The 117,542-nt window shown below is 59.4% G+C and overlaps 13 protein-coding genes and 1 long non-coding RNA gene across 19 annotated transcripts; 5 read left to right on the top strand and 9 right to left on the bottom strand.

The window, feature by feature from the left end:
• Positions 1–324: 324 nt before the first annotated feature.
• Positions 325–13,423, bottom strand: LOC135989228 (inner centromere protein-like). The gene is made up of 19 exons (XM_065635923.1): positions 13,068–13,423; positions 12,780–12,893; positions 10,642–11,306; positions 9,494–9,545; positions 8,759–8,792; positions 8,201–8,300; positions 7,442–7,532; positions 6,834–6,969; positions 6,615–6,749; positions 6,054–6,065; positions 5,362–5,471; positions 4,904–5,015; positions 4,046–4,156; positions 3,557–3,687; positions 3,261–3,339; positions 2,293–2,400; positions 1,949–2,059; positions 1,055–1,211; positions 325–564 (listed from the first exon to the last, which is right to left on the bottom strand). Exons 1-19 carry the CDS (start codon positions 13,202–13,204, stop codon positions 359–361), a joined length of 2,601 nt encoding a protein of 866 aa, XP_065491995.1. The 5' UTR covers positions 13,205–13,423; the 3' UTR covers positions 325–358.
• A 382-nt stretch (positions 13,424–13,805) lies between these two features.
• INCENP (inner centromere protein) lies at positions 13,806–27,760 on the top strand. The gene is made up of 17 exons (XM_065636140.1): positions 13,806–13,942; positions 14,022–14,135; positions 14,894–15,669; positions 17,423–17,474; positions 17,624–17,657; positions 18,909–18,987; positions 19,518–19,569; positions 19,877–19,994; positions 20,081–20,206; positions 21,115–21,224; positions 21,601–21,721; positions 22,897–23,019; positions 23,533–23,705; positions 23,946–24,036; positions 25,181–25,291; positions 26,579–26,741; positions 27,460–27,760. Exons 1-17 carry the CDS (start codon positions 13,806–13,808, stop codon positions 27,669–27,671), a joined length of 2,592 nt encoding a protein of 863 aa, XP_065492212.1. The 3' UTR covers positions 27,672–27,760.
• A 4,542-nt stretch (positions 27,761–32,302) lies between these two features.
• VPS51 (VPS51 subunit of GARP complex) lies at positions 32,303–38,949 on the bottom strand. The gene is made up of 10 exons (XM_065636948.1): positions 38,736–38,949; positions 38,214–38,343; positions 37,975–38,121; positions 36,872–37,094; positions 35,492–36,236; positions 34,933–35,151; positions 34,038–34,259; positions 33,523–33,644; positions 33,146–33,233; positions 32,303–33,024 (listed from the first exon to the last, which is right to left on the bottom strand). Exons 1-10 carry the CDS (start codon positions 38,925–38,927, stop codon positions 32,764–32,766), a joined length of 2,349 nt encoding a protein of 782 aa, XP_065493020.1. The 5' UTR covers positions 38,928–38,949; the 3' UTR covers positions 32,303–32,763.
• A 745-nt stretch (positions 38,950–39,694) lies between these two features.
• BET1L (Bet1 golgi vesicular membrane trafficking protein like) lies at positions 39,695–42,599 on the bottom strand. Its single transcript, XM_065635689.1, has 4 exons — positions 42,517–42,599; positions 42,105–42,196; positions 41,314–41,370; positions 39,695–40,586 (listed from the first exon to the last, which is right to left on the bottom strand). Exons 1-4 carry the CDS (start codon positions 42,533–42,535, stop codon positions 40,419–40,421), a joined length of 336 nt encoding a protein of 111 aa, XP_065491761.1. The 5' UTR covers positions 42,536–42,599; the 3' UTR covers positions 39,695–40,418.
• Positions 42,560–54,532, top strand: RIC8A (RIC8 guanine nucleotide exchange factor A). Its single transcript, XM_065635682.1, has 11 exons — positions 42,560–42,896; positions 44,074–44,225; positions 46,076–46,123; positions 47,596–48,210; positions 48,587–48,681; positions 49,546–49,696; positions 50,327–50,422; positions 50,703–50,847; positions 51,078–51,222; positions 52,277–52,396; positions 53,174–54,532. The coding sequence occupies exons 2-11, from the start codon at positions 44,139–44,141 to the stop codon at positions 53,292–53,294; spliced, it is 1,623 nt and encodes a 540-aa protein (XP_065491754.1). The 5' UTR covers positions 42,560–42,896; positions 44,074–44,138; the 3' UTR covers positions 53,295–54,532.
• A 1,332-nt stretch (positions 54,533–55,864) lies between these two features.
• SIRT3 (sirtuin 3) lies at positions 55,865–60,550 on the bottom strand. Of its 4 annotated transcripts, XM_065635687.1 has the most exons (8): positions 60,503–60,550; positions 60,302–60,410; positions 59,152–59,349; positions 58,495–58,727; positions 58,251–58,351; positions 57,910–58,071; positions 57,314–57,523; positions 55,865–56,572 (listed from the first exon to the last, which is right to left on the bottom strand). In XM_065635687.1, exons 1-8 carry the CDS (start codon positions 60,543–60,545, stop codon positions 56,552–56,554), a joined length of 1,077 nt encoding a protein of 358 aa, XP_065491759.1. In that variant the 5' UTR covers positions 60,546–60,550; the 3' UTR covers positions 55,865–56,551. The 4 variants fall into 4 exon arrangements, with proteins under 4 accessions (XP_065491759.1, XP_065491760.1, XP_065491758.1 ...); XM_065635686.1 differs by lacking the exon at positions 55,865–56,572 and having other exon boundaries at positions 56,592–57,523; positions 59,152–59,346; XM_065635685.1 differs by lacking the exon at positions 55,865–56,572 and having other exon boundaries at positions 56,593–57,523.
• A 256-nt stretch (positions 60,551–60,806) lies between these two features.
• On the top strand, positions 60,807–68,498 carry PSMD13 (proteasome 26S subunit, non-ATPase 13). Its single transcript, XM_065635683.1, has 13 exons — positions 60,807–60,960; positions 61,532–61,610; positions 62,008–62,042; positions 62,121–62,176; positions 62,549–62,592; positions 62,834–62,920; positions 63,660–63,831; positions 64,227–64,306; positions 64,384–64,509; positions 64,943–65,005; positions 65,916–65,996; positions 67,026–67,142; positions 67,848–68,498. The coding sequence occupies exons 1-13, from the start codon at positions 60,866–60,868 to the stop codon at positions 67,941–67,943; spliced, it is 1,131 nt and encodes a 376-aa protein (XP_065491755.1). The 5' UTR covers positions 60,807–60,865; the 3' UTR covers positions 67,944–68,498.
• Positions 68,499–69,916: 1,418 nt separating this feature from the next.
• LOC135989539 (uncharacterized) lies at positions 69,917–71,767 on the bottom strand. The gene is made up of 2 exons (XR_010606322.1): positions 71,306–71,767; positions 69,917–70,116 (listed from the first exon to the last, which is right to left on the bottom strand). It is a non-coding gene; the product is annotated as an uncharacterized LOC135989539 (long non-coding RNA).
• A 1,826-nt stretch (positions 71,768–73,593) lies between these two features.
• PGGHG (protein-glucosylgalactosylhydroxylysine glucosidase) lies at positions 73,594–82,657 on the top strand. 3 transcript variants are annotated; one of them, XM_065635992.1, is made up of 15 exons: positions 73,594–73,648; positions 74,298–74,560; positions 75,063–75,273; positions 75,731–76,166; positions 76,627–76,746; positions 76,981–77,112; positions 77,223–77,312; positions 77,432–77,543; positions 78,174–78,246; positions 78,707–78,843; positions 79,200–79,333; positions 79,593–79,688; positions 80,115–80,212; positions 81,883–82,097; positions 82,189–82,657. In XM_065635992.1, the coding sequence occupies exons 2-15, from the start codon at positions 74,311–74,313 to the stop codon at positions 82,272–82,274; spliced, it is 2,190 nt and encodes a 729-aa protein (XP_065492064.1). In that variant the 5' UTR covers positions 73,594–73,648; positions 74,298–74,310; the 3' UTR covers positions 82,275–82,657. The 3 variants fall into 3 exon arrangements, with proteins under 3 accessions (XP_065492064.1, XP_065492067.1, XP_065492065.1); XM_065635993.1 differs by lacking the exon at positions 73,594–73,648 and adding an exon at positions 73,662–73,765; XM_065635995.1 differs by lacking the exon at positions 77,223–77,312.
• Positions 82,658–83,942: 1,285 nt separating this feature from the next.
• LOC135989732 (interferon-induced transmembrane protein 5-like) lies at positions 83,943–85,702 on the bottom strand. Its single transcript, XM_065636764.1, has 2 exons — positions 85,215–85,702; positions 83,943–84,466 (listed from the first exon to the last, which is right to left on the bottom strand). The coding sequence occupies exons 1-2, from the start codon at positions 85,371–85,373 to the stop codon at positions 84,248–84,250; spliced, it is 378 nt and encodes a 125-aa protein (XP_065492836.1). The 5' UTR covers positions 85,374–85,702; the 3' UTR covers positions 83,943–84,247.
• A 428-nt stretch (positions 85,703–86,130) lies between these two features.
• Positions 86,131–87,550, bottom strand: LOC135989733 (interferon-induced transmembrane protein 5-like). The gene is made up of 2 exons (XM_065636765.1): positions 87,166–87,550; positions 86,131–86,531 (listed from the first exon to the last, which is right to left on the bottom strand). Exons 1-2 carry the CDS (start codon positions 87,349–87,351, stop codon positions 86,385–86,387), a joined length of 333 nt encoding a protein of 110 aa, XP_065492837.1. The 5' UTR covers positions 87,352–87,550; the 3' UTR covers positions 86,131–86,384.
• A 422-nt stretch (positions 87,551–87,972) lies between these two features.
• Positions 87,973–89,655, bottom strand: LOC135989731 (dispanin subfamily A member 2b-like). Its single transcript, XM_065636763.1, has 2 exons — positions 89,400–89,655; positions 87,973–88,384 (listed from the first exon to the last, which is right to left on the bottom strand). Exons 1-2 carry the CDS (start codon positions 89,607–89,609, stop codon positions 88,214–88,216), a joined length of 381 nt encoding a protein of 126 aa, XP_065492835.1. The 5' UTR covers positions 89,610–89,655; the 3' UTR covers positions 87,973–88,213.
• Positions 89,656–93,728: 4,073 nt separating this feature from the next.
• Positions 93,729–95,088, bottom strand: LOC135989432 (dispanin subfamily A member 2b-like). The gene is made up of 2 exons (XM_065636254.1): positions 94,824–95,088; positions 93,729–94,206 (listed from the first exon to the last, which is right to left on the bottom strand). Exons 1-2 carry the CDS (start codon positions 95,034–95,036, stop codon positions 94,003–94,005), a joined length of 417 nt encoding a protein of 138 aa, XP_065492326.1. The 5' UTR covers positions 95,037–95,088; the 3' UTR covers positions 93,729–94,002.
• A 2,993-nt stretch (positions 95,089–98,081) lies between these two features.
• Positions 98,082–117,076, top strand: B4GALNT4 (beta-1,4-N-acetyl-galactosaminyltransferase 4). Its single transcript, XM_065635811.1, has 20 exons — positions 98,082–98,232; positions 104,557–104,669; positions 105,475–105,582; positions 106,121–106,216; positions 107,396–107,486; positions 107,819–107,919; positions 108,237–108,304; positions 108,747–108,825; positions 109,804–109,870; positions 111,100–111,231; positions 111,523–111,632; positions 111,937–112,037; positions 112,375–112,457; positions 113,043–114,279; positions 114,412–114,719; positions 115,192–115,345; positions 115,658–115,730; positions 115,813–115,966; positions 116,356–116,482; positions 116,867–117,076. The coding sequence occupies exons 1-20, from the start codon at positions 98,082–98,084 to the stop codon at positions 116,979–116,981; spliced, it is 3,468 nt and encodes a 1,155-aa protein (XP_065491883.1). The 3' UTR covers positions 116,982–117,076.
• The last annotated feature ends 466 nt before the right edge of the window (positions 117,077–117,542 follow it).

The following is a 117,542-nucleotide window of genomic DNA, read 5'->3' as shown; positions in this document are numbered from 1 at the left end:
AGGGAAACTACCTGTAGGTAGCAGCACTGGTAAACACATAACTATCGTACAAAATGGGCTATGAAAACATTACCCCTCAGGTTAATTACAAAATTTCATCAAGCAGACTGAGAATACGCAATGGGGCAATATTGTCCCTTCAGACACGGGCATTGTCATGTGCAGAAACCACCGCTGAGCTCACATCAGCCGTCCAGAAGCATCATCCCACCATGGCGGGGGAAAGGAGAGAGACAAACACTGATAGGTAGCTTTATTAAATATTTTAATTTTTAAATAAAAGCTTAAAATTGCAAGTCTGCTGTATGCTAAGAAAAACCGATATACGATATGGTGTAAAACACATTTCTTTGCGTTCTCACTTTTTGAAGTTGCAACATGGGCAACGGGTGCACTTGGGCACAGGTGGGGAATGCCAAACCGCGGAGCTCGTGCGCTTGAAGTACCGAGGCTTCCTCTTGCCAAAAATGTTCTCCAGCTTCGGGCTTGTAATGAGCCCAAAGAGTTGCTGGAGATCCACTGGGTGATGGTATTGGTGCGAAACAGCTTGTTGAAGCTGAGCCCCTATGGAAACAACCGCAGCAGAGAAGTGGACGTGCCATAAGTAAGCTTTCGGTGCTTAAGGTGCCCTTCCCCGAGAGCCTGCGGGACAGCTACTCCTCAGCTACTCCACAGCCCGCCCGAGACACTGCCACCCGCACAGCGAGTGACAAACTGCTCGCCCCACAGCTCGGAGCCCTGTACCCAGCTCCAGCTGCCAGCAGCACTTGTGTACGTTCTCCACACACCAGCCGTATCCCGACTCCCCCCATTGTGGTCTCCCTCAGGATGTGCTGCCATGGCACCAGCGAACCCCCACCGCTCCAAACGCACCAGGGCCTGGGTTTAACTTCAGCACAGCAGCACTGGCAGGAAAACAGCTCTGGTCACCAGCAGCTGCCAGCACCGCTGCAGCCTCACGCTGCTGGGCTGAGCTTTGGCAAGCTGAGCCTGCACCAAGGGCGTCTGGAAAGCTCCAGCTTCCCGGCGAAGCCAAACCCAACTTGGCACCTACCAACAGCCCAGGCAGGGACAGGCTTCCGAGGCTCATTCTCGTCATCGGTGGAGTCATCGCTTCTCAGATCCATCCCGTAGTTGTTTTTGTTGGCTGTCGGGGCTCTGGATCCCTGCATGGCCTTGAGGGGCTGCAGGTGGGACGTGGAGCTGGATTTCTGCAACACAGCGCTGATCAGATAGGACAGAGCAGGCAGAAATCCACACACAAAACCCATCATTGGTCTCAGTGACCCGGTAACTCCTTTAAACCTTTTTCCCTCTCCTGTTTTTTGTAGCAAAGCCCTAGGAAGAACATACCATGGATGTCTAAATACTCTGCTTTAGTGCACATGGCTCCACCACTCAAACCCTTTCAGGTTTCACAGCAGATCTGGTTTCCGCTCTCCAGAGCTCTGATGTGAGTCACAGCACAGATGCCCAGCAGGAAGGAGTCAGTCAGCCACAAGAGAAGAGTTTACTGGCAGAATCTGGACTCGGGTCTGACTGTAAGCAGTTTTTCCTCTACTCCTCCAGTTCCCAGGCCTGAGCGGCTCCAATTCAAACAGGATTTTGAGACTCAGCGCAGGACTGGAACCGGGGCTGCTCCCAGGCACTGATAGCCAAGTGACACCCCGTGACGTGCTGCCATCCTGCGGCCAGCCCAACATCATTCCAAGGGAGAACTCCTGTTTGGCCTCCAGGTGCCCGGTGCTGACCTCTGCCCAAGCACCGCGCAGCCAGACACCCCCAGCACAGACCAGACACCCCCGGCACAGACCCCGCTGAGCCTGAGGGCTGCGCCTCCTGCTCCGCCGCTGATGGACAATGAACCTGCCGGCTGGCTCCAAACCACAGCAGCTAATTAGACACCACACTAATTACGTTTGAGGGCTCTGCTGGAATCGGGACTCACCTTTACAGTTTTGCTGAGCCATGTGCCACAGGCAGCAGCCAGTGCTTCTGCTGGCTTGGTTTTCTTCTCCTCTGCTGGCTGCTGCTGGGGCTCCCGCAGACCATCTTTCTCCTGTTGAGACACAAGAATTAAGTCATTCTTCATTCATGTTCACCCAAGCAGAACAACCAGACTCTCTGCAACTGAGACATATTTTCTGGGTCCCTTGCAAAAAAAAAAAAAATCCCTCAGTTCTCCCATGTCTTCTTGTGCAGAAAAATCCCAAACCTGAGACTCAAGGATAAAGCAGCTCCTGTCCTTGCTCAGCCCCAGATCAACAAGGTCTCCCCAGAGCCCACGCTCACCTTTATCGCTTTGAGCCAGGGATTAGAGGCCACAGCAATGGATTCTGGCTGCTTGGCTCTCATCTCCTGCCCAAGCAGCTGGTGCAGCTCCCTGGGGCTCTCTTCCTCCTAAGAGAAAAAAAAATTCACTGTTTAAACTTCTTTTCAACCCAAACCACTTTATCCAGGAGTTTCTTCTCCTGTACTGCTCAAGCTCTTCCTTATCTGGAGGAGCTTTGCTGTGTCTTGCTCCAGCCCAGTTGCTGGCAACATATGAAGAACTCAGAGCTTCATTAAAATTATATAGCACAAACAAGAGCTTGAATGTCACGGACCTGGTAAGAGCAGCAAGAACAAATACAGAGGGAGGAATTAATCCCTAAGAGGAGCAGCCTTTGGGGGGCTGACTTTTTACCAATGAAGAAGGCAAAAGAAAGTTATGTTAAGAGTAGAAAGAGAGCAGAAAGAAAATGTTACTGTGATATTTTGAGACAAGCAGCCTTGACTTTATGCCGTAACACTCGTTGTACAAACGCAAACAACGTTGCATGGTGAAGCCATATGATACCTGAAGTTTGTTGTGGTGATCACATCCTGCAGGTACAGGGAGTGAATGGAGTAGGAAAAAAAGCCTCTTACTAATTTCCATATTAATTTAAGTATCAGTGAGTGCTACTTGGAGGTGCCACTGTGTGGCTGTCACCCACCTGGTGACAGGGCTCTCCTGTTCACAAGAGATCAGTCAACCCCGACTTTGGCAACACAGTTGGCTTATTCTTGCACAAACCCCAACTCCTTACAATAACATGTTTGGCTCATCAACGGTTTATTGTTATTTGTTACTCTAAATAACATCATAGAGAATGTTAAAACCTTAAACAGTAACACAGCGCTTGGAAAACAAGTCTGATCTTAAAATAAGCCTGCGTGTCCTATGCCTCACTTGTTTCCAAAGGAGAACTTGTTTCAAGATCCCTTCAGCTCCCCACCTTGATGTTTTTTTCAGTGAACACTGCAGACACCAGCTGTGGTTGGGGGGTCTTCTCTTTCCCTTGCTGTTTGTGATCCCTGGGGAAAAAAAAAAACACCCTGTAATTTGGTGACAGGGGAAAGCACGCCCACCTCCACCCACCAAGTGTTCTTACAGCCTGTGGCTTCAGCACCCAGAGGGCCGGGACAAGACCAACGCTCACACCAGCCCCAGCTGCCGCAATACCACTGATGTTTCCTGCTCCATCACACCTGCTGCCAAGTCCCCCTCTCCAGAACACAACCAAACTCGTACCTCTCCCTCATCTGTTCTGTCTGTTGCTGCTCTACAAGATTTTTCAGCTCCAAGACTTTCTTTCCTTTTTCTTTCACTTTGTCCTCTCTCCTGTTCTGCAGCGGCTCTTGCTGCTTAAATTCATCTTCCCCCTGAAGAAGAAAGAAAAGCCTTTTAACCACACAGCTCAGGTGGGGAAAGATGGGAGGATGTGAAGTGAATGCTTTGAGACAGCCTGCACTTGTACCTCACTGTCACCCTCCCTGTCCTGGCCACCAGCTGGGCACTCTGTCCCTCCGTCCCCATGGGTAACCTCATGTTCAAACTCAACATCAACGGTCTAGACAGAAATGTTGCACGTGGACCCCAGAAGCCCTCTGCAGCAGGAGCAGCAGTGCCCCTCCCAATCCCACCAGTGCCCCTTCCCCGTCCCCCCAGTCACAGCAGCACACAGGTTCCCAGCTATTCCTTTCCTTCTCCCACACAGGAGGGACCTGGAGTTGCTCTTACCACCCTCAGCACTTTCTGCTTCCATGCATCAGCTTCCCCCTGCTTCTTGGACAGTTTTTTCTTGCTCCGCTCCTCTGCCACCTTCTCCTCCCGCACTTGCGACATGTGCACCTGAGAAAGCCACACAGGTCTGCTCTCTGCCTCAGGACACCACGCGGCCCTGTCCCAGCAGAGGACGGGGCAGCTGCTGGAGCCTGTGACACTCCAGGTCCCAGCGAGACCAAGAACTCAAACCCAGCAAGCAACACACATGTTGGGTTTAGCACCAGCCTCCTGCAGCCAGTGCAGCCCTTCCCACAGGGCACGGGAAGAGACACCATCACTTGGGGTGACAGGAGAGAGGAGCAGAGACTACAACACAGCCCAGCCAGGTGCTGCCAGCCTGTGATTCTCTGCAGAACCAGAGGATCTCACACCTGGTCTCTGCTTTGCCTGCGGTGCCGCTGTCACTATCTGAACTGTGGCATGAGCCCCGAGGACACCGCCGCTTTGCTGCCCATAAGGTTTTGTGCGCACAGCTCACTGTGAGTGCGCTGTCAGCCAAGTACAGCCGTGCCATCTGCAGGGCCTGCTCACAGGACAGTCAATGACATTCCTGGAATGCAGAGCACCATGAACACTGCGTGTCAGAACAGGAACGCTTGGAACCACTGCAAGGGGATGGAGAACAAAAGGCTCCTCTTGTCAGACAGAGAATTTGGGTGTCTGATGCACTTACCCACCACCTGATTAGTCACCAGCAGCAGCCCTGCGCCTGCACATGTTGTGCCAAGGGCCTGTCTGCACCCACGTGGTCCCACAGCTCACCGAGGTACTGCCACTGTACTGAGCAGTCCAAAGCTTGGCCAGCCGCCTTACCTTCTCATCGTTCTGTAAGATCTTCTGCTCCATCCGCTTTTTCTTCTCCTCTTCCATCTGTTCCACCCGCTCCCGGGCCTGCAGTGCCTTCCTCAGGCGCTCCTCCCTCTTCCTGGGCAGCGTGTGCAAGAGGGGCTGGTAAGCTTCATCTGTGCCAGCACGGAGGCTGGTGGGGAACAGGGACTTGCCATGGTCATTGGGGAAAACAGCGATTTGGCTGGACTCGCTTGGGCTGAGCTCAGGCTCAGCTCTGGATCAAGTTGGGACATCTGCAGGTGCTTTGCAGCAGCGCAGCCCTTGCGGCTGTGAGCTCAGGGTGCCCAGCAGCACCACTTGCTAAATGCTCCTTCAAGCAGGAAGCAGAGCTGGCACAGCCACGCTGTCACCCAGCAGGGAAGGTGTCCCAGGAAACGCTGTGCCAGCCAGGGACAGAGCAGGGGGTAAGGGACCCAACTCACTGCTTCATTTCTGCCTGCCGCCGCCTCTTCTCCTCCTCCACTTTCTTTCTTCTCTGCTCCTCAGCCTCCTGCTTCTTCCTGAGGCTTTCCAGCCTCTGCCGCTCCTTCTCCTGAAGGGAGATGAGTTCAGACTATACCAGTTGCCAGGGCCTGTTCCTACCCTCCGGCTGCCTTGCACAGGCAGCAGCAGCTCAGCAGCCCGCTGCACAAAGCCACTGTCACTCAGTCACCCACACACCGGGATGGGACGTGAATAGTCAGGAAGAAACAATGCGGGTTTGGGAACAGTGCTCATTCGGCTAATAAGAGCAGAAGAGTCACGGGCACAGGACAGAGACACCTCAGTCCTTCAGCTGCAGAGGATACGCTGAGGCAGGGAGCAGCACTCTGCACGCCCGCCCTAACAAACGCTCCTCGCCCAGGACAGCGGTACCGACACCAGCAGCTGTGAGAACAGGGAGAGGGACATGGTGCAAGTTGTGCTGCTCAGAGGCCAAAGGGTTTCTGAGCAGTTCCCAGCCCCAGCAGAACACACCTGCAGAGATCCTGCCACCTCACCGCTGCTGTGCCCAGTGTGCTTGTGTGGACAGAGCCGCGCAGACACCAGTGTGAAGGAAGAGCTGTGGTGCCCAAGAGGCAGGAGGCACAGCCGTTAACATTCAGCCTCCACAGCTAAGGGTGTTGTTACTTACAACAAAGTCTCCCTGCAGAGAAGAGATATTAAAAAATGATTAAGGGTTTGGAAGTGCGACTAGAACCCCCTTTCACTGCACACCAACCCTGTTCTTAGCTGCAATTCCTCAGCAGTGCACGGCAGGGACCCCCTGCGTGGTCCCAGGCTGCCCGTGGCTCTAGCCCTGCAGCAGTTGTTACACACGACACAGGGCAGATCCCCACTGCAGAGAGAAACGCTTCCCACTTCCCTGCGGATCAGCAGCCTCAGAACATTAAATGTTTCTGCTGACTACAGAGCGAGCAGCCGAGGTTTCTCTGCACACGAGGATGGCCTGAGGATTGGAGCCCCAGCCGAAAGCCGTGTGTGCAGATAGATGACACTAGACAACACCAACCAGCTCCCCTTTTCTGGAGAGCCCGAAGGAGGGTTATGAGGCCAGTTTGCTGCAGGGACCTGCACTGATCCTTGCCAGCAGACAGAACTAGGAACATGTTTGTGCTTTTCTAAGCAAAGAAATCCGCTCCCCCAGAGCGGATTCCCTCCTGCAGCCCCGCATGGCGCGGCTGGACTGACGCACCTTCACATCAGGCCGGGTGGGAGTGCTGCACTTGATGAGGCTCTTTATGACACCCCCATGTCCCGTGGGCCCTGGGCTCGTGAGCAGCTGGTTTCGCTGCACAGCCTGCAGAAAGGTTTTCAGTGGTCTTACAACCTAAGAGGAGAAGATGGAGGGAAATCAGTACCCGCCAGGGTAGGGAGGCAGAGAGAGGCAGAAAGGGCCGTGGTGCCCGCTCACCTTGCTAGCAGAAGAGGAAGAAGGTGGCATCCGGTTTTCTGAATTCATCTGCTTGTCATCCCAAGGAGAAAGAGTCTGACTCCCCACCTGCTGCCCACTCCATAGGGCGCCCATCGCTTGTTTACAGCTCCTCACCCTGGTGGCATAAGCAAGAGGCACATTAGACAATCACCGTGTTCCCCAGTCCTGCCAGAAGTGTTTCCTGGTGTTCCTCACTTCCCACAGGTCAGTTCCCTGCTCATGTTGCCTTCTGAAACTGCTCCCAGACCAGGTCAGTCACCTGCTCCCAGACCAGCCCTTTAGGAGCCACTCGCTCACACCTGAGCACGATGTAACCATGCTACCCCAGTCACCTTCGCTGGTCTGTGCATGAACTCATGTCTGCTCCCCAAGCCAGACCTGGGTCCTGGACCCAAACAGGGCTCAAGGAGTCACAAGGAACTCCCAGGAGACAAAACCTGGCCAAAGAAGGTTTCAAAACTACCCTGGAAGCAGGGAGAAAGGTAGGGAAACAAACACCCAAAGCTTCTTAAACAAATTACTTAAAAGTTCAAGTCCAAGTCCTTCAGACCCCCAGCTCATTCCTCCTCCTTGCCAAAGTCTCATACCAGACATGCGAAGGATTCTCCTGGGCCTTGGCACAAGGAGTTTGCTCCTGGTTCTCGTTCTGGCCTTCGCTGTTTGGATTTACACGAGTTCCTGTGGAGAAACCTGTAGTTAGCACCATGTGCAAGGCATCCCGCAGGGCCCTGGTTCTTACTCCAGCTCCCGTATGCTCAGAGCCCTGCGGCACATAACCAAACTGGGAAACCAGAGCCTGATGGCCACCTGGAACATTGGTGCTGCACACGCACACCCCAAAGCGTGCCGTAGTATGCATCCCGTACAGACCCTGCACACAGCGCAGCCTGTCCCACCAAAAACCTCTGGTTCCTCTTCCCTCTGCTCCAGCCGCTTATCAGGTCTGCAGCTCCCAGAGCTGATAAACAAAGAGCCCAAGTCTCTGCCCATAACTCCTCACATCACGTAAACCCAGAGGAAAGGGACATCAAGGCACTTTAACAGAACGTTACACCAGTGGAAGATCCACGTCTAAGAGCAATCTCTTTCAAAGCATCCCTGCTCACTCATTACACAGATTGAAGCTGGACAGGACAGCATTCATCTCAAGGCTTGGACACATTTACAAGATGTCCCTGCTTGTCTAATTGCACATCTCACCTCTTCAGGAGATGAAGAGTTTATGTGAAAAATTATTATGACTGGTCAGATGTGGTTTTGTTTCAACAACAAACCCTCACACTTACTCCCTGGTCTGTGTGTCCTTGGGGCTTCACGCAAGAAAAACAAGAGCAACTCGAAGTTACCTTCGTTGCTCCCTGCCTGCTGCTCGGGAGGGGACAAGTGCTTCGCAGGAGGGCTGGCAGCTTCTGTACCCCTGCTTGAAAAGAGGATGTCTCTAGGAGCCTGCAAGAGAAGGAAACGGGCGTTCTCTTAGCACAGTGCTCCGGGGAACACGGCTGCCATGGCCAGTCCCTTCCAGCTGCGATCCAGCTGCCACAGCCTCAGTGGCCAGGAAAGCACATCAACTTGAACTGCCTCTGATTTGTGCAGCTCAAACCAGCCGTGCGAGACAGGCTGAGAACACACAATCACTGTGCCCAGCAGACAGCAAAAGCAGGCTGGCTGCTGGGAACTGGCCGAGCTCCTCCGCACGCTCCATCCTGCAGAGGCTTTGTCAAGGCACTAAACCTCTCTGGCCCAGGAGCCAGCCCAGCTGCCGAGGAACAGCACTGCCTGGCTCGGCACCTTCGCCAGCCTTGGAGGGACGTGACAGAACCATCCTCGGCCACCTTCCCTGCATCCCACGGCAACACTCAGTAAAAGATGTCCAGACAGGTTGTAAGTTGTCCCTTAGAACTCACCTTTTCACTTGGGGGATTCAGTTCCACTCCAGGTCTGTAAAATAAGAGCTATTGTAATTGTTTTGACTCTGAATAATGAATTAAAGGTGATAAAATTGACATTACTTTGAAACTGGGTCCATCTTTTTGAAACACTTGTATGATGGAGCCAGCAGGTCGGACCCCAAGCACAGAGCAGAGAAACCCGAGCCCATGCAGAGGCACAGGCGCAGCTCAGCTAGGCCTGGCTCAGCCAGGCCACGCAGAGGGGGAGCTGCCAGTTGTCCTGATGGGCTGTTCCACCGCGTGACTGAACACCACCCTGAGATCTGTCCCTTCTGCAGAACTTTCCCGCAGCAGGTAAAGCGGAAGCTCTGTGAACCTTAGGCCGAGTTTTACCTCTCAGATCAGACCACAGCTGACTGACCCCAGCACCCTGAGGCATTCGGAGGTTGGTCACAGCCAGGAACCCCAGACACAGCTTGTGTGACAGCCGCACAGACACCGCTGCGGCACAGGCTGGAGCCCACCCCAGTGCCGTGATCAACCCCACCGTGCCCCAAACACACTTCTGAAAAGGAAGGGCTGTGCCTGAGCAGCGCGAACTTTGAAATATCAGCCAGCCCCAGGTGACACCACCACCTGAGCAGCCTGTTACAAAACCAGCCCTACATCCACAACAGAAAAGTGACCCATATCACTCCTTTGCACGGTTTTCTGGGGTTTCCTCCTGCCTGCTTCACACGGTGGCCTCACCTTGTGCTGCTGGTCATGTCTTCTTCCACAAAAACCTCCAAGGAGCTTTGACCTACAAGAGAAAAACAAACTGGCTTGGGGAATCCATTCTGTGGCTTCCCAGCAGCGCGTCTGTGGCAGTGCCCAGGTCTGCGTGCAGCTTTCATCCCAGGGAGCAGACGATTCCTCATCTCCGCATCCCACACCAGCACCGTCACCTCCCTTGGTGCCACCAGCAGCTGCTGTGTGCTGGGATGGCAGAGCCAAGCAGCAGATCCCATGGCGCAACCACTCCCGCCCGTGGCACAGCCAGCACTTCCCATCAACAGGCTCCAGCTCCGGCCTCCCTGTGCGGCTGGATGCAGAGAGCAGGCAGATTTCGGCTGATTCCACTCCCCGCATAACATCACTCAGCTGGAAGCATTATAACAAGTGCCTGAATACAGGGTGACTCAAAGCTGACAGAACTAAATATCAAAGGCATCAGAGCTTTATCAGAAGCCAGCCTGACTTCAGAAGCAACAATTTTTGGAAGTCCAAACAGCAAAACCTTCCCAGGAGCAGTGGTAACGGAGGATGAGGAGTTCAGCACTACTGGGAACAGCCTGAGTTTCTGACTCTCCCCGCCTCTGATGACTGTGCTATTTGCTTCTCAGTCCAGCCACTCTTTATCTTCACCCAAGAAGCATTTAAGCTCCTCTGCCAAGCTCAGCCAGATTTCAGGGGTGGGGACACTGGGTTCCTATCGATGGTTTGGGGCTGGCAGAAGGTGCTTCAATTAAAGCCCCTCCCCAGGGAACGCAACAGCCTCTTCCGACCAGCCAAACTGCACATGCGGCCAGACCATGCTCTGCATTGTGCTCGTGGTTTTTTGCCCATCCACAACCCATGTAACCCCCCCTGCAGCCCCTGCACCCAGCAGAGCTTCCTTCACTGCAGCAAAACACGGCCCCAGACCTGCTCTGACAGATGGGACCCACAGCTTGCACCCCAAACGGGCAGGAGCCACAGGCCTGTCAACAGGAGACCAAGGGACCAGAGACAGAGTTAACACCAATGAGCAGCTCCACAGCTGCTCATTCCCCTCCCGAAGCGAGCAGCTGATTTAGCCAGAGGAACAAGAAGTGGATTTAGCCAGAGGAAGGTGCTGAGGGCTGAAAGTCACTTACGGCTCACTCTGCTGGAGGCAGATGGTGACCCTCCTGCCGCTGCCTTCCTTGAGCTGGCCCTGCCGATGGACCTGCGGGCCACGCTCTCTCTTTTCCTGGCCAGGGAGGATCTGACTGCCAAGGACACCCTGCGGCTCTTGTGGGGGCCACCCACCGAGCTTCGGCGCCCAGAGCGACGCTGCGTTCTGGATCTTGCTGTAGGAATTTCGCTGTCTGAGTCCTGGAGAAGCAGCTTTTCGAGGCCTGGAGGAGACTGATCTTGGAGCACGGCGGGATCTTCATTTCCAGCAGCCCTGGGCGGGGAGGTACCTGCTCTCCTTTCCGGGACCTCCTCGTCCCTCGCAGTCTGGCCAGCTGGAAGCGCGGTGAGAGCACACGCATCGTGCAGCTCCGTGGCTGCATCCCCCGTGGCATTGCTGCTGCCGGCGCCCCGAGGGCCGTCCTGACACCCCATCCTGGCTACGGCAGCTCCTGCCTCTGCCGAACATTCCCCAGGCGGTGCCGGGAGCTCGGTCCTAGCACCAGCCTGAGAACCCACCGCACCGCCGGGCACGGGCACCTCCGCCCCCTGCCAGCCGTGGTTCTGGGGCTGCTCTTTGCTGTGGCGCCTCTGGGAACCAGGTTTGGAAGACACTGGCTTGAGGCCGCTTCTCCTTCTGGACAACCTGAAATAAAAACAGTTTTAAATGAAGTGATGAAGAAGCTTCCTGTTCCCGAATGATTTTTAGAGAAAAAAAAAGCAGACAAGCTTTAAAGTGAGCCTGCAGGTTCCGTCCCTCCACCACTGCCCTCGGCAGCCATCGCTTATCCCCGTTCCGCAGGAGCTGAACCTTGACTTATTGACTTCTGCTCTGACTTTCAGCAAGAAGAGTGACTTTTTGCTAGAATTAGCAAAAAAGACTGTTGATTAGGAAACGTGTAACTAACAAAAGAATAAGAAATGAGTTTTAAAATACACACAGAGAAAAACAGAGCAAGGGAAACAATGGCCTGACCCCGCAGGATGGAGCACAAGCCCTAAACCACAGCACAAGCTTCCTGTTGACAAGTGACCAACCAGGCACTTTGTCGCATCAGCGGATCTTTTTCAAAATTAAGTTTAAATAAAGAAAAATATATGCAAGACTTGTCTTCTTCAGCGGAGCAAACCAGTTGCTACCTGAAAACTATCAGTATGTCTCAAGAGCTCTCTCTGCTCTGAGCTGCAACGTTTTCTCCTCCAGCTGCCCTGCACCATGCACACGTATGAACCTCTCACGTGTCCTCACTGTTCTGGCTGCTCCCTCCATGCCTGGTTTCTGACAGCCTTTCAGTTCTAACCCTTCCTGTCCAACTCCTGTGGGTTTTCACCACGGTTATCAAATTTAAGCTCCTCGACACACAAACAGTTTACTGTGGTGTGCCCTGACGAAGTTCGGGTCACACCACAGCAGCCGTCGCTGTGCCCGCCCGCAGGTCTCTGAGGACAGGTCAGCTTCACTCCTCCCTGACCACAGCACGGTGATGAGCACCACAGCCATCCCCGACCACACAAGCAATTAACTCAGACCCTGCACCGTCCTGCCTCGGCATCTCTGTGCAGGCAACCGCTGTCTACTTAGGACTAGTTTTAACAACCTCAAATACAGTCAGTTCTAAGCAAATCACTTGGAATCTGCAGCTCGGTTTCACTGCTAACCCCTTGGAGCCTTTCTGCCGATTCAAACGACCTCATAGCGACGCCGCAGACGCGGCGCTGCTGCACCTCACGGGCAGCAAGGCCCACCCGCAGGTTCCCTCAGGCGCCAGCACAAAGCTTTAGGGAACGAACACCAGTAGCAACCTCAGGCCAGAAATTGCTGGAACAAAGTCAAGTCAAGCAAAACCCAAATCCAAATAGAGAACATGGAATATTTATTAGTCTTTGTTTCTAACCAGAAAAGAGAAAAACCAAAAACATAAGTGAAGGAGACCAGCCAACTTCATCCCAAACTTTCACAAGAATCAAAATGATCCATCCAGACGCGCCCTCTTAAGCGCATTTGCTAACTCAGGGAATAAAGCAGCTATCTTGTGTTCTTGCGTACGTGGAAACCGTTCCTATTTCGTTTCCCTCTTCAGCATCCCGTGGCAGAGCCAGAACGAAGCGCCTCACCCACCTCCTCCTGCTGGGCTCCCTGTGCTCGGCCCTCGGGCAGGACGACTGCCGCTTCCTGGGGCGCCGCCTCTGCCACGGCGTCCTGGGCATGGGCTCCGGCTCGGCCCCGAGGTCGCTGTGGAGCAGACACAGAGCTGGCTTCCCCGCACCCAGCCACCAAACGAGGGTCGCTCACGGGAAGGAGCAGCGCGGGCTGCGGAACGAGCCGGCCGCCAGCACCGCGGCCCGGCCGCCAGGCCCCGCGCCGGGCTCCGGGGCGCGCCGAGCCCCCCGCTCCCCGGGCCCGCACCTGTGGAGCAGCCGCAGGCCCTGCTCCTCCGCCTCCCGCAGCCAGGCCAGCCGCTTGCGCTGCGCGTCCCGGACGAAGCGGTCGAGCCGCTGCCCGCACACCTGCAGCAGCTGCGTGGGGCCGGCGGCCGCCGCCATGGCCCCGCGGGCCGGGAGGCACTACCGGCCACGGACGGGGGCTCGAGGGCAGGCGCCGGCTCGCTGCTGCACCGGGCAGGCACAAGCCCGGAGCTCCGGCTCCGCGGCCGCTCCGCCGGCTGCCCCGAGCCCGCGCAGCCCCGGCGCCTCGGCCGGCTCGGCCCGGGCCCCGCTCGGACACAGCGCCGCCTCACCCGCGCCCTCACACGCGCCGCGTCCCGCTCCCGCCCCAGATCATCCCAGCCGCCGCCAATCACAGCGCGCTTCTCCCGAGGCACGGTCTTTCACTGGCCACTGCCCACGTCCATCACTCCCCGCCGTTAAAACCCCACGGCCTATTTGCCCGCCCCTTCAAGCCCCGCCTTCCGAGCCGAGTCCTCCGCGGCCACAGAGAACAGCGAGCAGAGAGGAGGGCGTTTTGTGCGCTCCCGTGCCACCTCGCAGCCAATGGGGAGGGTGGGCCGGCGAGCGGCGCGGCGGCGATAGGCTGGCGCGGCGGTGACGTCGCGGAGCGGGAGGCGGGCGGGAGGCGGGCGTTAGGTTTGAATTGCAGGCGCGCGGCGGGGCCGCGGGCGCGCGCGGGCGGTTGGGCCGGGGCGCGATGGCGGCGATGGCGGCGATGGCGCAGCTGCCGGCCGAGGTCAAGCGGCGGCTGGCACAGGTCCTGCGGGAGGTGGACGACACCGACCTGCTGTGGCTGGAGGAGATCCGCGAGGTGGCGGACCGCATGTTCAGCAGGTACGGACCCGCCGCCCGCGCCGGGCCCCGCACCGGCCGCCGCCCGCGCTGACCCGCCCCTCTCCCCTTCCCCCAGCAGCCACTACAGCGACGAGCCCGAGCTGATGCCCAAGACGCCGTCGCAGAAGAAGCGGCAGCAGAGGAAGCGGCTTTCGACCCTGCGGGACGAGCAGCAGGGGCCGGGCAGGAAGAGGTGGGCCCGGGGCGGGGGCCGGACCGGGGGGATCCGCTGCGAGGGGATCTGCTGGGAAAGGATCCGCTGGGAAAGGATCCGCTGGGAAAGGATCTGCTGCGAAGGGATCTGCTGCGAAGGGATCCGCTGCGAAGGGATCCGCTGGGAAAGGATCTGCTGCGAAGGGATCCACTGGGAAAGGATCCGCTGCGAAGGGATCCGCTGCGAAGGGTTCTGCTGCGAAGGGATCTGCTGCGAAGGGCTGTCCGGGGCTGATCTCCCGCCCTGCGCATCCCGCCGGTACAGGCCCGGTGACCGTCGTGCCCCCGCGCTGGCGGCCTGAGCAGCTCATGCTCGGTGGTTGCTACGAAAAGCGCCGCTGTTGTCACTGGGGGCCCTTTCAGATCTCTCTGTTTTGTCTTTCTCTCGCTGTCTCTTCTGCTCTGGAGCAATGATGCTCATTAGCTCCTTTCCACGTTAGCCACTGTTCTCAGCCCCATGCACACTGAGCTCTCGCAGAAGTGCATCCAACTTGATTTCTCTTTGTTTCTCTGCATGTTCCCATTTGTGTGTGGAAGAGCTTTGGACCGCACGTTGGCCCCAGCACGGGCGGACGGAACAGCACTGGGCTGTCACAGGCACCCCATGAGCGAGGAGTTAGACGTGCTATTTCTGCTTATTGTGTTTCCAGGCAGGGATCTGCTAGGGGACTGTTTTGTTAGGGGATCTGGTCTGTTCCTGAAGCCAGTTCTAGTCTAATATGCAATTTCTATTGCTAGATTATCTAGGAAGAGGAACAGCCGCCTCAAACTCGCACCTTCTAGGCAACATTCTCAAGAACTCCACAATAAAGAAAGCCTGGAACTCATCAGGGCTGCGCTCAAGGCCGCCTCTCCACCTCAGCGTGTCACAAGATCCCAGGCCGCCGCATCAGCTAAACGCTCAGAGGTCATTCCTGAGACCCCTCTTGCGCAGCAAGCAGAAGGGAAGGTTCCTGTAGTAGAAATTCAAGTCAGTGATCGCACTAGTGCTGAGCTGCACCTCCAGAAGAACACAGCTAAACCAGCAGAGCTCTCCTCGACCGTCCTCCTGAGCTCAGGTGATGATTCTCCCACAGAAGGCCGGGCTGTCAAATCGCCACCTGCGCCTGCAGCCCCTGAGCCCGTGGTCCCTCAGACCCCCGAGGACAACGGCGCAGGAGAAAGTGAGGCTGTGTCCAGGCAGAAGACAGCAAAGGCAGCTGATGCTACGGTCATTTTAAGCGACGAGCCTGGGCTGGAGGTGGCAGATGAGGCTGCTCAGGTAGAAGAGGCGGCTGACAAGGAGCTGTCCCAGCACATACGGGACAGCCCAGGGACTCCGACAGGCGCCAGGCTGAGCCGCCGCTCCGTGCGCAGGAGTCTGATGGGTAAAACGTCCCTGACTCACAGAACATCCTTGGCAGAGAAATACTCACTCGCCAGCAAGAGGAGAAGCATGATCCGGAGATCTGCTGCCAGCACGCGGGTCAAGAAGGCAGGTCGGAAGTCGTCTGTGTCCTCCAGTCCCACAGATGGTGAGTTTGAATGTCACCCCATGAGTTTGCTTTGTGCCTTCTTGCTCTTTGTGTTGAACATCTGCGTTTTGCTGCTGAAGGAGAAGAAGGTTCTGGGCTGGCTGTGCACTTTGGTGCAGAGCTGGACTGGGCTGGACAAGCTGCTGTCAGGCCTGGGTGTTCTGACCGACGTTCTAGAGACCGGTGTGAACAGAGCAGCCCAGGCAACTGCGCTGGTTCGTGGCCTGTGGGTTCAGCCTGGTAAATTAACAGCTTTAATTAACATCTCCTGAGCTGCGGAGGGAGTGTGCGCAGCTCAGGACGAAACTGGAGAGTGGCTTTGCTGCCCAAGGGGGTTCTGGGCTTTCCCGAAGGTCCATGTGTTCTGGGAAATGAGGTGTCTCTCACAAATTCAGCGCTCTTTGCACAGAGCCTGGCTGCTAGTAATTCTAGAGCCTCTCTTGAGAGGGGAATTTTGAGGCTCAGCTTTGCACATCTATTGAGTCTTCCAAACCTTTCCAGCTTGCGGTAGAGGCAAGCTTCAGTGAAGGACAAACTGATTTAAATGTTCTCCTGTGCTACTGGGATGCAGACGTTGGATTTGGAGCGGGAGAGCCCAGGGATGGATGTATTTGATGTTGAGGAGGGATTGGTTCTTTTGCACAGCGTACTTTTTTTGTTTGAAGGTAGAACTAATACAGCTGAAATAATGCTACTGTAATGTGTTAATCTGCAGCATTCCAGCCTTGTGGGATTTTTGCTGTGTAAAACTAGCTTTTCTTGAAGAGTTATCCTATTTTTGCTGTAGGAGGATGTACTCAGACAGGCACTGTGGAACTTTTTTCCGTGCCAGTTTCGCTGCTGTAGGTGAATGTTTTCCTGGGACAGCGCTGCGGTCCCCAGCGCTGGGACCAGTGTCGTGTGCGGGGCCGCGCAACTTTCTGAGCACAGTGTTGGGGGCTCCCGCAGTGAACAATGAAACTGGGGGGAAGTCTCGTCTTTAACTGCAAAGAGGCCCTGAAGTAGCTTTATCTACCTAGTTTTAAATGATCAGTCTGTATTATCTGGGTGACCTGGGAGGTTTAAGGAAGGCTTCATTTCTTCCCTCTGTGCTGCTTGACATGACTGTTCTTCTGCCTAGTCAAAATTTGGAGTGTAAGGAGGGAACTGAGGTGTTTCAGGTAGCTCCAGCTGAGCTGGTTAATGTCCCAAAGGCCAAAGCACGTTAATTAACTGCAGAGTGTATCTGAGGCATTGGATCTTGCTCTGTGTGTGCACAGAGCTGTGTTTGCTCTTCCTTCCGCAGCCGCTGCGCGCTGGCTGTGCACAGTCTGCCCCGGGCTCCGCTCGGCCGGGGCTGCATCGCCTCTTAATAATTAACAGCAGCTTCCGCCCGGGCTGGGGCTTAAAAGCAGCTGCTGCTGCGCCAGCTGGAACGCTGAGCATAAATAATGCTGGTTTTAACTACCGCAAATACCTGGATGTGGTCCCGCAAAATGGGTCTGAGCACAAACCTCCTCACTCTTAATGTCAGCTCATTGAACACCACTTGGAACTCATGTATAATGGAAAACATTTGTTTTCTTATATTAAAACTGCAGCGGTGTTTTCTCTAGTGCTACTTAGGTGCGTTTGGCTGCCCTGACGTGTAGCAGCACATGTCCAGATTGCAGGCGAGAGCCTTCTGCACCGGTCCTGAGGGAACTCCGCGCCTACAAGAGCCTTGGCCTGCACCTGTGCGTTACAGCTCTGCTGTTTTTGTCTTTTCCTGCAGTCTCCAGCTCTGCAGAGGTGCCAGAGGATGAAGAAACAGTTGTCAACGCTGGGTGAGGCTTCTTTAGGATATTTCTTTATCGTTAATATTGCGCTTGGAGAGCTTTTTCACAGTAACATTCTTGGTATAAAATGCACTGCTTGCAGATGTTTTCTTGATGTTATTAAACACGGCTGCCTTTTTTCTTTATTTTTTTTCTAGGCCTCCTCCTGGACCTTGTACCCCCTCCAAGTCGGTAAGATCTGAGCGGAGGTTAGAAGTGTTTCTCTTTGTGTGGGCTCATGAGCATGACGTGTCGAATGCACTCTCACTTGTTATTGGGGAGCTCTGGCCACAGGTCGCTCAGCGCTGGAGTAACGCAGCACAGAGCGCTTGCACGCCCCAGCCCACCCGCATCCTCCCCGACACGGACCAGAGAAAGTCTGAGATTGACTGTGTTTTAATCGCAAATTCTTCTCAGGCCTCTTCTCTACTTATGTTCTTCTGTTGGGCTACAAGATGCTCCCTGTCCCCAGCCGTAGGGTCTGACCCTTGGACGTGTCTGGGGGGTCACAGTCCCCACGCTCATCTCCTCCCGCAGCCCCCGCTACCCAGCGCGTTGGGAGCTCCTGTTGATGCTCACAGCGCTGCCCGGTGTGTTGGGAGCTCCTGTTGGTGCTCACAGCGCTGCCCGGTGTGTTGGGAGCTTCCTGTTGGTGCTCACAGCGCTGCCCGGTGTGTTGGGAGGTTCCTGTTGGTGCTCACAGCGCTGCCCGGTGTGTTGGGAGCTCCTGTTGGTGCTCACAGCGCTGCCCGGTGTGTTGGGAGCTCCTGTTGGTGCTCACAGCGCTGCCCAGTGTGTTGGGAGCTCCTGTTGGTGCTCACAGCGCTGCCCGGTGTGTTGGGAGCTCCTGTTGGTGCTCACAGCGCTGCCCAGCCCGCGGGTCCCAAAGCCTCTGCCTGCTCCTTACAGGCCTATAAAGCCATTATCGCCACGCACTTCTGTACCAGTGTAAGTGCAAAGGCGGCAAATAGCAGTGCATATCACAGCGATAACAGGAACAATAAATCAGGGAAATGAGCTGCGGCTTTGCCGCATTTCTCTGTTCATCCCTGCGGAGCAAGGGAGCGCTGCCAGGAGCCCAGCGAGCCCAGACACATTCCCAACGTGAAAAGCTTTCAGCGTTAATAGTTTATGAGGTTGTTCAGTTTAAGCAGTCGGTCCCTCGTTGCAGATAGTCGTGCTCTGTTAATGGCTGTGCTTGCGGTGATGCCACTGCCCAGGGAGTTCACTGGGGTGCTGTCCCCAGGTGCTGCGCACAGCTGCACTTATGGAGTTAGAACCGTTCTCGGGGTACTGGCACCCACGCTTTGTACAGTGCACGCGGTTCTGTATTCTCTGGTAATGTTGCAGACAGTGTCCTCGTCAGGGTGACAGCATGATTTGAAACTTAATTGGCTGTTTCTGTGTGAGAATTGTGCTGAAACCCATTTGCTGTTTCTGCAGAATCCCCAAAGTCCACAGATGTCCCTTCGCTCTCAAACCATCAACAGAAACAAAGAGCCACAGGAGACGAGCAGCAACGGTAACTCCCAGAGGGGTTTTGTGGCAGCATATTAAAAAGTCATCACTTTGGGAGGCTGTCTGGGAAGTCTGAAAGACTGGCTGGTTAATTTGAGAGCCCAGTTTGAAAGACTAGTCTAGTCTTTGACAAGCGAGGGTTTGTTTCAAGAGGCTGTCAGTGAGGAAACTCTGTGCTGGAGTTATTTTCCGCCCTGGGAAGCGCATGGACATGGAGATGGAGGAGTCTGTTCCGCGGGCTGCGGGTCCTGGCTGAGCCCCGAGCCTGGAGCAGGCAGCGCTGTGTCTGTGCGGAACTGAGCACGGCCTCAGCACAGACCCGTACCGCAGATCGCAGTACAGCTTTGCTGCAGTTCGTGTCAGGTTTGCGGGGCGCTGTGCCATTAGTTGCTGAAAGTAAGAAAGGTCGTGCCGTGCATAATTCATGGCAGGTTTTTCACTGTTTAGTGAGCTGCTAAATCTGTTGTCTGCTTTCACAGCTGTGTTGGAGGGGTTGTTTTTCTGCTAGAACTGTGTAATTATGTTTTCTTTCAGAAAAAAACTTAAATAAGAATGGAGTGACCCAGGAACCACCCCAGAGTGCCAGGTACGTGGGTATAATTGTTCCGTTTGGAAGGTGCCACTGGATACCTGCAGTCCAGTGCAGAGCAGGTTCAGCACTGAAACATTGTTAAATGGCCTCAGTGTTCTGTGACTATGAAATTTTTGCAATAAGTTTCTCTGCCTCTACAAAAAGAGGATTTAATTTGTATCTTCTGTGGCATTAGAAATTTTTTATCCTCTTGTGTATACACAATGTATTACATTCTAAGCTAGGGTAGTTTTAGCATCTTTTTGAAACCTGACTTTGAGACAACCAGGAGGCTTTGCCATGTATGATATTTTTCTCCCAGGAGAAAGCCAAGTTACAAAAGAGCTGTGGACGAGCGCTATGACAGCCAGCAAGCACAAGACGGAGGGCTCTCTCCTCTGAGAAAGAAGGTGCCATCCCCTGCCTTTCCAGCTAGCAAAGTAAGATCCTTGTAACCCTGAGGTACTTTACAAGACATGTTTCTTACTCACGGTCCTGAGGATGGTTTTTGGCATTCCTCTCACAGGTGGTGCGGCCTTTCAAAACTTTTTTGCACACTGTGCAGAAGAACCAGCTTCTCATGACGCCAGCCTCTGTGGGGAGACATGGTGTAATAAAATCTTTTATCAAGTACAACACTCCTGATCCCAAGGTAAGACAAGACTCTTGTAAGCTGGTATATGATGGTCTGATGAGTGCCTGAGCTATAGCACAGATGTGAAAAAAAACTGGGGGGGCTAAACATAACTGAATAGCACCAGAGCAATAAGAAAAAGTTGTTAGGTTTAAATTAGCCAGTTTGGATGCTAGTAACACCAATGATTTGCAATACGGAGCCCAGTGTAAGGGAATAACTCGAACATTTCACCGTGCTTGTCAATGGGTTTGTACTAAGACCAGGCCTGTCATAACGAGGCATCTGCAGTATCAAATCTGGCATTAAATTAGTTTATGTTCCTCTGTTTGCTGTGAGGGTGGTGTTGTGTGGATCCTGCCCTGCTAACGGGCAGTGTACGTAGGCTGGGCTGGCTGGTTCGGAAATGCGGGACAAACACTCTGACATGGGGCTGCTGGGCGCGTGAGATGAGCTGCAGGTTTCCTGTGTGCATGGTGCTGGTTTGGATGAGACAGAGCCCTGGGGGAAGCAAAGGTGCCAGCGCTGAGTTAAGTAAGCCAGGTGTCTCCTGCACCCATCTGTCCCCACGCTCGCTGCGGGAAGTCCCCATCATTGCCAAGCGTTAGCGCTGCTGCTTTGGTTCTTTTTACCAACACAAATCACAGCGCTGTCTGTCTGCAAGCTCTGCCGAAGCTGCTGATGGTTCTGTTTCAACTCCCCAGCCGCTCCTCTTGCTCTCTGAGACGAACACCACTTGTTTTCCATCACGGCTGTTCCCAAACATCTGTGGCCACGTCACCGTTGCCTGAGCTCTGTTTCAGCGCTGTGACTGTCCTCGGTGCTGGCCGCGGTTCCTCGGTGTCATCTCTGGGCCCTTAAGCTGAGCAAGCTGAGGTAGAAAGTTGCCCTGACAAGTTGGTATAATCAGGTTTCAATCCAACCAGGAAAAGGAGAGGCAGAAACTGGAGACTCTGCGGAAAAAGCAAGAAGCTGAGCAGCTGAGAAAACAAAAACTGGAGGAAGAAAAGAAACGGCGGCTGGAAGAGGCAAAGCTGTGAGTATTTGCTTTCTGCCTTGTCTGGCCTGCTCTCTGCGCCTCTAGACCCTGGGTCTGAGTCTTCCATCTTGCAGAGTCCATACATGCAGCAAAAGTTCTTGCCAGCTTGCTCTCACACCGCAAAGACAGTATTTGTTCTCACGGTATCTAGAAAGCTAATAAAAAGTTAGCTATCCTAGCTGACTGCTGCTTCAGCTTCTAGTCTTCAATCCTCTGTCTCAGATGGAGCTTACAAGTACTGCTGGTGTTTAAAGGAATGGTGTATTTTGTCTGGGGAGTTTCACGCTGCCCGAGAGCTGTGTCTGCAGCTGTGTTTGGGCTGTGAGGAGCTCTCCTGGCTGCACTGCAATGTGAGTTGCCCCGTGTCCCGCAGGAAGCGCGAGGAGCGGCTGCGCAAGGTCCTGCAGACTCGGGAGCGGGCCGAGCAAATAGAGGAGGAGAGGAAAAGGCGCATCGAGCAGAAGATCGCTCTGTCTGAGGAGAAGACTGAGAAGGTGAGGCCCGATGTCCTGGAGGTGTGGGGCTGTGTTTGCAGCCCTGGGCCGGCCGGTTCCCGGGACACCCTCCGGGTGAACACAGACTGCACGCTGCTGCCAGAGGGACTAGAAAAGGCATTGGCGATGTCGGCTGTGGCACAGCACTGGCTGCCCTGGGCTCCAGTTCAAATGGCAGCTCTAGCGCATCCAAACCAGCAGCACCTACCAGTGGCGTGACTTCCCACAGGCCACACTGCTCGCTGTTAGTCTCTGCTCTCCATTAGATGTTCGCACTGGCCAGATGGGGCTGTCAGTGGTGAGCGAGTCCTGCTGGTCGCTCCTCGGCTCTCCAGTCTGTGAGTCAGTTTATGGATGGAATCAGCGAGTCTCGCTGTGATAATGCTGCTGGTGCACCGTCATGGCAGCGAGCGGCACCTCTGTTCTGCAGCAGCCCCGCAGCAGAAGGTCCTCCGAGATAAATAGTCTGTGAGGTGGATGATGGACATGAGTGTGCCTTCCAGAAAGAGGAGCTGGGGCTGCTTGGAGTCTGGAGAACCAACTGGAGAACAGTCGAATGAAGAACTTCCCAGGAACTTGGTGGTTCCAGTGACTGCCTTTCTCCTGGTTACCGCTAATGGCAGATGAAAGCCTTTATTTTCCAGAATTATGAATCTAAATGGGCTTTATTAAGGCTCTGTTAGTCAGATGGGAGGAGAGCTTCAAGCAGATAAAGCAGCCTAATGGCCCCAGGGCTTTGTCTGCCTGAGGTTGTGCTCCCGTCTGACTAATGGATGGAGAGGTGAACGTAAACATCCTTCCTGCAGAGCTGTTCTCGTGGCGGAGACTGTCAGGCCATTTGCACATGTGACCATAGCAGTCATTTGTCTGCTTTAATTATCTCCATCTGCTTTTCTTATTTCATGGTTCTGAGAAAATATTCTGATGGCTTTTGTGGTATTGGATGTATGAATTCCAGAAGAGGATCAGTTCTTCCTGTGGAGATGTAAAAGAGGGTCATTTCCTTAAATGTTACATTTCAAAGTAAAGCACAGGTCCTGTTGGCTCCTGGTGGCAAAAAAGGAAGGTCTTGCCCTGGGGAGGGTGGGAGCTCTGCCTGTTTGAGAGTTGCTGCTGTGATATTCTGTGTGCACAGAGCAGTGTCCTGCGGGCGCTCAGCTGTGTGTGTGTCGCAGGTGCGGGAGGAGAGACTGGCGGAAGAGAAGATCAAGAAGAAAGCGGCTGCCAAGAAGCTGGAGGAAGCAGAGGCGCGGCGCAGGCACGAGGAAGAGGCCAGGAGACAGAAAGCGCTGCAGCAGGTCTGTGCTGGAGCCCGTCCCGCCACCAGCGCATGATCGGAACGGCCCCTGCCTGCCCCAGCCGTTGTAAGCAGGAATCCGGCGGCAGTTCTGACCCAAACCGAGGGAAAATCCGCGCAGTTGAGGGGCTTTGTCCTCAGATCTCCCTGCAGAGTTGTTCTGTTAGCTCTCAGTGGTGGTTGTCACCCACGTTTCTTCTGCAGTTCTGGACAGATTCTTACTAAAGACCTTAATTTGTGGATTGGCAAACATGAAAATCTCTCAGTTAATCCCATCTCAGAGGTGCAGACTGTGGTGGCCGTTGGGCCTTTGGGGTACGTTGTGGGCAGCGCTGAAGCAGCTGAGAGGCGACGCACCGACTGTGGAGCGCTGGGGCCTCGGCCCTGAGTGGTTTCCCCGCTGAGTAGTGGAAGGTGCCAGAGTCTTGGGTCAGATAAGCTGTTCCTGCTCCTTGATTCTGGAGCCTGTTCCTGTACAGTGTAGGGTGAGTAACTGCCTTGTTGGGCTCCCCAGGAGGAGGAGGAACGTCGGCACAGAGAGCTGATGCAGAAGAGGAAGGAAGAGGAGCAGGAACGTGCCAGGAAGGCTGCCGAGCAGAGACAGGCGGAACAGGAGAGAGAGAGACAGCTGGCTGCGGAGAGAGAGCTGGAGAAGAAGAAGGAACAGGAGAGGATCCAGGCAGAGAAGTAAGACAATATCCGTTTATGTACTAAATTCTGTGCTGGGACTGTGGAAAGCAGCAGGAACAGAGAGTGCTGGTGAAAGGCCCGAGCAGTGACGAGCTGCTCTGTGCTGTCAGTGCAGCTCTGCACCGTCCCGGGTACTGCGCTCCAGGAGGAACTTCTGTGCTCCGTAATGCAGGCAGTGTGGTGGGGAGGACACCCCTGCGCGGTTTTGGGAGTAACAGCCAGTGGTTTGGTTTGCAGGTTGCGGGAACAGCAGGAGCGGGCTGCCCGCCTGCAGAAGGCTGTGCTGGCTGCTGAGGAGCAGCTCCACAGGGAGACGGAGAAGAAACAAGTAAGTCCCCTCCTCTGGTCGGTGGGTAGAGCCGCGCGGGTCTGAGTTCCGTGTCCGTTGCTGTTGGGAGCAGCCGGCCTGCGCTTGCTCTCTTAGCCAGCAGCAGTGCTGGAGGAAACGACAGACAACACACATGCTGAACAGGTTTTCAGCTTTTCCCCACTCTGTGGGGAGGTGCGTCTGTACCTCTCTTGGTATCAAACAGAATTTAATTCCAGACTTTGCAGAAGCAACGTCTCGATTTTACATTTGTGCCACCTCCAGCAGAACCTCAAGTACAAACCAGACCTTCCTGGGTTATGTCCTGCAGCGGTCATGCCAGCACTAAGCCAAGTAGCAAGTGATAGGACAAGAGGAAACGGGCTCAAGTTGCGCCAGGGAAGCTTTAGATTGGATATTAGGAAAAAATTATTCAGGGAAAGGGCTGTGGGGCATTGGAACAGGCTGCCCAGGGCAGTGGTGGAGTCACCGTCCCTGGAGGGGTTTAAAAGGTGTTTAGACGAGGTTCTTAGGGACATGGTTTAGTGCCAGAGTTAGGTTATGGTTGGACTCGATGATCCTGAGGGTCTCTTCCAACCAAAATGATTCTATGATCCTATCTAACACAGGTTCTGCTTGTCAAGCACACAAGGTCAGTAACACAATTAGTGTGATGTGTGTTTTCTCTACACCCGGCTGCAAGTCCCTTGAGCGTGTTTACATTTCTCCTCCTCACCATTCTTCTGCAATTCCCATACACTTGGGCTCTAAAAATACTGTTTATTAGTCTAAAAAGAGGCTGAGATCAGTAGCCTAGACTTTTCCATCTGCGGATGGTCAGCTGTTTTCTGACGTTTGTATCCTGAAGATAAAGTCAGTAGCAGGTTTTTAAAGCATGAGTTCCCTGTGCTACCAGGAAGGCAGCTGATGCTCTCAGATGGGAAGGTCTGAGGGAAGCTCAAGCTGTTGCTTTGCATTTGTTCACTCCCTGAGCTGTGTTCAAAGTGCTCCTGAGCGTCACAAGCCTCAAAGACTTGCAATTAGATGCTTAGTTGTGTGGGGTTTTTTGTTTGTTTTTTTTCCAAACCGATAAAATGGATCCCTGGATTAACAGCGTAGCTTAGTTCATAAGATTAATTAACTTGTGATGTTGGCTTGCCAGCAGGAGCAGCAGAGGCTAGCAGAGGTGAAGAGGCAGGAGCAAGAACAGAAGCAGCTGCTAGAGGAACAAAAGGCTAAAGATTTAGCCCAAACGCAGCACCCAGAAAACAAAGAGGTATTTCTGCACTCTGGCCAAACCGCTCCCAGGGCTGACAACAGGGCACTTTGATCCCAGCACTGACGCTGTTTCAACAGGCGGTTCTACCCTCTGCTTCTTGTATTCCCTTTCAATAACGAAAGGATCCTGTAAACTTTTTCCCAGGTTATCTGGCTCCCGGTGGCCTCGAGTATTTGCATGTAAATCCTGGGGGGAAAAGGAGGGAAGGGAAGCGCAGGGTGTGCCAGGGCAGAGGCCGGCGAGCTGCCCGGCCCGGTGCCTCCTCCTCAGGCACTGGCTGAAGCTCAAGCCAGGAGCAGCTGAAATGGCGATTTCAGTTCAGGGCTGGGAACAGCCACAGGATGGCAGCCGAGCCGGCGCTGCGGGGAACGCGAGGAGAACCTGCACAAACCTAGGGATCTTGCAGAGCTGTACTTTAATCTTTAAATGCAAACCCCATGAAATGTGAGTAAATGTTAATGAGCATGAAGCCGTGAAGGCCACCTTTTGTGGGGAAGAAAATCTCTTTCCAGCTTTCTAGAGATGTGTTTGGTGGGTGGTGAAATTTCAGTGCTGCTGTTCCCGTAAAAGTGACAATAGTTTGTCCTGAGCTGTTATGTGCTTATTCTCTACATGGTAATAATCCTTTTAATAGTTAAACAAGCCCAGGAGTTTGGTTGCAGAGTATTTAAAGCCCATTACTCAGCTCCAGCTTTGAGGATGTAACAACTCCATTTAAGCCTTGCTTGAACTGAGTGGAACTGCTTTATAGAATTGCAGAATGTCCCGAGCTGGAAGGGACCCACAGGGATCATGGAGTCCAGCTCCTGTCCCTGCACAGGACACCCCACAGCTCACACCGTGTGTCTGAGGACGGTGTCCAGTCTCTTCTTGAACACTGTCAGGCTGGGGCCGGGACACCTCCCTGGGGAGCCTGTTCCAGTGGCCAGCACCTCGGGGTGAAGAACCTTTCTCCTGTCCAACTGACCCTCCCTGGCACATCTTCCTGCCGTTCCCTGGGGTGTATTACATGCATCTCTCGCTAGCTTCTTCGTGTCATACATAGCCAATTAAGCGGCCTAATTAGTTAGAAGGCAATGCAAAGTCATAACTGGCTCAAAACTTTAGAACCTGGGTTGAGTTGTTGGGTCAAAACTGTGGAACTGCCAGACGGCAGGTTTTGCAGTGCTGCGATAAGGCGAGCGTGCAGCGCTGGGATGTCCCAGCCCACAGGCGCTCGGGGCAGCTCGCACGTGTAGCAGTGCTATCGCATCTAACGCCCGTGCAACGTATTTGTGTTTTTAGATTTCATCCACCTCTGAGTCGTACCAGATGACTCCACAGAGCCGGAAAGCCCCGAAGCCCCTCGCAGTGAATACAGCTGACAACTACGGAATGGATCTGAACAGCGATGACTCCACCGATGACGAAAGCCACCCCCGCAAGCCCGTCCCCGCCTGGGCCACGGGTGAGTGTTGGCAGGTCGATGTCTGTCCCGAGATCCTGGGCGTTGCTCCAGCCCAGAGTAAGACCCGATGCAGGGTTTTGCCCAGTTCCTCCTACTCGCACATGAGTTAAAGGTATGAATCTCCAGCAGCGTGGCTGAAGTGCCGAGCCAAGGGCTTCTCTAGCGGTTGATCTTCTGCGACAATGTTGGGGAACAAAGGCTCTTTTAAACTGCTTTACTAGAGCTGCTGGTGTCACCTGCCAGCATGAAAGGAATAATGATGAACCAGTGTTCTGGCCTTGAGCCCGCTTGTTGTTGATTTGGCTTTAAAGAGCAAAGAGACGCCAGATGTCGTGGACCAGTTTCAGCCCGGCTGTTGTTCTGGTTCTGAAATACTCAGTTCCACAATTTCATATTCCACCCGCCCCAGGGGAGTGAAGAAGTTACAGGGAACTGACGATATCTGCAGGAGGAAAAGCTGAGCATCCTCACCTCTTGCAAACTCACTCTGGTTCCTGAACAGAATGCAGTCCACACAATATGTGCCCTCCAATTTATCCATGGCGAATCTTTAGGCTTAAACAGGGTGCTTTAAACCGTTGAATACCGCAGGATTTCCCCCATTTACGATCTCACTGTGATTAGAGATGAGCAGAGCAGGGACACGTTGCATACAAACGGCCTACACAGCAATTCTGGTTAAAAAATGTGATGGGAACGTCATGTTGTGTTTCTGCAGGGAGCCAGCTGCGCCAGGCCGTCCTGCAGCAGTACCGCCACCCCCCCAGCCTCAAGGCGCTGTTCGGGACCATCGCGGTGCCGCGGCTGGAGAACATCTTCCGGAAGAGCAAACCGCGCTACTTCAAGCGCACGAGCTCTGCGGTGTGGAGCTCCCCGCCGTTCCCCGGGGCCCGGCCGGCGCTCGCGCTGCCCTACGGCCTGAAGAAATAGCGAGGGGCAGCGGGCGGGGGGCTCCGGCTGTAGGCGAGAAAAGATCCTGTGCAGTGTCTGTAAATCTGTAGGTTTTAGCGTTGAATAAAGGTCAGCTGTTATTGGGCCTCTCCCATCTTCTGGTTTTGGGGCTTGTTTTCTCACTGTTGCCTTTGGGAGGTATTGCCTCGGAAAGGATGCACTTTCACTCATCACAGGCCTCATTAGGCTGCTTGTCACTAATTGAGGCACATCTGAAATTCATACTCTTTTAGAATAGAATGATATACATTATTCGTTTCAAACCAGAAGAACATGAACAAAGCACCTCATTTCCAAGGCCGCCCCTGCTCACTCCCTGTGGGCTCAGCTCCAGGGACGCACAGTCAGGATGAACTCCTGCCAGGACAGCTGCTGGTGACACCTCCCGGGAGCTTTTCCAGTGGAACTGTTGCACTGCAGCTCAGGAGCTGCACCGTGTCCGCATGAAGCCGGGGCCGAGCCCGTGACCCGGGATCCCGCGGTCCCCCCAGCGGCCGGAGCTCCCACATGGGACGGGGAGCGGGGCGGGGAGCAAAGCCAAAGCACGAGGAGACGGCAGGCGCCCCCCGAGACCGTGCCCATGTTTTAACAGTCAAATCCTCCTTTCGTTTACAGCACGGTGATTAAGGAAGAACACTGAAGCCGAGGGGTCAGTAAGACCCCTGGAGCTCCCAGCGCGGTTCCTGCGTCTCTCCCGCGGTCCTGCCGTACGCGGCTGCTGGCTGAGCAGAATCCATCTGAGCAAACAGGAAAATAAACCCCTTTCCTCTTCTCCAGAATTCCCTGCCAAGAAATCCCAGGTGTACAGCAAACAAACACCTCTTGGGGACCATGTGGCTTCCAGAGGGAAACGCTTCAGCGTGTTCTCCAGCACACACAGTGCTCAGCCGGCCCCAAACCGCGCTTTGCTCGCTCATCTCTGTGCACAGCCTCAAAAACCGGTGAAGGAGCTTTTCTGTGCCCTTAAGAATTTCCGATGGTCACACAGACGCGTGGGAGCACAAAACAGAGAAGCCTCCAGCCCCCTTGTCTGAGCTGCAAAAAGCCCCAAGCAAACGGCCGGGTCGCGTTGGTGACCAGCCTGCCACCCAGCCCAGGAGCGGGGGCGCCGGCCTGCAGCACGACACCCGGGACTTCGCCAGCGCGCGGCGCGCAGCCCTTTGCTGCCCGTCCGTCCTGGCATGGAAAAGAAACAAGAACATCTTTCAGGAAGGAATTTTATGTTATAATTTCATATTTCGCTACTGTAGTCACCTAGATGATCAACTTCACACCATAAAAAGATTAAAATCATGTATTTCTACCGTCCTAGAGGAAGGTCACCAGATATTCACCGTTTATGTGTTTCTTCACAGCCGTTTGAAAATAAACTGTACCCCAAATGGTCCCTTGAGGCCCTGGAGACCCCTCCACAAGCACTTCGCATTCGGGAGGGGAGCGGGGGGACCTGTTCTCTTCATCACCTTTCACCTGAGTGCCAGGGCCCCAAACCCTCTGCTGGAGCCGCTCGTGGTGCTGATCGCGCAGCCCGATGTCGGTGCCAGCCCCGCGGAGCCAGCGCCGCGTCCGGGCAGCGGGTCACCCGGGGCAGGGCAGCCGGGGCACCCGGGCTGGCACCCGGGCTGGCACCCCCCCGGCTGGCACCCCCCCCGGCTGGCACCCGGGCTGGCACCCCCCCGGCTGGCACCCCGGCTGGCACCCCGGCTGGCACCCCGGCTGGCACCCCCCCGGCTGGCACCCCCCCCGGCTGGCACCCCGGCTGGCACCCCCCCCGGCTGGCACCCCCCTGGCTGGCACCCCGGCTGGCACCCCCCCCAGCTGGCACCCCCCCGGCTGGCACCCCGGCTTTCATCCGCCCGCTCCCCAAACACGGACCTGGATCCGTCCCAGCGCAGCTGTGTGACCCGCTGGGCCCGCTCCCTCCGCGCTGCACAATCCCAGGTGTACACCACACGTAAATAATTACCCCAGGTGTACACCGCACATAAATACCCCGTGTATAACGCACACCCAGGTGTCTGTCCCACTCGCCGGCTCTCACTGCTGACACACAAGGTGCAGACACCGCTGCTCCCCGGCATGAAACTCGCTGCTCCTCTGCTCATCACCATGCTGCTCTGCAGCTCCCTCGGTAAGTTTTGCCGATTAAAAAAATAGGATTTTAATTTTTTTTAATAACCTTGAACTCGTTAAACCTCTGCAGAAAGTATTCAAACTACTCAGAGTACCATCGGAACACCTGTTGGAAAGGTCTCCAGGAAGCAGCTGGAAGGCGTCTGACACCTCGTTTAAAGCTTTCAGAGAACAGGCTGTGTCCCTGCTGCAGGAACCGTGTCCCCCTGGGTCCCGCTGGGGATGACAGGGACGCTCAGGTACCCGGCCTGCAGGAAAATGCTCATCACAGCTGCTGGCTAAGGGCTCCGAGGTCGTTTTCCTGGGGACGCTTAGGGCAGGTTGGTCAGTCTGCGCGGTGCTCACGCCGGCTCTGCACCGGCGGACGGGGCTGGAGTCGGGGACGACGCAGCTCACGGCAGCACCCGCGCCGGGGGATGATCCGTCTGTCCTGCTGCTTCCAGGGACCGGAGCAGACGTGGGGACTCAGCCCCGGGCAAAACCAACCCAGCACGACTCTTGGTGCACAACGGGTGGCGCTGCGAGAGGAGAGGCTGAGGCTCCCCACGGAGGGGCCCGTGCCACAGGGCAGCTGCTGCAGCAGAAACACATTTCTCTGAAAGCTTTAAAAAACCCCAGAGCTGAGAACACAGCCAGGAGAACCTCAGCGCGGTTTGCATGTTTTTGCGGGAGGGTTAACGGGCAGCAGCGGGTCTGAGCGGGGTCGGTCCCTCACCCACCGTGTGTCCCCAGGAGCCGGCTCTGCCCACGGGATCGTCCCCAGCCTCCTCCAGGCGCTGCTCGAAGGCTCCGCCGAGCAGCTGCGCTCGGGGCCAATGGCTCAATACGCAGTTGATAACACGACCGGTGCTGCCCTGACCTCATTGAAGGAATGCATTGACGAGCTTTCTCCTGAGCACCTGCGCGCCCTCGTCAACCTGCTGGTAACTCACCCCCTTTGTTATCCCCATAAATGCCTGTGCATGCCTTGTACCCAGTTCTGCACAGAGAGCACCCAGATCCTTTCCCTGAAGCGTCCCCTGCGACCGGCACAGGGTCCGTACAACAAACACAAGGGTTTTTCTTGGCGGCCGGAACCTGCGGAGCCGCTGCCTGCCGGGGCAGGAGCAGCCGCCTGGTCAGGGGTGCGCCTGGGGACGGGGCCCGGGCGGGGGGCAGTCCTGGTGACAGCCGGGAGGACCCCGGCACATGTGACAGCGGCTCCCGGTGACCGCTCAGACGTGGCCCCTGGTGACATGCGGAGCTTGAGCCCCGCGGGTGGGGACAGAGCCCGCGTCCCCACGCGGGGTCACAGTGTCACTGTACGGCTCAGGTGCCGCCGGTGACTCTGGCTGCTCTCAGCATGTGTGTGGTTTGTCCTGCCACACTCTTGGCTCCTGCTTTCTGTTTCAGAACCTTGTTCGGACAGAGGCTTGAAGTGACGAGATATTTGATCTGGCTGTTGACAACGCTCAGGACGAGTTCTAGTTCCTCATGCCCAGCGCCTCTGGGAAAGCAACAAATATAAAAACTGGAGAAAACCAGGATGCTGGCGGCTGTTTTACTAAACCACGTGCTGAGCACGACACCCATCACCTTCCAGACTACTGCAGATCTCATTTCTTTAGAGGAAACATCTAAGTTCTAAATAAAATTCAGATGACGCTTTAAAATCATTCCTGTAACTTGCCTTTATAAATGAAGGTCTTATTTTCCTCCTTCTTACTGTTAGGACAAGACGCTGTTGGTTCTGTGCTCCCAGCACTTCTCAGCCTCACACGGACTCACGGACCCGGGAGGATGGGCAAGGAAAACGTGCATTTTGTGGCACAGCCTGTGTGCCCCGGGCGCACACTGCTGCACGGAATGTTCGTCTGCCTGTCCCTCTGAGGCTGCTCAGCTTTGACACCCCAGAGACACACAGTGACTGTTCAGTCACCCTGGGTGGGCCAGGACAGCGATGACAAGTCTGGTTCCCCTGATGGCCTCAGGTGTGTGTAGGCAGTGACACCTGCAGCGTGGGTGTCCCCAGGCCCAGCTGTGTCCCCAGGTGCTGTCCAGCGCTCTATTGTGCCCACTGAGGTTTTTGGGGACGTCACTCTGGGTACGAAACCTGTGCCAGCTGTCCCCGAGCCCCGGCCCGCAGTGAGGGAACCCCATTTCCCAGGGCCAGCACTCAGCGAGTGCAGCATGTCCCCAAACATGCCCCAGTCCTTCCTCACCCCTGGGCACTGTCCCTGTCCCCCTCAGGGGCACCGGCTGCTCACGGGGGCTGGACGCTCCTCGGGTGCTGGTGCAAGGCGCTGGGTGCGCGCCAGGTGCTGGTGCGAGGGTTTGGTGCAGAGAGAGGAAAGGTGCCCCATGGGGACACAGGTGACCAGGGTACCAGGTGTCTCGGTGACCTCCCTGCACACCCCCTGCCCCCTGGGGACCCTGGTGTCTGTCCCCGTTGTGTCCCTCCCCACCCCAGGCACAGGCAGGGGACACAAGGCGCAGCTCACACATATTTTATTTATTGTCCCCAACTGTGACAAAGGGCTGTGCCCAGGGTGCTCCCAGGCAGGAGGGGATGTCACTGAGGTGGAGGGATGACATGAGGTGTCACTGGGGCCGTGGGGACAACACGGGGTGTCAGCACACATTGAGGGTGTCACCAGGGTGGAGGGACAATGTGGAGTGTTAGCATGGCTGAGGGAGGGGGATGATGACATGGGGTGATGCAGTGTGGGGACAGGGGACATACTTGTGTGTTGCTGTGTTGGGGAGGACACACAGAGTGTCCCCATGTACACATGGGGACTTGTGGGGTACAGGTCTGTCCCCAGGTACGTAACAGGGTCCAAGACACATCCCCCTCCCAGAAGTGTCCCCACTGGGCTGTGCCCCACGGTGACACAGACATCTCACGTCCCTGCGTGTCCCCTGTGTGACGCCCCGCCCCGTGGCATGTCCCCCCGTCCTAACCGCGCTCGCAGATGAGCTCGACGACGCTGTGCTCCATGGGGACGGGGTCGAGGCAGCGGTGCGCGGCGCTGGCGGCCACCTCGTCCAGCAGCCCCTGCACCACGCGCTCGTCGGCGGCGAAGCGCCAGAGGTAGAGCTGCAGGTAGTGCCCGTCCACCTGCACCTGCTGCAGCCCGAACCGGCCCAGCGTGCGCAGCCGCACGCACTCCAGCAGCGTCTTCAGGCTGATCTTGATGATCCCCGTCAACACCGACACCTGCGCCACGGCGACAGAAGGGACATGAGACAGCCGGGAAGGTGAGCAGTTTAGGGACCCTGGGGACACAGAGAGGCCTGTGGGGACACTCGGGGATATGGGGATGTCCCCCTGGCCTCACCTTGTTGAACTCGACAGGGCTGAAGATGTCGATGCGCTCGGAGAAGAGCTTCTGGATGTTGCTGAGCAGGTGGGTGTCCATGGGGGCACTGGGGACACCAGGACAGTCAGGGACACACGGACAGGCAAGGATTTGAGAAAGCCAAGGGATGAGGGGACAGGGACACAGGGACGGTCAGGAGACATAGGGACATAGAGGTGGTCAGGGGACGCACAGATGGTTTGGGGACACAAAGAGGAACATGACAGAACACGGGTGTGGGGACAGTCAGGAACATGGGGATGGTCACAGGACAGACAGACGGGACAATCCTGGGACACAAGGCCCACGGGGATCATCAGGGGATAAGGGGACAGCATGGGGGCGGGCAGGCTGACCTGGGGGTGTAGCTGGGGGCGTAGCGCCCGGGCGCCCGCGAGCTGCTGTAGACGGAGAAGGCGCGTCGGCTGGAGTCGCTGCTCTGCGCGCGCCGCACCCCCTCCTCGAAGAGCTGCCCCACCTGCGGCACCACAACTGCTGCTGGCATCCGGAACCCCCGAAATCCCCCTGGGAACCCCCTGAACCACCCACGGTCCCTCAGATCCCTTGGGACCCTCCCAAACCCTTCTGGGACCCTGAGGATCCTCAAGAACCACATGGGGACCTTGGGGATCCCCGTTGGACCCTCCAGTGACCTCAGCAGCCTCACCACCTCCAGAACCTCTGGGACATCTTGGACCCTGTAAGGGACTTTAGGGACCCACACAGCTCTGGGGACTTCTGAAGGCCTCAAGGACCTTATCGTGACCTCAAGGATTCCCTCTGGCCCCTTCAGGGACCTCAGGGCCTCTCCAGGGACCCTCTGGGACATCTGGGCTCCCTCAGGGGACTTGGGGACCCCCTGGTTCCCCACCTGGACATCGATGGCGGTGATGTCCTCCACCACGCGCTTCATGACGGCGCGGACGTTGCGGGGCTCCACGGTGCCCAGCCAGTCGCGCGTCTCCACGCTCTTGCGCAGCATCTGGGCCACAGCTGCCCCCTGCACCTGCACGTAGTGGTCCAGCAGCCGCTGCGCCGCTGCCCGCGCCTCCGCGCACAGCTCCGCGGCTGGCGTCACCGCCGGGTCCCCGTCCTGGGGAAAAGGGACACGGGGACACGTGGGGACATCTCCCACACCTCCACGCGCAGCCCTGTCTGCACTGGCCCTGCGGTTGGGGGATACAAGGGATGTGGGGACAGGTGGGGATGCCCCCTGTGCCTCTATCATGGGATATCCTGAGGGAACAGGGACACGAGGGGACATATGGGACACTTCCTGGGCCACCACACCTGCCGCAGCATTGCTGCCTTTCCCATATCCTTGGGGCATCCGAGGGGAATTAGGGACAGGCAGGAGCCCCTTGGGGATATCTGGGAGACACTGGCACAGGTGAGGACCCTCCACGTGTGCTGCCACCCCCACGGTCACATCCTAGACGGACACAGGGAGGGGCTAGGGGACGTTTTGGTGTCTCTCAGGGACATCCGGGGACACACAAAGACAGCAGGAAGATCCCCAAACGTCCACACACCCCAGAGCCCACATCACGACGTCCTGGCTGGACCCGGGGTCACAGGGGAACTTGGGGCCATTTTGGGGACAATCAGACCACTGTGGGTCCACTGGGGCATGTTCTGGGGGATAGCGACAGAAGGAAGGTCCAAATGCCCCCATGGTACTTACCACCACGTCCTGAAGGGACACAGGGCCACCTCGTGACCCCTTGGGGACAGGCAGGGTCCCCCCGGGGCAGTTTGGGGCTCACCTGGGGGGGGAACTGCTCGTCGGTGAGGGTGAGGACGTAGCTGATGGTGGTGGCCTCGTAGTCCAGGCAGAGGCGGGCGAGCAGCAGCAGCAGGGCGGGGGGCGCGGCGGGGGCCCCCCGCTCGGGTGGGCTCTCAGCGAAGGCGCGCGCCGTGCGGCACAGCCAGCGCAGGAAGGCCACCACCAGCCCCTCGCGCACCGCTGCCACGCAGAACTCCCCCTGCGCCAGAACGGGGGTCACAGCCCAGAAACATCCCGGGAACCCACCAAACACCCCCCAGCTCCAAACCACCCCAGGGAACCCCCAAACCACCCCGGGGAACCCCAAACCATCACCAGCCCCTCACGCATCACTGCCACGCAGAACTCCCCCTGCACTGGAGAGGGTGGTCATGGCCCAAAAATAGCCCTGGGAACCCACCAAACACCCCCCAGCTCCAAACCGCTCCAGACACTCCCCAAACCACCCCAGGGAACCCCCAAACCACCCCAGAGAACCCAAAACTGCCCCAGAGACCCCATCAACCACCCCAGGGACCCCCAAACCACCCCCAGCGCACCTTGAAGTAGGGCAGGCTGGCGAAGGCGACGTCGCGGGCAGTGAAGAGCTGCACGTAGGCCAGCACGGCCTTGAGCTGGCCCAGCACCGAGGCGGCCAGCGTGGCCAGCAGGTCGGGCAGGCCGGGCCCCTCCTTGCCGGGGGGCCGGGGGGCGGCCAGCGCCTGGCGCACGTCGCCCAGGCAGCCCAGGAAGAAGGTCTGCAGCGCCCGCAGGTACCGCTGCACTCGCTCGCGCGCCGCCCGCGCCACCAGCGCGGCGCCCGGCTCGGCGCCGGCGGCCGGCAGCAGCTGCAGCAGCGCGCGCAGGCGGCGGTGGAACCGGTCCAGCGCCCGCACCAGCAGCGACGTGTCACCCAGCCCGTGCTCCAGCGCCAGCCGCCGCTCCAGCAGCTGGAAGTAGCGGTTGGTGAGCGCGGCGGCGAAGCTCTCCAGGCGGCCGCCCCCTGCGCAGGGGTGGCCCTGGAAGAGGCTGCGGTAGGAGGTGGCCAGCAGGCACAGTGTGCCCACGAAGGACGAGCTGCCACGGTCCACAAAGTCCAGGATGTCAGAGGCGGGGGGTGGAGTGGTGGCCGCGCCAGACGTGGGGTCGGCTGGGGGCAGCTCGGCCTCCAGCGCCGCCAGCTCGGCCTCCAGGCGGGCGCCGGCGTGGCTGAGGAACTCCTGGCACAGCTCCTCGGGTGGCTCCTCCAGCTGCAGCAGCATCTCCACACACTCGCTCAGCTCCTTGGGCTCCAGGGTCTCATCCCTGGGGGGAACAGGGGGTTACTGGAGGTGCGGGGTTAACAGCGGCATGGCAGTAAAATGAAAATGAGCAATGAGAGTCATCAGTAGGCCTCAGAGTAAACAGTAATTGAAAAAGCAAAGAGGAAAAAAAATACTTAACAGCACATTCCAAAGTTAACAGTGGTTATAGCAATAAAAACCTCACCAAAGGCCATCAGTAGGCTCAGAATTTACAATAATAACGAAAAAAATCACTAAAACTCCTTAGAAGGTCCCAGAATTATCCTGTTACCACAAACACATGAGAAAACTCCCTGTGACATAATCTGGCAAATGCCCTCAGCAGCAGCCAGAGTTATTCCTCACTCTGAGCAGGCTCTGCACAAGGGGTGGCTCCTGGGGGGCTGTCAGTCCGCTCCAGGGTAAATACCCCCCTCCCCGGGATGCTCCTGGGGGCTGTTATCATTAGGGTCCAGATTTAACACCCCAACCCCTTGAAAATATCTCTCCTGCAGCTGGCATCAGTAGGTTTCAGAGTTAACACAGCACAACCACCATCACCCCACCAAGAATGCTGTTTACTGGAACGACTGTCATTAGTTGCCAGAGTGAAACACCCTTCTAAGCTGTCACCAGTAGGCTCCAGAGTGAACGCACCGGAGGCGCGCGCGCAGGCGCTGGGCCAGCTCGGCCATGATGGCGTGGCTCTCGTCCTCGATGGCGCGGAAAGAGGGCAGGTGGCGGTAGTGGCGCAGCACGGCGCGGGCGCGGGCATGGCAGCGCAGGGCCCGCGCAGGCTCTGCCCCTGGCGCCGCCCAGCGCCGCAGCCTCCCCGGCACCTCCACCAGAGACTGCAGCTTCCGCAGCAGCGCCTGCACCCCTGGGGAAAAGGGGTCAGTGGGGGCAAGGGAGGGGCGGGGCTGCCAGATGTGGGTGCGGCCAGACAGGGGGCGGGGCTTCCAGGTGTGGGTGCGGCCAGATAGAGGGCGGGGCTGCCAGGTGTGGGTGTGGCCAGACAGGGGGCGGGGCTGCCAGGTGTGGGTGTGGCCAGATAGAGGGCGGGGCTGCCAGGTGTGGGTGCGGCCAGATAGAGGGCGGGGCTGCCAGGTGTGGGTGTGGCCAGACAGGGGGCGGGGCTGCCAGATGTGGGTGTGGCCAGACAGGGGGCGGGGCTGCCAGGTGTGGGTGTGGCCAGACAGGGGGCAGGGCTGCCAAATGTGGGTGTGGCCAGACAGGGGGCGGGGCTGCCAGATGTGGGTGTGGCCAGACAGGGGGCGGGGCTGCCAAATGTGGGTGTGGCCAGACAGGAGGCGGGGCTGCCAAATGTGGGTGTGGCCAGACAGGGGGCGGGGCTGCCAAATGTGGGTGTGGCCTGATATTGGGGCGGGGCTGCCAGATGTGGGTGTGGCCAGGTATTGGGGCGGGGCTGCCAGATGTGGGTGTGGCCAGGTATTGGGGCGGGGCTGCCAGATGTGGGTGTGGCCAGGTATTGGGGCAGGGCTGTCAGATGTGGGTGTGGCCAGGTATTGGGGCGGGGCCAGCAGATGTAGACAGGGGCAGACATTGGGTTGGGGCTACCACATGTGGGTGGGGCCAGACAGTGGGGTGGGGCTAGTAAATGTGGGTGGGGACAGCAGCTGGCTGTGCCCCCCGGGGTCTGCCCACCCCTGAGATCTGCCCCCCAAACCCCAGATCTACCCCCAAACCCCAAGATCTCACCCTCAGCCCCCAGCTCTGCCCCCCATGCCCCCATGCGGTACCGGCGAGCTGTGCGCCGCGGCGGTGCCGGTCCTGCAGCGCGGCGCTGACGCGGGCGCTGGACGTGCTGATCGCGGCCATGTTGGCAGCTAGGTCATCCATCTCCGCCTCCATGCGCCGGAAATCGACCTTCATCTTCCGGATTGTGTCTGGGGAGAAGCAGCCGGACGCCTGGATCCCCTGCCCGCCCGGGATCCCCCAGACTTCCCGTGTCCCCCGTGTCCCCCCGGCGGGTGCTCACCGGTGGCGGAGATGAACTTGTTGTAGTTCTCGTAGAGCAGCGTCTGCATGTCGCTGTCCAGGGCGCGGATCTCCCGGCCCAGCGCAGCCTCGCGCGCCAGCAGCTGCCCCAGGGGACACTCGCTGCGCACCTGCGGGGGGCAACAGTCACACAACTGTCCCCCAGCCCCACTGCAAGGCCCCAGATTTACCCCCCAGAGCCTCAACTGCCCCCCTGGGGCTCTAACTGCCCCCACAGCCCTTCTGGGATCCTCAGCTGCCCCCACGCCCCTGACTGCCCCCCCAGGATCCCCAACCGCCCCCTCAGAGCCCCAACTACCACCTGGGGAGTCATAACTGCTCCCCAGCCCCTAAATGCAGCCCCAGATTTGGAAATTACTCTCAAGAGCTTCCTTCTGCTCTCTGGGGCCCTTCTGGTACCCTCAACTGCCCCCCAACCCCTCGACTGCCCCCCAACCCCTCGACTGCCCCCTCCGGGGGTGTCACGGCCGGGGGGGGAGGTCGCTGCGGGGTCAAAGGTCACCTTGTTAAGGAAAACCTCCGGGTCGAAGTGGGGCCCGTTGATGTCGGCGGGATCCGGGGCCGCCTCCGCCGTCTCGGCCGCGGACGGGCCGTAGTAGCGCTGGAGCGGCCCGTGGGGCCGGCGCCACCCGCCGCCGGTGCCGGTGCCGGGCTCGGGGCTGCCCCCGGCCCCGCTCCCCGCCGCCTCCGCCATCGCGCCGGCACCGCCGCTGCTTCCGGCCCTTCCCCGGAGCGTCACTTCCGCCGGAAGTCCCGTCGCCGCGGCAACCGGCCGCGCTGCCCGTCATGGCGGTCGGGGCCGGCCGAGGCCGGGCTGGTCCTGCCGTGTCCCGAGGGAGACACCGGCCCCAGGGGTGAGCAGCCGGTGCCGACCCCGGCCCTGTGTCCCCTCCGTTCGTCCGTCCCCCTGCCTCCCCGGTGTCCCCACGCACCCTCGTGTCCCTCTCCTTGTTCCCACACAACACCGGGTGGGTCCGCGTCCCCACGGGGCCACACGACCCTCAGCTGGCGGGTCCCCACCGGGCCCGGGGTGCCTGGGGACACCGCGGAATTCCAAGGGTCAGAGACAAAATGTTAAAAATAGGAACAGGTTTCCTCTGCAGAGAAAGGCAAAGGCAAATCAAACCCAGATGGACAGTTGGACTATTTAGTGCCTAAACTGACATAGAAAGGTACTAAAGACAGTTTCCTCTGCAGCTCAGCTTCTGAAAAGTCGCTTGTTCAGAGAACACAAGACAAAACCACCCCCTGCAGCGGCAGAGCCTGTGGAGCAACCAGGAGCTGCTGCTCCCAACCTGCATTTCGGGGCACCGAGGATGGGCTGTTCCTCGGGACAGCGTCGGAATTGGGCTCCCCAGCAGCAGGTTCTCTACAGTTCAAGCAGAACAACCAAGTGATTCGATCCTGGTATTTAGCCTTGCTAACATGCAAGCACAAGGGAAAAAACACTTAAGCAAAAAGTTCTAAAACCAGAGCTTTATTTACAGCAGTAAAAGGAAAACAAACCTGCCACTGTTATGAAGACCAGGCTGTTCAGCAGCCTCCTGTCAGAAAATCAAAGTCCATCAGTTCACCCATTGTTCTTTGAATAGAAAGAGTCTGGACCAGAGCAGCAGGAAGAACCAGAGAAAGTCACTGCTGCCTCCTTTCTACTTGCCTTCCCTGCATGTTTTTCCCCATATGTGGAAAAGATGACACCTAATCCAGGTAGGGCAGTATTTTGGTAGCAGTTTGGTGCGGCTGAACACAGGATAGCACAGATCTGGACCCGGGATAGCCCAAGGACAGAGGGTTTATTAAACTTCCAAGTATCGACAAGTCTCTGGATCTGTCGGCCCCATCTCACAGGCCTGGTACCGAACATCAGCAAGGGAGATAACACCAAAGTGCCCCTTAAAAACTGGCCGCAAGACACGGACAACAAGGCAAGAGATAAAGACGTAAGCATTTAACAACATCAAAATCGTGTTTTACATGAAAATCCATTTTGAATCAAACATCCTCGTTTTATAAAGAGATGTCTGAGCCCAGCCCCAAAACTGACAAGGAGCTGGTGGAAAGAAACACTATTTGAAAGGTCTCTCTGGAACATCTCAGAGACTCCACCACAGGGCAGACGGACAAAGGTGCTGAACAAGTCTGTCAATTGTGTTTTTTGTTCTGTAAAACCTGCAGAACAACAAGCTCAAGTCCCTGCTCTGGAAACGAGATAATAGAGGATGAAGAAAACAACAATCAGTCCTGCTGAGACAGAACAGAGCAACTTGCGGTTCTCCCTCCCGGAGCGGGTCATGGTGGAGAAACGCTTCACGCTGCCGGTCAGCAGGCCAGTCACACTCAGAAAATCCGAATCCTGAAGGGGGAAGAAAACGAAGATGGAGGCATTATAAACAGATGAAGAGATCCCTCAAGAGTCTCCCATTTCCTAGCTAAAAACATCCACACTTTTCTCCTAAAAAGCCGTAGCAGGTAACCCAGGAATCTGCTGTTCTGGCCTTTTCCCAGCGCACTGCGAGTCTCCACCAGCAGCCAACGCTTAAGCAGCAGATTGCTCGGGAAGCGGTTTTGGTTTTATCGGGTGTTGTGTGTCAGGATGACAGAACAGGGCAGCAAAGAACCGGAGCGGACCCAAGGCATCAGCTTTGCTCCTTCCGAAAACAGCAGTGAAGTACGGCGTCCCAGCAGTCCGTGTTTCAGGTGCTGCGGTAAATAACCCGGCAGATTTACACAGCACTGCGGAGCTCATGGAGCTGCTGAGGAACAGGCCCCTGTCCCCTGTCCCAGCGCCAGCCCTGGAGGCAGCTCTGTGGTCCCAGTGCGGATCTGTGTTTCTGAGGTGTGTCCGACATCCCCCTCTCCAGGTGCTGGGTACACTGGGACAAAGTGCCACCAGCAGCTGCTTGGGATCTGATGTTTATATATCAAGAAGTCCACTGGACACAGGTTTAGCTGCACGCCCCGGTTTGCCAGCCAACCCCTGGGATTTAAGTTTGCCTGCGAACTTTAAACTTTCACCGTTTGGGTCACTGCCAAGAGTCGGCACAAAGAAGTCACGCTTTTCCATCTCGTTGGCTCCTTACCATGCCATCCAGGTAACGGTTCTGCTCCTCAGCATCCTTGTCGATATCCAGAGCCAGCTGCACAGGATCAGGGAGGAAACAGGTACTAATGAATTTTTAATACAGAGAGAACCTTTAATGCATCTAGTGCTGGTGAAATGTGAAATGCACATTAGAAAAGCAAGGCACTGCTGCCCTGGCTCCGATGGACACAGGCTTGTTCTGTAGAGGAACAAGATTCTCATTGCAGTTTCAGGCTGTTGAACTTTTTCAGCTCTGCAGCGCGGAGAATGAAACATTCATATATAGGACAGGAGCATTTAAACACTGAGGGACAACAGCAGGAATTCAGAGCCTTCCCTTCTACAAGGCGAGTCATTGAGTTCTATTAAGCTCTAACGCAAAGTATTTCATGTCAGTAGGAGCAAAGCAGCTTTAAGAACGCTGCTCATATACAGACGTGTACTTTTCAAAAGTAATTTACCTGCCTTTGCACTGTGAACTTTTCCCGAGGAGCTGTACTTAGCAATACCCCTCTGTGCAGCTTTTATGTTTTCTCTGTGCCTAAAACTCCTTCCCTGAGTGCCGCCAAACCCGTATCACCCCCATTAGAAGATGTCACTAAACCTCAGAAGGAAAGCGGAGATTCGTAAAGCTGTCCCTGGTGTTTCACAGGTGACAGATGGCCCTTATATCACCAACAGGTGAGAGTCACTAATGCGTGGAAGGCCCCTGTATTGACCGCAGGGTGCACCTCCTGCGAGGCCCCACGAACAGCGCCGACACCCGACGTCCCGGCGCCGGCAGCTCACCGACTTCAGCCTGGTGACCTTGCTGGCCAGGCTGTCCGCCATGCGCTTGTTCTCCGCGTCCAGCACGTCCTCCACGGCCCCCGGCCCCTGCCCTGGGGAGGGAGGAGAGCGGGTCTGAGCGCTGCCCCGTCCTGCGTGTGCCCACCCGCGGCACCGCCGGCGCTGCCCCACGGGTCGCACGGCCGCTCCGCTGCCGCCTCGCACCCGCGGCCTCGCTGGGGCTTGCGCCATCAAACGCTCCCAAAGCCGTTTGACAAAAACTCCCCAAACTTGCCCCAACCGGTTAGAAACGCCGGCAGCGCCCGGGCCGCCACCCGCCCAGCGGCTCCGGGCGCCGTGCCCCGCCGGGCTGGCGGAGCCGAGCGGAGCGGCGGCCCGTCCCGGGCTCCCCCCGGGGCTCCCCCGGCCTCACCTCGGCCCCACTCCGCCATGGCGGCCCCGGCCCCGCCTGGCCGGGCGGAGCCGCTCCGGTCCCCGCCTCCGCACGGCGGCCCCTCCCGCTGCCCCCGGCTCCCGTGCCGGGCGGGGGGCGGCGGCTGCTCCCGGGGCACCGGGACCCCTCGGGGCGGCCCGGCCGAGCCCGGCCCCGCTGCCCGGCCCGCGGCAGCGCAGGGCGGCGGGAGCGCCGGGGGAGGCCGGGCCGGGCAGGAAGCGCGGCAGGAAGCCGGGGCGGCCGGGAGGAAGGTGCCGCCGCTTCCCTTCCCTCCGCCCCGCCGCTCCGCCCGGGCGGGCCGGGCTCCTGCCCAGCGCAGCCCGCGGCCCCGGCGCGCTCCGAGGATTAACGTGCCGCAGGTACCGCCGGCGCTTCGCCCGGCTGTTTCGGGGCCGAAACAGGGGTGAAAGGGGTTTTGAAAGGCGAGGGCAGTGCGAGGAGGGGCTGGGGGAGCGGAGAGCTGGGGACCGTGACACACGCTGCGCCCTGCCCGTGTCTGTCCCCGAGACCGGCCGGGGCGGGCCCGCTGGGCACATCTGCCTGCACAGCTGGCGGCTTGCCGAGCCCGGGGCTGCCCCTCGCCCCCAAACCCTTCCGGCTGTGCCAGGGGGTGACCTGGTGCTCCCAGGGATCCCCCGAACCCCGGGGTCTCGGCACAGGGCCCAGGGCCGGCACGGCTTTTGTAACGAGGTCTGGCCAGCGCTTGTTCGTGATGCAGGACGCGGTACGTGGCCACACAGAGTCTGGGCGGATGTACGTGCTCACATATGTGCTCACATATGTACTCAAATTTGCTGCTTTTCCACCATTAGGAGTTGCTTTCCAACACTGTGGGCTTGCACAGCTCTACTCGTGCCCAGAATAATCCCATCAGTCGTGTCCCTGTGCACATCTGCTCATTTACATTATTATCACGAGGCCGTGATTGAGCTGGGACACCCGCCAGCCCCGTCCATGCGTTGTTACCGCCTGTGCGGGGCTGGGCCCTGATCTGGTGCACGGCCTGATCGGGCTCCGCACTGAGCAGCGACTGCGACAAAACCCCGACGATTTCTTCCTTTTCATCACCCCAGAAGGTGGCTCTGCCCTAGGGCAGCCAGGAGGATCCTTTCCTGTCTGGCTGGCTTTCCCATCCATCCCTTTTTACTCCACAAGAGTGTTTCTGGATATTTTATTTTTATTTTCTCCTGTGCAGTAACAGAAATCAGGGCAGCGGGGAGGAGGAGGCAGCGAGCTATTTCAGGGAGCTGCTGTTATCTGCTCTGTGTTAATCCCCTGGCTGGGAGGGGGGAGGCTTTCCCCAGTGCTTTGCTGGGAGGGCATGTATTAAACATTGAAAAGCAAAGAGAAGAAGAAGAGGATTAGAGGGAGAGAGGGGAAGCTGGCTGCTGGTTTTACTGGGGTTATCCATCTGCTCTGCTTTTATTGATGCAACAGCGTGAGAATCTCACTTGGGGATTTTTCTGTTTTGTTTTTTCCCCTCCTTCCTTTCCGCACCCCTCTCTCTCCCTGGCACATCTCTGTGTCGGTTATCAGGAGCCCTGGCAGCCCCTCGCCCCCCTCCTCCCGCTTTCACCTCTCGCCGAAGCTGAGCCGTGGCGATGATGGAGCTGAGGACTGTGGTGGCCATGCTGGAGGGCGGGGAGCAGGACACGGTGCTCAAGGTGCTTCAGATCTACAACCGCGAGGTGAGTGAGCGTCAGCTGCTTCCAGCCCGCGGGCAGGCTGGCCATGTTGGGAGCCTCTGTGCCGCCCAGTCTGTCTCCTCTGAGCGCATCTGTCTGCGCGTTACTGCCATGAAAATGCCACAGACTGCTGCATCTTCTGCTTGCAGGTGGTTTATTGCTTGATGTTCTGCTAGGAAGCAGCTAAGCAGCCTCTATTGATATTCGTTCCTTTGAGTACTGGATGTAAAGCACGTAGAAGGGATTTTTTTCTTTTAATTATTATCTGTATCCCAGGTAAAACCTGGTGCAGAAATAAACCTCGGTGTGAAGACGGAGTAGGAGGAACTTTTATGTTAAGGCAAGGTTTGGAGGTAGCGAAAGGGAGGCCTGGGGAGGAGCTGCAGGTGAAATGCTTGTCATCATTTGCAAGTAAAAGATCAGGAGAGGTGAACAGGGCTGGGCTGCTGGAATTTGATGCAGGTGCCTAATCTGAAAGCTGACAGTAAGAAGTAAATAACAAATATAGAATATCAAAAAAAAGAATGGTTGGGAAGCAGAGATGGAAGCATTTCTAGCCTTAAAGTAGCAACAGATTATCTGGGGGGGTAAATCTCTTTTGAAATAGACTCTGGTTGTCAGGGAAATTTCCTTTGGAGGGTTCCCACCGGGGCAGGGCTGGCCCTGCGGATCTCTGTGACTCATTCTGCACCATCCCTGAGTAGGTGGGGAGCCAGCGGGGAAAACCTGTGAACATTTTGCACAAGTGTGCAAGAGGGAGAGTGTGCCACTCTTTCCAGCAATCGGTTTTGAAACATGGGGATATTACAGAGAAGGAGTGTGTTCTGTTAGAGACAGTCTGCAGGACTGACGGCACCTGCAGCAGATGTAGGCTGGAGAATCTGGGAGTGGAACGGAGTTTGGTGTGTAACCAGCTGGAGGCATCAAACCACAACCTTGTCTGTTGAATTCCTCCAGCTGGATCCTTTGTCTGTGTATCAAGTGTGCAAAACTTGTGAGAATGCCAGTGGTTTTGCTAGCCCATCTAGAAATGGAGCAATCAAAGAGGATTATGGAACTGCAGATAAACTCAACGACTTCATAGAATCATTTTGTTTGGAAGAGACCTCAGTAACCACCAGGATCTGTTGGCAAGTAACAAGGAGACAGCGTTTTGTTGTGGTCAGGAAATGGAACAGTAAATATCAAGGGGAGCAGTGTGCAGGCACGGCTTGTTGGTGTTGCTGAGCAGGGAATTACCGGCTGTTCCGGGATGTTGGGATGGCGGTGACTGCCCGCCTTGCTGTGGGATTTACGGATAGTCCGTCTGTCAGATGGGCACAGCTTTGGGCTGCATGTCCGGCCTCCTCGCGGAGCCAGCGGCCAAGGGCGATGGACAGTGATCATCACCGGTGTGTTTTGAGGATGAAAGAGAAATGGGGACCCACGGAGCTCGGTCAGGGGGAGCACTGCAGACCGAGGGGTGCGGCCCCTCTGTGCTGCCCAAACCAGATCTGTTCCCCAGGTTGTGAAGCACGTGGCTGGAGTCGCCCAAGTAGAGACAGTGTTGGAAAGAAAAGGCAGGATGGAAACAAAAACCTCCGTGGCAGGAAAGTTTTCCTCTGTCTTGTTCCCGTGGAGCTTTTGCTGCTTGTTACAAACACACAAATATCACCGAGCTCTGTGGGCACCATGGCACTCCCTGCCCTGCTGATTCCTGCTCTGTGCCACTGGGGACTGTCCTTGAGGAGATGCGCTGGCTTTCAGAGTGTGTCCTGTGCTGCCTTCTGCCTGAATGGCCCTCCCTGGCTGGGACAAAGAGTTTTGTGGGTTTTTAACCTCTTACTTACTTTGTCTTTGTTTTGCCCCCACAGAAATCTCAGTGCTTCACCTTTGACGATGGGGAGCGGGAGGAGAGGAAGGTAGGCACACTCTTCGCTCTCTTTACTCGGATGTGGAAATCTGCCACTACTCTGTACTTGTGTCCAGTAGGGATTGGTGGTGGCAGCTCCTACAGGGAAGGAAATGAGTGGTTTTTGTTAACTTAGGGAATAGTCTGGCTCCAGTTTTCCATTGGTAGCTGGTGGTTTTGGATAAGGACCAGCATCCTTCTGGCATTACCAGCCCCGTGGGTTCCATGGTGCGTACAGTCCCAGCCATGGGTGTATGAAAGGTGTGATCCCTTGTGTCTGCAGTATGATCCTGCGGTGCAGGGGTCCCAGCAGGGCTCTGTGGATGAGCGGTTTGCCATGAGCCAGCGCAGGTCTGACCCAGGCCAGGTGTCACAGACCTTCAGCTGGTGTGAGCTGCGGCTCAGTGGAGAGGAACGCTCCTGCCTGTTCTGTGTGCTCTTGTTGTTCTTTCCTGCCAGGACAGACCTTTGCATGGCTGCACCTGGTTAGTGGGCTGATCTAACTAAAGAATAGCTCTTGTTTTTTTCCTGGATTACTTTCCAGCTGGATCGACCTCCTAGTTGAGTTTGTTTGATTGCACTAACACCTGTGTTAGCACAGCAGGTGTGTGCCAGGCAGCCGGGTGCAGAACGGGACCTCTTGTGTCTGTGCCACTGCCAGCAAGTTTTCCCAGGTACAGCCTGACACGTGGAACCAGCTCTCACAAGGTCTGAGCTCTTTGCCTTGCGCTGAGCTGCTGCACAAGCTGGGATGCTCACACAGGCCGGGAACTGGGGCACAGCCTGGGGATGCTGCACTCGTTGGGCTGTGTGCTGTGGGATCCGAACTGAGCATCGCCAGCTGGTGCCTGGAACTCTGTTCTGGACGTTCAGCCCTGGGCACATGCTCTGAGGTCTTTTTAACCTGAGTCACTCAGGGGCTTTGGGTATTTTGAGTACTTTTAACTCTTGTGTCTGTCACCTTGTACAGAAGGAGCAGAGCAGTGACTGCACTTTCTCACTTCTCAAGGCTGTGCTTGTGAGGCAGGCTTTGTCAGCTGCAGCTTGCTCAGTCTTGCCAGCCTCACATTACGGACTAAATTTCATTTTTGCTTCATTCCTTCCCTCAGTCCTTTGATTATTGTGAAGTATAACTGGTTAGGCTGTTAAGCCAATTAGCCCTAGTGACAGCAAACCTTGCAATCCTGGATCGCTTTGTGATGTGTGTGGGAAGACACGTGCTCTGATCCAGCGTCACATAGAGAGATGCAGTGAGATCCGCCTCACCGCGGTGCTGTTCTCTCCCAGCCGTTCTCTGCTCCTTGCTCGTTCTGGGTCAGGATCAGATGCCAGAGCCGAACACCTCCTGAGTGCAGACCTGCCCCAGAGCCGCTCGCAGGCCCATCTCTAGACAACGCGTCTGCCAGGGCAGAGTGTGGCAGGGTGGTGGGGAGCACTGAGACATGTGGGTGTGTGAGGCATTGCTTGTTTCCATCTGCACAGAAAATGGCCCAGCTGCTGATCAAGTTCCTGGAAAGAGAACTGCAGCCATCCTGCCAGGTCACCTGCTTGGAAAGCATCCGCATCCTGTCCCGCGACAAACACTGCCTGGAGCCCTTTGCCACCAAGGAGGGCCTGAGGACCCTCTCCCGCCACGCTGGCATAAATTACTGCGAGGAGCTCCTCCGGGAGGTCCCGGACTTGGATGTGATCCTGGAATCCCTCAAGTGTCTCTGCAACATCGTGTTCAGTAGCCCCAGGGCGCAGGAGCTGACGGCCGAAGCCCGGCTGGTGGTGGGCCTGGCCGAGCGCATCAAGCTGTACAACGAGAGGAGCCTTCCCCACGAGGTGAAGTTCTTTGACCTGCGGCTGCTGTTCCTGCTGACGGCCCTGAGGGTGGATGTCCGGCAGCAGCTGGCGCAGGAGCTCAGGGGCATTGGCCTCATGACGGACACCCTGGAGCTGACCCTTGGCGTGAAGTGGCTGGACCCCTACGAGGTTGCCACCGAGGAGGGACTTCTCCCTCCCTTGCCTCGGCAGGAGACGGAGCGAGCCATGGAGATCCTGAAAGTGCTCTTCAACATCACCTTTGATTCCAGCAAGAGGGAGGTGGACGAGGTGAGCTCTGGGCTGTCCCACCCCATTCGCGTGTCACTGGGCTGAAGTTTGGCTGCTGGTTTTCTCCTGCGCTTGCGTTTCCTCATGTTACGTATGGGCCCTCATGTAGCCCTGGGTACATGTAGCAAGAATCTCGTGTCCAGACCTTCCTCCCTAGAGCACTGCCTGTCTGATGCATTATTAACCATTAAGACTTTTAGAGCATTAAAATGTGAAGGTCGGGTATTTTTCCTTCTTACTGACACAATTCACTGCCATGTAAACAGGAGCTGCCGGTTCCAGGCTGCTGGAGGAGGGCTGGGCTGTGGGCAGCGGGCTCTGGGAGGCGGAGAAGCCCCTTTCCTGATCTAGGTTTTCATGTTCTGTTTGGGGCCAGGAAGATGCAGCTCTGTACCGGCACCTGGGTGCCCTCCTGCGGCACTGCCTGATGATCTGCGCCGACGGAGAGGAGCGCACAGAGGAGTTCCACAGGTCTGTGTTTGACAACCGGGTTTTCATCTCTGCCCGGAACAGCCCTGAGGTCTCTGGGAGGCAGGTCCTGCCTGACCTCGGCATTAACATCTCTGCTCTTTGGTGACTGCTGGGGTCACTGGTGACAAGCAGGCGACTCTGTTTGGGCTTACGGGTTCCTGTGCTGCCAGAGCTCGGGGACAGCCCTGCTCACCGCGATGACATCATGTGTGGCAATGCCACCATCCCTGGCTGCGGGAGGACGTGCTTTTTCCAGCTTGCCTGACCTGGGGGGCCACGTTCAGTGTCCTGTGTCAGGCCTCAATGTGCCACCCACTGCGGTGGGCAGCTTGCCAGGGCAGGTGTTTGGTACTTTAATTAAAGAGCCCATGGCTGGCCTTATTAACTGTGTGTCCCTAGAGTCATGCTGAGAAATTGCCTGTGTCACCCTGCTGAGCATTGCTGGTCCAGGGGTGGCAGCTGTGAGCAGGTGACACCGTCCTGTCCCCAAGAAAACCACAGTCAGGGGAATCCCAAGCAATGTGTTGCATTGGCCGCAAAGGGGAGGAGGAGAGATGCAGCAGGAGAGACTGGAGAAGGATCTTTGGCCATCCAGAGTGGTCCTGCTTGGCCTCTGCGTCAAGATCCAGGGTTTCTCAGTGTCACTGAAGTCCCTTTGGACTCTCAGTGAGTAGTTCAACAACTCAAAGAGCAGTTTAATTTATTCCCTTCAGTGGTGTGAGGAGCTTGGGGTGCAGCCCAAGGACAACTTGGAGCTCAGGGTCCTCACACTCCTGGAAGTCAGTCATGAACTTTTGTTTTTGGAGAGCTAAGAACTGAACAAAGATCCGTGACTCTGTGTTCACGTCTCTTTTATGTGTTCAGTCACACCGTTAACCTTCTGGGCAACCTGCCCCTGAAGTGTCTGGATGTGCTGCTGACGCCGAAGGTGCGGCCGGGCTCGCTGGAGTACATGGGTGTCAACATGGACGCGGTCAGCGTCCTGCTGGGCTTCCTGGAGCGGCGCCTGGACAGGGTGAGCGGGGGCTGCGGGAGCTCGGCGCCCTCGGGTCAGGGCTCACGGCACCGCAGCCTGGAGGAGCCGAGTGCCAGCGCCACGGGGCACCAGCAAGGCATGGCCCGTTTGGAGATAGCCCTTTGTAGGAGGGACAGTTCGTAAAAGAGGCAAAACTTGTGGTTGGTGGGACTAAAACAGTGTCTGTTGACTGGGAAGGTGACTGGGTCCTTGCTTTTGAGGGCTGCGGTGGTGAGAGCCGTGGAACAGTCAGTGATTAGCTGGGTGGTGGAAATAATCCGTGCTCCACTTCACTCCATAGTGACCTGGTGGGCAGCTTCTGGAAGCCGGAATTTGCATTATTTTCAAGCTATCTGTGGTTTTTGGTCCCTGGAGTCACTCCAAAGGGCTTCTGAATTTTACCACAGCAGCTCTCTGCTCTGGATGCCCTGCACAAACACTTCCAGCGCTGCCGTGCCAGAGAGCAGGGCCAGGAGGGGTGATGCAGCGCTGAGTTCCTGTGGCAGACCCTGGAAAGCTTCGGTCTCCATCTGTTTCTCTGATGGACTGTGCTCATGTTCTCCACCACAAGCCAGACAGGCTGAGCCCAGCGTGACTGACGTGCTGTTCATATTGTGGACGTTTCTGCAGGGCCACAAGCTGAAGGAGAGTCTGACCCCAGTGCTGAACCTGCTGACCGAGAGCGCCCGTGTCCACCGCCAGACAAGGAAGTTCCTGAAGGCGAAGGTGCGTGGTGCTTCAGCCAGCAGCCGAGTGACGCTGCTGAGGAGAGTGGGACAGCAAACCACCCGATTAGTGCCGTCCTCCACACAGACCCCTCTGCCTCTGCCAGCTTCCGATACACGTTGGTTGAGGCCCTTGGTACCCACAGCGTTTTTCCCACATCTCTCACGCTCTGTGGATTTATCAGTTTTAGCTGATTTGTAAAACACAGGGACATTTTCCCCTGTCTGACCTGCCGGTGCTGTCCCAGCTCCACCAGTCACCCCTCGCTCTGTCCTTGCAGGTGCTGCCGCCGCTGCGAGACGTGCGGAACCGGCCGGAGGTGGGGAACTCGCTGCGCAACAAGCTGGTGCGTCTGATGACCCACATTGACACAGACGTGAAGCATTGCGCAGCAGAGTTCCTCTTCGTGCTCTGCAAGGAGAGTGGTGAGCTGCAGGGCTCTGTGGCTTTGGGGACAGGGAGTTCTGGGGCTCGGGGACAGCTGGTGAGTGTGGGCTGGGTGACACTCTGCAGCTGAGAGGAGCTTGTCCCTTCGCTCCCTCTGAGGTCAAAGCAGCGCTGGCATTTCTGGGTCTCTGCGGCCTTGCCCCCAGGAGCAGAGCGGCTGGAGGAGCAGGAGGGAGGCACAGGGTGGTCTCTCCCCTTGTCCCGGCAGTGTCGCGGTTTGTGAAGTACACGGGCTACGGGAACGCGGCGGGGCTGCTGGCGGCACGAGGCCTCATGGCTGGCGGCTGGGAGGAGGGCGAGTACTCGGAAGATGAAGACACGGACACTGAGGAGTACAAAGAGGCAAAACCCAAGTAAAGAACTCTGCTCCCCCTCTTCCTGCACCTTCATCCCACTCCTGCTCTGCCCTTTCTTCATCCTCCTCCCCGCCATCCCCCTTGTCCTGCTTTTGCACAAGCACATTTCCTTCTGCATTGCTCAGCAGCTTCACCCTCCGTTTTGACCTTGTGTTCCCCATCCCTGCCCGTTCTTGGTGAAACGCCTCCGCGCTGAGCGGCTCATGGTGCAGCGGCACCGGAGCGTGTGTTCGGTCCCTGGAGCTGGGCATGGCCCTGGAACCCGCGGGTTCCTTCAGACGGGGCCCGCTCTATGCCAGACCTGTGTGTGCTGTGCACAAGCAGCATGTCTGTAATCGTGGTGTGCATGAGCAGCGTGTCTGTAATCCATGTCTTACACCCCTTGTTGGCACCCACACATCGGAGTGCACTGGGGTAAGGGATAGGGGTGGTCCCCTCTTGCAGCAGGGCTGGAAGTGCCAATTCCAAATCATAGATTCTGTTCTATTGTATTCAAATCATAGAATCTATTCTGTGATTCCATTGGTTCCTTCTCTACATCTCCAGGCCCTGTGCTGCTGGAGAGCACTCAGGTTTTGTCTGTGGCTTTTTTTCTTTGCCTGCTGGCAGGTGGTGGTAACTCAAGGGTGAGGGGAGCTAGTCCCCTACTTTCTGCCATCCTGTTCACTGTGGTCTACAGGTTGGTTTTTGCCTTTTTTCCCCCCCTCTGTTAGCTTTTTGCCCCCTGGCTTAAGGAGGGGGAAGAGGTGTTGTCTGCCCTTGTGCTCCTGGTTTAGAGCTGCATGGTGGGATAGGTAGGATGGGGTCGTCACTCACACCAGAGAATCGGGGGGGATTTGTAGAGGGGGATGATTGTGTGTAGGACATACAGAAAGGTCAGAAGCACCATGTGCACTGTGATAGCACTTGGGGCTAAGGAGATGAGCAGCAATGACAGCTGCCTTGCTGCTGTGTTCTCTGCTCAGCAGAAGTGAGGGAGGTTTTTGAACAGCCCTTTCCACACACCTCTGCTTCACCTCCCTTCCTCGCCCCGGCCTCACTGTTCTTGCAGCATTAACCCTGTGACGGGTCGCGTCGAGGAGAAACTGCCCAACCCCATGGAAGGGATGACTGAAGAGCAGAAGGAATATGAAGCCATGAAGTTAGTTAACATGTTTGACAAGTTGTCCAGGTACTAGAAAACTCTGTGTTTGTATTAGTACCTGCGTGTCCGTGATTTACATTTATCACACACCTGTCTCTGAAGGGATTCCCAAGGCCACCACTAGCCAAAGTGCTGTAAAAGAGAGTGGGGGAGACGCACGGGGGCATGTTGCCTTCAGCTGTGGGGAAGGCAGAGCAAACCCCACGCAGCTCATTGGCACGACGGTGTACCGTGGAGTTCTCTGCACGTCTGTGCTGTTTCCGAGCACCTGCTGCCTCCCCAGCCTCAGCCGGGTGCTTGGCAGGAGCAGCAGCCGCTGTCCTGGCAAGGCTGCTTGGTAGGAAGCAGCGATCTGGGGACAGGTGGCACCAGTGCCACCAGGTCCTTTCCCTGCAGGAGTGCTTGCTCTTTCATCCATCACCAATAGGTGCCACAGAGGAGCCCAGAGACCGGCGGCTGAGTTTGGAGCACCCTGAGGGTGGGCGGGAGAAGGCAGCGCATTTACTGTGTGTCCTGGAGGAATGCTGGTGCCAGTGCTGGTTTTCCTCTGAAAACACAGAGCAGGGCCCTAAACCTGAGCCCGCTCCAGGGAACCTGAGAATGGCAACACTTGTAGGTTGTGCTTCCAGCCATCACCTCGGTGTGCTGGAGGGTTTAGGGCCAGAACTGTCCCCCGCTTCTAAAAGGGATCCTTGGTGGTGGCCTGGGTTGTTCTGAGCTGCCTCGGGTGGTTTCCACTAGCCCCGTGTTTCTGCTGCCATGGAAGTCTGTTCCTGCACTGTCAGCTGCAAACTTGTGTTGCAGAGAGCAAGTCATCCAGCCCATGGGCATCACGCCGAGCGGCACCCTGGCCCCCATGGAGAACGCCCTCCGCGACATGGCCGACGAGAGGTCATCCTCCGACTCAGACCTGGGGCTGGACTGACCGCGAGCGCTGGGGAGCCCCCGCCGCGCCCCCCAGAACTGGAGCTGCACCCGGGGCTGGTGCTGGGCCAGAGCTCTCCCTGGGGAGGGCACCCAACCCGGAGCAAGGGACACCTCCTGCCTCCCCGAGCATCAGGGCCAGGACCAGGAGCTCTTCTTGCCTCCACCAGCCCCCCCAGGGACAGAAACGCCTCCTGCCTCTGCCGGCCCCCCAGGACCAGGAGCACCTCCTGCCTGTCCCAGCCCCACAGCCACCGCTCCTTCCAGAGTCTCTCCATGGCCCGGCTCCACCTCTGTGTCTCCTGCCAGCAGCCTCGAGGTTTCATACCCCAAATCGCTTCCAGGACTTTGCAGTAGGATTTTTTTCTTTTTAATACACGATATCTGGGGAGAAGGGTGGGTGGGAGGATCTTTCTGTCACACCATCAGGGATCAGTAACCTGTGAGCGTCTCATGTGTGCTGACACCAGCGTGGCTGCATGTGCGGGGAGCTGCTCCCCAGGGACATGGGTGGAAGGTGGGACTGCAGGAGGGGCTGTGAGCGGTTCCCGAGGGCAGTTCTGAGGGAGCAGAGCCTGCAGGGAGCCTCGGCACAGAATCATTGAATCATTTTGGTTGGAAAAGACCTTTAAGATCTTAGAGTCCAACCGTTAAGGCATAGCGCATCCGTTTCATCAGCATGTCTGTCCAAACCTAGAGTGTGGGTGTGAGCACAGGGGTGTCTGTGCAAACCCAGGAGTGTGGGTGTGAGCGTGGGGCTGTCTGTGCATACCCAGGAGTGTGGGTGTGAGTGTGGGGAGCAGACATGTGTGCTGCGGACAGGCCAGTCCAGCCCGGGGAAGCCCCCAGCGTTCCTGTTGGCCAAAGCAGAAGTGCGGTGGTGCCGGCCGGGAACACCCATTTTCAGTCCCTCACACTGTGCAATGTTCTGGCTACCACAGAGTTCAGTTTTTGGCGTGAGCCTTTCCCCATCTCGCGCTTTCCGAATGAAAAGCCAACACCTGTGTTTGCTGCCTCTGCACCTGCCTTGGCTTTCCCTGCTCCGCTGCCCGGGGCTGCTGGGGGTCCTGTCCTTTGCTGTGGCTTAGAGCTGTCTTGTCTTTTTTTTTTTTTTTCTTTTTAAAGAAAATTGTTTTAAAGAAAATCTTCCAGTTCGTCTCATGTACCAGAGTTCCAAAACTTACTATCACAAGTAGGAATGCAAAAGTGATGCTAGAATAAAGAAAACCTGACAAATGAGCGCATGGCAGTGGTTCCTCGAAGGTGAGAGCTCTGAGCAAGTAAGGAAATACTGTTTTTTTCTGACTAGCACATGGTTCTACTTCAATCGCCCTGAACTTTGCAGTTTTATTTGGGAGGCAAAACTGTAGCATTAAACTGGGGCTAAGCCAGAACCTTTCCCTGCACCACGACCGAGTGTAACGGGATGGAGCGTCCTGAAGTGACAGCACTTGAGATTTGTAAAACAATCCTGGCGCGACCCCCAGACCTCCCACGCGTGGTTGTTTACAGGACTGTTCTCCGTCCGCTCTGCGGATGCTCCGGGGGTTGGACATTGCGCACTCAGCTCTGGCTCTGTTGGCGTGGGGGGTTTGGGGGTGAGCGGGGGGTTTGCAGGTGTCCTGCCTGGGTGTTTTTGGGAGTTGGCGCCTGTTTCCTGAAAAGTGTCTCTGAGGTGAGAAGCTGAAGGTGTGCTTTGTGCAGTTCAGTGCTTCAGGAATTAATATTTTTTTTAGCAGTAGTGATTAAAGTTCCTGGCTCTCCCAGGGATACACAATATGTATGTAAAACTGACCCACTAAGACTCAGGGATGGGCTCCTGTCACGAGAACAGCTTCAGTGGATCGCAGCTGGGGTTTGTAGGCCAAGTGCATCTCTCTCCTTTTTTTTTTTAAAGTAATTTGCAAAAAAACCCAATGTGAAAGTGCAAACCTCTGATCTCTTTCCAGCTGTTAAAGCTCTCTGAGGCTTTCCATGCAAGAGGAAAAGTGGGGCATATATTTTTAATGCAGTGCTTCTCGTATTGTCATATTCAAATTTTCTGTCATGCTTAAACCCCTGATTTGCAACCAACAGGCTGTGCTCTGGTAACCTCGGCACAGGGGCTGGACTAGGAGTGGGGTTTGTGAACAGGGCAGGTTAAAAACACCCCAGAGCAATGTGCCAGGAGGCTGCTGGTGCTCTGCGGAGTGAGAAACCAGCCCTTTGCTGCTCTGGCGTGGTCAGATGCAGCCGCTGGCCCGTCCAACCTTCCCTCGTTCCAACCTTCCTTGGAGGCTGCGGCCAGGACACCGCGCACCGAACTTTCTGTTCCGCAGCGTTTGCGGGGGCTGTGCCGCGTGTCTGCGCATCCCCAGAGCCGAGCTGGGTCACAGCGCAGCAGTTTGGGTCCAAATGCTGCTGATTGTGTCAACAGCCACCAGACGGTGTTTTGGGGCTCTGGCGCTGCCCTGGCAGAGCTTTGGGTACACACGGTCAGGGCTGTGAAAGGAGTGGTGGTGGGGACGGAATATGTTCAAACTCGAGGGAAGGTGTGAGGTTTAGAGAAAACCCCTCAGGTGGCAGCGGCAAAAGAATTAAACTCTTTTTATTATTAAATAATTAATACTGTAGTGATTTGAAACTCTTCCAGCAGCGTGGGCTGGCGTTCCTGAACAGGAGTGGGGACAGCCCCTCAGGACAGCATTCGCCCCCTGGTTAACACAGATTTCACCTGAAGAATCAACACAACAGGTCTGCAGCAGCGGGAAGACGGTGGCCAAGTCCCTGTGGAGCAGCCATGGCTGAGGTTGAATGGCTCAAGAAGAGGGAGACCCCAATGGCACCTGCACTCCATGGCTTGTCTGCTCCGCTGGCACGAGCCCACGAGCTCTTGGCCACTCCCGGTGACGCTCCGGTGGCTGGACATGGTGGAACGGTGTGTGGGTGGGTGACAGCTGGAGCCAGGGAAGAGGAGAGTCCCAGCGGGTGCCGAAATGAGGTGATGAGGAGGGAGCAGAGTCCCGTGGCTGCATCGGCTGTTCTGACAACGTGGGCAGGAACACTTTCAAGGGCAGAACCTGGTCCCAGCTTGGCACTGGGCTCCGCTCAGCGGGACTGGGCCACCAGCATCCCGCTCCCAGCCCGCCGGTCTGTGGGCTGCGGCTGCGGGGCCGATGGTCTCCTCCCGGCTCCCTGCCGCGATCTGCTCTGCCGCGCTGGGCACGCCGGCTCCGTGTCGCGGTGACGTGGCTCTCCAGCGGCAGGGAGCCAGCCAGCCTAGTTGTCTTTAGCACCCAGCTGAAAATAGAAAGACCAGAGAGCATTTGGAACCTTCCAGCCCCGGCAGCTCAGCCAAACCCCAGAGCGAGGAGGAGTTTGGTTTTCAGGCTTTCCCACACTTGCACCAGCTTTACCCATTGGTGATTTAGAGCAGCACAAGCATTAAATCAAGAGCTGGTTGATCTTGTACAAATGCAAAAGGGCTTGTGTGAAAAATCTAAAACCTTACCGAAAGACTAGGACTTTCTACTCATTCTGACCCCATAATCTGATGAAAGTAAGAACAACCTGAATGCTAAACTTGGAATCTTGAAGCCAGATTTTCTCCTGGTTTGAAAAAGTCACATATGGACAGTGTACCTGTTAAAAACACAACTGGCTGCTCACTACAGCGAAGTCAGCAGAGCCCCAACGCAGGCAACAGAGCTGGGCCTGCAGAGCACTAAAGTCAAAGTAATTAAGAACTTGCTCTCCTACAATTTCTCACTCCTGAAGATCTCAGAAGATTGTGGATGTAAGAAGAACAGCACAGGGAAATAAATGATCAGCAGGGAAAAAGGTCAGGTCTGTAGTTAATGATTCACCGCTGTTGGGGGAGCAAGTCCCTCGCTCCTGCCCGCTGCTCCTCGGGTGTCCAGCCACTCAGCACCTCCTTGGGGCTCAGGCAGTGCAATTAGAGCCTCCCCTCATTACTGCTGTTACTTAGGAACAGGAACGCAGAGGCTCAGAAGGGAGCCGGGGCTCTGAGCCCCTTCCCACCTTTTCTTTTTCCTTCTGCATCAGCGTTTGCATCTCCTCCTTCCAGTCCAGCAGCTCCACCAGTGTCTCCACGCCGCTGACCACGTCCCCCAGCTGCGCGATGTCGTTGTGGCGCTGTCGCCAGGCGAAGGGCCCCACGAGGTCGCGGTTGATGAGGACGCGGGGGACGGAGCTGCGCACGGCTCCGGCCAGGCTGGCGAAGGGCTCCACCTGCGCAAGGAACCCGCGGGGCAGGGGTGGTCACCTGCCGAGGGCACCGCGGCCAATTCACGGTGCACCCAGCCTGTAACCGCGGTGTGTAACGGTTCTGCCACCGCAGGTAGAGCCACCCGGCTGTGACCAGGCTGTGGATGTCCCTCGTTATCTGGTGACCTTCCCTCAGGCAGCTGCAATCTCCTCTCTTGCTCCCAGGTGCCCACCCAAGGCTTTCAGAGCGTCTCTCAGCACATGCACCCCATTTCTTATCCTGCCACCTCAAATTTTACTTCAAAGCCCCAGTTTCTGGCCTTCTTTAAACCCTCTCTCTCCTCCCCAGCCCGCTCAGGCCTCCTGTGCCTTTTTCTCCTGGTGAGCAGGGCCTTTCCCGAATCCCAGACCTCCAGGGACGTTCCGATGACGAAGAGCAGGTCTGCCATGGGGAAGTCAGTCATGTGCAGGAAGAAGCGCTGCGGGAGCTCCTCGCCGAAGAACACGATGTCGGGCTTGACGATGCCCGTGCAGACGCGACAGTGCGGGACCTTGTCTGCCATGACGTCCCCCTGGAGCAAGAGCACCCAACACCGGCGTTACGGGGCAGCAGGGCCAGAACCACAACACATCCTCACAGCAACATCCAGCCTCCAGGCCGGTCCCTCCAAAACCAGGCACAAGAACAGGCCTGCAGCAGGTTCTCCTCCTGCTGTTAACCTGTTTGTCGACGGCAGCTGCCAGCACTCACCCTGAAGTCCTCTCCTGGGAAATTCCTGCGGCAGACGGTACACGTGGCAGTGGCAAAGGTGCCGTGGGCTTCCACCAGCCTGTCGGGAGGGATCCCCGCAGCTGGAACACAGCGCAGGGGAGAGGACCAGCTCAGAGGGAGGTGACTGAACCACAGACTCCGTGTTCGCTGGGCATTTCCCCAGCCCTACCTCCTGTTCTGCTTCTCACCCTCATCTCTGAGAGGCGAGGGAGAGCCACCTCACCTCTCTCCAGCCCGTCGATGTTCTGGGTGTAGAGGCGCAGCAGGAGCCCTTTGTCGTGCAGGAGCCTCAGGAAATAGTGGGCATAGTTGGGTCTGTAGTTGCCAGGGTAGAGCTCCTTGGCCAAAGTGAAAAAGGGCTTCGGGTTGGCAAAGAAATACATCAGTTCAAAGATGGCCTCAGGGTAAGGGATGTCGTATTGCTGCAGGTTGCTGTAGAGCCCGCTCCCTGGGGACCTGTGGAGAGCAGAGCGGGGCTGGAGGAACGCAGGATGAGATGCCACCACCCCAGAGCCTGACCGAGGTGTGACAGAGCAGCCAGCCCAGCCCTGGATTCCCTAGCTGCTTTGTGCTGTCTGTCACTGCAAGAGCAGCTGAAACCAGCTCTGCACGGAGGAGAACCTGCCTTGAGCAGCTGAAACCAGCTCTACACAGAGGAGAACCTGCCTTGAGCAGCTGAAACCAGCTCTGCATGGAGGAGAACCTGCCTTGAGCAGCTGAAGCCAGCTCTGCACAGGAGAGCGTGGCTGTGCCTACTCCAGCCTGGCACAGATTAACAAAACGGGAGGCTGAGAGGAGAAGCGGGCACCAGCGTTATTGAAGGTGAAGCTCTTGGCCCTTCCAGCCCTGGAAAAGGACAAATGAAGCAATGAGGCCTTACCTGAAATCCGGGATGCCGCTGGGGGTGCTGATCCCCGCACCGGCCATCACCACCACCCGCCGACACTCCTTGTGTCGGATCCGCTCCGCCACGTCCCGCAGGGTGAGCTGCTGGCTCCCGCCGGCTGCCCCGCTGCCCCTGCCCAAAAGGGCTCTGGCGGCAGCGGCCACGGAGAACAGCCGGGTCCCTGGGGTCCTGCTGGGGACACAAAGCGCAGCGGGTACAATGTATGGACAGTGATGCAGCTGGAGACTGCGCGGGGGGGGAAACCACCCTGAGAATTTTGTGGAAAGCTCTTCAGTGGGCAGGACTGTGTGTTGGTGCTTAACAAGGAGAAAGCTCAACTGTTAGTCTTATCCATGGGCAGGAGCAGGAACTTGCCATTGTGCTTTCTTATGCGGATCTGGAAATGCCAAATACCCCATGACAGGGGTTTTTTGCACAGGGGTGGGCACAGGGCTGGGGAACAGTAGCACTGGGACTCCTGAGTCTCACAGTTGATTTACACCGCGCTTGAGCTATGGGAGACTCTTTGATGTCCCGAATTTCAAGAAGTTTCTAACAGAGTGACACACTCGCCCTGGGACAGCGGTGCCAGGTCAGCATGGATGTTTTCATTCTGATCCCTCAAGGGCTCTGCCCTGAGACAGCTCCATGTGTAAATGGCCTGTGTGCCCGTCCTGTCCGTGTGACCGTACCATGTGACAGTCCTGTCTGTGTGACAGTCCCACCTGTGTGCCCGTCCTGTCCGTGTGACAGTCCCTGTGTGACAGTCCTGTCTGTGTGACAGTCCCACCTGTGTGCCCGTCCTGTCCATGTGACAGTCCCTGTGTGCCCGTCCTGTCCGTGTGACAGTCCCTGTGTGACAGTCCTGTCCGTGTGACAGTCCCTGTGTGACAGTCCTGTCTGTGTGACAGTCCCACCTGTGTGCCCGTCCTGTCCGTGTGACAGTCCCTGTGTGCCCGTCCTGTCTGTGTGACGGTACCTGTGTGACAGTCCTGTCTGTGTGACAGTCCCACCTGTGTGCCCGTCCTGTCCGTGTGACAGTCCCTGTGTGACAGTCCTATCGGTGTGGCAGTGCTGTGTGCCAGTCTGTGTGACGGTACCTGCGTGCCAGCACCGTGTGCCAGTCCCACCGCTGTGCCAGTACCTGCGTGCCAGGCCCCGTGTCCCCTCGCCGTCCGCAGCGCCCCGGCCCCGCCGGGCCAGGCCCCCCAGGCTCCCGCCGCCGTGCCCGCGCTCCCACAGGCTCCGCCAGGCTGCGAGAGAGCGCGGGGCCGGTGAGGGGCGCAGGGACCCCCGGGCCGCCCCCCGGGCCCGTCCCGCCGCTGCGGGCCCGCGCCGCGCTCACCGGCCGCCAGCAGCCCGCCGCCGCTCCGCGCTCCGCGCTCCATGGCCGGGCCCGCCGCCGCTACCGCAATGCCCCGAGTAGCCGCGCCCGCCGCCGCGGCCGCCCCTCCGGCAGCGGCCCGGGCTGGCGGCCCATGCCCCGTCCCGGGGGGTCCCGGAGGGGTTTCGGGGGGTGTGTTCGCGGAGGGAGCGGGCGGGCCGGGGTAGGGGGGGGTGTTGCTATGGCTACCGCGGTGCGGGGCGGGGGCGATATCCGCGGAGCCCTACGGTACCCAGCGTGCCCCGCGCGGCGCCGGAAGTGAGTGTGCATTTCCGGCGGGCGCGAGCGGCCGGTGTCCGCGTCGCTGCCGCCGGTGCCGCCGCCATGAAGGACGTGCCGGGGTTCCTGCAGCAGAGCCAGAGCGCGGGGCCGGGCCAGCCCGCCGTGTGGCACCGCCTGGAGGAGCTCTACAACAAGAAGTGAGCGGGGCGCTGCCCCGGCCCGGCCGCCGCTACCGGCTGTCCTGGGGGCTGCGGCCCCGCACACCCCCCGCTGCCCTCCCCGGGCCGGGCGGTGCCGGCCGGGCACACGGAGGGGGCCCAGGGCGGGATGGGGGCTGGAGAGCCCCGGGGGAACGGGCAGCTGCCGCCTCCGCTCTGTAGCTTAACGGCCGTTTAACGGCCCGGCCGCGGCCGTGGGGTCCGATGTCCCGGTGACTTCCCGGGGGTCACAGTGTCCGTGCCCTGCGGGCGGCGCTGCCACCGGGTCCCCCTTCCCATCCGCCTCCGTCACGGGTCACCGCGGGGACAGGGACGGGCGGGTTCGGCAGATTTGGGGCTGAAATATGGGATGTGACGGGGCCCGAGGAGCCGGTGTGAAGAGTGAGCTCACCGAGCGACCCGCTGGTTCCCCGAGACCCACTGGTTCCCCGGGTCAGAGCGAACTCGCCGAGCGACCCTTTGTTTCCTTGAGCTTGTGTGAACTCACCGAGCGACCCGCTGGTTCCCTAAGTTGGTGTGAGCTCACCAAGTGACGCTCTGTTTCCCGCAGGCTGTGGCACCAGCTGACGCTGCAGGTGTTGGACTTTGTGCAGGACCCCTGCTTCGCCCAGGGAGATGGGCTCATCAAGGTGAAGTGCTCCGCTGTCCCCACGTGGTTTGTCTTTCTGTAGCGAGGATGAGTGGCGGTGTTTCTGTATGAGTGAAAAATAAGCAGCCTGTGACTTGATTCTGGAGAATGATTAAACTACCTGAGTTTACCTTTCTGGGGTTTACACACCTACTAAAATTGAATGCGTCTATTTCAGAAGCCTCAAAATTATTCTTTAATTTTATTCACTCCAGAGTTTGAGGAGGGGAGAGGTGCAGGGGGCACATCTTTCTTTCCCTTTTCTTACAAGGGGTTTACAACCACAGGTGTAGGAGGGACAGTCAGGTGTTCACAAACGCTTCAGATATTCCACAGGTTATTTCCCACTGCCTGGGAGGTTCCTCCATTTATGACTGTCTATATCTTTGTACCTGCAGCTGTACGAGAACTTCATCAGTGAGTTTGAGCACCGGTGAGTGTGTTCGCCGGGGAGTTTGGGGGGAACCTGCTGCTGAGCGAGGCTGTTCCAACAACGAGGTTTCTGTTGCAGGGTGAACCCCCTGTCCCTGGTTGAGATCATCCTCCATGTGGTCCGGCAGATGACGGGTACGTGTCCCCACCTGCTGCTTGTGGGGTTTCAGCAACTGCTGTCTGGGAAACGCGGCCAGTTCGTAGTAACCGCAAAATCTTCATCGCAGAGCTGTTGTCTTTCGGTGTATTCCAAGGGAAAGCACCAACTCAAAAAGCTTAAGCAGTTGCTGCTCCGTAGAGCGGCAAGTTCACTGATTCTCTGGACCAACGGCTGGTGAGCAGAGACCCCGGCCTGTGGCAGCAACGCCTTCGAAGGCAGAGTATTACACTAGAGAAAAAATATGTTCCGGTCTTCACGAGTCCACTGAAAAGATGTATTTCTAGGTTGAGATTTAGTTCCACGGAAATTTCTGATATTTCTGCTTTTTTTTCCTCTCTCTATTTCAGATCCCAATGTGGCCCTCACTTTTCTGGAAAAGACTCGAGAAAAGGTATTTTTGGAGTTGCTCTGTCTGGCAGTCCGCCTGCAGGAGCGGTTTTGTGTGTGAACACATGCGGTGTGGCTGAGGAGGCAGATGTGTGTGTGGAAACCCGTGCTGGAGGAGACCTGCTCCCTTTCTCCTGAACAGCTCCGTGTTTCAACGCAGGAACACGTTAACGAGTGAAACACAACCAGCATGGCCTGGCTGTGAGGGCGACGCTCTCCAAACACGTCTCTCTGTGTAACTGCAGGTGAAGAGCAGCGACGAAGCCGTCATTCTGTGTAAAACGGCCATTGGCGCACTCAAGCTGAACATTGGGGACCTGCAGGTCACCAAGGTGAGGTGGCGACTCGAGCAGTTCCCGCACACGGGCGTTTTGGAGCAGTGACGCTTGGCAGTTACTCCAGCGCAGCTGTGCCCGTGTCTGTGCTTGTTTAAATGAGAAGAGGAGAAATGTGCAGCTCTGGGGATTCCCAGGCAGACCCGCAGTTCTGCTTTACATCTTGTAGGCTGTAAAAACATGCGTGTAGTGTTTGCGGCCACATCTCTGGAGTGTCTGTACAATTCTGGTGCGTGTAGGAGAGGGAAAAATATCTCGATATGTTCCTGTTTGCAGCTTGGAGGGTCTCAGGAATTCAGCGGTGTTTATGCTGCTTGACAAACTGCTAACGATAGTTGAGTTCACATATCATTTCTTGTGCTAGGCGTGTTGTTTATTGCATCTTCTGGCTTTTTTTAGAGCTCTCTCTTTAACCTAGGGTGAGTTTTTTTTCATGCAGTGCAGCTTTATGTCTCTTGAGCAGTAAGTTGGGGTTTGGTGGGTATAAGTACATACAAAGCATGCGTGTGTATATGTGTAGCTACAGGGCGTGTGTGGGTTTTTTTTCACCTAAGCGCTTTGTAAAAGGAGAACGCCATTGCTTTATTTTCACTGCTGTGGCTTTGCCCATGGTCTAATTGTTTTACCACCGCGTGGATGTGACCTCTGGAGCCTGAGCGCTGTGACCTGGCGGTGGGAGCATGGGGGGTGCCAGCTGCACCCTCACCTGTCACTGACGTGTCCTCGCCCTTCCCAGGAGACCATTGAGGAGGTGGAGGAGATGCTGAACAACCTCCCGGGCGTCACCTCTGTTCACAGCCGCTTCTACGACCTCTCCAGCAAGTACTACCAGACCATCGGGAACCATGCCTCCTACTACAAGGACGCTCTGCGCTTTCTGGGCTGCATCGACGTTAAAGATTTGCCAGGTAACTCCCTTCGCCAAGCACTGAAAGTCCCATTTTCGTTCTGATTTTCGTCCCTTCAGTCTAAATAAACGTGCTGGCAGAGAACAGGTTTTCCCAACATGGTTTTGAATCTGCTGCAGCTGGGCCAAGGTCTGGCTGGAGCGAGGAGCCACAGCCAGAAGGGTCACTTTGTTCTGGTGCCCAAAAATCTTCAGGAGAGGTTCAGAGAGTGGCTCCTTTGTGGGGCTGCTGCAGTTCTGCTGAATTGGAGGCTCAGGCGAGGATGAGAAGGGCTGGGAGTGATTTAACAAATCACAGAGAGGGGGTGCGCGAATGGCTGGTGGGGCTCAGGCTGCTGCTGCATCCAAACTAGTTTTGTTGTTCTGAGGTTTTTTATTTGTTGTGGTCTTTTTCAGTTTCAGAGCAGCAGGAGAGAGCGTTTACCCTGGGGCTGGCCGGGCTCTTGGGCGAAGGCGTTTATAACTTCGGGGAGCTGGTAAGTTGATGCTGTGTCGCTCGCTGAGCAGCAGGAGCTGATGTTCCCCACTCACGCTGCCCCGCTGGTTCCTGCAGCTCATGCACCCCGTGCTGGAGTCCCTGCGGAACACCGACCGGCAGTGGCTGATCGACACCCTGTACGCCTTCAACAGTGGCAACGTCGAGACGTTCCAGGCGCTGAAGTCGGCCTGGGGTCAGCAGGTGAGTGAAGGGGTCGCTGTGTTGCCAGAGGCCTGGGCGCAATATTTGCAGAGCACACAGGTTCTGTGGGCATTCACCGTCAGAATTCCTGCTCTGGTGCGCTGGTGTAATTTTCATCATAGCATAGTGGTGTTTCTTTTACCTCAATACATACCCTTAGTTTTCTTCTGGCTTCCCTCTGCGTCTGTTTGATTGAAAGAAGTAAAGAGAAATGTTTTGTCATCCAAGGGAAACACAAAACCGTCGTGCGGTCCTGCCCAGGAAGATAATCTCTGGCGTAATTTCCATAATGCCATCATTAAACTGCTTCAGTGTAAAACAGCGCTTCTCCTTGTGTGCTGGGGGGCTTGAGGAAACTGGGGGTGTTGGACGTTAACAGCACTGGCTGTGCCAGAAAACAAAAGTAATAATGAGCATATTTATCCCCTTACAGCCAGACCTGGCTGCAAATGAGACGCTTCTGCTGCAGAAGATTCAACTGTTGTGTCTCATGGAGGTGAGGACTGGATGTGGTGGGGCTGGCGAAGGGGCCGCTCCAGCTGCCTTGGGGGCTCTGGGACGTGTCCTGCTCCCCGCTGCTTGTCGTGCAGAAACTCGCGGCTGTCGCTGCTTGTTGGCTGCGAGCGCTGCCTCTGGGTGGTGCAAAAGGCAAACACTGTGGAAAACAGCCCGTGCTGTGCCGCTCATGTGTGGTTTTGGGGCGCGCATGCTCCTTGGGGCGAGACAGAGAGGTGGGGAAGGGAAGGGCAAGCTTTGCATCCTGAGGATGTTGTCTGCAGCGATAGCTCATCAAATGTGTTCTGGTGTAACAGATTTCCAAAACACAGTTAAAATCTTTGTTTCCGAAGGGCTGATAATCTTTCCCTGATTGGAAACCCAAGATGTTTAATCAGTTTCTTTCCTGTCACTTGAAGGCTTTGGCTCTTTGTGACTAAATAATCCTGGTGTATAAACCTCTGTGGCCCTGGATCTGTTTCAAAAACTGCAGTATTGAGTCATCTGAAGCACAGTGCATGTTTGTACACACCCACATACCAGTCTGTGTGTGTTAACGTGTATATAGATCCCACTTCTACTGTTTCACCATGAATGAGTTTTACCATTTATAGGCACAGGGTTTTCTCCGGGGTTTGATACACACTGAGCCGTTTCAGCACAGACTGAGCTGCTTTATTTGGGGATTATGTTGTTGCCCAGGAAACCTGCTGCTCGGGCAGCAAGGTATGGAGGAGGGAGCGGCACTGCTCCTCTCTGCTGATGTAAATGCATTTTTCATTGAAGTATTTTGATTAAATATAAGAAATGCAGACGGGAGCTCAGCGGGGCAGTACGAGGGGAGCTGTATGCACCGTTGGAAGAAATAACTGTTTGGGATTTATTGCTTTGTTTTGTTTATGTGAATTCAGATGACATTCACCCGACCCGCCAATCACAGACAGCTCACTTTTGACGAGATCGCCAAGAGTGCCAAAGTCACTGTGAACGAGGTGAGTTCAGGTTTAGACAAACTAATTAACATCCAAGTTCTGGAGCTCTGAAAACGTCTGGACAGACCTACTCCCAAGGGAATTCCAAGTTGAGATGTTCTCCCCCATTCTTGTGCATCTGGAGAACTCTTTGTGAAGAAGGAATTAACTGCTTGGTGCTCCTGTTTCCTGGTAAATACATTTTTGGAGATTCTTTGTCATGGTCTGCAGTTGGAGGAGAGCTTGGCAGTACTCCTTGGAGTATCTTCAGAGTAAGTGCAGCCGCTCCGACCTCTGCCCGCGCTGCTGCTCAGGTGGTTGTGTCCGCGGGGCAGTGCTCTGGGCTCGTGGCGCTGCTCGGGGTTCCCGTTAGCCTGTCTGTCGAGGTCTCTCCTCATGGCAGCTCCTGTTTCCAGCACGTCTGCCTCTCCCCGCCACTCAGAGTCGTCTGTGAAATTGTCATCCAGCTGGCTTAAGGATAAGGAAAGACAAATAGTATCAGACCCAGTATCAACCCCCAAGGAGCGCTACTCGTGACCTGCTGCCTGTTCAAACCACTAACCGCTACTGTCGGGGCAGATTTTCCACTCCTGTTGTGGTGGTTTCTGTAGCTTACCAGCCTGTCAGCAGGATGTGGTGCAAGGTCCTGTTGAGCTCTTTGCTAAAAGGAAGGTGCAGAGCACCTACAGCGCTCCCTTCAACCACCCAGCAAGTTATTTCATTTAGAAAGGCAATTGTCTTGGTCAGGCACATCTTATGCGTGGTAAATCCATGTCGACTTTTTCCAGTTACCTTGTGCTTCTTGGGATTTTGGAGGAAAGGAAGGAAATCGGCTCTTGGAGAAAAGAAATCTGTATATTTAGATGTTGATTCCAAAGGCAGGATTAAAACCTCAAATAGCCTGGAAGTGAGAGAGGCTGCAGCTGCTCTTGGATTCGGTGTGTGCAGGGAACACTCTTCCCCAGGCTGATGCCATTAAGGATGTTATTCATCTTGGGGGAAACTGGGTGATCCTCAGTTGTTTCCTTGACTTGTGTTTCATGTTTTCAGGTGGAGCTGCTGGTGATGAAGGCTCTCTCGGTAGGCCTGGTGAAGGGCAGTATCGACGAGGTCGATAAGAGAGTGCACATGACGTGGGTACAGCCACGCGTGTTGGATTTACAGCAGGTGAGGACCAGCTTGAATATGAAGGCAGTGTGAACTTGGTTTTGTGTGAGGTGACCTGGAAATTAAAATAGGAACTGTGAAGGGTCACTGAGACCTGGTCTCCTTGGTGCTTCCTGAAGGTGCTCAGGGAACGAGCCTTTCCTTGTTCCTTTTCCTTTTTCATGGCTGCCTTTAGCCCTTCCTGTGGGTGGATGGTGTGTTTTGTGTGTGTTTTGCAGTACGTAGTTAGAAACCTGTTGGGAGATAGAATGGGATATTAGTGATGCTTTGTGTCCGAAAGCTGCACAGATGCTGTAAACCACAGCTGCAGTGACCGGGTTTTCCGGGGGATGCAGGCACCTGTGGGGCTGCTCCAGGGTGAAACACGAGCAGCAAAATGTTGGAGTTTGTGGGTTGTAGGTGGCACATTGGCCTGGGGAGAGCAGGTCAGGGTGACAAAGGTGCTGAGCTTCTCAGCTTCATCCTTGTCACACACAGTTGAGGAGACTGTATGGGGTGCCCTTACCATTAAAAAGAAAAATAAGTACATGGAACACGAACCTCAAACAATTCCTTTTGTGCATTTCAGTTTAAAATTAAATGTTGCCATTTTCCTGGTTAAGCAGCGTCTTTTGGGGATGTGTGGGGTTTTGGGCAGTTGTTGGGGATCTCGGGTGCTTCTCGAAGAGTGTCGCTATTTCCCGCGGTTGTGGGTTTGCCTTGCAGATCAAGGGCATGAAGGACCGGCTGGAGTTCTGGTGCACGGACGTGCGGAGCATGGAGATGCTGGTGGAGCACCAGGCGCACGACATCCTGACATAGAGCTGGCTGCCCAGCGGCGCTCACGTTCCGCGGGGCAGAGCGTCCGGTGACGCGCTGGCAGCTGTAAGTGGCCTTTTGCTGTGTAACCCTTTGGTGCTGGGAGTCCCCGTGTCCCCGTGCGCTGCGCGGGTGGCACCAACCCCGGAGCTGCGTCTGCAGGGGCTGGGTGGTCACCTTGTGACCCGGCTGCTGCGGGGGCACTTGGGTGCAGGGGGATCCAGGTGTGGGGGCTCTTTGCTGGGGAAGGGGCAGCAGCAGCTCCTGTGTGGAACGTTTTGGAGCGGTGCCTGACTGGGGGGGTGTTACTGGGGATATCGCCCTTCCGGGGCTCAACCTTCCCCAGGGACCCCCTGCCCCTGCAGCAGCGTCACCGAAACCTCCCCCTGTTCCCCCTCCCCAGCCCCTCAGCAGCGGGAGCGTTTCCCCACCAAAGGGTTGCCAGCATGGCTCTGGGTGTGTTTTTATACCTTTGGGGGTGGTTGTACAAACACTTTGTGCTCCAGCGAGGTGCAGCAGCATTGCTGGAATAAACTTCTCTGCCTTCCCTTTTCTGTAGTTTGGTGTTTCTCTTCAGAGTTTGCAGTTGAGCCTCTGATCCGTTTAAAAACACGTTTCCTTTTAAGCTTCCTGTTGCAAGAACCCTCTGTCCAAGAACAACAGGTTTGAACGCTGTTAATCACCAGACGGATTAGCGTGCAATTTATTTAGTGTGTAATATCTCGGTCTGTACTTCATTGTCAAGTTCCTGTTATTTGTGGGAAGCTGTAGTCCTGATTCCTTTTCTCACATTGAGTGGGTGAGCATTACTGACTGGAAAGGCCTAAATCAGGCCTGAGACGACGAGTTTTGGTTCTGCTTTTGCCTCTTAATGGCTACTTTAAAACCTTTCTGTCATGTCATTGTCTTGCCACATTGCTGCCGCGCTGCCTTTCTAGCAATGGAAGGTGGTTGTGCACATGGGGAACTTGAAACAAATGTGGATCTGAAGTGGGGATGACCTGAGTGTCCATTTGGGCAATTAATGCTCCTCCGGTGGTACCAGCAAACTGCACCGAGGTTTATCCACAGAGGTGTATTGCGGTCACTCTAATTGAGCAGAGTTGTGTTCACCTCTGGCTCGGTTCCCTGGATGGCTGTGGGTTTTGGCCACTGCTGCCAGTGTCTCTGCAGTGCCAGGCTGGTCACTGCTGTGACTCGAGGGCTCCAGGTGCCGGTGTGACTGGTGTCACTAACCCACTGGAGCTTCTACACTCTGTGTCTCGGCTCTGAGGGTTTAGTGCCCATGAGGGGAAAAAGAAAAGTGTGGCTGACGCTGAGACTGCAGGCGCAAAGTTGTGTGAACATCCGCACCCTGGGTGAATTGTGATCATTGTTTTGGAGGTTTGTCCAGGACGTCTGGAAGTGTTATTTGCTGCCCAGACCTGCCTGTATGGGAGTGAGGGCTGCCCGGCCGCTTCCCCAACACAAATAATGTAGGAAATGTGTGTATTTCGGGGTGTGGGGGTTCATGGGGGCAGAGGAGAAGTCGGACGTGCAGCACCCAGCCTGCAGACCATTAAAATGTCACAGCCTTTCAGTGTTTTCTTGCTAGGAGTTTTTGCCTCCCTGCTGGAGCTGTGAGTGGTTCCCTGGTACCTGCCCTGTGTTTTGCTGCAGCTGTACAGGGTAAAAGCTCACGTGGGTAATGTGCCCCGCTGAGCCTGCTGCAGCGTGAGGGAATGCAGCCCTGGGACGGCGGGATTGCAGATCCATCCCTGGGAGAGCAGGATTGCAGATCTATCCCCGGGACAGCAGGATTGCAGATCCATCCCCAGGAACGCAGCCCCGGGACGGTGAGATTGCAGATCCATCCCAGGAACACAGCCCCGGGACGGTGAGATTGCAGATCCATCCCAGGAACACAGCCCCGGGATGGTGGGATTGCAGATCCATCCCAGGAACATGCACGCGGCTGAAGCAAAACCAAGAAGCCATTATGCTGGATGCTAATGTGCATTTTAATGGACAGCTCGGAGGGTTCTTCCCAGCACAGGTCCGCTCTGCGGTCGGATCCGCCTCGCTCGGCAGGTTGTGTTTAGTCGCCCCGGCTCTTATAGTGGTGCACGTGTGCCAGGATCCAGGCTGTGGGCAGCAGGAAGCACGCGGACATGACGGAGAGTGCAATGACTTGTTCCTGCGGCGGGGAGAGACAAGGATGGTGCTTTCACAGCCTCAGGATGCCTTTGTGGAAACGTGTCGGCAGTTCATGTTGAACATGGACCAAGGATCACTTTCACCTTTTTCTAAATGAGGAAGACTTTGTTTTCAAGCTGAGTAGCTTTTTAACCCTCACCGTGTCAAAACGGCAATAACAAGTGCCACCCAAAGCTTTGCCGTGGTCAGGAGCGCTTGTCTGTGGTCTGTCCTCCCTCCAGCCCCGCGGTGCTGGGACAGACACCCGTTGGGGCCGGGGAGGCCGGTTCGGGGCAGCACGGCGGTGTCACCGACATGCACCGAGCCACCCGCTCTCTGGGTTTGCTCCATCGCGCTTTTCTGTCCTGACACATGTTGGGAAAAGGGAGCAGCCCGTGCCCGTCGGCCCGCAGCCAGGCCGGGGCTCGGGCTCGCTGTGGTTCCAAAAGCGGCCGTGACGACTTACAAATGACTTTGGGGTGTCAATTGCAGCTGCTTCTATTTCTGGTGCGCCTGGGCAGCACTTAACCCCTTGCACTGTCACCTTATTTCTTTTTTTATTTGGCCAGAAAGGGTCTCCAGGCTCGTGAAGCGTTTTGTTGCAGACCCTGGAGAGGCAGCAGGGGCTGAACCCCACAGACAAGGGCTGGGGGTGACACCCAGCCAGCATTTCTGGGGGAAAGCTCCTTTTTCCAGCCTGGGAGGGTCCCACAGCTGGGGCAGCTGCTGTCCTGGTGGGGACTGTCCCCAGAGGGAGGAACGACGGCGGGACCCCGCGCCTGGCTCTGCGGTGACAGCAGAGCCCAGCCCTGCCCCGGGGACACCCGCTCCGGGGTGAGGGTCCTGTGGAAGGGGGGACAGGGCCCAGCTCTGTCCCTGTGCCGGCCTTGGGGGACTGTCACCCCCTCCCTGAGCTCAGTCCCCTGGGACACCCTGGGCTGGGGGACCCTCAGCAAGTGCCCTGAACCCCAAAGGTGAAAAAAGGGGCTGAAATAAAATCAGCTGGAAGCAGGAGCCCGAAGGAGGGAGCGGGGGGTGCGGCCACCTCTTCTCCTTCTCCCCCTTCCCTTTTGTTTCACCCCCAACAAAACGGTCTGGCTGTGACACAGGGGGGTTTGTGTCCCTCTGCCCAGGTGTCCCCTCCCAGCAGGTGGGTCCCCCCCTTTTCTCTCCGGTCCCCAGGTACTCACAGCAGCAGAGACGGGGTGCTCGGGTGGTTTGGAGGTGACCCCTGCCCGGGGGACGCGTGGGCTCCGCAGCACGGTGACCAGCAGCCGGGTGGCCCCCTGGAAGCCCCTCATGGCGGTGGCAGCGGCGGTGTCACCGCGGCCAGGCTGCAGCTGCCGGGTTTGTCACCGCTGCCACCGCTCGGCACCGGGCCTGCTGCTCGCCCGAGGGCACGGCCCAGGAAAGCCCTTAAAAGGCAGGACTTTCCCTAATTGCTCACTACTTGATTTTTTTGTTTTGTTTTAATTTTTTTAATAACCATATGTGGTGGTGGTTGTTGTTTCTCCCTCTGCAGCACCCAGTTCCCCACACCGCGGGGTCACAAACTATGTCCCCAGGTGGGACCCCTCTGTGCTGCTTTGCTGGAGAACCGGCCTCTTCTCTTGGGCCGTTTAAAACTTATAACCCTCAAAACACAATGTACTTTTTTCAAGCAGTTGCAGATGCGATGCCTGGTCTCTGAAAGCAGCGAGCAGGATGCTGCTCGTCCCACCCGTGGCTTCTCCCTCTTCCCTCGTGGCTCAGTGTTTGCACAGACCCAAACCCGCACGGGCTCCTTCTTCTGTGCTGGCTGTCTGTCTGTCCAGCAGCCACGGCCCGTCCCAGGTGCTGTGGGATCTGCTGATGGTGTCTGATCGAGTTTGATGGTGTTTGATCCTCGAGCCCGGGTCTCGCTGCTCTGACAGGTGGGCGCTCGTCAGCGGGATGAACGGAGCCCGTTCAGCTTCAACGCGTGTCTGCTGTGCTGAACAGCCCGGCTTCGTCCTCTCCCTTGCAAACAGCTCTGCAGAAGGTCTGGCAGGTTTGTACGGGGCTGCTGAGCTCTCCCTCCCGGCGCCGGGATCGCTGCCTTCCTCCCCATCGCCCTCCTCGCAGCTCCCAGGTTGCGTCTGGCTCTTCCGCAGGATGAAGCCGGGTCTTGTCTTTGGACGGAGCTCAGAGCCGTTTTCCCAGAACAACTGCCTCAGGGAGGTGCGGGTTTTTACCTTGAAAATGGCACGATGGGCTGCACAGACCGTGACCGGTCAAACACAACTGCTGAAGTGTAAAAGCAGTAACGAATCCTCTTGCCTGTACCTGCTGCTGGCAATGGGCTTTCCAGGGGTTTTCCCTGCCTTGGTGACGTCCCGCCGGCTGCCCAGAGCGGCCACGGCGGTCGGGGCAGCTGTGAAACGCTCAGTTGTGTTTGCTCCGAAGAGGAGGAGAATAACCCCATTGTTGAGGAATAAAGCCTTGTAAATTTTGTTTTGAACAGGAGTTTAAGGACTAATTAAAGTGTCTGAGAAGCTGGAGGAGCAGCTGGCACTAAGAGACAGATGTGGTTAATGGATTTCCCCTGAAATTCTTAGAGAAACTGGTGCCCTGACTTACCTGTGAGAAAATGGTACTGTGCAGATGGGAAGGTAAAAAAAGGCTGCCAGAAACCCTCATTTCTGCTCACAGCACGATCAGCTCCTCTGAAAAAGCTACGGCAGAACTGCAGGAGGTTTGGGCTTGCTGTGAGAAAGGGCTTTTCTGCAAAGGAATATTTCAGCGTTGCGTTAATACAGCAGAAGCGCGTGCCCGGGGGGTCAGCCGGCAGGGAAAAGCTCTCCTGTGTGCAGGGGATGCGACTTGCACAGCGGAGCCGGGGTGGGCTCTGCGCTCCGGGGTGCGGCGGAGCCCCGTGCTGCCGGTGGGTCCCCCGGCTCAGCCCTCGCCTGGAGCAGCTGCTGCTCGTGAAGAGCAGGATGGTCTCATTGAAAAGGACAGGTAGGAACCGGCTTTGGGGGCTCTGAACGCCTGGGTGTCGGTCTGTTCTGCCCAGAATGAGCTGAGCTGCCTATGGTGCAGCCACGCTCTTCTACCTACAAATCACCGACGGTTGTGCCACGTTTGGTGGGGAGTGACGGTGCCTGCGGAGGGGCCGTTGTCTGCCCTGGGCGGGACGCGGGGTGAACCCCGGCTGTTGTGTTCAGCAGCTGTGGCACCCGCGGTGTCGCCCGTGGTCCCCGCGCGCGGCGGCGGGTGCTGCTCCCGGCCGCGCCGGGGCTGCTGCCTCCCCAGCTGGCTTCCAGGTGGTAAATCCTCGCAAACTGTTCTCCGTCTCTCGGTTCCCCCTTCCGCAGAGCAGCCCCGGTGGCTCTGTGCTCCCGCTGCGGGCGGCGAGCCCAGCTGGGCACACCCAGCTTGGCCAGGGTTAGAGGTTTAGTGTTGTTATTTTTTTAAGGAAGGGGAAAAAAAAGTGATTTCCTTCCTTCTTTCTCCATTGGGCGACTTCCGTCCTCACCAGCGCGGCCGGAGCTCGGCTCAGCCCCGCGCCCAAGGCAAGAGCAGGTTTCCCCACTTTCCGCAACCTGTTTTTTTTAAATCGTATTGTTTTTTAAACTTTCCTGAAGGCAGGCGGAGGGTTTTTCTCACAATTCACCCTCGGGCACCGCCTGGTGAGCAGCCGGCTGCTGTGGGGAGGGACTTTGGGCATCGGTGTGATCTGTGTCCCCCGCTGGCTTTGCAGCCCCTTGAGAGCCCCTTGGTGCCTCAGTTTCACTGTTTCTGCGTTATTTTAGGGGTCAGCATTGCCAGGCGCCGGCTACAGCTGCCTTCTGTAAGGTGCTCTACGTGTGTGTATGTTTTTAACAGATAGGTTTATATATCGTATACAAATATCTCTTTGTATATTTATGTACACGGAGGAAGCAGGCAGCTGGTACCGCAGCAAGGCAGGAGCTGAGGCTGAGCGGGGGGCAGGACGGGGTGCGGGCAGCTGCCGTGGAGCCGCTGAGGCCGCAGCGGAGGATTCCGTGGCGTCGCGAGGAAGAGGAGGATGGAAGGGGAAGGTGGCCGTGCCGTGCCGTGCCGGGGGAACTGGTGGGCTCCTGCCGCGGAGCGGGTGGCAGAAGGGGAAGGGGGAACCGGAGAAGCGACTTTGGCCGTTCAGCCCTTGTAGCCGCCGACTCTGTCGTTACGGTTCCGCAGGTGGGTTGGTGACATGGCCGATGCCAGCGGGGACCCCGCCGTGTTCAGCGCCGCGGCCCTGCCCGCCGACCCGCGGCTGCTGCCCACGCTGACCAACGCCTGCCTGGGCACGCGGCTCTACCGGGACGTCCTGCACCTCAACGGCGTCTACAACGGCGCGGCGGGGGACACGCACCGCGCCGACGTCCCCAGCCCCCTCAACGTCAGGATGGGGCTGCCCGGGGGCCGCCCGGCCGAGACCTTCACCCTGGACACACGCGCGGGTACGCGGCACAGCAGGGCAGGTCCCCCGTCCCAGCGCCTCCTCCCACAGCTCCGTCTCGGGCACCTGCTGCTCTTTAGCTGCTGGGGACCCTCTTCTAGCCATTAAAAGGCTCCACAAGGTCCCATCTTCCTTCTCCCCATGCTCTCTGTACCTGTGGGCTGGTGTTCTGCTGAAGTTGTGCTGGAGCAAGTGCAAAATTCCCCTTTCTCGTGAGAATCAGAGCGATTTTCAGACTGTCTCTCAACCCCTGCTGTGGCCAGGCTCGGCAAACGCTGTTTAATCGCGAAGCCTGATAAAATGTTTTATAACACAAATCATTCCTTGGCGGCTTGGCCAGATTCAGGGTGTTAACAGTGTCATCCAGTCAAAAGCTGTGCTTGGACCTGGACCTGGGAACGTGGTTCCTTTGCCAGAGGGAACCAGTAGGCAGGGCAGGGAGCTGGGGCAGGACGCGGGGCCCTGATGGTTCCAAAGGCTCACGTCTCTCGCTGTGCTTGCAGGAACCTTCAGCCACGTGCTGCGGGCGGCAGATTGCACAGCCACCCACCAGCTCTACGCTCACCATTCCCTCGTCCACCTCATGGCCTCCAGCATCACCATCCGACGCTCGGCTCACGCCACGCGCCCCGTCACGGTCCAGCTCCAGACGCCTTTTGTGCCAAAGAGCCAGGACTTGGACCTGAAGCAAGGACCAGACTTCCAGGGAGCACAGTGAGTTTGGGTCGGGGGGGCCTTGCCCTGAATTCACCCACCGTGGGCTGGTGCGCGCTGCCCTGCTCAGCAGCAGGAAATAAATGGCACAAGTACGGCGAGAGCTGGCCCGACGTGGTAAATAGCGTGGAGGCTTGTGCAAATCTGCTGCTTCCTGGCAGGTGTATCAAAAAACCAAAATTAAGTATAGAAACATTTCTATTAGTTATTGCTCCAGAATTATCGCTCAGTCTGGCACGTAAAAGAGCAACAAAGGCCGCAGGGGCTGGATGTGATTACAGAGAAATGAGTTTGGAGGCGGTGACCTCCAACGATGGCTACTGGCGTTGGGGACCAGCCGTACCCAGTTCCTGCGGCCTGGGGACAAGGCAGCCCCGTCCTCGGCCACTGGGACGCCCCCCCGCGCGGTGGACGTGCACGGCTCCCACCGCCCCGTCCCCGTTGCTGTGTCCCGCAGCTACGTCTACGGGCAGACGCTGGTTCCCGAGGCGGCGGGGGGGCCCCGTCCCACGGTGCACATGCTCTGGACGCCGGTGCCCCCAGCGCTGACGCTGCCCGAGGGGGAGCGGGAGCGATGCTGGCAGTTCCTGACGGCCGTGGCCGACAGCCGGGAGGAGGCCGAGAGGAGCTACGGCGAAGGGCTGGCCCTGGCGGCCGCGGGGTCCCTGCACGCCTCGCACGTCCAGGCGTGGGCCGCGCGGTGGGACAGCTGCGGCGTGGAGCTGGACGCACCCCTGGCCCTCAGGAAAGCGCTCCGGGGGGGGCTCTACTACCTGCTGAGCGCCATCCCCCCCCAGGGCAGCCCCGGCTTCCCCTTCCACGGCATCAGCCCCGGCGGCTTGTCCAACGGTACCCAGGGCGAGGACTACTGGGGACACGTCTTCTGGGACCAGGTGCGTGGGGGCTCTGGTGGCCTGGGGGCTTTGTGCACACGGGGAGGGCTCAGGCGGGGGCTACTGGGGTCTCCTGCTCAGCAAATCACCCCGGTGGAACCGGGATGCCCGGAGCTGCTGTGTGGGGTGAGGGACTGGGAGAGACCCCACGGGGGGCAGGCTGGGGCTGGGCTGGCGCAGGGTGCCCAAGGGGCTTCAGCAACCAGCGGGGGGCACGGCCACCAGCCTGCAGCCGCTTCAGACAGGGCAAGCTGGGACCTGCCCTCCTCCTCCCAGCTCCGGTGCCAGCGGCCAGCCCTGTTGTGCCCGCGCCGTGGGAAAAACAGAAGTGTTTTCTGTGACGGGCACGTTCAGCTTTTCAGCATAGGCTTGGTGTGAACTCAATGAGCTGGGTGGGCCGGGCGCGTTTGGGTGCCCCGCCAGCCCATCCCACCGTCTCGCCTTTCTTGGCTGTCCCCAGGACACCTGGGTGTTCCCCAACATTCTGCTGTTCTACCCCGACGCTGCCCGCGCCATCCTGGAGTACAGGATCCGCCGGCTGGAAGGAGCCCTGCACAACGCGCGGGAGCAAGGCTACGAGGTGGGGCCGAGCACAGTGCCGAGCGCGGGGCCGAGCGCGGGGCCGAGCGCAGTGCCGAGCGCGGGGCCGAGCACAGTGCCGAGCACAGTGCCGGGCGCGGGGCCGTCCAGCTGCTGCCACCCAGCAGCGCGCTGGGCTTGGCTCTGTTCGCCGCGGCTGTGGCCAGCGCACGGCGGGCTGTGGCGAGCATCTCAAGGTGATGTGCTGAGTTGCCTCGGGGATGCCTTCTGGCAGGGTGCGAAGTTCCCGTGGGAGAGTGCAGCCACGGGCCGGGAAGTCTGTCCCGAGGAGATCTATGGAGCCCAGGAAATTCACGTCACCGGGGACGTTGTGATGGCCTTTGAGCAGTATTATTGCACCACACAGGTAAGGGCACTGTGTGCCACCTGGACGGCCCGGTGGCAAGGCCTGCCGGGCACCTGCTGGCTGTCCCTGTCCCTTCCCAGACAAACTCTGCTGTTGTCTGCTCCTGTCAGACTGCTGGTTCCACCCCAGGCTCTCCTCAGCCCTGTCTCCTCTGTCCCTGCTCCTCGTGGGCGGCTCAGCATCCTGTTGGCTCAACCCAGGCCAGTCTTCTGACCTTTTCTCCTGCTACATGCATCTCCTTGGAGCTCCCGTCCTGCTGGGCTTGGCTCTGGTGGAGCGTCCTCATGCCGTGTTTCTCTGTGGCTTCGTCTGGCTGCAGGACCAGCAGCTGTTCCGGGAGGAGGGCGGCTGGGAGCTGCTGGCAGCCGCGGCTCAGTACTGGTGCAGCAGGATGGTGTGGAGCGAGGAGGAGCAGTGCTACCACATCACAGGTACTTCTGCAGCCGCCAGACCCGCTGGTGGGGAAGGTTTGTGAGCAGAGGCTCCCGGCTCCTCCAGCCGGACGGGGACAGGAGGGCACGGGCTCTCCAGGCTCCTGCCCTCTGGAACGTCTCACACGTGGTGGCTGTGTCCACGTGGACACGGGACAGGATGCTCAGCTCTCTTCCAATACCCCAGTATTGCTGGCTCTCCTCTTAGGCCCTTGCCACTCATAGGACACCCTTACGTGTCCCCGTCCATGGGGGTACGAGCTGATGCCACATGCGTCGGTGCCCTCAGGGCTGCTGGTGCGAGTGGCTGAATGACTTGGAAGGATGGATGGCTTGAGGGTCACCCTGTCTGTGCAGCAAGGGGACGCCCTCAGGCTGGGTGTCTGCTGCCCGTCAGCCCGAGCTGTGGCCAGCCCCACCGGTGTCACAAGCCCCACCGATGTTCTGCTGAGCGCTGCACCGGGGCGCCTGTGGGATCCCGCCAGAGCAGAGAGGCAGAACCTCACCCTGCGGGTGGGCATCGCCGCGACGGGAGGGTTCCGCGTCCCGTCCCACCGCGAGGAGGGGCACAAAGCAGGGCCAGCCCTTGGCTGTGCTGCCGCCTGGAGCGTCCCCTTCCCGTCCCCGCAGGCGTCATGCCCCCGGACGAATACCATGACCGAGTTGACAACTCTGTGTACACCAACGCCGTGGCCCAGCGGAGGTAACGTGGTGAAGCACCGGCCCGTCTCTCTTCTGCCCTGCCTCACCGGCTGGCCGGGGATGCACCCTTCCTCCCTTCGCACCTCTCTGAGCCGGGCTCCTCTCCTTCACAGTCAGCACAAAGAAGTAGGTGGCCCATGGCGGTTCCTGTGCCCCGTCCCGGCGTCCACATGAGGCTGAGGGGGGTTTCACTTCTCAGGAGGGTTCCTCTCCCTGCGCTCTATGGGATGTCTGTACAATGAGCCTGCTGGAGACGTCTAAAGCTGGAGGAACCAGCTCCCAGCTCCAGCAGTGAAAGCTGTCGCCGCAGGCTTGCACTGTGACCCGTGTTCTTTCAGAGTAGCTGTTTCTTGGCAGTTGTGGCTCAGTCAGTTCTTTCTGTTCCCTTTCTTCTCTTCGCCTCTCGGGGGGTCGCGGGCGCCCATGCCTGACACAAACCATTGTTCCTCGCTCCTTTGCAGCTTAAATTTTGCAGCTGATGTTGCTCGGGACTTCTTGATCCCCGTGCCAGAGGAATGGGTGGACTGTGCCGAGAAGGTCAAAGTGCCCTTTGATGCGGAGAAGCAATATCACCCCGAGTACGACGGGTACAGCCCAGGTGAGCGGGGAGGCAGCAGCTGGTCCCGGTGGAAGTTCCCAGCTTGGTGTCCCCTGCCTCGCGGTGCAGGGCAGGTGTGTGGGATCCTGGGGGCTGTTCCTCTGCACCTGAGGCTCAGGCGACACCAGCTGGGTGCCACCACGGCTGTGTCGGCGTCCTGCCTCGACAAACCTCGAGCTGCTGTCCTGCTGCGCCTTTGGCCAGGCAGCGATGGGTTGTCCTCCCTGCGGCTCCGCTGCCTTCCCGTTGATGTGACGTCGGTTGTTCTCAGCAGGGTTCTGTTTGGGTCGGGTTTGTGGGTGTATGGACAATGTCTGCCAGCTCCTGGCATGCGTGCTCTGACTGACCCTTCCCAGGAGAGCCCGTCAAACAAGCCGACGTTGTCCTGCTGGGCTTCCCGCTGATGCACCCCATGAGCCCCAATGTCCGGAGAAACGACCTGGAGATGTACGAGCCCGTCACCACGCGGGATGGGCCGGCCATGACCTGGGTGAGGACGGGACAAAGCCTGGGGGGGATTGACGCACGAGGGGGCTGTTTCCATCCCAGCTGGTCACTGCCAGCCCCACCAATGTGCACGGTCTGACCTGCTCTGAGGGGACAGGGGCAGCACAGAGCTGGAGATGGGCGCTGAAGGTGTCTGCACTGGGTCGGAAGATGCCGGTTGTGTTGTCACTCTGAAGGTTCTGCTGTGTTGTCACCCCTGGGGGACACAGCAGCTGGTGGAAGGATGGTGCTCTCTCCTGCAGAGCATGTTTGCAGTGGGCTGGCTGGAGCTGAAGGAGCTGCAGAGAGCCCAGAGCCAACTCAACAAGTGCTTCAGCAACATCACCGAGCCCTTCAAGGTCAGCTGCGTGTCATGGTTTCTTCCCCATGACAAAAGCCTCTTGTTTCTGTCTCACCTGATCCCCAGGAGGTCCCACCACACCGAGCCGTCCCTGGGGCCGCAGCCCGTGCTGACCGCCCTTGCGGTCACCAGGGTCTGGGCTGTTGCACTGAACAAGGCAGTCATGCGCTCTGTCTCTTCTCTGCGAGCTCCCAAAGAGCAGGAGGAGAATCTGCGCCCTGCCGGGGCTGGGGCAGGGACGGAGCTGGTGCTCAGAGACCCACCAGAGCCCACCCACCGCCCCACACCAGCATGGGCAGCGGGGCACAGCCATTGCAACCCCCAGATACATGACAGTGACAACGACAAACATTCTCAGACCCACATAACCGTATGAAGGGTCCCAGTGCCACCACTGAGGTGTTTCTTTACCTTGCTGGAGCAGATCTGGGTGGAGAATGCGGATGGGTCAGGAGCTGTGAACTTCCTGACGGGGATGGGTGGATTCCTGCAGGCCATCCTCTTCGGCTGCACAGGCTTCAGGTGAGACCTTCCTTATATCTCAGTTAATCTGTAAGCGGCTATGTCACTCGAAACTTTACTGTTTAGCTGGAGCAATGTGTTTTTACTCATGAGAAAGGAAGGAACCTGCAGCATCCAGAACATCCTCCAAAGCTCCTGGCAGGTGACAAACAAACAGGGACGTTAATGGGCGTGGATGAAATGTGGCTATTGGGGCAGCTGGTCACTGATGCAGTTTTCAGAGGTGGAAAGGCTCTGGTCCGTTTCTCCTCCTGCTCAGTCAGTGTTGAAAGCTGTTGGCTTCCAAAGGAGTCAAAGCTGGGCCAGCCCTGAGCACCCTCAGTGACGAGGGACATCTCTGTGACCTCAGGACAGGTAGCCAATATCATTTTTGTGTTGCTGTATCAAACACGTCCTGACCTGCCCATTCAGTAGGTGGTTGCAGCTTTGGTTTCTTCGCTAAGTGTGGATGAAGCTTAAAGACTGCGATCCACCAATCGTGTTGACCTTTTGGTGAACTGATTGAAGAGAAAGTCCGTACGATCGCCTCGCAGGCAGATACAAGGCTGGTCCTTATACATGATACTGTGGTGCTTCTGCAGGGACCTTTGTCACTGGAGACCTCGGTCCCCTGCCACCGCGCTGAGCTGCCGCAGGGCTGTTCCGCTTCAAAGATGGGAAGCAGATGTGGAACAGGTCGCTTGGTGAGATGGTTGCACGTTTGGGAAGCTCCGTGTCACTCCCTAAGCTTGTCCCTGCACTGGGCTGTGACACCAGCCCGTCCCTTTGGGATGTGGCACGGAACGATGTCGCGCACCCCTCTGCAGCAGCCGGCCCTGCACACGCGTGGGTCTGCGGGCTCTGCGTAAGAGCTCGGCTGGCAGGGCCACAGCACTAAAATAGCTTAGAAAAAAACATTCAACTGTTCATGTAATATAATTTTAAAGCTGTGTCTCATACCCAAAGCAGCCGGGTGGTTTCCATCCTGAAGCAACAGCCTCTTGAGCATATTCTTAGTTTAACTGAGGATGGATCAGACTGACAATCCTTTTGATTTTCAGCGAACTCTCCCAGCACTAACTATGTGTTTTTACTCTGTGTGTGTGGTCAGGAACTGCTGAGAAACCCACCAGTTTCTTGGTGGACCTGGGTGTGAGCGGCCGTGCTCCCAGCTGGAAACCGCGATCTCGGGTTCTGTGGAGCTCGAGGGTTTCCAGGCGCTCCGTGTGTGCTGGGTCGGGCTCCGCCGGGCACAGGCTTAAGCCACGGGCCCTGGGGCTCCATCCAGGTTTCCCCAGATGTCGGGGTGACATTTATGGCCCCCGAGCTGCTCTTGCCTTGCCCGCTGTGAGCCCCGGTCCCGGCAGGCACGTCGCTCTGGTGCTGGGGCTCTCCAGGCTCTGGAGCCTCCCCTGAGTCCTCTGGTCTGGTGAGCCGCTCAACAGGCTGGAGATGATGGTCGAGATCTCTCTCGTGTCGAGATTTGAGCAGGAGATAACAGTGACTGTTGTCTTTGTTCATCCAAAGCTAAAACACACAAAGGGGCTCTGACTTTGGGTAAGGGCTTGGAGAAAGGATTCAAACTGTTTGCTTTATTTTCATCTTTCGGAGAAGGAGCACTTAGAGCAGTGCTGAGTTTAAAGCCCTTTAAGGTCCTTTGTGGACCCGCTGAGCTGCTCCTGCCTTTCCAGGATCACCAGGTCCAGCCTGCGCTTCGACCCGGCCCTTCCCCCGGACATCAACGGGCTGACGGTCACCGGCGTCTCCTACCTGGGCAACAAGCTGCAGTTCAGCATCACCAGGGAAGACACCAGGATCCGAGTGACTGCGTGTGCCCGGGAGCCCCCGGCGTGTCCCCTGGAAGCCGTGCTGGAGGCGTCGGGGCAGCGCTGGCCCCTGCGGGAAGGTACGGTGTCACCCCCCGCCTCTGCTCCCCAAAACACCGGCAGTCTGCGGACAACCCGCCCCGGGTCTCACGCGGGCGGCCGCTGTTGCAGGGCAGAGTGTCTCCTTCCCCACGGCGGCCGGCTGGATTCAGAGGTGTCCACTGAGCCACCCTAAACCTGGGCTGAGCCGGGTTTAACAGCAGGAACAGGCTGCAGAGCGGCTCTCGGCAGGGGGAGGTAACCGTGGGGCGCAGAGTGGGGTCCCGGGCTGTGCCATGAACCCCCGCCCCGTGGGACTGTGTGTGCTCTTTTTCTTTTGAGTTATTTGGCGTATAACATCCCGATTATGTTTTTAACCCCCTATCTATGTTATCTTCTCTCTTTTCAAGCAGTTTTGGAGTTAAAGCCCTTCTGGCAGGAAGCCCTGACATCAGTTGTCATTAATGTCACCTCAGATACTGAGAAGTGCAGTGTTTTTCTGGCGTCTGAGCCCCCTCCAGTGCCTTGTGTTCTCTTACAGCGGTTTTGGTGCCCATGTACAACTGCAAATCGGGCATGTGCTGCCCCAAACCCAGCTCTGCACCCCGCGGCACGTGGTACCCAAACCCCCACAGCCAGCTCTGCACCCCACGGCACGTGGTACCTAAACCCAGCTCTGCACCCCGCGGCACGTGGTACCCAAACCCCCGCACCCAGCTCTACACCCTGCGGCACGTGGTACCCAAACCCCCGCACCCAGCTCTACACCCTGCGGCACGTGGTACCCAAACCCCCGCAGCCAGCTCTGCACCCCATGGCACGTGGTACCCAAACCCCCGCAGCCAGCTCTGCACCCCATGGCACGTGGTACCCAAACCCCCGCAGCCAGCTCTGCACCCCGCAGCACGTGGTACCCAAACCCCCGCAGCCAGCTCTGCACCCTGCGGCACGTGGTACCCAAACCCCCGCAGCCAGCTCTGCACCCCGCGGCACGTGGTACCCAAACCCCCACAGCCAGCTCTGCACCCCGCAGCCTCCTGCTGCTGTGTCCCCCTCCCAGGCTGTTTGGTGCCTCCTTTCCCCCCTGCCTGTGCCAGAACAGCCCTGGGTGGCAGTGCAGGGGGGTCCAAGGCATTCCCTGTCCTCCTCCCAGCAAACCCCTGGAATTTGGGCTGGATCCCTGCAGTTTATAAAAAGCCCGTGGCCGGCAGCATGTGGAAACGCTTAGAGAAGGAGTCGGAGCAACTCCCCTGCCTTATAATTAAGCTGGCTGTCCCGCCGCCTCGTCAAACCCCTAATTAGCAGTGGTTCTCAGCAGCAGGGTGGGACAAACGGACCTTCCAGCCCCTCGCCCTCCCAGAGCAGCCCTGGGGGCTGCACCAGGACTGGGGGGATAAAGCTGGGCTCTGGGCCAGGTCCCAGGCCACATTAAAGGGGTGTTTTTCCCCCCAGAAAGGCATCCTTTTGGTCCAGTTGCCAAAACGAGCCAGCTCTGGCCCAGGGAGGGCCAGCACAGCGCAGCGGGTTGTGTCCCCTGCTTGTACCCTCTGTCGTTGCCCAGGATGTGCTGGGGGACTTCTGCATTCCTGCAATGAGTTTGCAGGTCTCAGCTCTCCTTGGGGGATGATATCTCATCCGCCCAAGTGTGTCCCCATGGGGCCAAGAAGCTTCTCCCCCACAGGGGTGGGGGGCCCCTGAGGGCCTGGGGCTGTTTTAGGCTGAGTGGCTTTAAGGGTCAAGGAGATTATGGCTTCTCCTGGCTGCAAAAAGCATGATCAGAGCAAAAAATCCATATTCATATTGTCCCCTTAGCACCCTCCTGCACTGCACGTACAGACAGACTTGTAACAGGTGAAACGGTTTAATGATTTAAATAGAAATCACCACGGCTGGGGGATGCTGTGCTCAATACCTGGGGGATGCTGTGCTGCACATCGAACAAAGGGAGGCAAAACCCCGGGGCAAACACCAATTATCCAGCTGCCCCAGCAGCCGGGGGGTGTCAGGCACTGTGGGGCAGGGGGTGCAGGAATGGGGGGCGTGGGAGAAGCCTGGGGGCTGCGTCCCCCCACACATGCTGCCTGGCGGGTGTCAGAGCTTGTGGCCATGGGTGGGTTGTGCTGGGCCAGTGGCTGTTCTGGGGGGGCCACCAGCCTCGCGAAGGAGTTTCTGCAAGCCCTTGGCCCGCCGCTCACTTGTCCTCGTCGTCGCTCCCGCCGAGCTGGTAGGTGAAGAAGCCGACAGAGTCGTGGGCCAGCTGGGCCAGGTGGATGACGCCGGTGACGGCCAGCGCGGCCAGCGCCAGCGGCAGCAGCACGCTCGCGGCCGTGGCCAGCGCGTTGTAGCACCGCGCCCTGGAGCTGAAGCGCCGAGCGGCTTCCACGTCCCCGGCTGCTCTCCGGTCCCGCGCCTGCAAGAGCCGAGAGCGGGGGCAGCGGCGGCCGGGCTGCCCGTGTCCCTTCCCCGTGTCCCCTCCCCGTGCTCCCCCAGCACAGCACCCTCGCAGCCTTTAGCCCTTGGTGCCATGGGGCCAGTGGCTCCCTGACAGGCAAGGGGGTAGCCGTTTGTCCACCTCAGCCTTCCGTCTGTCCATCCCAGCCCACCCGCCGGCTCCATGTGCCCCTGCTCCCCCAGCCCCACGTCTTAGCTGCTGGGTTTTTCCCTTCCGCTCCTCTCCTGCTGCTCTCGGAGCCTTGCTGGCTCAGCCCTCACCTTCCCCATCCCTCCACCCTCTCCAGTCCGGCTGGAGCTGCTCCTGCCAGGGGCAGGTGGAGGGGCCGGGGGCACCGCAGCCCCCCAGCATCTTCTGGGGAGATGGGGTTGGTCCCCAGGTGGTGACAGCCCTAGCAGGGGAGGCTGTGCTCAGCTAGAGGGGTCTCACAGCCTTGCCAATGGGTGGTAGGGAAGGCGTGGGGGCTTTGCCAGGAGATGGTGTCACCTGCCGCCAACCTTGGGAAGGCGTTGGGCTCTTGACCCCCTCCCAGGAGCAGGGTGCTCTGTGCCTGCTCAGGACAGTGCCTCCATTTCAGCTGCTCTGTGGCTCCTCAGGACGTCCATCCCATGGCATCGGTGTGGGGAGGGCTTCCAGGTCACCCCAAATGTTCCCTCTCCCATCCCCACTGGGAACCCCACGGTCCCCACCCCGCTCGGCGCTGTACCTTGACAGAGAAGGCAAGTGCCACGAAGCCCAGGCAGCAGAAGTTCATGTAGATGGTGTTGAAGATGGACCAGACGAGGTGGTCGCGGGGTGGTGGGGGGACGGGGTCGGCAGGGGACAGTCCCCGCTTGTGGTCCTCCCGCGGGTACGAGGTGTCCATGGCCACGCAGAGGGGCACCCCCTGGTTCTCCTGCCGCACCAGCCTGGCTGGGGCGCGCGCGGGGCAGCCCCTTTATATAGGGCTTGCCTGTGGCACGGCCTCGGCCCCTCTATATATAACCTGGGGAAATTACAGCCCTCCAGAGCTGTGGTTGTCAGGCGGGCTTGGCTGGGAGCTAGGAGAAACAAATGGGTTTGCAAGCCTGTGGGATTTTTCTGTCCAGCTTTCCTCCACCGCGAGGAGCACAGACGGCTCCGGCACGAGCGAGGGAGAGGCTGAGCGCACCGGGAGGACCGAGCCACGCGGTGACTTTGAAACCAAGTGACCGTCACCAAGAGACAGCCCCTGGGTACTGGGATCTGTCACCGCGCTGGCTCGCACCACCACCTCCAGCCCCATTCCTCCCAGTGGCCTCGGCTGGGAAGATCCCTCATTTGCAGTGTGTTCGGGTTGCCTGATGCATTAAATGGGAACTGAATAACAAAATGTAGAAGTGCTACTTCTACGGGGTTCCCGAAGTGGGAGTGGGAGGGGCTGTGTGGCGGGATGGGCTGCGTGCGGCCAGAAAAACATGGGAGATTATTGTTTTCTTTCTTTCTTCTGCCATGCCTAAGCTTTTAGGGAGAAACTTGCGTGGGATCTGGGCTGGCAGCGCTCTGCACCGCAGTGGGAATGGGGGCACAGAGATGGACAAGGACCCTCTTCTCCTTCCCCGCTGGGAATAAAGCGACAGGTGAGGGGGTTTGGCAGGACAAGCTTTATTGGCGGCAACGGTGACCTATACATGTGTCACCGCTCTGTGAAGCCCAGCAGCTCCCCGTGCACAGGCAGAGACAAGAGGGGGCTGTCCCCCGCGTCCCAGCCCGGCCCAGCCCTCCACGCGCCGGGACACCCCAGGGTGCAGCAGCGGGGACCCTGCACCACGTACCCGCAGCGGGGACACTCGGGGAGGGGCGGGAAGGAGAAGCATCAAACAGGGTGGCAGCAAGCGGGCTGGTGGCCAGGTGGCCATCAGGCAATGGTGACCACGATGACCGCAATGACGGTGAGCACCACGCCGGCCACCAGAAGCAGGGAGCAGATGATGTTCAGCACCTTGGCGCGTGTGCTGTGCCGTCGGGCACCCTCCAGGTCTCCCAGCACCTTGCAGTCACGAGCCTGGGGGGTCCGGGGAGAGCTCAGCAAGGGGGGGGAACTGGTTGGAGCCTCGGCACGGCAGGGGGGTGGCCACAGGATGGTGCTGGGACCTCAGGGACGCATCGCCCCGGGGCAGGGGGTGACACTGCCCTGCCTGCTCCCTCTGACCCCGGTCCCAGCTCCCGCGGCGGGATGGACTGTGGGGATCCGTGGGTCTCGGGGCAGGGTGGCATCGGGGGTGTCTGGGACAGGGGAGACTGGGTCTGGGAACCTGGCTTAGGGGAGAGGTCCGGGTTGGGTTGGGGGCGACCAGACCGGGGGGTCCTGGATCAGGAGATGGGTCTGGGGCGAGCTGGGGTGGGAGGCACACAGGGAGGTCCCGGGGGGGGGCACTGGATCAGGGGGTCCCGAGCTGAGGGAACAGTCGGGGTCGGAGTGGGTCAGGGGTCCCGGGCGCTCCCTGGCCAGGGAAGGGGCTGGGTCGGGGAGGTCTCAGCTCTGGGGTGGTGTGGCAGGGGCTGGGTTGGGGCTCCCGGGTCGGGGCTGTCTCTGGGGCCCGGGCTGGGCTGGGGGTCCCGGGAGGAGCTGGCTGCGGAGACGGGCCGCGTGGGGGGCACCGATCCGGGCGGGCGGGGCGTCCCTGTTCCCCCCTCACCTTGATGGAGAAGACGAGCGCGGGGAAGCAGAGGCAGCCCAGGCAGGCCAGCCCGTGGCCCCCCAGCACGTTGAAGAGCGACCAGAGCACGTAGTCCCGGGGCTGCTCGGGGGGGCCGGCGGCGGGGGGCGCCCCCCGCCCGGGGGGCTGCAGCGGGAGGGACACCTCGCTGTGCCGGGGCTTCATGGCCGGGACGCGGCGGGGCCGGAGCAGCGGGACGAACCGAAACTGCAGCCGCCCGGGAGCGCGCGGGGCGGGGGACGGCCGGACACCCCCGCTCCTGGCCGGGGCCAGCGCGGGGTCTGCACCCTCCTCGCGGGGCGGCGCCGCCCCCGTGTCACTGGGTTATCGCTCCGCGTCAGCCGCCGGGTGGGGGACAGCTCGGGGGACTCGCTTGGGGAGCCGCTCCCTGGGCTGCGGGGGGGGGCAGGACCGGGGGCGGGTTTGACAGATGGTTTCGGGGTGCTGGCGGGCGGGGGCAAGGGAAGGTGCGACCGCCCCAGCCCCGCCGCTGAGCCCCGGCTCCCTTGGCGGGGCTGCAGCCCCCTCCCCGCCGCGGCGGCTCCGCCGGGGACGGTCGGTGACGCGGGCAGGAGGAAGCACAGGAAATGGGCTGGGGGGAGAGTGTGTCTCTGAACACCCCAGGAGCCCGGGGGGAGTGCACATGTTTTTACTGCGTTAACAGCGCCCACGTGGCACCCCCTTTCTGAGCCCCTTTCCTGCTGCTCTGCCTCAGATGAGTTATGGGGTATCCCCCAACCCACGGTGGGGGAATAATGCCTCCCGAAACTCCAAAACACGGAGAAGTGTGAGGAAGGAGCTTTATTTGCTGTGAGCTCACCCCGCAGGTTCATGCGGGAGGGGGCTGTCTCAGGCAGGGTGCAGCAGGAGGGTGCCTGAGGACACCCCCTTGTTTGGTGGGAGCGAGGGGGAGGTCCCATGGGAGCCACCTGTCTCCCCCATGAACAAGACAAATGGGTTTTGGATGAGTGAGGTGGAGAGGAAGGAAAATGAGGCCCCGGTGCCGCTGCCCCACGGCGGGATGGGGTCAGCGGTGTTTCATTGCCTCCAACATCATCCTGTAGCTCTGAACCAGCAGCACGAGGCAGATGATGGTGACCACGGCGCCCAGGCAGAACGCAACGATGTTCAGCTGCTTGGCCTTCCTCCCGTACCTGCTGGCACCTGCTGGGTCCTGGGCGATTTTCCTATCCCTGGCCTGTGGATGCGGAGGGGGAGGCGGGCGGTGAAATGGCACGAGCCAGGGGCGGTGGCAGTGGTGGTGATGGGCCGAGGGGACATCCCGGTGCCCCTTGCCATCCAGCAGCCGGCCTCGCCGAAGCCTGGCGCCAGGATACACTGCACCCCCTCCAAACCCACCCCAAGGCAGCAGAAACAGAGCTCGCAGCAGCCTGAAAGCGCTTTCTTAACAGCTTAATAAAAGCAATTACGTTGGCGACAGGCTGCCCAGTGCTGCTGCGGGCCGGGCAGCAGCGCGGGGGGGAGCGGGCAGGGGAGGGGGCTCTGCTCGGGAGAGCCCACATGGCACTTGACACGGTGCCGACATGTGCTGCTCAGTGGTTCCCAGGACGCCCGTTAAAAATTATTCACTTTCAAGGTAATAAAGGAAGAGTGCGCAGGGAGCAGCTGTTTTTTGTCTCGGGTAGGAGCGCAGCCTTGCAGTGGCGTGGGGACCGTGGCGGGAGGGGGCCAGGAGCCGGCTGCCACCTTGTCCCCCTGGCAGGGGATGGTTTGGGGCTCACTCGAGCCAGCGGAAGGAGAGACAGACCCACGACGCTGCCCTGTCCCCCTTCCCAAAGCAACAGGTGGCCCTCGAGTGGTGGCTTTGCTGGGGACGTTGGGTGTGGACCCACATGGTGGGGCTGGACATGGCAGGAGGGAGTGGGGGGACATCTCATGGGAGAAGGATGGGAAGCCAGGCGGGGATGGGGCCATTGGGGGCAGCTTGGGGCAAGATGGGACGGGGTGAGCTGGGGTGGGACAGGGTGGGATTCGGTGGGGCGGGACAGGATGGGACGGGGTGGGATTTGGTGGGGTGGGACAGGGTGGGACAGGGTGGGATTCGGTGGGGCGGGACAGGGTGGGATTTGGTGGGGTGGCACAGGGTGAGCCGGGGTGGAACGCAGAGGGGTTGGGGAGCCCTGGCAGGGCAGGCAGCAGGCAGGACCCCCAGCCGGGCAGCGGGTGGCGGGCCGAGGGTGAGTTCCCCTCACCTTGACGGAGAAGACAAGTGCGATGAAGCCCAGGCAGAAGGGGTTGCAGAAGAGAGTGTTGAAGAGGGACCAGAGCACGAAGTCCCGCGGGCCGGGCTCTGGCCGCTCTCCAGCGGTGCCGGGGGGGCCGTAGGCGGGGGCCGGGGTCCCTGCCCCGTTCTTGCCGTAGGGCTGCATGTTGATGCCGACGGGCTGGGGGAAGCTCTCCATGGCAGCCCAGCCGGGGAGCAGCGGGGGGGGCACGGGCACTCGGGCTTCTTATAGGCGAGACGAAGGGTTTGCCGGGGTGGGGCCCCCCCGCCTGACAGCGCACCGGGGCGGGTTCTGCGGCGCTGCCGGGCAGGCTGCGGGGGGGCGGCTCCGGGCGGGCTGGGGGCTCCGGGCGGGCTGGGGGCTCCCGGGGCGGGCTGGGGGCTCCGGGCGGGCTGGGGGCTCCGGCCAGGCGGAGGCAGAACCGCCGCCCCAGGCGTGGCTGGGGGGGCAGGCGGAGGAGGATGCCCGTGGGTCGGGGGATGCTGTGGACCGGGTGATGCTGTCGGGCTGGTGATGCCATGGGGCAGGCGATGCCATGGGGCAGGCGATGCCATGGGGCAGGCGATGCCGTGGGGCAGGCGATGCCGTGGGCGGGTGATGCCGTGGGCGAGTGATGCCCGTGGGGCAGGTGCCTCACCCGTTCCTCTTCTCTTTGTGCTCTGTGGGGCTGTGAAGCGATTTCTGCCGCGGGCAGGTCGGGGCAGAGCCGTGCTGCTGCGGTTACTCAGTCACAGTGGGGACATGTGGCACAGGAGGACAGTGGGGACACACCACTGGTGGGGGGGCAGCCACCAGCCCCCTGATACCTCCCCAGCCACAATCCCCTGCTGAGAGCTCAATCTCTGCCCGTGGGGGCTAAAGCCAGCAGTGGGGGGCACTCAGCCGCTGGGGTTTGCACACTGCGCTTCCAGGGTTTTCCCCCACCTTTGGTTTTGGCACCCATGACAAGGACCTGCAGCTGTGACAGAGTCTTGTGGCTGCCAAAATAAGGTTGTGGGGTGGAAAATAAAAGAAACAAGCGTCAGGAGAGCAGCAAGGAGGTAAAAACCATCCGAATAAAAAGACAACCAGGGCACAGAGCTACAAACCACACGGGGTTTGGAAACATCAACATCCTTCCTGTTCAGGGGCTGGCTCCTGGAGGCCGAGCGAGAGGCCGATAAAAGGAAACTCAGCGCTGACCTTTTTCTGAGAAATGTGTTTTTCCCCGCTCAGGAAGAGCGGAGGGTTGTGTTGGGAGGAGGACAAGGGCGTTAGTCACCTGCACTCTCTGCCGCACGGGTTTTCGGGCTGTCCCCGTGATTTGGGTGTGGATCTGAAAGTCCTGCCCCTAATGTCACCCGTCCCTAACCCACAGGAAAATCAAAGATTTTTTTTTTTCCTCAACTATTTCCCTGGTAGCATGGGGCTGCTTGTTGGGTTTAACAAGGTTCATCAGGTCGTGGTGATAATTAAGGAATTGCTGCAGGGAGACTGGTGGGGACAGGCAAGGCGATGGACGGATGGATGGACGGATGGACGGATGGATGGACGGATGGATGGACGGATGGACGGATGGATGGACGGATGGATGGACGGATGGATGGATGGATGGAGTGAGCTGGGTGAGGATTTCGAGGGAGTGTTTGCTCTCCAGCCCCAACACTTGGTGTATGGTGCTGCTGAAAAAGCTGCTGGCAGGACCCCAGTGGGGATGTCCCCATTTTGGGGTGGCGGGGTCCCTCCGTGGAGCACCACCGGCTTGTCTGGCTCACATGGAGATGAAGGGACCATGACATTGGAACCTGGCTGGGGACAACCAGCAGCCACAAGGACCCAGCGCTGCCGGTTGGTTCCTCGTCCATCGTTTCCAAGCACCTGTTCGGGGATCCTGGTTCTCCCAGAGCCCCAGCACAGGCGGGATCACATCTTATGTCTCACTGACCTGTGTTCGGTGCCACCCGCCTGCCGAAATTCCCACCCCTCTGACTGCACTTCCCGCTTTTTTGTGTATTTGCCCTTGCAGCTGAACAAACGAGATGTCAGAAGGCAGAGAGATGAAGTTCAACCTGCGTTGCTGCTGCTGGACGGTGCCCCCCGGCTCCGCTCCCCCCTGCACCCCAGCCCTCGCGGAGGCGGTCAGGTCCCCGGGGATGCTGGGGATGGGGATGCAGCTGATGGCAGATTTGGGTCCATCGCCGGAGGGAGGATGCGCGAAAGCGAAATGCAGGGGTGGGTGGCTTTGGCACTCCTGGACGGAAGGGTCTGCGAGGCAAGCACAGGACTGTGGGGTCTGTGGGGGCTCGCCAGCTGGGGGGAGAGTGGCTTGCGGGGTGACAGGCAGGTGACATGCGGGTGACACATGGGTGACATGGCTCCGGGGGCCAGCGCCGGCCTCAGTGCTGGCTTCTGGCAGCGTGGCCAGGAGATTGAGGGCTGGGTGGCCGCTTGCCAACAGACAGAAGCAATTGCTGTAAGAGCACAAACAGGCTGTTTGTGTCCTTGGAGCACCGTGGCCCTGCCCCTCCCTGCTGCGGGGCAGCAGCCCCTCAGTTGGATGGATTTACCCCAGAAAAATGGCTTTGCTCTCCTGGCTTTAAAGCCCCACCGTGCCCGCTGTCCCACCCGGCTCTGCCTGCTGTCCCACCCGCCATCGAGGGACGTCCCCATCCCAAAACCCCTTGGGGTCCTGGAGGGCCTTTGGGGTGTGCGGAGGGTGGGGGGTTGCTCCTCCCTCCCCATCCCGCTCTGCACAGGGATATCAGTCTGGGACCACCCTGGCGGGTTTTTGGCTGCAGAGCATCACTGGGAAGGTGTGCCCTGGGGAATTTTGTGTGCGTGTGCTGATGGAGGAGGGGTAAGAGCTGCGGAGGGTGCACGGTGAGCCCGCACCCCTGTGCCAGCCCCGGTGAGCAGCGTGTCCCTGGGTAGCGCTGCGCCCGAGGGCTCTGGGCAGAACGCGCGGGGTCCTGGTGCCGAGCTGGGGGACAGGCAGAGCGGGGAGCGTGCGGGGAGCCAGCGCAGCCCCTGGCACGCCGCCAGCCCCTTGTATAATGGGACGCGGCTCTTGCCAGTGCCGCAGCGGCCAGGAGTTGGAAAGGTCAGGGCGATGTTTTCGAGCAGGGGTTCGCTGTCCTTTTAGGAAACTTCTCATCCCCTGCAGCTGGAGGGGGTGTTTGACCCAGTGTCCCGCTGGCGGGCACACTGGGGGCCTGCGGGCAGCAAGCGGCCCCGGTTGCGAGCGGGGGCACGTGCTTGTTTGCTCTTACGGGAAGAGGCGGAGGAATAAATGATTCACCAGGAGGTTTGTGCCAGGGATCCTGCAACAAATAACCGTTGTGTTTTGCGGGTGGGATTTCTGACATCTTACTCATGAGTGCAGCTTCTTGGCAGGAGCCTCATGTTCTTGGGGAGAGGAAAAAAAAAAGGCGCGCTTTTTTCCCCCCCATCCTCGCAGGGCCCCAGCCCCAGGGACCTGAGCCTGCCAAGGACGAGGAGCGCAAAGACTTCCGGCGAGCTGGGGAGGGGGCGGCCAGCCCAGCCGCATGCTTGAGGCTCTGCCAGATGGGCTGCAGCCGGGATTCTTCACGAGGTCTTGCCTGGGTCACTGGGGACTGGGCAGCCCAGTGCCGGGTGCTGGCAGGCGCGGAGGCGCGAGGGTGTCTGCCCCTGAGGATGGGGTGCGGGCTTCATGCTGGAAAAGCTTTGGAGGGTGGGAGAGGGGGGGTCACCATCTTGCTTCACACTAAAAGCTGCCTTGCCCGGCTGGTGTCCCCGTCACCCGGCTGGTGTCCCCGTCACCCGGTGGGCCCAGGGCTGAGCTGTGCGGCTCTCTCCTGCAGTGAGGCGCTTTGGGATGGATCCACACCACCCACAGCTTCCCCCTCGGGGAGCTCCCCGGCCCCCCGCCCTGCGCACGGCTGCACACCGTCACGTTCGAGCTTGCCTTGCTCCAGCGCTTTGCGCAGCCCCGCCACACAAACATCCAGCTTGTTCTCAGCTCTGCTTGCTCTGCCCCTCTCCTGCGGGTCGGTGAGGGTGGGAATGCTCCTGGTGACACCCCAAAGATGAGGTTCTACCCGCATCCTTGGGGGGAGCCTTGCAAGCGCTTTGCACCCCATACCGATGCTCCTTCCCCTTGAGTAGCCGGTTTCACTGCCCTGGCGCATCCCTGAGCATCATCTTGGTGATGCTCCGTGCCGAGGGACAGTTTCCCTCTCCAGGCATGTCCCGAGGGCAGACGCTGTTGCTCTGCTGGTCAAGTTGGAATGGGGGGACCCCAAACAACTCCCTGTCAAAATGAAACTGAGCCGGGGCAAAAGTGTAAGAAACCTTTATTTGAACCAGATTTTCTCCAAACAAGGCACTTCTCCTTAGGATTATTCTTAGAGGCACTTAGAGCTACAGGATTGGCGGGAAGTGGAAAAGCTCTTTCCCTTTGCTACCGCCAGTTTTGGGGTGCTCGGCTCCTGCCAGAGGGAGGTGTCTCCAGGCAGTTCCGGCGAGGGCTCCGCAGGGGCTCTGAGCAGCGAGGAAAGGGGGACAGGACCCCAGGGGCTCTGGGGGTCCTGGCAGACACGGGGGGGGAGCCCTAAGCGGGGCCGAAGACGGATTCTGGCTGCTCTTGCTGGTGGTGGTAGAGGTTCATGACGGCGATGGTGCCAGTAGCCATCAGGGCGATGATGAGGATGACGAGGAAGATGTTGAGCAGCAGGGCAGTGATGTTCAGGTACTTGGCGGTGGAGCCGTAGCTGAGCGCCCCGCTGTAGTCGCGGAGGACTTTGCGGTCCCTGGCCTGGGGGGAGGTGGGGGCGACAGTCAGTGCGGTTGGAGGATGCCCTGGGGGGCTCCAGCCGGGGGGGAGAGGTGCTGGAGGGGCTGTGCAAGCCTGAGCTGCCGTGCAGGGCTTGGGTCCCCCGAAACACCAGCAGAACCCTGGGGTACCAGGTTCCCTGCCTGCCCCAAGCCCCCACCCTCTCCAGAGCTGCCAGCCAGGGCTCAGGGGGGCCGGGGGTCTATGGACTGGGGGCTCGGTAGGGGCTATTGGGCACCCCATGGTCAGGGCACTGTGGGGTCCATGGGTCTCCCTGGGGTTGGGGGCTCTATGGGGTCCATGGGACTCCTGTCAGCTCCATGGGGGCTCTGGAGGGTCCATGGGGGCTCTGGAGGGTCTACAGGACATCCCAGGGTTGGGACGCTGGAGGATCCACGGGTCTTCCTGGAGTAGGGGGCTCTGTCAGCCCTGTGGGGGCTCTGTGGGGTGCATGGGGGCTCTGGGAGGTGCTTTGGGCACCCCAGGGTCGGTGCTCTGGGGGCTCCATGTAGCACCCCAGAGCCGGGGGCTCAGTGGGGTCCCCGGGGCCGCCCCCCGCCCCGTGCAGGTGCTCCCCGGGCTCCCCCCGGTGCCCCCACCTTGACAGAGAAGACGAGCGCCAGGAAGCCCAGGCAGCAGACGTTGCCGTAGATCGTGGTGCAGAGCGACCAGGCCAGGTGGTCGCGGGGCGGCGGCGGCGGCGGCGGCTCCACGGACACGGCGATGCTGGGGGGCAGCCCCTCCGCCTCCCGCGCCTCGGACAGCGGCTCGTAGGGCGGCAGCAGCGGCCCCAGCGACAGCGACCGCTCCATGGTGCCGGCGGCCGGAGCGGGGGGGGCCGCGGGAGGCGGGGGCTCGGTCCCAGTTTCGTTTCCCCGGCGCGGGCTGTGCCGGGGCGGGGCAGCCCCGTCCGGTCCCCCGTGCCAGCGGGGAGCCCCCGCCCTCCCTCTGTCCCCTTCTGCCCCCCCCGCTTCTTTTCTCCCCCTCGCTCCTTGTCCCCTGCTTTGCCCCCTCTTTGCCCCCTTCTTGCCCAGCCCCGTTCCCGTTCCCCTTCTTTGTCCCCCCCGGGGTGGCGGGCTGGGGTCAACCATGAGCGTTTCGGGGTGCTTGGTGAGGAAACTCGAAGTAGGGTCCCCCCTGCAGGGCACTGGGACCCCCTTTTCCTCCCCACAGGCTGGATTTTGGGTGCGTGCGAGCAGCCGAGGCGGAGGGGCCGCAGCTTGGCCCCCGGAGTTGTGGCTGGAGGAGAAGGGCTCTGGCAGCGCTGTCGCTCTGGCACAGCGCATCGCCGCTTCCCGCATTGTCTGGACGAGGTTTCTTCCCGGAACCTCATCGGGGTGTCGTGCGAAGGGCTCCGGCTTGGCCGGCCTGTGAAATCCCCAAAATCCCACTGCTGGCGGGGAGAGTGGCTTCGGCAGCAGCGGGACAGGCTGGTGGCTGCCAGCCGGCCCCCCGCTCTGTCACCCTCCCTGGGGTCCCAGGAACACACCCTGCTCTTGTGGAGGGGCACAAGCCCGGCTCTGACTCCGTCCCCCACAAATATGGTGTGAGGCTGGAAGGTGCCACCAGTTGGGGACATCATTTGGGACCCGTGAAAAGCCCTGAGCCAGCTCCCTGTGCTCCCCGAGGGCATCAGCCCCTTAGGAAAATTGCCTTCCCTATTATACCAGGCAGTCTCTGACAGTATATTAACTTAATATGTCTTAAATCACATTATATACTGTAATATAATCAAGTAATAAAATTTTACTGGCAACTCTGGGATTGTTCATGCTGAAACGAAACAGAGGAATGGACAGCTCAGCCCCGGAAGGATGGCGTTTGCTGCTCAGCAGCTTCAAGCTGTCATGAAAGATAAAGGATACCAGGGACAACCAGGATAACACCAGCAGCCTAAACCCCTGACATGACTTTGAAGCCTTCATCTAGCATCATTAATCAGTAAGGCCATCAAGACTGACTGTAGAGACGGCTGGATTAATAGATAAACAGCAAGAATGCTGAAAAAACAGGGTTGCTTTGCAAAGTTTTACTAGAGTTAGTACTTGGTAGCGAGGGTGCAAATGATTAGCGGAGTTGTTATGTGCCTGAACGATTGAAGGGTTTCAGAGCCCGTGTAAAGCCACATTCGGGGTGCCCGCTTGGGCTGGGACACCGCATGTGCATGGATATTCGCTCTTGTAATGCTGTACTTTGTGCCCCAGCCTCTCTCGTCGGTTGGCACAAGCCAGTCATGAATTTTATTTGGGACATCCCGCCAGCACTCCCAAACCTCCCGGGCCCCCAGGGCCACTGGTGGGGTGGAGACAGGCTGAACTTCGGTCCCCTGGCCGAAGGCTGTGCAAACAGCCGTGCCGGACCCGCAGCCTTTGCTAGAGAGCTGCAAAAAATGGGGAAATAATGGCTTAATTTTCCCGGACGTGCATCTTCAGTGTCTGCAGGGAGAGCCTTGTGCAGAGATCCCCTTCATCCCGGCCTCCTCTTCCTCAGCCCGCTGCAGTGCTCTGTGCGGCTTTGCTTCCTAATGAGGACTGAGCTTCCTGCTCTACCACTTTCCCCACCTGTTTGTCTAGATTGGGCTTAATTAGAAGCTAATTAACCTTCCACATCTGTAAGGGAGCTGAGTGGAGGGAAATGCAAACCAGAGCACTGATGCCCTCTAGTTTCCCCAGCTGCGAATGTGTTTTTTTTCTCGAATAACTGGCTTCCGGCGTGTTTTTGTCCCAGCCCCAAGCTGCAGCGAGGAGGAGCTGCTGCCCCAATTTGTGGAGCGCGAAAGGAGAAAAAAAAACCGCGGAGGTTTTGGCCAGCGCACTGCAGAGGATGAAACCAGCCGGTGCAGCGGTGGAGTGAGTTGTGGCCGGTCTCAGCCCGGCCGGGCACGCGTGGCCCGGGGACCGCAGGGCTGTCACCGCGGAGCAGCCGCGCCAGTGCGGTCCGCGATCCTCCGGCCGCGAGACCCTGGTCGCTGATGGCATAATTAAGTCTTATTGTTAATTACTGTTAGGCTTTGCGCAAGGCGAGCTACAGCCCTTGCGCTTCCCCACTTCTAGAGGGCAGAAGCGGCCTCGGCCCCGGGGATCCCAGGGATCCCCAGACCCCGTGGGATCCCTGCACCCAGCGAGGGGGATCCGGGGATCCCTGCATCTGTTCCCATGGGATGCCTGCACGCAGCCAGGCGGGATCAGGGATCCCTGCACGCAGTCAGGCGGGATCAGGATCCTCGCACCGTGGGATCCCGGCGCGCCGGACCGGGCCCGCAGCCCGCGCGGCGGCCGCGCGGGATCGTACCATTCCCGCCGCGGGGGTCAAGGTCGGGTGGGGCCCCGCCGAGAGGCTGTCACCCGTCCCGCCGGGCCCCGCGGCACGGAGAGCCCTTCCCCTGTCGCCCCGCCGCCGCCCTGCCGTCCGGTCGCGCAGGGACGGGGACAAGGACGGGGACGGCGACACGGGCACCCCCCCGCGCCCCGCATGGCCTCGCCCGCGGCGCCTGGCGGGGATGCCGGCCCGTTGGCGTGGAGACGCGCGGCGCCTCCGCGGGCTCCTCCCCCGCGGGGCACCCATTGGCGGTGGGCCCGCGCGGAGCGCGCTGTGATTGGCCGCCGGTGCCGTCGCTCGGGCTGAGGGGCGTGGCGGGCCCGGCCGCCGCAGCCGCGTTCATTCATTCCCCCGCCCGCGGGTCCGGCGCGCCGGGGCGGCGGCGATGGCCATGGCGATGCACCGGGCGGCCGGGGGGCACCGCGCCGAGCCGCGCCGCCGCCCCGCTGCCCTCGCAGCCGGCCCGTAACCAGCGGGCTGGGCGGGGGGGCCCCATGGGCCGGGGCTAGGCCGGCGGCGGGGGCGATGCGGGCGGCAGGATGCCGCGGCTCCCGGTGAAGAAGCTCCGGAAGCAGCTGAAGCTGCTGCTGCTGCTGGTGCTGCTCACCTTCGCCGTCTGGTTCACCTACCTCCACATCAGCCTGGTGCGCCAGGGCCGCGCCCTGCGCCTCCCCTTCGCCTACGGCAGAGGTAACGGCGCGGGGGGCGGGCGACCCCCCCACCCAGCCGGGGGCAGTGCCGGGGGGCCGCTGCGGCCCCGTCACCCCGCGGTGCGGGGGCTCGGTGGAGTTTGGGGTCCCCCCCAAAGGCGGTGGGTGCCCCCGCCACTCCGGGCTTCCAGAGCATCCCCCAGCCCCGCCGTTACCCCGCGCCCCGGGAGGGACCCCCGGACCCAACGGCCGCTTTCAGCCGCCATCGCCCGGGTGGGTTTGGGGACAGCGGGACCCCACGGCGGGCGCCTCGGCACTGCGCCCCGGCGTTGCGCCTTCGGGGACCAGGATGACCAGAGGAGCCCTAGGAGGGACCCCGTACTGGTCGGGAGTTTTCCGTTCTCCCCCCTTGAACGCCTCTGTCCTCGTTTTTCCGCCCGCCGCCTTGGCTGCGGTGACAAAGAAGGCCATTTATAGCCACTGTCGCTGCTTGGAAGGGGCAAACCCAGCCCTCCCGTCCTTTCCTGACACTTTCTCAGCCCATGCTTCTCCATCAGAGACAAATCCTGCATCCCCCAGCCTGGGCTGGGGCCCGGGGTGCGATCCGGGAGGGGTGGCGATCACCCTATCGTTCAGCCTCATGGTTAATTAGAGGCTTCACGGTTTGTTAGGGTAACGGTTGGACTCGATGATCTTGAGAGTCTCTTCCAGCCAAAATTACGATTCTGTGATTAATTGCTTCCGGCTTTACCCTTGCAGACCTCGCCGGGCTGCTCGAGTGGTGCAAAACTGCCCAAAACGTTTGCCGAGTGAAACTTGAGCTGTAACGTTTCTGGTTGGATTGAACTCGCCTAGCGGTTTTTGTCCTAAAAAAATAGGAAAGAAATGAGAATTGGTGCTTATTTAGGCAAGCAACGGCTTTCCTGAGCGGGTCAGAGCGCTTCTTGAGGCTGGTTTTGGGCAAACCCAAAGTTTCTGGCTGTAGCAGCAGCATGATCCTGCACATTTTTGGGCCTGATGGTTAAATCAGGGAAATGGGGGTAATGCAAATGGGAAAAGCGGGAAATGAGGCTGGTTTTGCATCTCCTCGCAGGGGGGTGTGGGGGGCTGTGCTGCTTGGTTTCCCTCTGGCTGCAGGGTGATGCTTAAGGGAAAAGCCACAAGTTACAGGAGTCTGACCACCAGCAGCTCCTGTGTCCCGCGGTTATCGGGGTGTTAAGGACGGCCCAGGGGGTATTTTCTGGTGGTTCTGCTGAGGTTTGGGTTTGCTCCATGCCGAGGGGAGCGTGGGCATCTTCCCCGGGAAGCTGGACCTCGCGGGGGCTGGATCCTGCCCATCCCCACTGTCCAGGACCAGACTTCGAGGAGATGCTGCTGCTCGCTCTGGGATTTTCCAATCGCTCCTGGGCAAACCTGTGGCAAAGCTGGAGTTCAGGTCCTGCCGAGCGTTGGGTTTGTTTTTGCAGTGCGGTGATGGAGGGGGGTTGCGGGAGGCTGAAAGGGTTTGGTCACATGTAGATGGACCCCAGTCCCAGCAGAGTGGGGGAGCCAGGGAGCTGTTTTAGTTGGAAAAATATTAGAATAAAAAAAAGTATACATATCCAAGGAAAAAAAAAAATATTCAAGAAAAAGCTTGTTGTGGGGGTTTGGGGAGATAGGGAAGGGTTTGGGGCTGAGCAGAGCTGTGCTGGAGGGGCCTCTGGTGTGTCCTGGCCCCAGGTCCCCTAGGGACAGGGGGACGCTTGTGGGGACACTTGTCCCCGGAGGGACAGAGGTGGCTGGGGGGATGTGGGGTTCTGCAGCATCACCATCAGCGTCCAGCTCCTAAAGGTGTCTGAGATTCCCAGGTGACTTTTGGTTTTGGCCAGAACCTGCTGCTGAGGATGCTGCCCAGCTCATGTCAGCTGGCAGAGGATGGATGAAGAAAAGGTTAATTACTCATTAAAGGCAGTATCGCCAAGCAGATGTACTTTCTGGAGGCTGAAAGTGCAGGGCACGAAGGTTTTGGCAGCTCGGGGGCGTGTGAGGTGGGGAGGACCAGCCAAGCAGCGCCGGTGGGGTCTGCAGGGGTTAGGGGGCACAGCGAAGATGTGGGGGGGTTATTTGGGGTCACTCGTGTTCCCTCGGCCCAGCCAGCATCACATGTGGAGCTGGAGCATCTGAGGACTTGGCTGGGAACCGTGCTGTGGCTGCATCCCTGATAAAATAACTCCCCCTTTTCTTATCTCCTACAAGTAGATAATTACCCTTCTCTGCCTAATTGAACACACAGATTCCTCATCTGAAATAATGAGGCTATTACGGTGTTCTCCCGGCTGGAAACCACCCCAAGTCAATGGGGTGGAAATGCTGGTGTGCCAGGTGGAGAGGGAAAAAGAGAAGTAAAAAAAGGAAGAAGAGGGAAAATCTGACAGTGCAACTTCGCGACAGCTGTAGCAGGGGCGCGGGCTGGTGCTGCTCCCCGCTGCCATCGCGCCGCGGCCGTGGTTTGGCGCCGGGGGTGTCGCTGGTGGCGGGAACCAGATTTCGGGGGGGGTTCGCAGCCGGGGGCACAGGGTGGGTGCTGGAGGATGCCCAAGCCACCTCGGGGCTAAAGCAGGAGGCAAACCCCGCGGGGCGTCTTGGTACCTGCGGACACGGCGCTGCCCGGGTTGGGTGTGTGTGACCTCGTGGACTTTGGGAGAGGAACCGCTGGTGTGCGGGACCTGTCGGGGTCCGAGCCCTCCTGAAAACGCTCCGAGCCCGCAGCAGCGACGGGCTGGAGGCTCTTTTGGGTTGGTTCTTTGCTCGGCTCAGCCCATCGCTGCCGCACAGTGTGTCCTTGCCTGTCCCTCCCTGAGGACCCGTCCCTCGGGTCTGGCAGGAGGGAGCAGCTTTGGGGTGGCACGTTTCCCACAAGCTGTGGGGGATAAAGCGTCCCTTTGGGATGGAGCGGTTGAGATGGGCACTTTGCTGTTAACTGGGATGCCGAAACGCTGCAACCCATGGTGAGTCCCGTCCTTTTGTCAGGGCTGCTGGAGCAGGTGGGGATGAGGATGAGGAGGAGCCCTTTGAAGAGGAAAGGCAGCGGGTTTGCAGGGCGGCTGAGCTGCTGTTCCGTCCTTCCCGTCCTTCCCGTCCCTGCCGGCAGAGGCTGCTGTTCTGGGTTCTTCAAAGGTAAAGATGTGGCTCCTCAAAGGGACGACTTGGCTTTGAAGCACGTCTTGGTGGCACCTGTCCCCAGCCCGGCTGCCACCCATCCCCCTGGCATCCGGGGGTCCCCAAAAACGTCCCTTGAGGCCAGGGGAGGTGGGAGCTGCAGGGCTTGGCAGTGAAGAGAAGACCCACAGGAGCCCCGGACACGGGGCAGGGGGACGGTTTTGGCACGTGTCCCTGCAGGACGGGTCGGCACAGGACCCTGGTGACGGCAGAAGGAGCAGAGAGCGAAGCATCTGTTCCCCATTGCTCCCCAGCGCAGAGGCTCTTCCAAGACCTGGCAGATCAAGTCCTTTTAAAAACACTAAAAAAAGACATAAAACCACCCGATAAAAATATTCCCCATCCCCTTTAATGTGGGCATTTGCTGTCAATTAATTTCCTGAGCTGTTTCCCCCCTCTCAGGGCTTCTTTTGAAGTCTCCATTAACTGCAGAGCTGTCGATGCTCTGCAGCAAGCCGAGGTCACCCGTCACCCTGCTGTGTTGGGGACAAAGGCAGGTCCGTGTGGAAGGGACCTTGGGAAGCCTCGGTGTTGGGTCCCTCGGCTGCTCGGCGCTTCTCCGGCCCGGCTGTGCCGTGGTGGAGCCGAGCACCTTCGGGAGCGTCCTGGAGGGGACGTGGAGGGACCACGGGAGGGACGAGCAGCCGCCTCGAGGTGTCGGTGGCTGGTTGGCTTGGCAGTGGTGGGAGCCAGGGACGTTGGCTGGGCACCGGGATGATGGATGGAGGATAGAGATGGTTGGGTGATGGAGCTGGCCAAGAGCCGGCTGTTGCCGGCGGGAGCGCACAGTGCCATGTGCAGGAGCATTCCTGGGGGGCTGCGTCTGGGTTATCCCTGGGTGACAGGTCTGGGGACGTGGCAGGTGAGCGCAGAGCGAGGTCACAGCGAGTGGCTGCGGAGGGGACTCCTTAGCAGCAATTAGGAGATGCAGGAGGCAGCGTGAGCGAGGGGCATCTCTGCCCACGCCGGAGGGTTTGGAACGGCTCCAGGGAGCTGCAGGAGCAATCCCGGCTCCGAAGCGCTGAAGAAAGGGGCTGTGTTCGAAAGGGGCTGTGTTCGGGTGAGGCAGCGGGCGGGAGAGGAAGAGGAGGGCGGAGGAGGCAGGAGGTGCCGCTGAAAGGCTCTCTGTGCTCCCGGAGCGGGGCGGCGCGGGGGGGTTGTGTGACCAGGATAACAGGACCTCACCGCCCCGCGCCGGGCAGTGGGTTGATGCTTGGTCCCTGTCCTGTGTCCCCATCCTGAGGACACCGCCAGCTCGTTGTCCGGGGGCTGTGGTGACCCACAGTGGGTCTGTGCGACGGCGGGAGCATCTCCTGCCCGCCCCGCCACGGCTCCGAAAGCATCGGCAGCGGGAAGAGCTCTCGGCACATCCCTGCCGAGCATCCTCGGGTAATGCTGTCCCCGGGCCAGCACACCCCTTGTGTCCTCCAGACCTCCCCCCATCCCCTCGGCCCCGCCACCTGCCTTTCTGCAGCTCTTACTGGTGCTTGAAAAAGCACAAGAGGCAAATGAGCAGAATTAGAGCGTGGTGGTGCTGGCCCTGCATCCCGGGCTGGGCACAGCTCACAGACCGGCCCGGAGGACGTGGAGGAGGAAACCACACCAGGAAAACCCCAAATTCCCCTTCTCCCTGCTCTTCTCACACCCCTGACCGGCTCCTCTCTCGCTAGATGAGGTTCAGACAAAAGGGGCTCGAGCGTTTTGGGGCAGCCAAGCGATGCCGGTGGGTATGAGGTGCTGGCCTTTCGTTCTCTCACCAAGGGATGCTTATTTCCCGTTCCCACACAGGCTGATGAGCATCTGGGTGTTTGGCTCAGGTTGCCCTTGACTTTCCTAGCCGGTGTTTAAATCGCAGGGGGATAAATGTTGGCGCAGAAGCCTGGAAGCCTTTTCCAGGGCTTTGCTGGCACTTTGGCTCCTCCTGGCACGGGGATGCTGCTCGGAGTGAGCACTTGTGTCCCCCCGAGAGGGTTTTGCTGGGGGCACATGGGCTGAGCCCGTCAGAGCAGACATGGCATTTCACTGAGATGCAAACCATAGAATCACAGAATAGTTTGGGTTGGAGGGACCTCCCCAGGTCCCCCAGTGCCCCCCTGCCATGAGCAGGGACATCGGCACCAGCTCAGGTTGCTCAGAGCCCCGTCCAGCCTGGCCTGGGGTGTCTCCAGGGATGGGCAACCCAAGCAGGGAGCACAAGCTCCTCCTCATGGCACCGACTGACGCACGGACCAGCGCCGGGGGAATAACGCTGTCCCCAGCGCTCTGTGCTGGAGCAGCAGCCTCTGCAGCCTCAGTACAGCCAGGATCGGCTTTATCTGCACGCCTGTGCTGGCAGGAGCACCCCGGCAGTGATTGGGGGCTGGCGAGAGGAGGGTGCTGGGTCCAGTCCTGCTACCCCTGCGGTGCTTCCCTCACCTGCTGTGGGGGCGCGGGGTGGCGGGGCGCGGGGTGGCGGGGCGCGGGGTGGAGGGGCGCGGGGAAGCCAGGGAAGGGCGCAGGGGGAACTGAAGCTGGCAGGAGCAGCCGGGGCTGCCGGGCTGCAGAAGGGCCGGAGCAGCACAAGGGGCTTCAGAGCCGAGTATCCTGTCCCTGTGCGGGGCACACGGGATCTGTGCCGCCGTCTCCCAGGTGGCGCTGGTTGTGGCGGCTGAATGCTGATGGCACAGGAGGCGTGTGGTGGGGGCTCTGTCTGACCCCGGTTTTGGGGTGTCTGTCCAAAGCATAAGAGACCCAGCTGCTGTGGCAGAGAAAGGAGATGTGCCCTCTCCAAAAAACTAGTACATTTTCCAAGTGTGCACTGTTATTGTGGTGGAAGCTGGTTATTTTAATGCCAGGAAGGAAGTGTGTTTTCAAGTGAGCTGTCCCTCGGGAGCACGAGGGAGCTGCAAGGGGAGCTGGGGTTGGGGGTAATTAACACAGCATGTGGTAATGAAGTTGTGCGCGGGGCTGTTAGCCAGGTCTGCGATGGTGCCGTTGGTGTGGGGCTGGGAGGTTTGGGGACAATATGTCTGGGGGTTCGTTCCCCCCTTTCCAGCCCTGCCGGGAGCATTGGCTGGGGCAGCACCTGCGTGTCCCCGTGCCAGGCGAGGGGTGTCCCCAGAGAGGAGCAGCGCCGGCATGGGGACGCGGGCGGTGTCTGGGTGTCACCCCGTCCTGCTCCCCGCAGATGGCGAGCGGCCCGGGGAGGTGACGGGTCCCGGCAGGCGGCCGGCGGCGCAGGCAGCGGCACGGCACAGCAGGGCTGAGGACTCCAGCGAGAGCCGCGAGGACGAGCCGATGGTAACGGGGGACAGGGAGGGACCCGGGGGTCGCTGGTCCCAGTCCCCTGCCCAGCTCACAGCCGCCAGAGCAGCTCCAGGGGTGGAGGGGGCACCAGCTCTGGTTCTGCTCGGTGGCCCTCAGGTGGATCAGAAACTCCCTGATGTCCCACGGGCGCCGTTGGTGCTGTCCCTTTACCCACGGACGCTGGTGCTGTCCCTTTACCCACGGACGCTGGTGCTGTCCCTTTACCCACGGACGCTGTTGGTGCTGTCCCTTTACCCACGGACGCTGTTGGTGCTGTCCCTTTACCCACAGACGCCGTTGGTGCTGTCCCTTTACCCACGGACGCTGTTGGTGCTGTCCCTTTACCCACGGACGCTGGTGCTGTCCCTTTACCCACGGACGCTGGTGCTGTCCCTTTACCCACGGACGCTGGTGCTGTCCCTCGGGGAGCAGGGCAGCATCCCGCTGCCTCCCGCCGTGAGCAGATGTAGGGATCGCTCCTACTCTTTTGGGGACAGAGCCCAAAATATTCCATTTCCAGCCTGTCAGAGAGGCTGAGCATTTTGAATGAACAGAAAACTCACTGTTTTGGAGAAGTTTCTCCCCTCAGCAGAGGAAGGGAAGTGAGTTTAGCTGGAACATCTGGAAACTGCTCCCCAGGACACCTTGCCAAGACTTTCCTGCCTCCCCGTCCCTGCTTTCCCTCGCTGTTCCCCTCGGTTCGGCAGTGCTTGGTGTCCGAAACAAGACGTTTGGATCTGGGGAGCCCTCTGCGAGCGTGGGGCTGACCCGACCCCCGTCTGTCCCCCCGTTCCCGCAGGGCGAGGGGCAGGACCTGGACGGCTGGTTTGCCCGAGGCCGCGGCTCCGAGCGGGCCCCCTCGCGCCCCCTCAACCTGACCCGGCAGCCCCTGCCCTGGAGCCAGCAGGTGGGTGGCAGCGGGTGACGGCGCAGGAGGGGGTTCCCAGGGGAGTCACCCCCGCCTCGGTGGGCACCCCGCGTCCCCGCAGCTCCAGAGCCACGTCCAGCGGCCCCCTCGTGCTCTGTGTCGCCGTCCCGGGGCTCTGCCAGTCCTGGGGTGCATGAGGATGAGCTCCTGGGGGTCGTGCCGGGGTGTCAGCCCCTCCTCGGCCTGCGAGGGGACAGGGGGACATCTGGCCGCGTGTCCTCTCCAGATGGGTCCATCCTGGTGCTGGTGGGATGGGGGCTGGGTGAAGGACGGGGTCAGGATTTTGGCGCTGTACCCAGACAGCATCCGTTGTCCACATGCACGGCAGCAGGAGGGTTGTGTCCTGGGGCCGGCGTTGTCACCCTGCGGCTGGCACAGGGCTGGGAGCTTGGCCCCTCCTCGGTGTCACCGCGGGAGAGCCAGGGCCAGGCGGCGTGACACCCGCGGTTCTGCCTGCCCTGATGCTGTCCCTGGGGGGACACACGCGAGGACCCCCTGACCCCGTCCCGTCCCGCAGTACAAGGGGAAGGCCAACCTGCACGTGTTCGAGGACTGGTGTGGGGGGGCCGTCCGGCACCTGCGCAAGAACCTGCACTTCCCGCTCTTCCCACACGTGAGTGCCAGCCGGGGCGGGGTGCTGCGGGTCTCCGTGGGGTGCTGTGGGTCCCCGTGGGGTGCTGTGGGTCCCCGCGGGGTGCTGTGGGTCCCCGTGGGGTGCTGTGGGTCCCCGCGGGGTGCTGTGGGTCCCCGTGGGGTGCTGCGGGTCCCCATGGGGTGCTGTGGGTCCCCGTGGGGTGCTGTGGGTCTCCATGGGGTGCTGTGGGTCCCCGCGGGGTGCTGTGGGTCTCCATGGGGTGCTGTGGGTCCCCGCGGGGTGCTGTGGGTCCCCGTGGGGTGCTGTGGGTCTCCATGGGGTGCTGTGGGTCCCCGCGGGGTGCTGTGGGTCTCCATGGGGTGCTGCGGGTCCCCGCGGGGTGCTGCGGGTCCCCGCGGGGTGCTGTGGGTCTCCATGGGGTGCTGTGGGTCCCCGCGGGGTGCTGTGGGTCCCCATGGGGTGCTGCGGGTCCCCGCGGTGTGCTGTGGGTCTCCATGGGGTGCTGCGGGTCCCCGCGGTGTGCTGCGGGTCCCCATGGGGTGCTGCGGGTCCCCGCGGTGTGCTGCGGGTCCCCGCGGGGTGCTGTGGGTCCCCGCGGGGTGCTGTGGGTCTCCATGGGGTGCTGTGGGTCCCCGCGGGGTGCTGTGGGTCTCCATGGGGTGCTGTGGGTCCCCGCGGGGTGCTGTGGGTCCCCATGGGGTGCTGTGGGTCCCCGCGGGGTGCTGTGGGTCTCCATGGGGTGCTGTGGGTCCCCGCGGGGTGCTGCGGGTCTCCATGGGGTGCTGTGGGTCCCCGTGGGGTGCTGTGGGTCCCCATGGGGTGCTGTGGGTCCCCATGGGGTGCTGTGGGTCCCCGCGGGGTGCTGTGGGTCCCCGCGGGGTGCTGTGGGTCCCCATGGGGTGCTGTGGGTCCCCGCGGGGTGCTGTGGGTCCCCGTGGGGTGCTGTGGGTCCCCATGGGGTGCTGTGGGTCCCCATGGGGTGCTGCGGGTCCCCGCGGGGTGCTGCGGGCCCCTGCTGGCTCTGGGCTCAGTCCCTGGCAGGTAGATCCCAGCAGAGTGGGGATGGAGGGAGCGGTGGGTGGTGGTGGGACCTCCCTGTTCCCTCTGGCGCTGGGGACCCTGGCGTGACTGGGAGGAGGTGGGATGGTGACGCTGGTGCTCATGAGCCGGGGCGCGAACTGTTCGTGTCCCCTGCAGACCCGCACCACGGTGAAGAAGCTGGCTGTGTCGCCCAAGTGGAAGAACTACGGGCTGAGGATCTTCGGCTACATCCACCCCTTCAAGGATGGTGAGTGCTGGAGCCTGTTCTCCTGCAGCAGTGTGGGGAAGCTGCCTCCGTCCCCCTTCTGGGGCCACACGAGGACACGAAGGCTCCTGGGGACAGTCCCCAAGCCCTGGCTCCCACTGGGAGGGGCTTTCTGGAGCAAAGGCCCTTTTCCCCGGTCGCTTCGAAGGGAGGCAAGGCCCTGATCCCATCAGGACGGAGCCACGTTTGGGGTCCAGGTGGCCCCGTCACCCCTCTCTGCCCGTGTTTCCCGTCTCACACGAGGCACCGGCCGGGCCCGCGTCCCCAGCGCTGCAGGATCCCTCCCTGGTGACCTTCTCCTTTGCTCCCCACAGGGGATTTCCAGTTTTCTGTGGCATCGGATGACAATTCTGAGTTCTGGCTCAGCTCCGACGAGAGCCCGTCCAACTCGCGGCTGGCTGCGTTCGTGGGCAAGGTGTGCGCTGTCGTCCTTGTCCCTCCGCCTGTCCCCAACCAGGGGTGCCCCGCTCGCACCGCGAGCATCTCCCCTTGGGTACCGCGTTCCCAGCGTGCTGATACCCACCCGAGTGCCTCCTGGGGGTCCCAGGCGCCCAGTTAACCATGTCCCAAACCGAAGGCTGCTCTTCAGCTACTGCAAATTTTCCTTTTTACAAGTCTCTCTGCTGCAGCAGCTCTCAGAGGCAACGTGCAGCGTCCATACGTGACTTTGCCCCTGGTTCGCTGGGTGCCGGGTGTCCCCGGTGCTCTCACAAGTCCCTCTTCCCTCCCCAGCTGGGCACCGAGTGGACGGCGCCGGGGGAGTTCACCAAATTCAGCTCCCAGGTGTCCAAGCCCCTGCGGTGAGTGTGTCCTGGATGGGGGGGACATGGGGAACGTGGAGCTGCTGGTGCCCCACGGCCTGTCCCGGGGACGTGGGGCAAGATGGAGCTGCTGGCCCCATGCAGCCCCATTCCCCCTTCCCTGGGGGCACCCCGGCCACCATCCCTGCCCAAAGGGGCTCTGGGCTGGCCAGCAGCGGGACCACCCGTGTCCCCAGGGCTGGGGGTGCTGTGGCGCAGCCACGTCTGAGGTGATGAGGTGGGGACAGGGATCCCCCGATCTCCCGAAGCTCCTCAGCAGCGGGTGGGGGATCAGACACCCCATCACGCCGCCCCGGGAAGGTTTAGCTGTGAGTGAGCAGGACAGAGAGGCTTTCCCGAGATGTCCCCCTGGCAGGAGCTCCCGTGGTGTGGTAGCGGTGGCTCAGCGGTGGTTTCTAGCCGGCCCTTTCCCTCCCCGCAGCCTCATGGCCTCCAGACGTTACTACTTCGAGCTGCTCCACAAACAGGACGACCGAGGCTCGGACCACGTGGAAGTTGGTGTGAGTGAATGTCCCCAGTGCGGGCCCTGTCCAAGGCTGGTCCTGGCAGGAGCCAGTGCCAGGGCTTTTCCTGACGCACATTAAAACCCTTTACGTGTCCCCCCTTTACGCCCCCCTCCCTTCTCTGTCTGCCCCGGCGCCCACAGAGCAGCTGGCGGAGGGGACAGGGGGACATGTCCCCTGGGGGCTCCTGCCCAGAGGAGCCCATTGCCGGGGGCCAGGAGAGCCCGGAGGTGTCAGAGCAGAGCGGGGCGCCCAGGACACCCGGCTGGCTTGTGTCCCCGTGCCGGGGTGGGAGGGACGCCGGGATGATGGAGCGAGTCTCTTTTTCTTTATGCCTTAGGGACACCCTTGGTTTCAGATCGGGACCTGCCTGCTCTGGAGCTGGGCTGTCTTTGGGAGGGGAAGATGTTGGCTCGTTAGCAAAGGTTTCCTCTCTCCCAAGCGCTCATTAATCACTGGAGCCACACTCGTGCCAGCAGAGCACCAGGGGCTGCCAACACCCCTTCCTCGTGCCTCCCTCCTCCTCCTCACCCACCTCGCCCTGCTCCATCCCATCGCCCCGATAAGATCTGCATTTTGTGAAAAACAAATACATGGGGGAGATGTATTTTTGCTGGAGGTGGGGAAACCTTTCAGATGTGCAGAAAGAAACAACAACAAAGCGGGACCCTGATGTGTCTCTGCCTGCGGGTGTTGATGCGCTTGTCAGGACAAAGGCTCCAGACTTGCGTGTAAAATGCGGGTGGTTAAATGGGTGTGGGGGCTGTGAGACCCCCCCGAGTCAATGTGAACTGGCCCTGTCTGCTGTCATCATGTGTCACGCAGGACCTGTCCTCTCCCTGTCCCTCCGTGCAGGGTTGGGATCAGCACGGGCACGTTTCTGGAGCTGGGGATGCTGAAGGGCTGGGGTGGCAGCTGCATTGCAAACCACTGCCCCCTCCCACTCACCCTCCATCCCCTTTTATTTTTCTCCAGTGGAGAGTTTTCCTCCCCAGCTTGAAGTTTGAAGTGATTGACTCCTCCTACATCTCCCTGTACACGGGTAAGGGCCACGTGTGGCTGCTGCGGCGAGTGAGATCCCGGGAAATCAGATCGCAGGGGAAAATCTGCACCCCCCAAGTCCCCAGAGCTGCTGTGGGGTGTCAGGGGCTGCGATACGGGCGGTGATGCTGGGGCTGTGCTGTGTCCCTCTAAAAACGGGACGCAGAGGTGACAGCTCTCCTGGCGCTCCAGCCTTGTCCCTGGCCCCTCAGCCTGGCCCTGAGTTATGAGGAGCTGTCGTGTGAGCGGGGATGGATGGCGCAAGGTTTAATTAAATCTATAGATCTTCTGCTTCCTGCCCTGGCCCTGGCAGCACGAAAGGGCTTGATAGATGGGTCCTGCCCCCGCGCTCGCTGCACCGGGGGACCAGTCATCAAACACACCCGGGAAGGTGTCGATAAGGCAGGAGGGGATGGACAGCAGGCGGGATCGATGGGAAAAGAGGGATGGAGGAGGATTGCTGGTTGATGCAGCTGCCCATGAGATGGATGACGTGCAGATAAATTCTAGCCACGCTCCGTCAGCACTGGAGCAGCTCTTTCCACTTCTCTTTCCCACTTGCACAGCAGCATCCCGGGGCGAAGCACGAGCATCCTCCTCCCTTCCCTTTCCCTGGGCATTCCCAGGGGTGCAGCCCGGCTTTGGGGACATCTGGGGAGCCTTTCCCTGCTGCAGGTGGAGAATACAGGGCTGGGAAGGGGGCTCCCGTGTGGCTCCTGGGCAGGAGCACCCATGGGTGCTGGGGACAGGCGGCTCTGAGTGTGGCCGCGGTGACCGGAGCAAGGTGACCTCCCTCGGGAGGGCCTGGGGGCTGGTTGATGGCCAAGGACGATGTGCCACCCTTGTCCCTGAGCAGCAGCCAAGCCCAGCTCACGTGGTGTTCACCCGCACCTCTGCGGGGAGAACGTTGGCGGCTCCGTTCCCTTGTCCTTGGGAGGTAAAACCCCTGCATGTCCCCACCCCTTGTCCCTGAGTGAAGTGAGCGATGCTGAGATCGGCTGTACCCTTGAAATCTTGGTGCTCATTAGCTGATGGCACTAATCATTAGGCTGATTAGCCATGGGGTCTGCCGTTGTGCAAACACATTGGCTGCCTGTGTCCCCCGGGAGCAGGAGGAACCCGCGATCCTGAGCCCCTCCAGGAGGGATGGTGGGGTTGGAGGTGCCACCTCGGGGGATGCTCTGGGACAACGTGTGCCCGTGGGGCTCAGCCCTGTCCTCTGCCCCGCAGACGAGTCGTCCCTGAAGATGAACCACGTGGAGCACATCCCGCAGAGCCCGGCCAGCCACAGCGGTGCCCGCCTCTGGGACGCGCACGGGGCCGACATGCTGAGACCCGACCCCAGGGACACCTTCTTCCTCAGTAAGGGGCTGGGGCGGGTCCCCGCACGGCTCCGGGGGGAAACGTGGGAGGGAAGAAGGCAGGACCTGGCTGTCACAGGCACCCCGAGCATCCCCCCTAACTTCTGCCCAGCTCTGGGCTGAAGGGCACCTCTGCTAGGGGCCCCAGGGGACAAGTTGGGACAGTTTGGGCACAAAAGGTGAGGTGGGCTGGGCTGGGGGGGTGGCAGGGGACAGGCTGGGGGGGTGGCAGGGGACAGGCTGGGCTGTGGCAGGGGACAGGCTGGGCTGAGCCACTGCCACTTCTCGCCAGCCCCTGCGATCGAGCCGTCCCGCGTGGAGGACGTGCTGGTGCCCTGCGCCTACAGCCCCAGCTACGTGGTGAAGGATTTCCCCATCGCCCGCTACCAGGGCCTGCAGTTCGTGAGTGTCAGCTGGGATGGGGTCACGCTGCCGCGGGTGACATCGTGAGATAGAGCACTCTGCCCCTGCTCCAGGGCACGGCTGGTCCCTGCTGGTTAAAATCCAGAGGAAAGTGTCTCTGGGTGGAGGATCAGGCTGAGCTTCCCCACCTCGACCCAAAAGGGCTGGAGTTAATGCCCAGCGGGGTGTTTGAGGCGCTGGGGGTCACCTCGGCGTTGAGGGGCCGCCCCGGTGGCCGCGGGTCCGTGGCTCCTGGTGTCCCCGCAGCTCTGCGCCGGGTGCCAGCGCCTGCTCCTGTGCCCAGGTCTACCTCTCCTTCGTGTACCCCAACGACTTCACGCGCCTCACGCACATGGAGACGGAGAACAAGTGCTTCTACCGGGAGTCCCCCCTCTACCTGGAGAAGTGAGTGTGGGGTGCTGTGTGGTGCGTGGGGTGCTGTGCGGCGCGAGGGGTGGCTGATGTCCGCAGGGCGCTGGAAAGATGGTGCTGCGATGCTGCTTCCTCAGCCGCGTGTGCCCGAGCCCTGTCTCCGCGGCAGGGCCACCCCCAGGCTGGCTCCCGGCCCGTCTCCCGGGCACGCAGCAGCCTGAGCCCTGGCAGCGCTCCCAGGTCTGGCACCCAGCTGTGCCCGGGCAGCTGTTCCACCCGGCACACGTGGGCTGGCGTGTGTGCGGGCACGTCCCGCCGTGCGTGCCCCTCCCTTATCTGCGGGACCTCGTCCTTCCTCGCTGTCTCCCAGGTTTGGTTTTTACAAGTACATGAAGATGGATGAGGAGGAGGAGGATACGCGCCAGCGAGCGTTCCTGTTCCTGGGCGCAGACAGTGAGTCACCCGCCGCTCCCCCCGCAGCGTTCGGGCATCTCCCGGCAGCTGGCACGGGCTGAGCCTGGCATCCCGCCCACAGCCCCCCGCTCGGGGACGCGGCTCTGGGGTGTCCCCAGCCATCCAGGGGCTCGGGGGACCGGACTGTGCTTGTCCCCGAGCAGCCCCATGTGCTCTGCGGTCGCACATCCCGCTGGCTCAGCCCCGAAGCCGCTGGCAGGTTCATCTCTTGCTGGAGACCAGTTCGGTGTCCTTGTCTCGGGCCAGCCCGCTGCAGGGCTGTGCCGGCCAGGACCCTCGGGGTAACAGGACGAGTGGAAACGGCCTCAAGTTGCACCAGGGGAGGTTGAAGTTGGGTCTGGGGAACAATTTCTTCCCCAAAGGGCTGTGGGGCATTGGAACCAGCTGCCCAGGGCAGTGCTGGAGTCACCATCCCTGGAGGGGTTGGACAGACGGAGATGAGGTTCTCAGGACATGGGGCAGTGCCAGGGGTGGGTTATAGTTGGACTCGAAGATCTTGAGGGTCTCCTCCAACCAAAACGATTCTGTGATTCTGTGGTGTTTATCTCCGCCTTTACTCCCCAGATTTCCTGGAGGATGAGGAGGAGGAAGGAGCAGACAGCCCGGAGCCCACAGACCCAGCTCCCCACACCAAGAAGAGCTTTGGGCCGGTACCCAAGGGGAAGGAGGCGCTGCCGGTCACCGGGGCTGACAGGGACGACCTGGACTATGAGAGCTTTGGCCACCGGCAGGGCCGGGCCGAGGACAGCACAGCCGGGCAGGCGGGGGGATGGAGCCCGTCCCACCTGGCCAGCACCAGCCCGGTGACCGTCCCTGTCCCCGCGGGGGACACGGACCCCACGCCCGAGCAGCTCCGTGGGCGGATGCTCAGCTGGTTACCGCAGTATCCCAGCAAGGGCGAGGAGGATGAACTGGGGCTGCTGGCGTCTCCCAAGCGTGCCGGGGCGCTGAGCATCCAGCCCCACCTCTCTGCTCCCATCTTCGGTGGCAAAGCCAAAGCGCCGGGTCCCAGCAAGGCTGCAGCACCCAGGGAGGACAAAAAGCCCCAGAAAGCCCCGGAAAAGGTCTATGTGACCAGACTGCAGCCGGGGAAGCGCAGAGCCCCGGCCCAGGAACTGGCCTTCCCCAGCATCTTCCTCTACCCCAAGGCTCTGAGGAAAGTCCATCTCCGCTCCAGGCCCCCACAGAAACACCCTGTGGCCCCCAGCAAGCTCCGGGCCCGCCCTGGCCACCGCAGCCCCTGGCTCCTCAGCAACATGTCCAGGGACAGGGACCCTGCCCGGCGCCAGGGCGCGCGGGCGGGTGGCAGGAGGTGGGAGCGTCTGTCCCGGCTGGGGACGGAGCGGCGGGGGCTGCCCGGCCTCCTGGCCCTGGGGACTGGCGGGCTCTTCAGCCGGGAGACCCGCGGGGACACGACGCCTGCCCCGGGCAGGACAGCGGCCACCACCGATTACAACTCCTCCGAGGCCACGCGCTCGGAGGGGACGCGGGTGACATCCTTTCTGAAGATGTCGGAAACAACGGCGTCCCAGCAGGAGGAGGGAAAGGGCCCAGAGGAAGAGGAGGAGGAGGAGGAGGTGTCGGACTACAGCTACGAGGCCGGGGAGCTGCAGCCGGGCTGGCTGGAGGACTCCATCAACTGGCAGAGGACGTTCAGCGTCAGCTCCGTGGACTTCGAGCTCCTGCGCTCCGACTGGAACGACCTGCGCTGCAACGTCTCGGGCAACCTGCAGCTGGGCGAGAGCGAGGTGGTGGACGTGGTGGCCCAGTACATGGAGAAGCTCAACGAGAAGAACGGCGGGTAGGGGCACACGGGTGGGAGGTTGGGGGAACGCTCCTTCGCGTGCTGGGCTCCTTGGGGCTGGGTGAGCTGGGTGGTGGGGAGCAGAGCTCGCAGTGATGGTGCTTCTAAGTGCTTCTCCTTCCCCCGCAGCATCTACACCCTCCTGCGGATCGTCAACGTGGAGAAGCGCCGGGACACGGCGCGGGGGAACCGGTACCTGCTGGAGCTGGAGCTGGCGGAGCGGGGCCAGCGCACGGTGCGGCTCTCCGAGTACGTCTACGTCCTCCTGCACCAGGGCCAGCGGGACGACAGCGCCGAGGCCAACGCCGAGGGGCCGGCCCCGAGGGCCACCGATGCCCCCCCCGGCACCTGGAGTGTCCTCTACGGCAAACCCGTCCTGTGCCGGCCCCTGCGGCTCAGCTGGCGGCAGGACGTCATGGTGCACTTCGTGGTGCCCGGTAGGTGACGGCAGGACGTGTCCCTGCTGCTCCCTCTGCCCTCGGCAGCCTCTGGTGGGAGGACGGTGATCCTGGGCTGGCCCAGGGGCGTGAGGTTCGTTCTTGTTATAAGGACGTGACGAAACGGCCTCAAGCTGTGCCGGGGGAGGTTTAGGTCGCATATTAGGAGAAATTTCTTCTTGGAGAGGGTTGTGAAGCACTGTAACAGGCTGCACAGGGCAGTGGCGGAGTCACCATCCCTGGGGGGGTTTTACATGGAGATGAGGTTCTCAGGGACTTGCTTTAGAGGTGGCCTTGGTGGTGTTAACGGTTGGACTCAATGACCTTGAGGGTCTCTTCCAACCAAACCGATTCTGTGATTTTCTGAGACGCTGAGGTTCTCTCTCCTCAGAGGGCTGTTGGGGTGGGGGGGGACGGGGCTGCTCTGGGACCCCGCGGGGACCTGAGGGACTTTTCTGGCTGTGTCCGGCAGTGAAGAACCAGGCCCGCTGGGTCCAGCAGTTCATCTCCGACATGGCCCACCTGCACGGGGCCACCAAGGACGCCAACTTCAACGTCATCCTGGTGGACTTTGACAGCGATGACATGGACGTTGAGAAGGCCCTGCGGGATGCCCGGCTGCCTCGGTAACCCCTCCATGAGCTCTGGTCCCACTCTGCTCCCCCGGGGGTCTGCGGGGCTCCTCGTGGTGGGATGTGCCATCCTCGTGGTGCTCGTACAACCCACCGTGAGCTCTACCTCACCACCCCTCTCCTCCTCCTTTTGGGGATTTAAATGTGTTTCCCACACGGAGGAGCTGGGGATACAGAAACCTCCTTGGCAGGAGCTGTAGGCACCTGACCTCTTCCCGAGAAGGTCTCCTGTTCTTGCTGGTGTCCCTGTCCCCTTGGCCGTGTCCCTCTCGGTCACCAGCACTGACCGCCCTGTCCCCTCTCCAGGTACCAGTACCTGCGGCGCACGGGGAACTTCGAGCGCTCGGCCGGGCTGCAGGCTGGCGTGGACACGGTGGAGGTGAGCGCGGCAGCAACCAGCCCTGGCCGCGGCAGCTCTCCTGTCACCCTGACCCTCCGCTGGTGTCTGTCCCCTCGCACAGGACGGGCACAGCATCGTGTTCCTCTGCGACCTGCACATCCACTTCCCCGCCAACATCCTGGACAGCATCCGCAAGCACTGCGTGGAGGGCCGGCTGGCCTACGCGCCCATCGTCATGCGCCTGGGCTGCGGCAGCTCCCCAAGGGAGCCCAACGGTGAGCCCGTCCCCTCGCCGCGGCGCCCGTCCCCTCGCCGCAACACGCATCCCCTTGCTGCGACGCCCGTCCCGCTGGAAGTGTCCCCCACCTGCCCCAGGGGGCTGTGGTTTGGTTCACAGCTGCGCAGGGAGGAGGACGAGGATGGGCTGTGTTTGCTCCGAGATGGGATTTGAGCCCAAAAGTGATCGAGGCGCAGTGGGTGTGATGTCTCCAAAACAGGGCTGTCACCTGGTGCACCCCTGTGGAGGTGACAGCGAGGGGATGGAGCCGTGATGGGACCGGGTTGGGGACAGGGTGTTCCTGTGGCTCTCCTGTGGCAGAGGGGACACCCTGGGGACTTGGGGTCCCCCGTACCCCTCACCTCATCGCTCTCTTTCCCCCCCAAGGCTACTGGGAGGTGAATGGCTTCGGCCTCTTCGGCATCTACAAGTCGGACTTTGACCGCGTGGGAGGGATGAACACAGAGGAGTTCCGGGACCGCTGGGGCGGGGAGGACTGGGAGCTCCTGGACAGGTGAGGCGGGGAGGACTGGGAGCTCCTGGACAGGTGAGGCGGGGAGGACTGGGAGCTCCTGGACAGGTGAGGCGGGGAGGACTGGGAGCTCCTGGACGGGTGAGGCTGGGAGGACTGGGAGCTCCTGGACGGGTGAGGCTGGGAGGACTGGGAGCTCCTGGACGGGTGAGGCTGGGGGTCCTGGCACGACCAAGCCCCTGGGGCAGGGCTGGCCGTGTGGATTTGGGGACATCCCCTGGGACAGCTGTTGTCCCTCCATCCGGCTGGCTTATGACTTACGGGGCAGCGAAGGGGCAAAGCCCCTTCAGGAGGGGAGACTTCAGGAGGCCCACATCTGTCCCCCCCCAGCGTGTCCCCCCTGAGCGTGTCCCCATCTGGCCACAGGGTCCTGCAGAGCGGGCTGGAGGTGGAGCGCTTGCGTCTCAGGAACTTCTACCATTACTACCACTCCAAGCGCGGCATGTGGAACGCCCGCAGCAAGAAGCCCCCCAAGGACTAGTGCCCCGAGCCCGGCCACCGACCCCTCTGCGCCTGGAGCCAGGTCACCGCGGTCCCCGGTTGTCCCCAACCTCTGCCGCCACGCTCGGTGCTGGCATGGAGGGCACCCATACATGAACCGTGGTTATTTTGGGGAGGGGGGAGCGGGGAGGGTGAAAGTGGGTGGTGATTTTTTTTCTTAAGGGTCTAATTTCTTAGAAATGAATTTATTAACTCATTAGCAGCAGGGCAAGGGGCATCCTGCGGTCAGAGGGTAAGGCCTCCGTGGTGGTCCCAGGGCTGGGGGTGCCTGGATTCTGCTGGCTCTGCAGCCCTTCTGTTGGGTCACCCCCCCAAACACACCCTGTCCCTGCGCCAGGCTGGGAGCTGAGCCCTTTGGGGGGGTGTGAGCCCCCTGGGGCTGCCCAGACCCTCCTGCCCCCTTCCAGGCAGCCCCTGCGGATGGGAGCAGGGGTTCAGCTCTGCCCTGCCCCACAGGGACACGCTGCTGTGACCCCACGGGGACATGGGGACACGCTGCTGTGACCCCACGGGGACATGGGGACACGCTGCTGTGACCCTG

Source organism: Caloenas nicobarica, chromosome 5 (assembly GCF_036013445.1).
Source record: "Caloenas nicobarica isolate bCalNic1 chromosome 5, bCalNic1.hap1, whole genome shotgun sequence".
NCBI classification, from domain to species: domain Eukaryota; kingdom Metazoa; phylum Chordata; class Aves; order Columbiformes; family Columbidae; genus Caloenas; species Caloenas nicobarica.
This window is presented reverse-complemented; position numbering and strand designations above follow the sequence as displayed.

Bases quoted from the DNA above. Each gene is read 5' to 3' on its own strand.
- LOC135989228 (XM_065635923.1), bottom strand. From the start codon at position 13,204: ATGGCGGCGGCCGCCGGCCCCACGCAGCTGCTGCAGGTGTGCGGGCAG. The intron at 8,301-8,758 runs GTGAGTTCTAAG...CTTCTCTTGCAG, and splicing joins TGAATCCCCCAAGTGAAAAG to GCTCCTAGAGACATCCTCTT. The intron at 6,750-6,833 runs GTGAGCGGGCAC...TTCTCCTCTTAG, and splicing joins CTTCCTCTTCTGCTAGCAAG to GTTGTAAGACCACTGAAAAC.
- INCENP (XM_065636140.1), top strand. From the start codon at position 13,806: ATGGCGGCGATGGCGGCGATGGCGCAGCTGCCGGCCGAGGTCAAGCGG. The intron at 23,020-23,532 runs GTCTGTGCTGGA...TGGGCTCCCCAG, and splicing joins GACAGAAAGCGCTGCAGCAG to GAGGAGGAGGAACGTCGGCA. The intron at 26,742-27,459 runs GTGAGTGTTGGC...GTGTTTCTGCAG, and splicing joins CGTCCCCGCCTGGGCCACGG to GGAGCCAGCTGCGCCAGGCC.
- VPS51 (XM_065636948.1), bottom strand. From the start codon at position 38,927: ATGGCGGAGGCGGCGGGGAGCGGGGCCGGGGGCAGCCCCGAGCCCGGC. The intron at 38,344-38,735 runs GTGACCTTTGAC...TGCCCCCCGCAG, and splicing joins CGGAGGTTTTCCTTAACAAG to GTGCGCAGCGAGTGTCCCCT. The intron at 34,260-34,932 runs GTGAGCCCCAAA...CCTTTTCCCCAG, and splicing joins ACGAGCAGTTCCCCCCCCAG to GACGGGGACCCGGCGGTGAC.
- BET1L (XM_065635689.1), bottom strand. The intron at 41,371-42,104 runs GTGAGCTGCCGG...GATCCTGTGCAG, and splicing joins AGGTCACCAGGCTGAAGTCG to CTGGCTCTGGATATCGACAA. The intron at 40,587-41,313 runs GTAAGGAGCCAA...TTCCCCCTTCAG, and splicing joins ACCGTTACCTGGATGGCATG to GATTCGGATTTTCTGAGTGT.
- RIC8A (XM_065635682.1), top strand. From the start codon at position 44,139: ATGATGGAGCTGAGGACTGTGGTGGCCATGCTGGAGGGCGGGGAGCAG. The intron at 48,211-48,586 runs GTGAGCTCTGGG...GTTTGGGGCCAG, and splicing joins GCAAGAGGGAGGTGGACGAG to GAAGATGCAGCTCTGTACCG. The intron at 48,682-49,545 runs GTCTGTGTTTGA...TTATGTGTTCAG, and splicing joins CGCACAGAGGAGTTCCACAG to TCACACCGTTAACCTTCTGG.
- SIRT3 (XM_065635685.1), bottom strand. From the start codon at position 60,545: ATGGAGCGCGGAGCGCGGAGCGGCGGCGGGCTGCTGGCGGCCG. The intron at 58,352-58,494 runs GTGAGGTGGCTC...GCTGTGTTCCAG, and splicing joins CATCGACGGGCTGGAGAGAG to CTGCGGGGATCCCTCCCGAC. The intron at 57,524-57,909 runs GTCTGGGATTCG...TTCCTTGCGCAG, and splicing joins TCATCGGAACGTCCCTGGAG to GTGGAGCCCTTCGCCAGCCT.
- PSMD13 (XM_065635683.1), top strand. From the start codon at position 60,866: ATGAAGGACGTGCCGGGGTTCCTGCAGCAGAGCCAGAGCGCGGGGCCG. The intron at 60,961-61,531 runs GTGAGCGGGGCG...TGTTTCCCGCAG, and splicing joins GAGGAGCTCTACAACAAGAA to GCTGTGGCACCAGCTGACGC. The intron at 64,510-64,942 runs GTGAGTGAAGGG...ATCCCCTTACAG, and splicing joins AGTCGGCCTGGGGTCAGCAG to CCAGACCTGGCTGCAAATGA.
- PGGHG (XM_065635992.1), top strand. From the start codon at position 74,311: ATGGCCGATGCCAGCGGGGACCCCGCCGTGTTCAGCGCCGCGGCCCTG. The intron at 78,247-78,706 runs GTAACGTGGTGA...GCTCCTTTGCAG, and splicing joins AACGCCGTGGCCCAGCGGAG to CTTAAATTTTGCAGCTGATG. The intron at 79,689-80,114 runs GTCAGCTGCGTG...TTGCTGGAGCAG, and splicing joins ACATCACCGAGCCCTTCAAG to ATCTGGGTGGAGAATGCGGA.
- LOC135989732 (XM_065636764.1), bottom strand. From the start codon at position 85,373: ATGGACACCTCGTACCCGCGGGAGGACCACAAGCGGGGACTGTCCCCT. The intron at 84,467-85,214 runs GTACAGCGCCGA...CGGCTCTTGCAG, and splicing joins CACTTGCCTTCTCTGTCAAG to GCGCGGGACCGGAGAGCAGC.
- LOC135989733 (XM_065636765.1), bottom strand. From the start codon at position 87,351: ATGAAGCCCCGGCACAGCGAGGTGTCCCTCCCGCTGCAGCCCCCCGGG. The intron at 86,532-87,165 runs GTGAGGGGGGAA...CGGACCCCCCAG, and splicing joins CGCTCGTCTTCTCCATCAAG to GCTCGTGACTGCAAGGTGCT.
- LOC135989731 (XM_065636763.1), bottom strand. From the start codon at position 89,609: ATGGAGAGCTTCCCCCAGCCCGTCGGCATCAACATGCAGCCCTACGGC. The intron at 88,385-89,399 runs GTGAGGGGAACT...CCGCATCCACAG, and splicing joins CACTTGTCTTCTCCGTCAAG to GCCAGGGATAGGAAAATCGC.
- LOC135989432 (XM_065636254.1), bottom strand. From the start codon at position 95,036: ATGGAGCGGTCGCTGTCGCTGGGGCCGCTGCTGCCGCCCTACGAGCCG. The intron at 94,207-94,823 runs GTGGGGGCACCG...ACCTCCCCCCAG, and splicing joins CGCTCGTCTTCTCTGTCAAG to GCCAGGGACCGCAAAGTCCT.
- B4GALNT4 (XM_065635811.1), top strand. From the start codon at position 98,082: ATGCCGCGGCTCCCGGTGAAGAAGCTCCGGAAGCAGCTGAAGCTGCTG. The intron at 107,487-107,818 runs GTGAGTGCTGGA...TGCTCCCCACAG, and splicing joins CATCCACCCCTTCAAGGATG to GGGATTTCCAGTTTTCTGTG. The intron at 109,871-111,099 runs GTAAGGGCCACG...TCTGCCCCGCAG, and splicing joins CTACATCTCCCTGTACACGG to ACGAGTCGTCCCTGAAGATG.